The following is a 125,461-nucleotide window of genomic DNA, read 5'->3' on the forward strand; positions in this document are numbered from 1 at the left end:
TATCCATTTAATTTACACAAAAAATCTTACAGATTGCAATGCACTTGAAAGAAACAACCAATGAGCTCAATCTGTCAATAGAGTAATAATTATAAAAAGAATAAATAAAAAAGAGCTAGTTGTGTCTGTCTGTTTTATAAAGTCTTTGAGATGTTAAGACAACGAGAAGATTTAATCATTCATTTAATTTTCAATGCTGACTGTTCTGTATAATTCGTTATTTGACTTTACTTTGAGTACAGATGACAAGAGTACTAGTTGGGCTTCTGATGCAATACCCTAGCGGAGGAATCAAACCTATACGAATAGGATGGCAGAGGTTTGCCTTGTTGCCTGGATACGAACGCGGAGGGTGGCGCATTCGGGAGTCCTTCACTGAATGAAACTGGATTTTTGGTGGCGGACATTGTGGCTCTTGGTATTACGTGTCGCCCAGGAATGACCTTCCTCCTGCTTGAGCCCGAATGTCGCCGGTTTCCTCGACGCTGTTGAAGAAGCAGCGGACGTGAAAACAGCGCCATTTCTGTCGGCGTCCATGATACGCGATGCTACCGCAGCGGATTCCAGAGCTCGAGCTCGGAACGGCAGCGGGAGAGAAATAGCCGCTCCCCTTTCGCTGCTCCTCTTTACTTCAGCCCACGGCAGGTAAGTCAACCGGGTACGAGTTTTCTCTTTCGCGCTGTGGTGTTCTTGTCCCCGCTTAGTGTTTCATGTTTAGTCAGCTTACTCTTTCGCTGCGTGACGATATGGCGTACATTTTTGAAGGGAAAACGTCTGACAGTCGTGTGGTAACCGTGCCGGGGCAGCCGCTCCTCCTCCCCCTCGGTCACAACAACACTCGTACGTGAAAGCTAACGTGAAAGCTAACGTTTATTTAAACTTGACTCGGACATTTCTGCAATTTTGTATTGACTTTTGGTCATTTTGGATGCTACGTTTCCGAACTAAACTAGCTAAACATAATAACTGTCTGATAATGACAGGAGACGAGCAGCTCTCAGCAGCTAACTTGGCTAACTTAGCTCATTAGCTAAAGGTCGGTGGTCCAGCTAACCTTGATGTTTGACTGCAAAGTGACGCTAGCTAACCGATCAAAAGTCAATGTAACATTAGTTTACACTTAAACCAAATGAATCATCTGTGGTATGTTCATGTAACAGCGATATTAATTCTTAACGTTAATTTCAAATATCGTCTCTGGCTGTTATGTAGTTGCTCGATAGCCCAGCAATGTAATGTTAATGTCAGTAATAACGTTAGATACTTGCGCACACCTCAACTTAAGTCGTTATTTAACACTACATAAATTTCTTTATTCGTTTACATGTCGGAATGATTTCCTTCAGAGGTGAGTTGCATTCTAAAGTTGGTGTGTGATCAGTGCAGTCAGGAGCTAGCAGCCGGGGCTAGTGTGCATACAAGAAACAGCTGGGTTGTAGACACTGGTCAGCCATATTAGCAGTTATCGATGGAGCTAGCTAACACTTCAGCTGTTATCTGTCTGTGTTTATTTCACTGACACAATGTTATTTTACCAAAGCGTTGTAGCTGCTCAAATGGTATGGTTGCAAACTGCAAAGCTTCTTATCTTGCCCTTTTGACGTCTCTTAACGGGTAACCCATAATATGCCACCGTTGAGTGACGGCCGGGCCAGCCAATCAAATCGGTGCAGCCTCCATTTGCTCTTCACGTCGGTTCCCTAATCCACTGCTGCCATATGAAACACATGCACTTGACAGCAAGCGTTTCCCAGCCCCTTGCCCACACAGTTGCAGAATATTCAACTGCTGGAGTTTGCTTGTAGTTGTTTTGTCGTGGGCACTAATCCAGGACGTCGTCTGTTTGATTTCTTGTAATTCAAACCATTTAGCCATTGTTTTTGTGATTGCAATAAAACTAATAGTAAAAGCCTGACTGATTCTGAATTTTTGAAGTTGAGGCAGATACCGATTTTAGGAACTAAAAAAAACTAATGCTATACATGTGTTTTAATGATCTTAAATAATTATAAATGAAAAAAAAAATAGAAGAAACTTGAATTAAGAAAAAGGATAAAGTATACTTGGACTGCTGCCTATACAACTAACTAACTAAATAAAAGAAATTAAACAATCTGCATTATCTAATGAAAAAATTATCAGACAGCATATACAGTTTATACTGATATTGCTGTGCTAGGCCAATGTTACACCGATATTATTGGTCAACTGATATATCTGTCTGGCTCTAATATTGAGGGTGTCAATCACAGTCAACTTCCATCACAATACAATATTTGGTTGATTCTTTGGACAATGATACAATATTTGGTGATATTATAAGTCTACCACAATATGATACCAATTCAATTTAGGGGTCCGCAATCGACATCAGATGACATATGTGCATTTAACACATTCAGTTACATTTGTGTAGGGCTGCAACTAATGATTATTTTCATTAGAAAATCAGTTGGCAATTAACAAAATAATTGATTAATAGTTGCAGCTCTTCATTTATGTCAACTCATAAGAACAAACGACATTATGATTCAACATTTTATGACTGAACTCTTCCAGAGATTGTGATGCAGACATGCCATGAAAACTTAAAAATTAAGGTGCATATTTAAAGACGATGGCATAGATAGATATTTTCACTCTGCATTGATCATATTGGATTGTTGAACATTGTATAGATATACTGATCCAGATCAAGTTATGGATACACCCCTATCTAATAGTAATTTGTAAGGCACTTTAAAACGAGTTACAAAGTGCTTTACAAAGACATGAAAACAAATGAAATCACCAGATGCATGAAAGAGTCGAAATGATACAGTAAGTGAGGTATAATACATTGTAACACAGTAAAAACAGAAGATTAACCAATTCAAGAGACAACAACTGCAAAAGTCTTAAGAAGCTTGCCTAATTATCACCAACTGGTTGCTGGACCCAATTCCATAAGCTTGGTCTCCTCTGGTTTTTAGACGTGACAGAGGAATTGCTGACAAACCTCTGCCAGGGGACCTTGCAATGCATTCAGGCTTGTAAGGGTTTAGTGAGGCAGTGAATAATCAGGGGCCAATCCCAAACACTCTTTCAAAGTAATCATTAAGACTTTTAAACTAATTGTAAACTATACAGGTAACCAGTGTAGAGATGCTAAAACAGATGTTATGCAGACTCTTAAACTGGAATTTGTAAGTTGTGCTGCTGCAGCATTTTGAACTAGTTGAAGTTTGGAGAGGTTTTATTGAGTGAGTCAGGAATACAGGGAGTTACAGTTGTTTGAACAGGATGTTATGAAAGTGCAATTGACAGTTTCTAGATTCTTAATGGATAAAAAAAAAGAATTAATTTTTGATATTTTGATTGTACTGGAAGGTATAATAACCCAAACTAATCATGAGTAAAGTGGTGCTTCCTGTTTTAGGAGTATTACAAAGCCTTGCTATCAGTGAGGTGTTTCAAAATGATTAGTCATGAGCGCTTCTCCTGTCACGTAGTTCTTGTGGTACATTTACTTAACAGGAGGGTCATGACACATACAGACTTGAATAACTGGGATGTTTGAGATACTTACACATTAATGTGAGAAGTAATTTTGAGGAAAATTCACATCACCATGGTTTAAACCCGATCCTATGGTAGAGTGTGATCAGTAATTCTTGTTAAGCTCTTTTTCAATTTAAAGAGGGCTTACTACTAGGGCTGCAGCTCATGATTATTTTCATCATTGACTAATTTTCTGATTACTTTCAGGAATGTTATTAATTGTTTAGTTTATAAAATGTCAAAACAAATTGACATCTTCAAATGGTTTCTTTTGACAACCAACAGCCCAAAGACTCTTTACAGTCATAAATGACAAAGAAACAAACCAGCAAATCATTTAAGAAGCTTGAACCCGTAATAGAAAATGATTTTCCCTCTTTCCAACAGCAAAATGTTTATGTTTCTATGTATGATGTACTTATGTTGACTCTGCTGTCTTATTTAATGTCTAAGTCCTCCCCATGTACTGTTATGTCGTGTTATGTGTCTTGTGCCCAGTTGGCACAATGTGTTATTAAAAGAAAATTAATAAAAAGTAAATAATAATAATAAAAAAAAGAAGCTTGAACCAGCAAAGGTTTGATATTTTGGCTTGAAAAATGATTGAAGCGATTAATCGACTTTCAAAAATAGTAGGCAATTAATTTTCTTTTGGCTGCATTATCAACTAATTGTTGCCGCTCTACTTACTACCATATTGTGGCAGGATTGTCCCTGCTGTCTGCACTATTTAAGGAGCTCATGCTCTCTTAGGAGCCCATTAGCTTGCTGGTAAGCAAGGCTATGAACAGTCATTAAAAACATCCTTTGGGATAAGGAACAACACTTATATTCTGAGGTTAGATCTGCCATAACATTTGTTCTCCTGTTTCATTCCCTTTAAATTCAAATAAATGTAATTTCCATTACTGAAAGCAGTGACCTCATGTGTTAATTTGTTTTTTAAAAATATAAAGAGGCCTTGTTTCTTTCTCTAGCTGTGTGGGGGGTTGTGAATGTGGTCTTCAACAATATCTTTGTTTTTCAAATGCTTGGATTTGACATTGAATATCTTTCAGAGAAACTGATGCATGCTTTCTCTGTTTCAGGTTGTGCCGGTGAAGTAAGACGTAGCCCCAAAATGGACCCCTCCGACTGAGACGCAAACACGTCCTGTGTTTTGCTCAGCAGCTGAGATCTATCAGCAGCATAAGCCATGCCTGACGAGTAAAATCCCCCACTTTTTGCTCAAAGCAATAAAAAAAAGAAAAAAAAAACATCCTACATGCCTCCCCATGTAGAGCCCCTTCAGTGCGTCCTGCTGGAGTGACTGCCCCTTCTTCCCAAGGTTCTGCCTCGTCCTCTCTCTGTACCCTTCGCCACCGACCACCCTACAGTAACTACCCATCACAATGCTGCTCCACCTGAGAATGGCCAACACCTGAGCTCCCATGCGTCCAGTGAGCACCGATTCAGACGGTCCTGCTCCTCCTGAAAACCTCTCTTGCCCCTACCCCCTCGTGGGCCCCCTGCCTGCCTCAGAGATGTCCTTGCTCCAGTCGCTGGGTCCAGTACAAAGCTGGCTTGGCCAAGAGCTTGAGAAGTGCGGGATTGATGCCATGATTTATACCCGCTACGTCCTCAGCCTTCTCCTGCACGATAGCTATGACTACGACCTGCAGGACCAGGTGGGCTCCCATAACCATAAAGCTATGTTTCTAGTCAAGTCAGAAAGCTTAGAAAAAAAATCATTGCTTGTGTTGTGCATTGTGAAATGAGTGGGCAGAGGACTTTATTCAGGAAGGGAAGTTGGTGTGTGAATATAATGGCCTCGTTAGAGGAAGACATCAATTTGCCAGGAGAGGTTAACAATGGGGCTTTTCTTTCACATCATGGCACTGTACCATCACCGAATAATTCCTCCTTTGATTTCTGTCATTTGTCATTACATGTATTGATATGCAGTCTGCTATGCTTGTGTTCAGTTTGTTATGGTATATGAGCCTGTATAGAAATGTTCACGCACATTTAATCTATAATTAATCTTTATGGTTTTCAATCTTTGTTTCACTGTTTGTTCCTGACTGGTTCTTCTTTGTTTGTGTCTGAAGGAAAATGACATCTTCTTGGGCTGGGAGAAGGGAACTGGGAAGAAATGGGGCAAGAGTAAGAAGAAAGGTGGGACCGACCTGAGTCTTGAGGAAATGAAGAAGCAAGCTGCTGTGCAATGCCTCCGCTCTGCATCTGATGAAGTAAGCATCATTTAGGGCTGCAGCTATCAGTTATTTTAGTAATCAGATATTCTCCTGATTATTCCATTGATTAATCAAGTTATTAAATGGAAGATGCTTTTTCTTTATTAAAGAACAATAGTAAGTACTCAAAGAAGAAAATATGTATCTTAAAACTAATTGGTTTCCTTTTTTAGAAAAATCAAAATGTTTGGAATGCTATACAGCAGTTTCTCAAACGTACAGCGCATATTGAAAAAATAGCATATGTTACGTATGTTCCATACCATAAAATATTGAGCGCTCCAGGTACCACCTGACTGTTTTGTGCCATTTGGACTTAGCAGGTGCTGTGTACACTTAACTAGCCCTTCTTAAGTGGCCACTGTCATCCACTTCTTTTCATATTTGATATTTTTTTCCTCCTGATCTGCCCCTCTTTTTGAAATAGCTATAGCTACAGTTTGGAGCCACAGTTCTAGTGTTTTTTTTTTTTTTTTTTGGCATTTTTGCCTTTATTTGATAGGAAACCAGTAGCCGCTGCAGAGGTCCGATAGCCTCAGTACATGGGGTGAACACTCTACCAACTGAGCTACGGGGCGCTCCCCAGTTACAGGTGTTTTTGAACTTAATTTTCAGTGTCTTAATTTTACTTCTGCCTACTATATCACCGCCATAGCTCAGCTTGTAACTGCCAGTGATTAGGCTGATTTTACAATGAAGATACAGGAAAGTCAAATTTATTTTGAATTATTATTATTTTAAATTGCATTTCAGGAATATCATATTTAAAGTATTAACATTGAAAAAATTGCAGTATTTTGACAGTTGTTTGTTTCTAAATGAGTTAATTTAATTTAAAAAATATTTCTGATATTCCTCCATGTACCACTAAAGAGAGTTTACGTACCACCAGTGATACATGTGCCACAGTTTGAGAATCAAGGTTATACAGTATGCTACTAATATTACACTCTACTATATTATAGTATACAGTACATTGATATCTGGGTAAATGCATATGCTGTTGTTTGCTCTGTTAACCTGTTTTTTTGTCTGCCTATGTTTGTAAAGCACTTTGGTCAGGTCATGTGATTTCAAATGTGATACAGAGCTAAATCGGAATTTAGTAATACATATAATTGATAATATATTCATTATACATTGTACAGTATATAAATATGAGACTGTAGTCTAATTGGTTACATGTCATTAGTAATAGCCAGTCAACACTGAAAACTGTGTCACAGACAGATGAACAAGACATCTGCTTTGGTCAGCGAGTGGAGCTGTGTCAAAACGAAGGCAGCAGATATCAGTGAAGTTACAATAAAAATCACAATCTTATGCTGTATTTGGATGATGACAAGTATGCCCACTGTCCAAGTTACACCACTAAAAATGTCATGGTCAAGACATGGTCAGTATATCACTCAATGGAGGCAAAAGTGATATCTCTAAACTTTGTAGCTCTTCCTTGTTTTTTTAAGAGCATGGTGCTCCAGTGTTTCACTTCAGAGTAAAAACAGTGTGCATCTCCACCTCTGCATTGAGATTTAGGGAATCATTACTTTGAGTGCAAATTGAGTACTGCAGTCCAAATAGTGAGTTGGAGCCTTAGACTGTATATTAAATCTGTTGAATCCCTATTTAACATATGATCTAAGTTTGAAGTGAAACTCTAAATAACATGAAACATGTATACAAAAACACTTATTCTGGCCTGGAATAGAAATTTCAAACGGGGACATTGACGCTGCTGATGTCAAAGGAGCAAGTATTTCAAATGACTGTGTTTTCTTAATCTCTAATTATGTGTCATGGGCATTTTATGATATATTACAAATGAATAAAATAAATAAACAGACTTCTCCTTCAAAAAGTAACTGCTACAGTGAAACTGTATTTCACACTATACTGGTTACATTTATTCTGCAATGCTGCACGGCTGTTCCAGGGCACTACTACTGCATTTTACGTAGTAATATGGATTAAACGAAGCTTTGGCGCATTGATAATTTTTAGTAATGGAGTTACTTGACTATCTTGAGTCATTTGACATATTATTCAGCTTGATTGTTGTAATCCTGTGATTTTCATGATGTTTAAAAGATGTGGTGCTGGTCAAGTTATTCATCGATCATAGTTGAATTTTTTTGTGTCCTATAAAATAATCATTAGCTTTATCCACTTTAGCTTTGGAGGAATACAAGCAGTGTTACTCATACATTGACGCAGAAACTGTTTGTCTTGCACCGTCCTTTCTATAAAACTTTTGAATGAAAACCATTCTGTATACAGAAGCCATGAGGTTGTAATTGGTCTAATTTTGTCAGGAATGTGTTACTGTAGTATTCCTTGTTGCTTGTTAAGGTGCAGTCATGCAGATATTAATCGCATAAATCACAGTGAATAGACACTGAATAAAGCTATGTCAGTGTGGGAGGCTAAAGCATTGAACAAGGGAAGATCTTCATTGTACATAAATCGTCACCTCATTTGGCTGTGTGGCCACACCTTCTATTCGTTTTCATTGGAAAGGTTATATTAAGGTCAGTTGTTAAAAGTTTTTCCTTGACATAAAAAATGCTATCCTCTTGTAATGCATGACCTTCAAAGGAATGTCATTTGCATGTAAGAGTACATTCATTTTATTCCACAACTTTGTGTGAGTAAAAAGGCGATGGAGAGATTTGCTGACATTTTCGTCTGTGACCGGCTGTAGTAAGGGAGGTGTGAGCTGAGAATGACACAACATAAAGCTGGAGGGAGGGAAGGGGGAAGGGTCTGTAAGGCAAGAGGAGGAGTGTTGAGCTCCTCTCGGGGGACTGGACTCTGCGGTCTATTTTTTAACCAGCACACGCTGCACAGGATTGCAGCAGTGAGCAGCAGAGTCGGTCGGCTGTCAGCTGACCGGCATTAGCACAATGATGCAAGAGGAAACACAGGGCAGGAGAAAACTTTGCTTTGCTTTTTCATGAGGTGGCATGGTAAGAAGGAATCTTATTTTCTGGAAGAGTGAGCAGGAAATGAGTGCGCTAAAGAGTCTGGCAGGACTGGTACTGAGGAGCAGCTATGTTGTGATTTGTTTGAGGCTATTTGGTTCAACAGTGCTCACTTGCTCTAAGCCAGTGTGTGTACATGGTTGTCTTGTTTATTTCAAACCCTTGTTGTTTTTATGTTTTCATGTATCATTGCTCAGTCTGTGAAGATAGTTACCTAACCAGGGTATGTAGTAAATATTCTGTTTCACAGAACATCATGAGGCAATCACTTGCACTGTAGTTTAGCTTTTTTTTATTTTTATTATTTTTTTGAAAGCATTTCTGCTCCATAGCTAAATATAGCACAGTCATGGCTGAGCATGCCTAAGCTCTCATAAGTCAGCTGGCTTGAGTTGTGTCAACCTCGTGCCTTTCATTCTTTCTTTTGGGTCACATTTAGGGGTCAGAGTAGCCTTGGGGATACTTTACATTCTTGCCTAAGGCTACTGGATCTTATCAGTCACAGTTGTTTTTGGTTAGTTAGAAGATGATTTTGGAAATGGTTCTTTTTTTTGTTTTTGGTCGGTGTTTTTGTGTCTTTTTTCTTGTTTTAGATAACACAAACCAAAATTTGATTTTGGGCTGATACTAATTGTACCCCTTACTATACCTGGGCATGATTTACTTTTGTCAACTAACCTTCAATATGCCGCTACAATGAATTACCAGTAATGTGCTATAATGATACTGACATTGTCAGTGGTCATTCCTTTTGCAAAATAAGATGCGCCATTTGATGACATTGTCTAAAGATGTATAACATGTTTTCATTTACATTGCTGCACATATAACTTTAGTTAAAAATGTATGTGGAAATGTGCACCAATTCCAGCTATTCAAACTCAAAGTTTCATTTGGGTTGTAGCTGCTGTGGTAGTGAGCAAATCACGTTGCATTAAATCAAACTTTTAGTATGGTTTTGCTTGCAGACAATCAATGCAAGTATTTTATTTTATTTTTTTGTCTAGATTTAGGTACAAAGGCAATCAAATCAAGGTAAAATTAAACTGGAGGAGTTTTGATACTACTTGGTACTGGGTTATTTACACAAAAGTATCTAGTACCAATACCCACCCCTACAAGTATATGTATGCACCCTATAATGAAATTCATATTGCATTCTAAAAAATATTTTCTCTGTTTTTCCCATGTGTGCAGAACTCTGGAATTGAGAGCCTGGTTGAAGAGCTTTGCTCTAAACTAAAGGACATCCAAAACAAACAGAAAGGTTTGTTTCATAGTCTTTATTATCACATTTAAAACTTTTTGATTAAAAAAAAGACAATGCTGAATCATAACTGTGTTAATAAGATGTCTTAATGTTCATTGTCTTTTACAGAGGAAAAACAGATTCAAAAGAAGTCTGATGGCTCTCAGTCTCCAGAGCGAGCTGAGTCCCCCTCTTCAAAGGACCAGGTGGAAATGTAAGCCCACATCAGGGATATTGTAATAAGTGAATATGTGTTATAAAAAAGTGGCTGAACACACTCCTATTAATTTGCTTTTTTGAACTCTGCTGCTATTAATGTATTTAAATCAGGTTTTGTCTGTCTGTGTCTGTTGTGACTGCAGGTATTATGAAGCCTTTCCTCCTTTGTCAGAGAAACCTGTTTGTCTCCAAGAGATCATGACGGTGTGGAACAAGGCTAAGGCCTGCGCATACTCAAGCTCATCATCCTCTGCTGCCCCACAGACCAGCACAGACACCTCTTCCCCAAAAGATTGCAACAGTGAAGGTGAGGCTGCAAAGGAGCGACACCTTGAAGCATGCGGTATCATCACTACTGTGACCAATGAGAGAGGCCAGCAGCGACGAAACAAAAAGGAGAAAGAAAACCGATACCATGGTGGTGCAGCAGCAGAGGAGAAGTCTACCGTCCACTCAAAGAGACAGACGAGACACAGATCAGAGGGAAAATACAGACCCAGATCCTGGTCTTCTGGCTCTAGTGAGGCAGGCTCAAGCTCAAGTGGGAACCAGGGTGACTCCAAGTCATCCAGAAGCAAGGCAGTTAGAATACGGCACAAATCGCGGGAGGCTGCAAAGAATAAGAGAACACGCAACAGTGGGCAGGTGAAGCTTCAGGTGAAGGTGATCGACAAAGATGAGCGCAGAAATGCAGGAGGAAGCAGTAGCAGCGCCACTGGAGGCGCTGCCAAGCAACCACAGCTTTACAAAAAGGGGAAGAGGCCGCTGAAGGAGATTCGCAAAGATCCAGGCTGGAAGGAAGCAAAAGAGTCCGGAGTTGAGGCCAGAAACAAAAAGGAATACATGGAGGAGCCACTTTGGTACACTGAGCCCATCACAGAGTATTTTGTACCTTTCAGCAGCAGACAAAGCAAGCTGGAAACAAAATATCGAAGCAAGGTGGACTCTCCTGATGGCTTTGCTTTGTCAACCGACATGGAGAGGCTGCCAGAGAGAATCCAGGGAATCTGTATTGCCAATGAGAGCTACCAGAGAGCATACCTAGCAGCAGGCTCATTCGTGGATGGGCACTTTGTGGAAGGGCCTGGCGAAGCAGAAGATGAAACTGCTGAACTCACTGGGACCTCAAGCTGCCCTCAGCCAGAGGATAGTAGAGATTTAGATGACAAGCATCTGTCCGAATTCACTCACTTCTATGAAGTTGACATTTATCAATCCATATTGGATACTAGTGCCTCAGACTCTATACAAGAGAGTCGAATCTTAAGCATGATTCGACAAAAAAGCAAAGAGCAAAGAGACGTTGAGGCAGAATGTTGTTTAGTGTTAGATGGCCTTGAGCAGCAAGGGAAAAGTGCAATACGGGCAGACTCACAGGAAGCTTCGGGATCTGTGGGATTCTTAATGGAGGATCTTGAAAACATGGCTCAAGTGTGGGGATGTTATTCACCATCTACTTCAGAAGATATAGATGGAGAAAGCTTCGTAGGAGACTCCCCCATACGGCTCTCCCCCCTCCTTGATAGTGTTTCATTCACCCTGAGCAAACTATCTGGAAACCTGGAGGAGCCACCTGTTCCTGAAGCCGCCAGTGAACCATCTGGTTTAAACTCATCCTGCTTCTCTCTTTTTGAGCTGCAGTATGACAGCCCCACTTTTCCTTTTCCCCGCGACTCACTCACCGTTGGTCACGAAAACAACACAGATTCTAGTAGCTGTCTCGACCCACATTCTAATAAACAGTCTCGTTTGCTAATATGGACCAAAAATAGTGCCTTTGACGAAACTGAACACTGTTCTAACCTTTCAACACGAACTTGCAGTCCGTGGTCACATTCAGAGGAGACGCGTTCGGACAACGAGCAAGGAAATGCTCCGACAGAGGATGCTGCTCAAATTGGCAATGAAGAAATAGATTGTATAATCCCTCCTCTCTCTGGTACATATCTGGAGGATGAAATCTTGGATTTTTTGCAAGAAAACTCTGGCCGCAAGTGTGAGGAGGTCAGTGTTAGTACAGCATCCAGTCAGAGCTTCACCAAAAAATCTAAATTGGAGTCCATTTGTGGCATCGCATTGGAAGAAGACGAGAGTAAACAGTACAGCACTGGCATGTTTTCGGACAACACAAACCAACACAGTGATGACTACAGCTCAGGGATAATAAAGGACATTTGGACTGCAATAGGAGATGACAAATCTGTAATGTCAAGGCAAGGAGCAGAAAAAACAAGTGAGGGGCTATTCTCAGATGAGTCAAGCGGGTACTGCTGCAGTTGTCTGGAGGTGCAGGCAAAAGGAGTTCCAATTCAGGGACCTCAGAAAAAAGCAGTGCAGCGGTCAGAGTATCACCTTTGGGAAGGCAAGAAAGAAGAACAGGACTTAGCCAAAAACAAACTCTCCAAGGTAGATGGTGCCGGGGATTACATGACTCCGTCCAAGCCCTGGGACTTGAACTCTGACAAGGAAAGTACATCATTCATCCTCGGAGGGGTGTATGGAGAGTTGAAGACACTAAGTGGTGATAAGAATTGGGCTGTTTTGCCACCAAGTGACACCCAGGATAGCCTGCTACAGTGTGCTGCTGCAGCTGCATCTGCTTCTAGCTCCGACATGCTCACCATCACTGGCACAGATGTGTTCATGAACACTGGCAGCTGCTTTGCCCCTGGGCACAGGCCCCTGTGGAGGCCTCTTGTGTCCTTTGGGCAGAGTGACCAGGCCATTAAAGGAGGCGGAGACGGATTGAATAAGGGATTTTCTTTCATCTTCCATGAAGATTTGCTTGGATCTTACGGAGGCTTGCATAGTGAGGAGCAAGGTTTAGAATACCCGTTTGCATCCTTCAACCTGAACAATCCCTTCTCTCAAGTCCTCCATGTTGAGTGTTCTTTTGAGCCTGAGGACATGGCTTCATTCAGTCCAGGGTTCAAGCCCAAATCTATTCTTTGCTCGGACTCTGAGAATGAAGCCTTCCACCCACGAATATATGGCATCAACCGGACGCAGTACAGGGCCATCCGCATTTCCCCCAGGACTCATTTCCGACCAATATCGGCCTCAGAGTTGTCTCCTGGTGGAGTGAGTGATTCGGAGGCCGAGACTGACAAAGAGGAGATGAGTTTTCCCGTCCTGGCGCCGGTGGACGTCTTTGATGATCCTCAGGCAGACCTCAAACCTCTGGAGGAGGATGCAGAATGTGAGGGCCCTTATTACGGGAAGTCAGAACTGGAATCTGGTAAATTCTTACCCAGATTAAAGAAGTCTGGCATGGAGAAGAGTGCCCAGACCTCTCTGGATTCACAGGAGGGCTCCAGTACCCTCCTGCCAATCGCTGAGCAAGAGATTTGCTTAGACTGCAAAACGGCAGCAGCTGCATCAACTGCAGGTGGAGAGACAGACGTCTCAGTCGGCAAGATTCAAAAGGAGGAATCTTCAGGAGAAAAACAGTCCTGCTTATGTGCACCAGCAGGTCAGATCCCCAAATATGGGATTGCTTATGACTTTGTTGGAGATGTGCCAGAGGTGAGAGTTTCTTAAGATTATCCCCTAACATCATCAATATGCTATGATCAGCCTGCTATTCAACAAAATTATTGACCTAACCAGACAGTGTTTCACAATCTATCATCAGCTGTAAAATGGGCTCCACCTGTGATGTCTCAGGCGGCTGTTTACTGAAACACTAACCACTTCTCGTTTGTCTTGTTTAGTTCCCTCTGTTAAATGTAAGTGGACAGGGAGGAACTGGCAACCAGCAAGATGAGTGCTGGTGGCAGAACACACTCTGTTCCCCCATTTTCCCTGGATCTCAGTGTACAGGTAAACCTGTTTTCAAAAAAGATATTCATTTTTAACATTTTATTAGCAATACTTTCTTGCAGCACCTTAAACCAGTTTGTTTTTTGTCATCTGTATCAACAAGTTTGGTATAAGTGTTAAAGTTAAAAGTCAATATACAACTTAAACTAACAAGTCATTACCAGTTCTTACCAACACAACACAGCATTAACAGTGACAGCCTAAATGTAAAGGCCATAAAGTGTCAGCACATTAACGCTGCCTCAGGCCAGAGAAACAAAGGAAGCTAGGCAGGAAATGACAACATGCTACATTTCCTTTGTTGGAACCAGAACACGGCCATCCCTTGGCAATGTTTACAGTGTGCTCTCTTATCTTGCCTGAGACTCGCTGGCCTTACCTGGTCATCTGCCCCCCAGGCTTCATCCAGCCTGGGGGGCAGATGACCAGGTAAGGCCAGCAGATGACATTGGTTTAACTGGTCAATTAAATGAACAGTATATATCTATAACATTATCTCCAAAAGGGGAGACCAATGTTAAAAGGACAGATCACTATAAATATGTATTTTTCCTCTTACCTGTTGTGCTTTAAAGTTGAGTGTGTAGAGTTTTGCTCTAATACAATGGAACTAGATGGCACTGGACTTATGGTGGTCATGGGCACAAGACTCTTGTCCATTAAAAGATTCACAACACAGTAATAGAGTTGGCGGATATATTTCAGTAGAAAAGAGTAGTCCCTACATGAAACTGGTAACAACAAGGTTTGTGCATTATTTTGAGTGGTTGGGTCATGATTTCTGGAAAGGGACACTGCTGGTGAGTTTTTCCAAATGTATTTTTTGGTGCTTTCTATCTAGATGGATAAATAGTGCTACAGCTAAGAGGAGGCTATGTTATGGATCATTAACAGTAAGCAGTAGAAAAAGTGGCAAGGTATACAGTACATACAGTGCCAGAATGTGACACTAACCTTTTCCATCATCATCATCCCATTTTCAAAGACTAACTCTTAAATTTACACTTAGAACAAGCAGTTGAGTTTAGTTTTGTTCTGATACAGTTACCAGTACCAGAAATACATCTGATACAGCTTAAAATACAGGATTTGGTATCGACAAATGCACGAGTCAATGGACTGATCTAATATCATGTAATTTATTAGCCTGGAAATAGGATCCTGCACCTTCCCGGAAACGTATGGAGTTGTGCCAGTGAAAAATGTTATCGGAACATTTCTATTTAAGTTAAACAACCATTCAAGGCAGTTAACATTAGCACCTAAGTTAACTTCATTTTGTTATGTTATCCGCCAGTAAGTGCCAGCTTGATTTTCTTTATTTTTCCCCTAAAATTGTTCCATAAAAATGCTTCATTAAATGTAATATGTTGCTGGCCTTAAACCAAAATATGTACCCTATGAGTGTTCATGACACAAGAGTTGTTCATGGGAAAAGAGACTGATGTTATGATTCCATAGACAGACATATACGCTACTGGCCACCAGCCTCTGCTATTACAGCCACCAAAATATGTGAATTAATTTATTAGTAATCCCCATTTTTGGTAGCAGAACAAAAAACAAGCAGTGGCAATCAGGCTGAAATTCCTAATTAGGTTACAGAATTTGAAAGGTCACAATAGGACAGCTAACAAACAGCAGCAGTTTAGAGCAGTAAGATTCTGGAGGCATAGGACAGTAAACAGTCAGATGCAGCCTGAAATTTTTTTGTGTGCAACAATCTAACCATTTTGCCTGACTTCTTCCTCCAGGGAGCAGCAACATTTGAATACTCCAGTTTTGCAGAGGACGCCTGTCGTAGAGAGGAAACCCACCTCTCCTTTTGTGACTGGACCTCTACCAGCAAAGATTCAGGGTCATCTCAGAGCTGGAAAACCTAATGTAGGCTAATATTCTGAGACACCCCTCCAAAACCCCCCCACGCATAACCCTGCTGGTTTTTCATTTACTAACTTAAAACCTTGTGTAATCAATCAGATCAACAAAAAGTGAGTGAAAATAGGAAAACTCAAAAAATATGTTCTGTCTTTGAGTGATGCCATGTGCGGACATGCATTTTAGGCATTTTAGAATTTGTTTCATTTGATTCTTCTGTACACTGGTCCTCATTCAAGTCTCACTGATAGGTAGTAGGGACAATCTTTTGTTCTATCCTCGTCCGTTTTGTTCCCACCATTTTGCTTTTGAACTAGGATACTGGTAGTTGGTGGTGTCTGAATGGTTGTGCATGTGTGTTCGTCCAGCCAGTCTTCACTCCTCTTTTTCTAGTTGAACCTAATGTTGTGTGAACCAACTGCTATCGCATCCTCTACTTTCCATCTTGTGTTCAGAAAGATAAATAGAAGGATGTTGAGGTTTTTGAGTTGTGTAAGAATTTGAGAGTTTAATTTAAATAGTTTGTTTGGACGACTTTCTGAATGTGAAGTAGAGAATGTGTGCAGCTTTCTTCTAAATATCCCTAAATTTCCCCATGTGTGAAAAGTTATCATAAATGAGTCTGATTTTTGAATGGTGATAGTCTTACAAAAGCTAGTAGTAGACATAGTATGGTTTGTGAGGCTAAAATAAAAAAAAATCCTTTAAAAATATATGAAAAAAAACAGGAAATCAAAGGAGTTTTGTTGGAAAAAATACTAATAATCTACTTGAAATGCAATGCTGTAAAAGAATTGGGGAAAAAAAAGAAAAAAAGTTTGTGTTTTTGGGGTCAAAGACCCATCATGAAAAGACATAACTACAGCCATTTCTGCAGACACCTGTGTTGCAACTGAATGAAACTTTTGTTTTATTTTTTTGTAATTTCTATGGTACAGACTATTGGTGCTATAAATATGTTCAAAAATCTTTTTGAAGTTGCAGTTCCATAATATGGCTGTGATAAGTAGACGGCATAGCCTTGTTTTGTTTGTAGTCCAGACAGTCAGACTCCATGAATATCTTTTTGCGAAAAAAAAAATTGTGAAAAGAAGAAAAAAGTTTTGCCTGATCGCGGTTCTTGCTTAATGTGGCTTTGGTTTTTATTTTAAGGTAACCTCTTAGTTGTCAGGCCTGTAACAGCTGAAGCAGAAATACTTGCAGGTATTTTCAATCTCACATTTCTATACATCTTTTCAGTTCATTGTCCCCAAGCAGAAAGGACAAAAATCAGCATTGACTGATGGTTAAATTGTCCGCGCTGCAAGTAAACAAATATATAACAAAATGAGTGGCGTGGGGCGATGGTCAAACCAAAAACATGGCATAATTACACTAAGGTACAAATGCTTTTTTTTTCCATATGAGGTGTGTTTTTAGTTTTTGGTTTACGATATATCTTGTTGAAATATTGTCTCACTATTTGTGTGTGTGTGTTTGTGTGTGTGTTGGCAACAGAACTTGTGAAGGCACTGGTTCAGAATGAGTGTACTAGAACTTTATCTCAGAGAAAAGTGAGCGTATGCCGAGACATGCGGTCACAAAAAATGCAAATGCATTAGTGCCCCCCTACATTTGAAACACACCAGATCAAATTAGCTGTAAAAACCTTTGAGGTGTCGTTGGACAGGCCCTTCTTGTGACTAGGGATGCCCAGATCACATTATGTTGCCACCGATCCTGATTGCTGATTGCTGTGTCGGCCAATACGGGTCGTTTTTTTTGTTTTGTTATAGCAGCTGGTATAGCAGTATTACAGGTCAGTCTGAAATTGTGCCAGACTGGACCAGTAATACTGAATTTCAGCATGAGATGAGTTTTCCTTGGCACGTTCCAACAAGAAAAGCTTTGTTCATGTGGAGGCTAGCATGGGACGATGACATCAACTCAGTTGAGAATTTACATCATCCGTCGATTTTTATGTTTGGCCACTAGAAAGCATTAAACTCGTATCACATATTTTTACTGAATATTGGCAGATACAGCGCTTTTTGGTTTTGTTATTGCTGGTGTAACAGAATTATTGGTCAGATTGATATTAAGCTAAAGTAGATCAGTAATACTGAATTTTCTCATTAGGTGTTGCAGGTGACTCAGCCACCACAAGTCACTGAGATTTCCACAACATATTTCAGCAAATGTTTCACAATAAAAGCCTTATTCATGTGAAGGCAACACGGGTTGGGGGTGAAGCGCTCCTTTAGTTTAGTTAGCATGTAATAATAATAATAACAACAACTCAGCTGGTTGTTGTGATTGATGACTAGAAAGCATTAATCCTTATCGCATAATTTTTACGGAAAATCGTCCAATAGCGATCGGTGGCCGATCGATCAGGGCATCCCTGCATGTGACCTGTGCTTTGAACATGAAATTGAGTTGAAGCTCTCTGCAGATAAAAGCATTGTGCTTTTCTTAATACCTGCTGTTTTCCTTCATTTCAAATTTTTCAAACAAGTTGCGAGGGCAGCCACAGGTCACATGATGCCACGAAACTGAAGCACAGATATCTAAACTCATCCCTTCGTTTATGAGAGAAAAAAAAAAAACACGTCAGCAGTGTGAGCTGTAATGCACTGTCGCAGGTGAAGGTGTCTCTATTGCGGGCATGGCTTTGGAAATGGCTTCCTCGTTAATAAAAAAAAAAAAAAATGCAAAGATTGTACATAAAGGCCCAAGGTTCGTTCAGTCCAATGCCACTCCAATTGAAAAAAAGGACCCCAAGTAGCTGAATGAAAGGTACTCCAACTTCAGGGTCTTGTCACCTTTCTTTGACAGTCATCAGACACTCAGGAATTTTTTGATATAAGCATACTGCATCATCTACACTCAGACCTGTGACAGTGCATTGATGCATTAATGTAAAACCTTTCTTTGATTGTAGAGCAGAAATTATTGACAGGAACTCTTTCTGGGCAAACCACAGAGGTGACTGTCATTAATTTAGAGCTATAGTTTTAGTGAAAAAAAAAAAAGAAGTAAGCCATTGTAGATTGCATAAGCAATGCGGAGGGGAATTCAAGAACCCTGAGTCCTATGCAATACCTTGGCGCATGTAAACATTCAAGAATATATGGAGAAAAGTCATTCAGTTAATTTTGCATGTTGATTTAAGTGAGGGACACCTGAGAGAAAAAAAAAACAAACAAACCACAGGATGTCTCTGAAAATGCAGCATGCAAACATCACACTCCATCTTTTTACGTTGGATTAAAACAAAATATTTTGGTTAAAAAAAAATTACAAGTGAGGTTAAATCAGTGATTGAAAGAATGTTACGACTGCGCGCATGTGTGAATCTGTGAGCGAATGTGTGCAAGAAATCACAAAAAGCACTTACATGGGAGTTGAAAGGAATGCATCACACCTTTCTCCATTTAATTCTTCCATTTTGATAGGCCGTGTTTTAAAAAAAATAAAAAAAAAATCAACAAGTGTGACGAGAAAATGCATTCAGTGAGGGTATATGCATTTGGAACGACACTGAAAGAAAGGGTCGCAGAGTTTCGATTGCACTGTGGTCTGAAGAACATATCCAGCACTGAAAACTTGAGTTTTCCTCGTCTTTTCATTCCCACCTAGATGCTCCTTCACCCACCCCGTCTCCTCTACGTTCCTAAATCCCATCTGTCCCGAGTAGCTCTGTTGTTCTAATTTCATGTACACCCTGAGTAAATTATTTTGTTTCATTGTGGATTTTCTTAACATCTAATAAAGGAATAAACCAAACCTCAGCCTGTGAAATTCCTTGTCTTTTTCTTCTCTTTTTTATTCGGTGGTGAAGCAGCTGAACATTTGAAAACCACATCCTCATTGTGACACTAGAGGGCAGGATGAGGACGCTGTAGGAGGAACAGCCTGCTGCTTCATTAGTCAGATCACAGAACAAGTTTTGGTCATTGATTTCTGCAGATGCTCAATACAACCTTAATGAGAGCTTTAAACATTTTAAGAATTAATCATTGATAAAGTCACTCAAGAGACAAAAATGGCTGTACGCTGTTTGGGCACTACAGCATCCATCTAATAGATTGTAAAGGAAAAAATATTACTGTTACTTTTGCACTAATTGGGCTGTGTATAATATTTTTGGCCATTTTGTGGTCTTGGGGTTCCATAACTGACATGTCTTGATATATGAGCATCTATATTGGAAATAGAGATATTTTGTGTGATCTGGTTCCACTTAGAGGAGCAAAGTAAGTCTTTTGTGGTTGGAATTAAATTTCCTTTGCACAGTTTGGATACCACATTATTCAAACATTTCATCATGGTAAAGAAGTGGGGTGGGGGCACAAGATGTCACTCTTGACCTCAGACACTATTTGCCAAAAAAAAAAAGTCACCATGTTTATTGGGTGTAGTCGCCCATTACTTAAATATTTTCTGTACTTTATTACTCTTTTGTTTGTCTCCCATGAAACACATTTAACTGTACAAAAAGTGATGTATAACTCAAGTTTGCTGGATTTAATTTTATTGGAACAGACATGCAAGGACCTGGTATGTGGTTTCCAGTCTATGGCATTTTTACTGCCAAATCAAATATTCCTGTATGGAAAAAAAGATATAATGAATAAGATAATAATCAAGCAGGAAGGAGTATAAATAATAAAATAAGTTATGAGGTCTGCACTTTTTTGGAGTGTGTAAAAAAAGTCACCATGTTTATTGGACGTAGTAGTCCCATCATTTAACTGTATTTCTACTTTTCTTAATGCTTTTTTTGTTTGTTACCTATTTGATACATTTAACCTATCAAGGAAGCTGTATAAATAAAGTTTGACTGAATTTTATTAAACAGGCTTGTCAGGACCTGGAATTTGGGTTTCAGGCAATGTGGCATTTTTGATGAGCAAAAAATATTAAAAGTAAAAATAAAAATAGTAATAATAATAATAAAAAAACATCCATGCAGAAAACACCATTGTGGAATTTGACAAAACAAACAAACAAACAAAAAAAAAACACTTAACAGTCATCACTTAACTGTATTTCTATTTTCTTAATACTCAAAATACTTTTTTTTATTTATTTATTTATTTATTCTGTCACCCATAAAAACATTTAATGGATTTGATTGTTTGAATTTTATTAAACAGGAACCAGAAATATAGGTTTAAGACAATATGGCATTTTTACTGCCCCTAAACTATAAATAAATAAGTCATTAAAAAACATTAAAAAACAATATCTATGCATCAAATCCAATTTTTGAGTTAGCCAGAAAAAAAAAGGTTTGGTGAATTGGGAACTGGAATATAGGGACATAGATATACAAAATGGCATTTTTACTGCCAAATAAAATAATAAATAATAAACAAAAAAATAATATAAATAAATAAATAATAATAATAAAAAATGTAACTATATAACTAATATCGCTACAGAAATCCCTATTTTGGAGTCTGAAAATGGAAACAGTTGTTATTATAAAATTAAAATTACAATATTTTTAACTATACTGACAGTAAAAATACATAAAAAATCTCATGTCGCAGCTGCAGTTGTGGGGAATGAACTTTTCTAAGAAAAACGTCCTCATAACGTCAGTGTGGTCGGTGCTCAGGTCGCGTGGGTCGATTATTAATGCCTTCAGGTCCAGACAGGTGAATCCATCGACAGTGAGCATTTCTTGACTCGATTACACCGCACTCACGGCACAAGTTTGTTTTAAAATGGCGGCGGAAACGTCGAGACAGGTATGAAATGTTAACGATACCGGATAAACTTGTGAAATGTGCTTGTTGGTATAATTCGCTGAGCACCAGGGAAGTGTGTCCTCTCGTGTAGTGATGCTGTGACAGAAACAAACATGTCGATCGCATTTTAACTTAATTTATCTGCACTTGAGGAAGCGCTGGTGAAATCAGTGAGTTGGCGTCAGCAGCAAGTGCACTTGGCAAGCAAGTCCCTGTTCGAGTGCTCGACGTGGTGTTTATGTTTACCAGCCGCCTTCTCTTTTCATGCTGAGGTGAATTTGTGTGTTTGTCCCGACAAGTGACCTTCCACCGGTGCTGTTTGTGTACACCGAGCTGCGTTGAGGCGGCAGGGAAGTGATGGTGGTACAGCAGCAGTAGTCACAGCATCATCATGGACCGCCCCGGTCGCCGGCGGCTACCTGCCACCCACCTGTAGCATCCACCGGCAGCATGGCGAACACGACCCTCGGTACCCAGGAGCGGAGAGACAGCCAATGTGGTAGGTGGCACGATGTGCTGTCACAACTCTCCTCTGTTTTTTATCATCACGGTTTCACACACTTAAACTCTGCCCTGATACTGCGTGTGCGGCTCCCCCAGGTAACATCACAAGTCACCCCAAACTGCATTCAGAAATGTGCGAAGTTAAACACGACCTCGAATATTGTAAATCTATACAGCTCATAAATCATGACAAATAGCATTTTGTGAATTATTCAGAGCTAGTCTTCAATTCGGCATACATTTAAAATATCAAAGGTGAGATAAAACTTGAACTTTAAATCAAACTGCATAAAATATATTTGAAGTGAATTACGACCTCTAATATTGCAAATTCATACAGTTATAAACCATGACACGTTGCTTTTTGCGAATTGTTTAAATACACTCTTCAATTCGGCATGCATATAATATACCGAAGGGAAGATAACTTTAAAAGTTTAGCCTTTGAAACTGTTTTAGGATACCTCAAATTTAGTAAATTTATACAGCTAATAAACCATGACACTTTTTGTGAATTATTTTAACCCAGTCTTATATTTCGCATACATTTAATGTACCAAAGGTGAGATAAAACTTTAAACCAAATAGCATAAAAATGTTTGAATTTAAATACAACCTTGAATATTGTTAATTTATACAGCTAATAAACCATGACATGCAGCATTTTGTGAATTATCTTCAGTTCAGCATCTATTACATGAAAGGTCAGATTAAATTTATGCTTTTAACTAAATTGCATTTGAAAATATTTAAATTTTAATACAGCTTTGAATATTATTAATTTATACAGCTAATAAACTCTGGCATGAAGCATTTTATGAATTGTTAAAGCCAGTTTTCAATTCAGCACATATTTAAAACACCAAGCTCAGATAAAATTTGAACTTTAGGACTTGTTCATTGCTCACCACCTTCCTGCTAGATGGATTTGTAAGTCTACCATATCTAGGAAGTGGTTCTAAACATTAAAAATGTAATGGAATTAAATTTTCAATGCGTTAAAAAAAAAAAATACAGCTGAACTTAAGAGTCATGTGCCTTGTATTATATGCATCACACCATGCATTCCAGTCTTTGACTGAAGAAGTGACCCTTAGAAATGTGTATTGTTCCTTAAACCAAAGAGAACCACTTTATTAGAAAGCATTTGCCCACAATTCTGAAGCTGTGATGTTATCCTACCTGAGATGAAAGTCATGTTGCATTTCCTCATGGTGCCTGTTATTATTATCTATAATATCAAGACTCACAGAACCAGATTTGTGTGTGTTCACAAATGGGTGGTGCTCTTAATTAGACAATAGCAGCTGCCTCAGTGTTAATCAGGACTTATAAAAGCAACAGCATGCATGTCTGTGTTGGTGTGGCCTCACATTTCACTGCTAATATGTTGCTTATAATGCTTAGTGCTTAAAACCTCATGAGTGACGTTGCTTTTTTATTGTAATATAATGCTTTCCAAACATGGGCGGCAGTTTTTCCACAGTGCATGGTAATAACGAAAGTGAGTTTGTCCAGATTGTACCATTTATCGGCGACCTCTGCTTGTAGATTATTTCCACAGTGGCACAGGAACAACCTGTTGCAGTGTTTTTGGACAAAGTCTACCAGGCTCACATGACAACCTGCAGGTCAGGGTTTAGAGCTTGGGTAAGAATCTGGCTTTGGAAACCATTAGGCTGTGTGTGAGGATTTCCTGTTCCAGCTGCCTGTTTGTTTGACCCTATTTTACATGTCTTTACAAAAAGACACTAGAAACTATTCACTGTTGAAATACGAAACGCCTCCACACGCAGCTACAACAACTGCACTGTGATGTTTGTGAGCTGTCAGATGTTTCCAAAATAGAGCTGCAACAATTAATTGATGAAACTATTATGAATCAATTATTAAATGAATCTTTGATCATTGCAAAAAATGTTCAATTGCTCTGATTTCAGCTTCTTAAATGTGAATATTTCCTGGTTTCTTTACTCCTTCAAACTGAATATCTTTGGGTTGTGGACAAAACAAGACTGTCGAGGATGTCATCTGGGACTTTGGTAAACAATAATCAATATTTTTCACAATTTGATGGACCAAACAACTAATGGATTAATAAAGAAAATGATCGGCAGTGTGTCTTGACGTATGTATGTGTACTTCACACGTTTGGACTTCATCAATAATGAGAATAATTGTTACACAAACAATTTGAAAAATATTTTTCAACTGACAAGATTGTGACAGGATTAATTAATCTAGAAAATGATCGACTGATTAATCGACAGCAGGAATAATCATTAGTTTTGGCCTTAATCTGAAGCAACAAGGCTTCCTGAAACTCTAACTGTGTGACAGTCGGGGTGTGAACGTCTCTGTCTGTGAGAGTCAGGAGCTCAGTGAATGCAGCCTGAGAGCTTAGACACGCTAGCTTTAGCTTAGCCTCCCAGCTGGTGTTAAACCCCTGGTGTCGCCCTGCTGGGGCCCTCTTCACGTTACAGCACGGACTCCAGTTACAGCCTGGTTACTGTGGGATTAGTTTTCGCCTCTCGAGGCTTCCACGCCCATTTTATCTGATGCCCTCGTTAATTAAAAGGACGCCTAGTTTTTTTTTTTTTTTTTTTTTTTTTTAATCAATCATCACTTAGTCTATAAAATATCAGAAAATTGTGAAAAATGCCATTACAGTCAGGGTTGGATTAACTGCCAACGTGGTCCTGGGTCTAAAATGAGCTCTCTGACCCTGTTGACCTCCAACTTTTACCCTCCCTCTCTCTGCATTTTGTATGTAGTATGAGGAAAGTCTAAATAGTTTGTGCTTGACCAAAATATCAATTGGCTGATAACAGACTATCACATCTACATCCGTCTGTTTTATCGGCAGAGCTGACGAAACACTCAGTTCTCTTTAATAATTGAATAATGTCTTTCAAATTAGACCTTTTTTCAATTTAATAAAAAAATAAAAATAATTCAGTGCCCCGCTTGGGACAAATATTGTTCATAAGGATTTACAAAATGAGTTTATCAAATAATAAAAACTGTAATCACTGGGACAAGAGTTTGATCTTTTAAAATATATTTTCCAGCATAATTGAAGAGTAAAAATCAAAACCCTCTCAAATTAAAGGTTTATCCCGGTTTTCAAGAATGGTTGATATATCAATACCAGAATTTTTTATATCAGCGTTGGTCCTAAAACTCCATTTGACTGGCATGTATTTAAATAATGTGCATCATGGAAGAAGAGATAATCTGAGACAAAAAAAGGTTCAGATCTAAAGAGTCGGAGGAGACCTTAATATGATGTAATAACACAGGTGCCACCTTTATATTATGCTTTCATGGTGTGTATAATATTGCTAAACAAATCAGTAATTACTTAAACACACTAATTGGCAGATGGTGAACCCCTCTGGTCCCACAGCCTTGATCACACTTCCCCAAAGCCCAAGCTGACGTCTTCACATGACCTTTTTCTTTTCTCTGTTTTTTTCAACCAACAGTCCATAACCTGACAACATTCAGTTTTAAGTTCTATAAAACTGAGCAGTGTATCCATAAGGTTAAACTAGTGAATGTTTGACATTTTTTGGTTGATAACTGGCCTTGTACAAAAATTAATCAGTTACCAGCATTTCAAACCAGAACAAACACTTCATTTATTCAGTAATGTTGCAAAAAAAAGCGGCATCTGAACCCACTGTTCACAAAATTCAGATCAAACTGTCAAACTAGGCAGTGCTGATGAAATATGGATCAACATTCTGTTAGTTCATTGACTATTTTGAGCCTTAAATATTTTCAGGAGTGTATTTTAGTGCACTGTTTAGCTGTAATGTGAGAGTTTCTTAGCAGCCCACCATGTTGAAAACAGATGTGGGGAGGACAGAGACGCTCCAACACGAGAACAAAGAACAGTGATGCACTGACGGAGCCTAACAGAAGTATTAAATGCAGCTCCTTCCTTCTGAACCAAACTGCTTTTAAAGTCTTCACTGCTCCCGGTATATTAACCAGAGCAGCCCCTCAGGGCCTCTGGGACTCGTAGTCCTTTTAGTTGTTCCAAAGTGCAGGACATAAATGTTTGAGGTAGCTTTTAGTATTTATGCCTCAGTTTACATTTGTTCTGTCTTATTATCAGTTTGCCACTGTGAGTAGATCTTTTTCACAGCAGCCACATTGACATGATATAGTCCTGTAAACACAGGTGTTAGCAATGAGGGTAATTCAGGTCAAACAGAGTCACACTGCTGATACTGTGCATGTTGGCTCTCTGAAAGGTCTCTGCTACACTAAAAAAAGACAGGACCTTAATAAGTGTAAGTAGTTACACCCGTGTTTATCCTGCTATTTCATATCAATATGGCTAATGAGAAAAATGGTCTATTGCGCTATTCTGTGTGAAAGGTACTGTACAAATATAATTTAATTTGATAAAAAAAAATATTTGCCTCACAGTTTCTAGTGCCTAAAAAGGTCACACAGTACCTTTCAAGCAGAGTAATAGTCAAAAAACAGTGAACAAAAAAAAAGCCACAAATCAATCAAAGATATTGTCAATAAAGCTTTTTTTGAAAAGTGTAAGCGAGGTAGGGAGGTTGATCTCCTTTTGGCAGGTCAGTCCACGGCTTAAGGCCCTTCATCTTTTGAGCTCAGGTCACACAAAGGCAACACACACAAACAGTTGTAAATTTATTGAGTTAAGCTGAACTTTTAAAATAATAAAACATTAACTCTAGGTTGTAGCAACAAAGATTATTTAATCTACGAATGGAGATTTAAAATCCAGTCAGTGTGTTTAGTCAATCAAAGTTTATGTAAACTGATGTAAACCAAACAGAGTTTATTAAGTATGGAGATGCTTGTCTGTCTGTCTGTCTATCATCTGAGTGCTTTTTGAGATGGAGTATAAAAGTATAAAAGAGAGCAGAGAACTTTTCAGCTGCTCTTCAGTTTTTAATCAAGCCTCGACAATATGGATTGCCCACTTGCCTTGTTATGGTTGAGACATGTAATAGCAATATTATTTAATGAATTTATCTAAAAACCAGGAAGTGAGACAGGTGTCCTCAGGGTATAGGCAGCCCTCTTATGCCTGATTCAATCATTCGACTTTGAATGGCAAACATTTTCAAAGAAATAAAACAAAGATGATTATAAAAGCACATTTGTATACCAATGTTATGAGTAGATATTGTTAGTGTTAGATTTTGAGGGCATTTTCAAATTGTTCGAAGTTGTGAATTCTGTCGCAGAACAAGTTTAGAAATGAAAAAGCAACCCTATATTTCAGATATATAAATCCTTAAAGAATACATTTTCAGCAAGAACTTGGAATTAAATTTTTTAGGACATGATTTGTCCCATAAAAATAAACTGATTGTGTCTCTGACTCTTTTGCAGGTGCCATTGTGGAGAATGGCTGCGTAGTGAAAGACCTCCCTGATCAGACCAATCACAACCACCATGACCCCAGCACCATCCCGCACAGCGAGTCCATCCTGCCCTGTTACAGGCCCTCCTGCTCCTCCACCCCCATCTACTACAGCAGCCCCCAGAAGAGCTACTCGGACCTGAACCAGGACAGCCACAGCTTGTCCTCTCAGGACTCCGGCATCCCAACTCTGGAGATCAACCCTCCAGAGCCCATCCTCCACAGCCACCAGCGCCCCGGTGACGGAGGCGTCGTCCTGGACTCCAGTCACGACTCTCCCGCCACTTTACCTTTGGACGATGATCCCGCCAACGCCATCCGCAAGTCCTCCACCTTCCCCCGCAGCGGCTACGACTCCATCCGCCTCTTCAGCCCCGCCTTCAGATTGTCCGCCACCACGGGGATGAGCGTCGGGAGCGGAGCTTTAAACCGCAGCGACGACATCTCCGTGTGCAGCGTGTCCAGCATGAGCACCGAGCTGTCGGTCTCCAACGAAGACATCTTGGATTTCACCGTCACCTCTGACTCCAGCGCCATTGTTACCTTAGAGACGGACGACAGCGGCACCGCTCAGTTCTCAGACGTGACGCTGTCGTCATCACCGGGAAACCCCAGAGACTTGTGGAGTCCTGTGAGACCGCATCCGGGGTCAGTGAGCACGGAACAGGAAGAGGATGGCAGGCAGAAGAAACTGGGACCTCTAGCGAGCTTATTTAACAGGTGAGTTTAACTGAGTTTAAGTCTGTGAGAGTCAGCATCACATTTTTTCATCAGTCAGACTAAATGTTAACATGACAATCATTTCATTTATTTTTATTGGCTTTAGTGATGATTGGATCTTCTAGTGCTTAAAAAAAGGATAAAGCCAACTGTTGTTGCCGTTAAGAGGAGCAATAGACTCCAAGAAAAGGGATAAAAAAAAAAAAAAAGTTTGGGAAAGAAGAGGGGAAAAATAGAGGAGGATGTGAGGACAGAGGCCCAGAAAATGTGAGAGAAGACAAGAGGAGAGAAAAGGGAAGAAGAAAGGTTGTGAAAGAAGAAAAGAGGTCAAGGCCTGGCAGTACTTTTGGAGAAATGTTAAAGTAATTTAACAGTTGATTTTTTATTATTAACATGCCTTTCAATTTTCCTTTAAAGAAAAGTTACAAAAATGTTTGTGTATGCTTTCAGTTATAGTTCTTAGAAAGTAAAAAAAAGTGGGATTGTCTAGGGCTGCACAATTAATGGAAATTTTGAAGGATCGCAGGATGTGCAATATTTGTTAAAGGCAAAATCTGTGTCAAAAACCGTCTAACTTTATGAATGTTGTGAGGCAGAGATGTCCTGTCCTACAAATCGGATTCATTTGGTACAGATTCCTGCAAAAAAATCACACCATAATCATTTTAACATGTTTTCAATCAAAATTAGAATAATGATGTAAAAATTATTACCTCTAATATTGCAAATCATATCACAATTGCAGTATCAGTCAAAATAAATGCAATACAGTCACTCTAGAAAATTGTAATCAGCACATCATTACTGATGTTAACTTGCTGATGTTGCTAGGGAGGAGAGAAGAAGTATGACACTTTTTAAATCGATATATTTATAATTAGCATCTGCACATGACATCATCTGGATATAACAAGAGGAAAAAAGCATCAACGATCCTTCATTTGTCATATAAAAATATTATGGTGCCATGAGTGAGATAAAAAAGGAAGAAATGTAGGCAGCTTCAGTGAGATAGATATCCCTTCTATACTTCCTCTCATCATAGACTCTTTGTATGAGGCCTTAGAGAAGTACACATTGCTCAAAGTCATGTTACAAACCTTGCTTAGCCAAGAGCCGCTGACCCCTCCCACCACCACTCTTGCGTAGAACAGCTCACCCAGAGTGACCCTCGCTTCTGCTTAACATGGCACAACATTAGTAAAGTTCAGCTCTGCTTGTTCTTGCCACAGTATCACTTCAGCAAAAGTGGCTCTCACTAAGAAGAGCTCGTCTCAAAGCAAGGGCAGGAAGACGAATGAACGCACCAGTAAAACCTGCTCCTTCACACATCAGAGGTCACCCATCATGTCCCGATAATACCCCAGATCACGCTGTCGCCATCATAGCTGAGGAATTTCCTGCAAGAGAACCAGACAGCACTGGCTGTTTATGCATAGACATTGGTGATTGGCACATTCTGGGGACCACACCACTGTTCTGTTCTTAAAGAGGACACTGGCTGTTACATATTACTTCCTAATTCTGTATGTGTGTGGTTGGGGGTGTTGTGCTCCTTCCTGTCAAACAGGTACATGTATACTGTAGACAAAGCAGCAGGAGGAAGTGGTGTTTTACCTGTCAGATACTGATGCTGCGGTCCCTCATCTTGTCTGTGATTACTTGCCAGCTGTGGACAGTTATAAGTTATAACTGGACACAGCAGATGGTTTGTTACACAGAACCATCTGGGAAGTTGTCCTTATAAACTGTCTGGAAAAGGGCAGACACTTTAAACAAAACCCCCAAAAAACTGGCAATCGATTTGATAAACCATATGTCATATGTACATATGTCTTCTAACGAGTCACTTCCATGGATGCTTCTGGTTTTTGTCACACCTTAAACCATGCCTGTAGCTGCCAGTAGTCCCTCCTAGGACGCTGATTGGCTGCCCCACTTTTGGTGCGGACACAAACAGATAACTTGAAGATGGATTCTTCCAAGATTGTGAGATCACACGAGAATCCAACTGCCTTGCAAGGCAAATTTTCATTAGGCACCCAGCATTTTTAAATACAACTACCGAAATACAAAATATAATATGAAAAACGAGAAAGAAAATTGAAGAACTGTCACCAAAGCAGAGAGCAGCAAGGTATGAGGTCAGACCTATTCAATTACTTTTTTAGAAGACACAGACTTCAGAAAAATAAAGTGTTTACATTTTCTTTATCTGATCTGTAAAGTTAGGAATTTAAATGTGTAAAACAATGCACCTTTTATTTTATATTTTTTCTCTAATTTATTAGTTTTCATCATTGGAAAAGACACATTATGTACAAAAGTACAGGAAAAACAATGCACTTTAGTAATGTTAAAGTTAAATTCAGACTGACTGTCCTGAATTCCCTGTGCTTAAACGGCCAGAGTTTAAACTCTTTGATAAAATATGTTTCTCTGTGCTTAAAGGGACAGTTCACCCATAAATCAAAAATACATATTTTCCACCTGCTGTGCAGTGTTATTTATCCATCTGAATAGTTTTGGTGTGAGCTGCAGAGTTTTGGAGATGTCTGTCTTCTCTCTAGTATGATGGGACTAAATGACACTCGGCTTGTGGTGCTCAAAACACCAAAATATACATTTAAAATATTCAAAACCTCTTTCTTGTCTCTTTCCAGAAATCATGACCAGGTTACTCAAGATAATTCACACACCTTGTTTTGAACAGTTCCTTGTAGGAACTACTTCCTCTCTGCCGAAAAATCTTAACGGGAACAACTGTAGACTATCATTACTACTTCCTTTTGTACTTGAAAGAAAAGTAGTTTTGACGTGAGACTGTTGAAAACAAGGTCTTAAACGAGCATGAACTTCTGGAAGGAAACACTGGTTTTGAATTTTTCAAATGTATTTTTTTTTTGTGCTTTGAGCACCACAAGCCAAGTGTCATTTAGTCCCATTATATTAGAAAGAAAGCAGACATCTCTATGGTCGATATCTCCAAAACTCAGCAACTCGTACCAAAACAATCTAGATGAATAAGTAGCTCTACAGTCCAGGGTTAAAAAATGCCTTTTTATTTTGGGATGAGCTGTCCCTTTAGCAACAGACATAACTAATGAATTGACTAATTAGTCTAATAATGAAATGATGATCTTCTATAAACACATAAATGTAAACACAGATAAACTTAGAATGTTAGCAGCGTTCATAAATAAGATCACAATTTTATCTATATATATATATTTTTTTCATACTTATAAATGATCAAAGGGCCGGGCTGAGGTCATTAAAGGGCCAGATTCAGCTCACGGGCATCCCATTGAATAGGCCTGCACATAAGTCAACCTATTGTTGGTGATCAAACAAAGCCAAACTAATTCGCGAGTTGCCACAAGACGCTTCATTAGCACTTTCTAATTACTCAGAAAAACTTCTTTAATTGTATTCATTTACATACAATAATATGTGGTTTGTCCTGGCTGAGTTAATGATGAATGACAATAAGTGATGAATAGGTTGAAATTGGATCGAAAAGTCAGCAAAGTTCATTGTTAGTTTGAAGTTCTTGAAATGGTCCTGAAGTTAGTTTCACATTGATTGGCCTTGATCACATTGAAGTTGCCACATTTCTTTTTTTTGGACCAGGCTGCTGCCGGTAGAAAATTCTTCTCACAGCTGCAACCTGACACCTGCTAGTGTTGTTTTATGACTTGCTTTTTTTTTTTTTTATGTGTGTGTGTGTGTGTGTGTGTAAGACTCAAGGTTTTCTTCAAGGTTGTAAGACCTAGAGTACTTTAAAACTTGTAATGAAAGCCTGCAATTACAGCGTAATAAATTTAAAAAACAAAACCAAAAGTTAACATTTTTTTTCTTTTAATCAGTGACAAGTACAGGAAAGGGGAGAGTTGACAGAGGTTAGCTGGGTATCAAACTTGCTCAACTGTTATTGGAAAACAGATGAAAAGGGGTGGGACTTGGTCACTTTGAACCAATTTGTTGGCAACTAAAAACCTCCAAAATTAATGACATTTACATCATCCTCATCTGTTCCTTGTTTAGCACTAATTAAGGTTAACATGCTAGAATGCTAAGTTATGATTATGAACATGGAAAACATACCTGCTGAAAGTTAGTATGTTAACATTGTTGACGTTAGCGTTGCTTTGTCCAGAACCTCTACCAAAAGAGGAGCATTGTGACTCCTGGCAGCTCCAAAGTCGTCTTATTCCCATGTTGTGTGTTCCTAAGTGGCTTGCTAATGTTAGCTATGGGTTTGCCTGCATTCAGGAATCATGTAGTTTTGTTCAGAGTTGAAGGGTGTGTCAGTGGCACAGCTGAGGGACCTCTGGGGTCAGTGTACAGTCACTGAGGCTAAGCTAGCTGTTGATGGTCAGTAAATGCCACCAAATTATAGGGTTGCCATCTTGTCTTGTTTTCTGTCTTTACAGGGCACATGTTCGATACAGAAGATGCCACGTGGTTGTGGAGCATCTGGGATTGTTTAAAGGTGCCTTTGGGCTCAGTAATGTCAGTAATGAAAGTAAATATATGTCATATGATTGTGTAACAAAGTGCTTTGGCTGCTGAGTAATCAGGAAAGTAATGTAATCACTTTTTCAATGAGTAATATGTGATAAGTATTTGATTGCAGTTTTGAAGTAACTTGCCCAAAACTGATTAACATTAGAAATCCATTGTCCATAACGCCTTTGTCACACCCTTCAGTGGTGGTGGGTCATGTGATGCAGCTCCTCTTCTTTGATTCATTTTCTTTAAATGTATTATTCTTATACTCGCTGAACCTGTTTTAAAAACGTCCCTGGTTGTTCAGAAACACAAACAGTTTGTTTCAGTGATGGATTTTTGATTACATAAGTCAGTTAGATTTAGTGTGACACATGATGTGTTAAATGGCAGTACCTACTTTGACCCCTCCTTTACCATCATCGTTATCTCTGTGTTCTTCCTCCTCTCTCACGTGGGGAAGTTACTCATTCTCTCAGTGCCCTTCAGACTCCTTCTCCTCCATTCCTCCCGTCCCTCCCCTCCCGTTTGTTAAGTCAGGCCTCTCGCTGCCTGTTCCTCCACTCTCTCACTCTGCCTGACCGTGGTGGCTGTGTGGGACTTGGCCTCCTCTTTGCAACTAAAACTATGGAAGTTCTGGGTGTGAATCTCGACTGAAGGAGAGCTTTGACTTCCACAGGAGTTTCAGCTCTCCTTTATTTACACTTCACTTGTTTGACAGCTCAACCTCCAGCTGCCTGGGATTTTCATTTAGTGTTTTGAGGTGACAGAGAGCAGGATGGCAGCCCCATCACTTCTTCTGTACATTGACAGGTAGGAGATGATAAACCAGCAGATGACATGGAAAGTTTGTTCTGTGGTTGATTTTTGTCTGTGTTTTGTATGCAAGTGTGCAACAGATTTGATCAGAATATGAATAATGTGGCTTTTGAGCTGGACATCCTTTTGGATTAAATGCAGACTCTCTGGATTTTGTCTTTTTGACTTAAACCAGCTTGAAACAGCTCTATGCCCTGCTCACTTCTTTCTTTTCTGATGGGGAAAAACTTAATGCACTCTGCCTCTCCTTGTGCTAGTTTGTTTGGTATTTGCGTGCCAGGTGACTTCATTGTTACTTGAACCGTATGAACCACCAGGACGCCTTATCACCTTATTTTCACACACAAGACTGAACACAAGCGTTGTGAAATCCTAATATTCTTGGGAGACCTGACTACAAACCAAAGCCACAGCTAGAATTCAACATATAAACATGCACCTCTGCCAGCCCTCTTGGATTTTCTAGCTGTTCCACTTGAGCACTCGACCATAGCCGCAGCCATTCAGCTGTCACGTTGAAGCACATTTGGCCCGGACTGAATGCAAATCATCTTCCTGCTTTGTGAACATTTGTTTGTTTGGTGGCCTACATGAACGATATGCTTGAAAACGTGATGCTCTGATGAACTGTCCAGAAAAATCTGATGTATTAAGTATTGAATGTCGAGACTTCAAGTCCGACTATGCTTCCTAAAGGTGCCGCTCAGTTGACCTCTGATCCATACAGCATTGTTTTATGGTGGCTCACAGGGTTACTGAAGTTCATCATTCCAAGTTCAAAGCCTGGTTACAGTTTATCTTTTCCACCTCAGTTTAGCCTTGGTTTGCTGATATTTGTTGGGTGATAAAGTTTCTTCTTAAAAGTCAAGATTAAATCATATATGTTAACAAATTTGTTTTCATGAATACTTGTAAATAGTCTAATAGTTCTTCTTTAGCAGATGCAGTTGGCTCCCTTTTGTGTGACCAAGGCTGTCGTGAAGGAATTGGCAAAAGTGTGGCATGCAATATATAGAGGTGAAGACCCTCCCCTTTTGGTGGACCACCACAGGACCTTACTTTGGAAAAAACATTGACTGTAGTCAACCACGAAAGACAAAAAATTGTGTGGTTATGTTGTTTGAAAGTTGCTTTTTGTTCACTTCAGGCAAGTTAACATGACAAGGAACAGCAGTGTTGGTGTTGAGAAACTCAAGACATTCTTGACTTTTAAAATTAGGTTTGAAATGAACAAAAAACATTTGTGGAATTTGTGGCACAGTTCAAACAAGATAAAAAAATATTTGTCTCTATTATGGTTCATATTATGACATCATAGTATCATATCATCTCTACTATGTATAGGCTATTTTTTTTTTTCCAAAGTAAGGTCTCACTGGGATCAGTGGAGTGGGAGGAACTTTGTCTCTCTATTGGTGCCATTTTTTGAAGTACTTTTATTTATGATAAATTAACAAATTTGGCACAGTAACACAAAGAGTAATCTTATCTTTGGATCTCAACTCACTTCCTGCAGTTAACCAATTTCTTTCTCACATTAAACTATATCATCATCATCATCATATTTATATCTGGTGTACAGCAACACTCACATGTACTTGCACAGAGCAGAATGGGCTTCCGTCTTAAAACAGAGCTAATTCTAGTTTAGTGAACATTAGTGCTGCAGTACAAACAGTGGTGGACAGTGACAAAGTGCATTTACTTGAGTACTATACTTAAGTACATTTTTTGAGTATCTGTACCTCACTTGAGTATTTGTTTTTTTGGAAACTTATGACTTTTACTCCACTACATTTCTAGGAATGTTGTCATTTCTCCTTACTTTTAGGCTGATCACAGCTTTGAAGCCTCTTTCATTCAAACAAAACTCAGTAATGGCGACGGCAGGAGAAAGACAAAATTAAATCCACAAAAAGCAACATGGAAAAATAGTTACAGCACCCAACTTACCATTAGTTAGCTTCAAATGAGGCTCAACATTCTCAGTTTCTCTTAAGTGTCCCTCAATATTACAACATTAGTCCAACATCGCCCCACCCTGTAAAACCCATTAGCCATGCAGCATGCTAACAGCAAGTTCCTTGTATTGCTTGTTGTTTCTTTTTCATTTTTGTTCCATTATTTTAAGGTGTAAAATGAAAAGGGTGTAGCCTCATGAAAAAGGAGGAAACTTGAACATAGTGGTTGTTGTGGTTGCTTGCCATCCCCTGTGGTTGGCTTGTCAATAGCACTGTATTTCTGTATTGCAGTTATTGAAACGGGCCCAACATGTGACCAAAGTATCGGCTTTGATCACATTACGACAACTGATAACAGCAGCATTGGTCATAAACTCGTTAGACTCTGATGAACACCTTGATAAGTGGAACTGAACACTGCAGAAAAAGCTTGTAGACCTTGAGTTAAGATTTTTTTTTTTTTGGTCAGTCCACTGGTGAACTGAGAGCTGATGTTTCCTTTCTTTTCATGTTCTCCAGATAGAGTTGAGTTGAGGTAATTCCTATATGTATATGACATCTTCCCTTTGCAGCTGTACACGTGAGTGTAAAATGCTGTTTTACAACTATCAGATGCCTCATGTCTTCCAGCATTTTTCTGTTATCTAAGAAAAGACAAATTGTTACGAAGCTGCAGGTTTTGCGGTCAGTGTTTTTCCCCCGTGCTGTTCTGAAAACAGCTGAATGAGATAGACCTAAATGCCACTGATAGAACACCATCAGTATATGTTGCACTGTGATCACTGTCTGTCAGAATATAACTGGTGCTGGCCTTTTAATATCTGTGTTTCCTCTCAGCTTCTTCATTAAACCCTTGAGTCACCAACAGAATGAGGAAATACCTTCCTCCTCTGCTTGTATAATCTTTGTGTACAACAGTATCAGTAAGGAGAGTGGAAAATATGCAGAACTGAAGTGAGACGTGTCACTATGAAAGAAACGAGTGCAGTGTTATCACTGGATCGAACATCATGTTAAAGGTGCTGTGTAGCCGTATGTCAGGGCTTTTATGAGCTGGAAATCCTTGAAAATGCTTAAAGTGCTTGAATTTGACTTTGGAAAAGATGCAGGAACCTTGTTATGTTCATTGCATGTGAGCATTTTGTAAAATTCAAACCTAGATTTAGGTCTGTGTTGAGTATGGCTTGTCACTAGCTTTGTTGGGGGAAGGAAAAGACAAAGTTGTTTTGTTTTCACGTTGCCATGGGAGACTGAAATGTCACCAGGCAAAAAAAAAACAAACTCTTTACAGATTGTACTAGGGAAATGTGGTTAATGTGTGTTTGTGGTGAGCTTGTCAGCGCGGCGGCTGTGAACAGCTGGTGACAATGTTTGACTTTGACCAGTCACACTGTAATGGACTGTTGTGTTTGTCTTGTGCCAGCCATGTCTTAATCAGCGTGTCTTGGTCAATAACTTGTATACATACAGCTTGATTGTTTTACACTCCTGATAAAGATTTTTTATTAAGTAAATCTGTTACGTAACACTTTTGGCTTGCTGTTAATGCAAGTAGCAGCATTTCTTAGTAATTAGTTTGTACTATTTTCTACAGCTGCAAACCTGATCTTTACAAGGATTGTAACTAGAGCTGCAACGATTAATCAAGGAAGTGATTATTAATTAATTGCCAACTATTTTGATAAGTGATTAGTTGGTTTGAGTCATTTTTTTAAGTAAAAAAGTATCCAATTCATCTAATTCCAGATGCTTAAATGTGAATATGTTCTGGTTTCTAAATCAGAGCTTCCCAATCCTGGTCCTCAAAGCTCACTGCCCTGCATGTTGTAGATATTTCCCTGCTCCAGCACACCTGATTCAAATGACCAGCTGGTCACCAAGCCTCTGCAGACGCCTGAAACAACCTGTTCATTTGAATCAGGTGTGTTGGAGCAGGAAAACATCTAAAACATGCAGGGCAGTGGGCTGTTTCCCAGCACTGGGAAACATTGCTCTAAACTGTAAATCTTTGGGTTGTGGACAAAACAAGACAATTGAGGACATCATCTTGGACTCTCAGTGGGAAACACTGAGCAATATTTTTCACCATTTGATGGACCAAATAACTAATGATTACAACTTGAAATGACAATAGGTGCAAACATGTGAAGCACATGGATGTACGTCTGTGCCAAGACAAAGACCCTTTGGACCCATGGTCATATGCTAATTCAGTAGACATTGCCCAACCCTACTGCCAATGGGACTTATAGATGGGATTGGTGGGGTGAGGGGGGGGGGGGGGGGGGGGGGCACAGTCAGGGCATCGCTAAAATGGTCACAGAACCTGGTGCTGCTGGGATTGGAGGCAGAACCCATTTTGCCAAGGTATCTGTTCGTGTCCTCACCAAGTGGTGCAGCCAATCAGGGTCCTAGGAGGGACTACTGGCAACGAGAAGCATCCATGGAAGTGACTCGTCATGAAGTTTGATCTGATTGGTTAAAGTTAGGCTGTGTTAGACATGATAGACAGATGGTTCATCCAGTCGCCTGCCAAGTATTTTTTTTTTTTTTTTTTGACAGTGCCTGCCCTTTCCCAAAAGTTTCTAAGGACGACTTTCCACATGGTTCTGTGTGACAAACACAGGTTGGTGTGTTGGAGCACTGACAGGGAAGCAGTTTCCCTGGTACAACAAAAAAAAAAAATCCATGTTTCATTATTTACAGAAAGCAGAATTCTAAACCAATCAGTAGTTAAAATGTCACATTTAGTTTGCTACCTTCCTTAGTATAATTTTATTAATGTCAAAGTCAACCAGAGAGATTGTTCTTTTTCCTTCATTTGGTCAAAATCTGATCAGTTTAGTCCTGTTTCTTGTAACAAAATGTATCCTGAGTGTAGCTATCGACATCATTATTATGGAAAAGGATGAATGGATTATGGGTAAATTAGGTTTGAACAAGTAATTAGTGAGCACAGCAGAAGGCCACATGTCTTGATGACCGCTGTCTCCAAAACAAACACAGGAGCCTGCAGCAGAGAATGCTCGATCATCAGTGAACGGAGCCCGTTGCTCTGATTGCTATAACTGTGTCTGCTCAGCGTTTGGCAGCACGTTCCTGTTGTCACTACCCTTCAGGTGACCCAGAGAGGAGGTCGAGACAGTCAGCGGGTGAAAGGTCAGATTGAGACGATTTGAGCAGTCGGACCTCCTTTCCACTGCTCCGAGGTCCACTCCGGCCAAGTGGTCCCAACACAACCCGTTTAGCACAATGGCTTATTGATGTAAAATACAGCAAATATTTCCTATTGATCAGTGAGTCAGAATAATTACATAAGGCAGTTGTGAAGGTGAATTGCCTCTCAATGAGACACCCGGCAGGATATGGACTGTTTGATGTTACAGCCCTTCACTCTGCCTGTGTATGTCACATGGCCCTGTCAGAGGAGGCCTTTTATTTGACCAGTTTATTCATGTCTTTTCACATCCATGCTCTATTCAGGCTTTTAATTAAAGCCTCCGCTAACAGCTCTGTGACAGCGCTGCACTGACGGACAAATGAAAGGAACTGAATGGTACAGTGAACCCGGTTGAAAAGAGGAAGTCTTTTCAGCAGCTTTGCATGTGGTATTTAAACACCAGGTGATTTTTTTTTTTATTAAGTTTTGAGTGCAGAGCAGAATCTAGTGGTGAGTTAGACTGGAAAGACCATACTCTTCAATGAAAGCAGTAAAAGTGTCTCTTCTCAGCTTTTTAGCAGCCATAATGTTTGATTTTAGCTGCATGTATAAACCTTGATTCTAAAAAAGTTGGGATGCTGCGTAAAACTTGAGTTAAAAACAAAATGCAATGATTGCAAATCCTTTTCAACATATATTTAATTGATTATAATACAAATATCAGATACTTAATGTTCAAACTGATAAACTTTGTGTTTTGTTAATATTCACTTAAGCTGAATTTGATGCCTGCTTTTGAACTTAGCACTTTTAACAGTCTGGATCATCCTTCTCGTCTTACCCCGGAGGACACGACGTCAATGATTTCCAAAAACAATCTGAAATGTGATCTTGTCAGACCACAACACACTTTTTCACTTCTCGTCAGTCCGTCTCAGATGAGCTCGAGCCCAGAGAAGTCTGCAGCATTTCTGGATGTTGTTAATATATCTCTCTCTTTGCATTTGTAGATTCGCGACAAACTCTGTTTTCTGACAACAGTGCTCCTAAGCCCATCTAATATCCTTTATTCCCATGGTTCCCAAACTTTTTCTGACAGGCCCTCCTTCAGAAACCCCAAAAAATCATGCTCCCCCCCCAACCCACATTTTTAAATCAATCATTAACAATAATTGGGTAAGCAACTGAAGATTAAAGTTGAATTTTAGTTAAAATAGGTGTTTTTTTGAGCATTCTCAAACTTTCCGTCTTTTCTTGCCCCTGTTCCAACTTTTTTGAAACCTGTTACAGGCATTAAATCATTCAAATCATCATTCATAATGATGTACTCTATAATATTATAATATCTTAATTTAACATGGCATTCTGTTTTTGTTATGTTTGTCAGTGTATCAAAGTTTTTTGGAATCAGGGTTTGTAGCATGCTGCTGCTTAACGGATTCATGTCCTGTGACTGTGACCAGCCTGGTAGCTCACATGATGTTACACAGGTTGTAAAAATGTTCTATGAGGGGCCTGTACGCCTTTGTTCTTCAATCCCCAGAGGTCACCCAGGGAAGACTGCAACCATGGCTTGTGTTCCACTTTTTGCTCTACTGTACAGTGACCTAATTTATTTGTCCTCCAATCTAACCTCCCTCCTCCTCCACCTGTCTCCCAGGAGCCTGTTTGCCAGGAGGTTGAAGGACAGTCGGCCAGTGGAGCAGAGGGATCCAGGGTGGAAGCTGTTCGGGAAAGTCCCACCACGGGAAGGCCCCATCAAGGACCCCAAGAGAATCCAAAAGGTACAATCTTCATTTTTTGGGAACACAGCATTTATCACATGATAGCTGAAGACCACCCACCTTATTGACTACACTTATTTACACAGAAGACACCAGGTTAATGTTAAAAGGTCTGATCGCTCTGGAACCACAGTTGGTCAGTCATTGAAAGTGACGGAGACATGTTTACCACTGTGATACATCAAGTTTTCTTGTAACAAAACTCAACTACACCAACTGTTGAAGATTTAAAAGTGAAATTCTTTCCCTTTTTGCTTGATACGTGACTTCAAATGCTCTACACCCAGTGCTCTCTGTTGTCGTATGTTCGTAATGCACCACACATTTTCAAGGTGAGACACATCTGGACTGCAGGCAAGTCAGTCTAGAACCTGAACTCTTTTACTTCAAAGCCACGCTGTTGTGACACACACAGAATGTGTCTTGGCGTTGTCTTGCTGAAATAAGCAGGGAAAGAAAAAGATGTCTGGATGGCAGCATATGTTGCTCCTTTAACCTGTATGTACAGCCTGTGACAGTTATCCATGATGCCATGGGCACCAACACACCCCGAACCAGTTAACACTGACTGTCATGATGTTGTAGTTGGCATTGTGTTAGCTGTAAGCTAGCTAGAGACAGATGCACTAACTGTGCCTGTGTGTTTGTGTTTGGCTCAGCCTCTGACTGATTTCATCAAAAACTCTGGTTCTTTCTCTTATTCTCCTCCAGTCTCTCTCCTTTTTCCCTTTTATTTTTGTACATTTATGAACCAGATTCATAAAGCTCCAGAACAGAGTGCTGCAGGCACTAGTCCTGTGGTTAACACAAGCTTAAGAGACTTTCACATTTTTTTGTTTTACTCATGAATTTTTCAAGATTTTTGTTTCTTTAAAATGGTGGTTGCTAACAAGTGGCTAAATGAGACTACAGAGGTTGTCGGTGGCAATAAACCTCATAATGTTAAGCACTCATCGCTTACTGGTGTAGTGTAATGTTCTACCATTTGCATTTATGCCTCAAACATCTTCGTGGTTTTCATTTGCAGTATGTATCTGCACAGATGTTTTCAGAATTTGCCAGTGCATCTTTGTCAGTGTCATCTCCATGTGGAGTTCAGGTGTGATTACATTTTTTTTCATTGACTTTGTTTGTCAAGTCCCTAAGCGTTCCCTTAAGCATGCTGTCTTATTGTGTACATAGCAACATTTGAAGCTCCGCTCAGCAGCGTTTTGTGTTCTATCCTAGATAAGATACTAGCAGGCACGTGAACCAACTACAGGTTTGTTTGCTTCACAGACCATTTGTTTGGTTTTCTGCGCATTTCATCTGAGCTGATCACAGACAGCACTTGCCCCTCTTAACATCTAATTCCCTCTGACTGTGTATGAAGCTTCAAAACATGAGGGTTAATGTCTGGTGTTTTTTGACCTTAAGTTAATTTATAATGAACCGCACAACACAGGTTTATTTTTGATTCACATGTTTGCCGTTCCCATGCTGTCGTTCCAGCCACCCTTGAAAACAAGCCCTCCACGTGTATCTCATGAGCCTGGTTTATCTGGCCTTGGCACAGGCTGTCAGCTGTGGTTTATGTTGCTGCAGGTGGTCCTCGCTCGGGCAAAATGTACAGCTGCCTGACACACATTCAAACCACCTGCGCTATGTTGAGACACTGATCGACAGCATCGTAAACAGCAACACTAATTCTCACACAGGCTTCAACTTAAATGGACTGCTTTTAGATGAAGCACTGAATCTATTTAGTTTTGTAATATTGATTTGATTGTTAAGATTTTTTTTTTATTTTAACTGGTATTCATTTCAGATGGTAGATGGTATCATACTGAATATCTGAAGTGTCTGAAACCTCAGATATTGAATATATTAGATGAATATTAAGTGAATTGTATTGATTTGATGTGTAGTTGACTAACATGGTATTATGACAGTTTATGTTGCAGAACAGCTGTTGCTCAAAGGTCAGATGATGAGCAACAGGTTTTTGATGCATTAATGACTTTTAGTGGGGCTTATCTCCGTATCATTGGACAATAAGACCGTCACGTTAACCAACGTTATGACACGTGCTCAGGACAGATAGCATGAAATGATGACTGAGAACGTACTGTAACTGAGAACAATCTCAGTTGTGTTCTTGAAAACCGGCAGCACAATGCCCCAAGCACCAACACTCCCCAACATGACATTTAAGTTCTCAGGCTATTTTTAGACTTCAACATGCTGAAAAACAAACAACCACTCACTGGTTTTTACAGCAGCTCTTAGAAACATAATAGAAAAGGCAACGCATGAATGTTGAGAGAACTTCTTGTTTTAACATGAACTATTAATATATGCTTAGTACATACAATCATGATTTTGTTATAATGCTCAGCTATTTGTCATGTAGTTATTTTCATGTAGCCATGTTCAAAATCATGTATGTTATTAATGTTATTGCTTAATGTTATGATCTAAGTATTTGAACATCAGCTATTTTCAAAAATGTGTAGCTATTCTCAGAGTCATGTAGTTATAGTCATGTAACTATTTTTAAAGTCATGTAACATTAGCTATTTTTATCTAGCTTTTTTTTTCAGGATCATTTCGCTATTTTCAAAGTCATGTTATCTAAGCTATTTTCATGTAGCTATTTAAAAAATATGTATCTATTTTCATGTAGCTTTTTCTAGATCTTGTAGCCATTTTCAAAGGCATGCATCTGTTTTCAAAGTCATGTAGTGTTAGCTCTTTTCAAAAATGTATAGTTATTTTTAAAGTCATGTAATATTAGCTATTTTCAACAATGTAGGTATTTTCATATAGCTATGTTCAAAGTCATGTAGTCATTTTCAAAGCTGTGTAGCTATTTTCATATAGCTATATTTAAAGTGGTTTAAGTCATGTAGCTAGGTCATTAAAATCTTCTCGAGCTTCGTTTCCAGGTGCAGTCTTTGGTAGCAGTCTAGCGCTATCAGACGTTTTGTTGCTATATTTGATTTGCCATGAAGACATAAATGACTACATATAAATGACACCACAAAGACATGAGTGCAGTTGTTTATAGCATTACTTACCATAAATCATTTCTTGTTGTGAATTAGCCATTAAAGTTTAGACATTTTGTAGCTCCAGTAGCTACTGTTTGAAAGAAGCTTCTCCAGCACCAGAAAAATGTAAATTAGAAAAAAGTCGTACTTCTATTCATGCTCTAGATGAGAGACAAAATAATTATTGATATGCAACGTAAAAGAGCCAGAACAGATTTCTAGCCACTGACAGCTTTCTTTTTAAACATGCAGTTGACATTCTTCTCTGTGTGTGTGTGTGTGTGTGTGTGTGCACACTCAGACTGTAAGCATGTGTGGCAGTAACAGGTCCCCAACATGTGATGCAGTGTTTGTGTTGCTCAGCAATCTAAAATTCAAAATGTCAAGGTCTTTGAGAGCATTTTGTTAGATAGACAGCTGGGGACTGAACTCTCTTATAATTTCCCACTGCCATTCAGATGGCTGGCAGGAAAGTGTCTCTGGTCCAATTAAAGAGCACGACGACTCCCTACTGGTAAAATAAACCAAAGAGCGAGATGGCAGCTTGTAATTAGAGACTGTAGAAACCTGTTATTGTGCTACCATTTACCCTGTTTCTGACATCAGGGGAGAAACTCTTTGTGCTGTTGAAAGAGCTGCTAATGTGCAGTTCCTCCAGTTTACATATCAGCCCTTTAACATGTCACAGCCTGGCTTTAAATACAGGCTTTGTAACAGTGCTGGAAATCCTTGAAACCTCTTGAAATTTAATGGTTTAAGAAGTGTTTGGCTTTAGGATAAAGTGCTTTAAATTGCTTGAATTTCAAGTAATTATTTATTATAATAAATTGCCTTTTTAGATAAATAGATAAATAAATAAGTTTGATATTGGCTCAGCCAGGCTGTGTATGATGCCAAGTCTCCTTACAGACAATTTATCACCCTTACGTAGAAATCTATCATGAATAAGGCTACAACTAATGATTATTTTCATTATCAATTTATCTGTCCATTACTTTCTCCATTAATCATGGTTGTTTGGTCTATAAAATATCATTAACTAATGAAAAATGTCGATCAGTGTTTTGCCAAAGCACAAAGTGACATCTTCAAATGTCTTGTTTTTCCCAAAACACAAAAATATTCAGTTTACTGTCATAAAGGAGTAAAGAAACCAAAAAATAATCACGTTTAAGAAGCTGGAATCAGAGAATTTTAACCGTTTTTCTTCTTAAAAAAACAGTCAGACTGATTAATCAATTATCAAAATAATTCGCAATTAATTTCTAATCTACTAACCAGGCCTAAATTTATGTTGTTTATAACCAATAACCTGATTTACTGTGATGAAGTGAAATGTTCATTTTCAGTGTATGTGTAAATAATGTTAATCACCACAGCTGTAAAAAGGTTGGAAAAACTTCTCTTATGACCAAAGAAAATAAAAATCAGTTGCAGTTGGGCCAATTGTAAGTCAATAAGGAAACTATTTTCATGTCAGATTCAGGGGTCATACAAAATCTAAATGTTAGTTTAGGAACATGCTCAAAGTTGAGTTTACTCCTTGAAAATGAGGCAGCTGGATTTGCGACCAAAAGTGGTTCAGCCAGTCGGTGTCCTAGGACGGACTACTGTCAGCTACTGTGGTTTTAGGTGTGACGACAGCAAAAAGTGTCCGTGGAAGCAACTCGTCTCGAACAAACAGCGGCGGCTCCTGAAGAGGATAGCGTAGATACTGTGATAGCATCAACTATATCAGAACTGGAAAGAATTTCTTCATTGTCAACTGGCTTCAGCGACAGATTGATCTGACTGGTTGAAGTTATCCCATGTTAGATGTGACAGACAGCTGGTTCATCCAATCACTTGCCAAGTGTCTTGAAAGTGCGTGCCCTTTTCCAAACTGTTACTAAGGATGACTTCCTAGATGGTTCTGTGTAACAAACCCTTTGGCATGTCAGGTTAAATTCAACCACACAGTCACTCATATATTTAAAAAAAGCAAATAAATTTTTTTTAAATGAAAGGATCCCGTTGTCAGATTTGTCATTCGGTCTCTTGCTCCAAAAATCAGCAGTAAAATAATCATGACTAAAACATACCATCAAAGTTCAAATGAGCTGGTAAAAAAGATAAAAGTACAATATACATCAGTTGCTGTGGGTATAAACGAATTCTGTAAACTTTATTTTTAGCAGTTGCATTTTTAGTAACAATTTAGATGTGAAGATAAAAAGTTTGAACCAAACAACTAAACAATCAATTGAGAAAATAATCGGCCAATAAATTGCTGATGAAAATGATCACTTTTTGCAGCCCTGAAACCACTAGATTAGGCTAAACAATTTCACCATGTTTTATATTGATGTAATCCAAAAGTCACGGAAAGTAATCAAGTTATATTACTACTGTAATATTGTGATTACGTTACTGACTACATTTTTAACAGGTATTTAATAACTGGATCAGAATACATGTTTAAAGTAACCCTCCTGCTTGTACGGTTAAAAATTAGACCCCTAGGACTGAAATGCGGTCTCTTACTTCTGTGCAGATGTACACACCCACATGTGCTTAATATCTTAAGTCTGTCTCCTCTGTGGTTGTAACCTTATATTGGCCCTCAGGAATCCGTTAACAAGGCTAGGCTTTCAAGCTTTTGTCTTGCCACTGACGCTGCTGTTCAAAGGCGGGGTCAGCAAACCCTCTATGTGTGTGTGGAATGCATTATTTGCTGAGGTTATTGTTCAGCTGCTACGAGACACACCGTGTGCTGTTTCCACCAGCAACTTTTCCCCTCCGAGAGCGACGCTAGGAATCAGGTTTTATATTCTAATTTACGCCACTTTGCATCGCTGTGAGTCTGGGGACTCGGTGCTCCAACGCATCCTGAGGCCTCACTACAATGTCTGGTCACAGTGAACTGCCACCCGCTGAAGAAAGTAATTGTTCTGTAACCTGCTGAGCCTCTAAATCACATTGTGTGACGGCCCAGACATGTCTGAGTTACTGCGATGTGGGAGCGAGGCTGAATTAAAATCAGACAATATTCCCAGCGGGAGTTTTAATTTTAATGTTAAGTCATTTAAAGCCCTTCTAGACTTAAATAAATGAGGGATTTTGAAAGCCAATATAAATAGTTATGCATAAATTGAGCTGAAGCTTCTGAAAGCTAGTATTTTGTGCTATATTCAATATCTTTAAATAATTTTAATGCCATAAAGTTATTGATGAAATATGATTTTCTGCTGATCAGGATGGAAACCTTTCTGATGCAGCATTTAGAGCATCATGGGATGCTAAAAGTCTGGATGATGATAATTCTGTCAGTAAAGGAACAATGGAATCTGATCAACATGTTGTGGAAGAATAAAAGTCTGAATGTTGTGCTTGTGTATAGAGGGTGAAACAAAAATTTTAAATTATAGGATGTCTGCCTATCATTCTGGTCTCATATAGCTGGAGAAGACCATATGGATAAAATCCTGACATGTACTCAGATGTAAACTTAATTGTTTTTGTAAATAAATGGCTATCCTGAATTTGATTTTAACAGTAAAATAACACATCCCATGATGCGTCAATCCTGCTTTTGATTTCGATCCATTTTTGATTTAGAATTAAGATGATGACACAGCCCTATTCTCTAGGAGGCGGTGCCTTTGTTAAACACACAACATAAAGGATATCACTACATGGACTTGGGAAAACTTGGGAAACTGCTGTTGGTAAAAAAGTTGGTAAAAAAAAAAAAACTATAAAAGAAGGACACGCACATCCCTGAGGCCCAATGAGTTGGGTGCTGGATCATAAAATATCAAATGCATAAAAAGAGAAAAAAAGGCAGGACCTGCACACCAGAAGAGCTCCCGTATGAAAATTTATTTAGAGCTGAATGCTCTTCCTACAGCAGTCTGAGGAAGAACGCACAGCTCGAAACTTTACACTAATAAAGTTTCATACAGGAGCTCTTTTGGTGTACGGATCCTGCCTTTTTTCTCTTTTTAAACTGCTGTTGGTAAAAAGAGTTTGTTTGCAAATGATTACCCGTGCAGCTAACGTTAGCGGTTGTTCTGTTAAGGTAACATTAGCAGATTGTCTGTGTGGGTAATGTTAGTGGTTGGACTTACCTGTAAATATTTATTCAAATTAGAGCTTGAAACAAGTTAATGGCACAATTTCTTTTCTTTTTTAAGGGATAATAATTTGGCAACTGTCAGATTAGCTGGTCTCTCTGAGATCAGAGTGATGTTGAGACTTGTGAAGTGTAATGTGTGCACACTGCACATAGAAGTATATCAGTCTTTATTTTAACATGTATTTTAAAATTATAATCTCTATTTTTACTAAATGTAACTGTTAGTCTCATTTTTTGTAACTGTAATGGAAGACAGTTACCTTTTTTTTGTATCACATAATCCTGTTACATGTAATCCATTACTCCCCAAGCCTGGTTGTGAGGCAACCTCTGCATGTGTGTATAGTGAGAATGAACCAATAAGCAGGGAACAAGTGGAACAGTTCTCCCAGATCTCAGGCTGTGTAACCTGTATCAGGACTCGAGCTGCTGCTGCTTGCTGAGTCCTGGCTGGATTAAGAGAGCAGACGGCTGCGTGGCTGAGACCTGATCCGTTACTCTGTGCTTGATTAGAATGGCTGCCAGGGCACAGCAGAGCGCAGAGCTCCTCTCAGTGCAGCGATGGTGACTAATAACACACAGCCGTGCTGATTTGCTGACACACACGCACACACACACAGCAGCAGCAGCTATAGACCTGATGCAGAGCCGCTCAGCGTAGCGTCACCGCTCAGAGAGAGACAGAGAGGGGTGGGGGTGGGGGGGTAGATAGAGGGGTATCATGCTGCTGCTGCTGCTGCATCGCTTCCAATGCGGGGTGTGTCCCTCCATCGGCAGCTCGTCTGTCCCTCTGCCCTCCTCTTTCGCCTCCTCCTCATCTCCTTGCTCCCGGGCGACCCGTTGCCAGGAGTGAGCCCCTCGGGAGCAGCAATGACGCGAGGCTAGGGTTTTGGAAAAAACGAACCCCCACCGGAGGACTGGTCGTCTGTAAGGAACCGCAGCGTTCATGGTGAGTGAGCATTTGTGTGGCGAGGACAAGCAGGTGAGCTCGCTGACCCACTGTCTGTCTCCTTGTCTGGAGGAATCAGAGGGCATTGGTAGTCAGAGCGTGACAGAGAGGCAGCGGAGGAAGAGGATGGCTCGGGTTTCACATAATAGCCTCTTTCAGCTGGTCGGAGGTCTGTGCTTTGTGGTGGGGAACTGGATAATGACAGTCAGGATGTCTCTGTCTCTAGAAAGATGAAAATATTTAATTTCCTGCTCGTGTTGAGATGACCCGTCTTAATTGCATGTAACTCAGCCTATTACATTCAACTTATTACAACAGAAGCACGTGCAGCAGCATGACAGCATCGTCTCTTTTCTATTTTGGCGTTTTGAAGCATGTCAAGGGATTTCCTCCTGCTGTTATCACTGATGCAGTTAAAGAGACACACAGCTCATTGGACAGACTGAATCACCGGCATGCCGTTTATTTATGCCTTCCAGGAAAAAATGTGCTTAGATGAAAACAGCGTAAGATAATATTTGAGTGTTTGGTGCTGGTGCTCGTGGTTCCATCGGTTTGATTGAATATTGAACATTTTCCATCATTTTATTTTGACAAAGCTTCCACATGATTATAGCCTCTAACTCATGCTCCTCTTCTGCTCCCCTGTGGAAACTGTAATTCAACTGTTAGTGTTTCAGGTGTCGTGTATTCCAATACAGTTACTAATTACCTATAAAAAAAAATGCAGTGAATAACCTAATCCAAGTTTAACAATATTAAAGTATTGTAACTTGAAAACTTTGCATTACTTCCTCAATATAACATATGATAAAAATGTAGCCTAATGTAGTGTTTCAGGGTTTCTACTAACAGTTATTTTCAAAAATGTAAAAAATGTTCATCAAAGCATAAGACAATGTCCTCAAGTGTCTTTGTACACAAAGAAACCAGAAAATATTTACTTTTAAGAAGCTGAAGTCAGATCATTTGGACATTTTTTCTTAAAAAAAGAAAAACTCAAAATAATTAATCGATTATCAAAATAGTATGAAGTCATGCAAATTAATTCAATAGCTGATTAATAATAGGTTTATTAGTTTGTTCAGCTGTTCCTTCCTTTGCTGTGTGCAACTTATTGATTGATTGATTAATTTAAAGACAAATTTCCACCCAGTGATGCATTTTTTCATTAGAGGCCATGATAATGAATTGGCAGCTGTGTGTGCACTGTGCATATTAGTATATTGTTCTTTATTTCAGCATTATAATCCTACTAATAATCCTTATTTTTACTAAATGTAGCTGTTATTATGCCTTTTATCTGTAACCTTTTTTTGTATCCAGATTATGTAATCCCATTACATATAATCCATTACTCCCCACGCCTTGCCAAGAAACTCTACAGTTACTGTCTCACATTTATTCAGATATATTTAAATGCCTCAACAGTATTGTATGTGATCTTAAAATAGGTGCCAATTTATGTTACTATGAATAACCAGATATGATAACAATATGACTGAGGAGTTTGCACTCCCCTCATTAAATGGATTTTCTAGTTAATGAGGTTCATTTCTCTGAGGATGAGTGTGAAGCAAAATAAATGGATATTGTGGTTGTTGTGTTAAGCTTTCCACCACCACAAGCTATGTAGTTATTAGTGTATAGAAACACTAATGGACTAATGTACAATAATAATCTGATCAACAATATGCTTTTAAGATAACTTGAAGGCACTGTTACACTGTACTGGGAGAAACATGGTGAAATCTTTGGTCATCAGTCAAAAATAGTGGTTCTAGATCTCACCGTGAGGCACCACCACCCATGCAAATTTTGGCATTTGGTGTCCGCGGGCGATGAACTTTTGATTGAGATTGTTAGCACACAGTTTATGGGTGCTAATGTTGTAGTCAAGTCCACGTAAACCGAGTCCAGAGTGTGTCAAGACCGAGACTTTGCGGGGCTGAGATAAAGTCAACACAGAGCATGAAATCATAGTTATGACATTAACAAATAAATCAGACAATGTACAGGGAATTTAGTGATGTGCCTGAGGACGCAATGGGTGGCTGTTAGTTTTGTTTATACTGCTTTCTGGTGTCTGCTTGGAGGACGCGTTCCACGTATGTGCAGTAGACTGGAATCTGTGGTGGCTGCACACACAAGTCAGTGCTTTTAAACCTCCTTTTATTTGGGATTGCTGATGCTTTTTTAAAATATAATCATCTATTTAAAAAAAAAAAGAAATGGAATTTGAGTAATCCATCTCATTAGTGAACCTGTGTCCTGTCCTGCAGCAGCTGTTAAACAAACACCTACCTACTGCCGACCACACAGAGGCCACCTGACTTATTCACTCTTTGTTCTGTGCTTGATTGGCTTTGGAAAATACTTCTGGACGGCCTCAAGGGGCTTCCAGTTAAAAGCTGTGAATTTGGCATGCAGTGAAACAAGGCCAAGCACCCTGCTGTGGCCTTTCATCTCCCAGCTTCCATTATAGAGAAAGCTAGCGGTGTTTTCATGTGGATATGATGCATAGGTACCAATCCATGGTGGCAGTGGAGTTCTTTCAAGGCCACTGTGTTCCTTTTTGCGCGACTCTATTAGGAGACAAGTTTGAAATCAGTACCAGAAAACAACATGACGTCATCTTCAAAGTGCGGCTTCCTGATGTCTGTAGTTTTAAGCCATAATGGCCATTAGCAGCCAGCATGACAGCCAGCCAGTCAGTGCAGACGGGAGCCTAGAGAGCTCTTTCCCCACCACCAGGAAATTGGAGAAGTTGTGACAAAGCAGGTTGCCCTGACGGCAGGTTATCATGGGATACTGTTGCTATTCCAACAGCTAAAAGCTACAAACCCCCCCACACACAGAGTGAAGTTCCACCCTAGAAGTGAGGGGACTTGAAGGGTTTCCTATCATTGTGGGGAAATGTATAACTTAATACAAGTTTTTTTATTTAGATAACCAGAGTTTCTGGGTTTTGTTGCCAGACGGCTATTCATGAAAATGTAACTTTATTCAGAGACTTGAAACAATAAGGCGCCAGGAGGTCTGTCGCAGGGAGACACCGAGTTCTGTGATATGATCAGTTGTACACTCGTCTCTGGAAACTATGAGCTGAGGCAGCTTCATTATCTGTCTGCTGCAGAATACTGCTGTAGTTTGAAGCTATATAGCACAGTGGCCTGACTCACAGAGCAGAATTACTTTTGCTTAATAGGACCCTGTCATGCTTGGAAGGTGGCCTGAAGAACAAAGAGCTGCTCCACGTTTGAGTCCGTGAGCTTTTTGAGCAACCCAGCCTCATCAGACAGGCTTCAGGCAGACGGGAACAGTTTGACTGAAATGTGTAACAGGAGCATGTTCATGAAAAACAACACGCCTTTAGTGTCTTCGGGGGCAGCCATGTGATGTCTGATATGTGTCCTCGAATGATGTCACTCGAGTGACATCATTCGAGTGGTGAGCTGATGTCACATGGAAATAGTTTCCGTTTCTGTCCTCTGTGCAGCACACTTTGAAAATACAAAGAGTTGCTGGTGCACTCGTCTGTTCAATGAAATTGCATATCTCATTCTTGAGAATCGGGACGAAGCTGTACTTTTAGGTGGTGTTGATTTTTTACACTTCAGTTATGTTGGGAAAATCTATTTTGAAAGAACAGACTCATGGAAAATCTGACACAGTTGACAAAAAGTTACATGTATTCATTTCACTGCATAATTGTAGTGAGTAACCATTTTATTTATTTTTTAAGTTGCTCAGAGTTCTCTTAATGCTAATCAAAATACACATTTTTAAACCATAATTTTTATTTAGCTTTGATTTAGAAGGGCCACAGAGTTGATACGTTCTGGTTGAGACGCATCTGACAGCAAGGAAGTGAGACAGGGGTCCTCAGAGTATAGATCACCCTTTTTATGCCTGATTAAATCATGCTTTTCTGAAAATCTGGGGCACAACTATAACATTTTCATGAAATATGTATTGTAGAACAAAGATGGTTATAATATCACACTTTTGTACCCATGTTATCAGTAGGAATTGTTAGTTTTAGATTTTGAAGGTGTTTTTAAACACATTTTTAAATTGTTTGAGGGTGTTGAATGGGTATTTTAAAAATCTTGTGTCTGTGTCGCAGCCTGTAACCAAAGCCTGTTGCAGCAGAAATGGTTAACAGAGCTCCAGGAAAGCAATGAGTAAAGTGATAATGGGTAATCTGCTTCTGTTCCAGTCTTTGTCAGTGTTAAGTGCTCCAGCAGGACTGGTTATTGAGTGGCAGAGGAATGTACAGTCCATTGTTATAACTAATCAGTCCACGTAGTTTCTCACCCTCACATACTTGCAGTACACCACTCACTTCACTTGTTTGCACCGTACTTTTTCTCACATCACTCAACACTCTCTTGTGTTTCACCTTGTTGGTAACACCTGCATTGCTGCTGAACAGATGCCAGATTACCCCCCCCCCCGTCCACCTCACTCTCCTCTTCCTCTCCCTTCCTGTCTCTCTCTGCAGTATCCATCCATTCACAGGGTGCAAAGCTCCTGCTAACCTTTTTTATCGACCTGCATCTGTTCTCTCAAGTACATACTGACTTTAATAAACCAGTGGAACAGTCTATGCATATTATCCGTCCATTAAAAAAAGCTTAAAGCTGCTCGATACTCGCTTTTTTTATACTGGTCAACCGTTCACATGAGAGAAAATACTGTTTTATGAAAATGCTTTCTCTTTCTACATGTACATACAACATTTATTTTTGTGGTTTCGGTTATGCTTCCTACCAGTAATGGTAACATTGTACTCAGCTAGTGAGATCTGGTAACACAGGTCGACATTAGCCAAAAGGAAGTGTTACAGGGCAACAAGTCAAACAGCAAAATTACTCATTACTGTGCATTTTACCTAAAAATAAAATGGTTTAGATAATGTTGTCAAGCTGGGGATTTCTTCACAACCTGTCTGAGTACAATTTTACCATAACTAAATAAATAAGATTCAAATCATAATTAACTTACAAAACATTTACTTCACTAGTATTGGGCATGTTTTGATTGTAACGTCAAAGAGTCCAATCGGCTCTGTGGCACCATTCAGTTGTTTTAACTCTCCACAAAAGAGCCACGGTTTATAGACAGTGCAAATGCATCCCTTGAATAAACTGTATAAACATAGTTTCTGGTTAGCAACCAAGCTAGCTTTTTTGCTAACTGATCATTAACAAGCTAGCTAGACCATTGTGACTGACTAGTACTCAGGTTCCCACCTGGCTAGTTTGTTTAGCTTGCTAGCTACAGTATTTACTGAATGGTACCATGAGTAGTTACGACACAAAGCTTCGTTAAAGCTTCATTAGTCTGGAACATAGGGCTGGGTTTAATTTAAAAACTAACAAGACCAGTATCAATACCAGTACACTTAGAGTGATACTAATATCAATAGAGGACTCTATACTCTATAACTATACCTTTTTGTGAAGATTCTTCTTTATTTAACACTTGCAGTCAGTGGCTTGTGAGCAAAACCATTTCAATAGTGTTTTTTTCTAGATCTGGGTACCAAAAACTTTGAATGCAAGTATTGTTTGACTGGAGATACTATTAGCACTGGGTTATTTCAATTGATGCCTGAAATGCACTGATACCCAACCCTACCAGAACCTCTCAGTTCATCTTTCCAAGGTGCGATGTCAACAGGCGCAGACCACAATGCCTCTGGCTCTTCCAACTGGATGGACCAACAAATCAGAGCGTTGAACTTTGACCTACAACTGATCAGAGCCATGAAATGTGTGACATAGTTGGGGTGGTGCTTGGTCCGTTTGCAAGCAGGAAAAAATGGCGACCTGGTCACAAACTTTCTAAAAAAAATTACAGCTCAACAGTATGCTAAAATATGTTTCTAAAAACATGAGGCAAGAAATTGGCAACAGAATCTTAGCTGATATTTGATCAGCACTGTTTGGTTTGACAGTTTGATCAAAGTTTCATGAGCCTGGTGAATTGTGCTTGACTGTTCAGATCTGGAGCACTGAGACTCTTCTTGTCAGTCATCGCATCAAACCTATGTTAAATAAAGTTGTGACTGGCCCAAAGAGGTCCAGGACAGAGAGAAATCTGTCTGAACAGGAGGCTGAATAGATGTATCCATCAGTGCAAATGAAACATGAGCTTGTAGATTTGTCTGATGTGACTACTCATGAAAATTTTGTTTCTCACAGTCAACTTTTCTTTGTCTTACGAGAATTAAATTAGACTCTCTCTAGTTTGCGCTTAGTCTCATCTGTTTCTCCTCCATCAGGAGAAAAAAAAATAGGCAAAAGAAAAGAAAAGCAGGAGATCTTTCGCTGAGCTCACAGGTGTCTCAGAGGTTTCTCCTTGACAGCCGTATGAAGGAACAAGACTTTAATTTGACCACTGCGATGAATTTAAGATCTCATTAAGACAACTGAGTTTTCTTTTAGATCTCACTCTTATCTCAAGAGCCGATTATTTAAGACAACTTTAAGATCAGTGCAGTGAGACAAAAAAAGAACATTTGAAGATCTTTTAGCTATATATACTCTAGTTAGTCTCGGGATGAGACAAGACAAAACCTATTTCTCAGGAGCTGGATTTAAGAAGTATGAGAAAATGGTCAGTCTCATATTTGTCTTAGTTTGAGCTCATTCATGTTTAGGAGAGAAAAGAGAGAGACAAAATCTAAATTTGAACTTTTCCTTTCTTCTTGGCAGAGCTTTAAAGAACTTGGTTTGGGTCAGGAATGTTAATATTGTGAGCCTATAAAGCCCATTTAGACAGTGTCTGTGATATTGGGCCATACACATAAACCATACAATGTGTGGTCTTACAAACAGAAATGTCAGTTTATGTTTATCCAAGTATTTTAAATGAAAAAGCTTCATTTATCAGGCTTGTAGCTGAGTGCAGTCAAAGACAGGATGAGTGGGGAGTGAGGGAACAGATTCAGAGAGATGATGGAGGGGCTGTAGATGGCAAAGAATACGGAAAGTAGGTGAAACGCCACACACGAGAATAGTGACTCACCCTCCGTGTAGCACTGTACTCCCAGCGCTTAGTACAGTCTTACCCATGCATCACCTCCGTTCTCCAGCGGTGGAGGGAGCGGTTTTCCATTAGCGCTTTTTACTTCCAGCCTCAATCATCCTCCTCTCTTCCTCCATCAACTCCCTTCATTCGTCTTCTCTGTCAACTTTGCTCTCCCTTGATGCTTAATCCTCAAGAGGTGTTTAAGGCCTTCTACTCTCAGGCTCTCCCATTGCCTATGTCCTCCTCTCACCTCTTTTACATCAGGCTGCTCCTCTTCTTTCTCTTCTTTCATCTTATTTGCACATGTGCAGCTTCCCTGCTTTGTGCAAATAAGATGATAACCTGCCAGGACCTAGAAATGTGGCCACCTTTTTTCTTTGAGTCTTTGAAGATACTGAAAGTAGATACTGTTAACTGCGCCTTTGTGTTTATTCGTGTTTTTAAAGTCTGTGTAAAGGAACAAAGGAAGTTTAAGCCCCACAAGCAGACACACACTCCCCTCACCCTCCCTAACAGTCAGTTGTGAAGTACCTTTAGTGACTCACTCAGTCCAAAACAGCCCAACAGTTCACTTCAGCTCACTTCAGTTCCAACACAAAAGAAAAAAATACCATCCTGTCACCGTCTTCTGGCTTTGGTGGCTCAAACATGTCTGGACATGTCCAATAAAGCTGCTGGACAGAGTGTCCATGTTTCAGGTGGTGGAGTTTGACACCGAGACAGCGTAACAGACATGTCCTCAGGGTTTCAAAGCAGAGAACACTGCTCATTGTCATTGTTGGCGTGTTGACATTAGGATTTAGCACAAAGCGTGTTAATTAAAGGAGTAGTTGACCACAAAAATGAAAATTCAGTTGTCATGTACTCACCCTCATGCCGATTGAAGGTCGGCTTTAGTTTTTTTAGTCCACAAAACACTGCTGGATTTTTATAGGAAAACATTCTCTCCCAAAATTTTCCAAAATTTCATGGAAAAGGGAAAAACAACTGGAAAATAAAGCCTCCATACTGCTCATCTGGCATCATCCAAGTCTCCTAAAGCTCTGACATGCCGTTCACTTGTGGGTGCACACTGTTGCACCGCACACATCCAGTTTGGACGGTGTGCACGCACACGTGAACGTGGCTCCAAGCTAAAGATCTACAGAGAGGATTTCTGCAAAAACCATGGTGTAAATGACATCTTTCAAGTCATCTTGGGGCTTTTGGATTAGCAGTATGAGCAGTATGGAGGCATTTCATGTGTCTTTTTGTTGTTGTTTTACTTTTGAAAACTATCCATCATTCACTTGAATTGTTTGGGAGATTCCACAATGCTGTTTTCCTGTGAAACTCCAGCAGTGGACTTGAAATTTGACCTTCAATTGGCATGAGAATGAGTAGGTAGTGCCTGAATTTTTATTTTTGGTTGCACTATCCCTTTAATTGCAGCCTCACAGAGCTGCTACCTTGGCTGCAGACTCTTCTTATTGCTTTTTATTTTGTTTTATGGTATTTTTTATGAATCTTGTAAAGAACTTAACCTTTTGGTCTGCTCTATAAGTAAATGTTACAGCTTTAATAATTAATTCATGATGACTTTATGTCTTTTTATGTCTCTCCTCCCACGTTTGTTCTGTGATGTCCTGCCCTCCTCCTCAAACAAAAATTCAATCTGATTCAATTACCTTTATTTGTCCCTCAGGGCCAATAGAGAGCAGGCTCTGGTACAGCAGAGCGTGACACTAAGGCAGATTGATAACATGGCCTGCATCACTTACAGTCATGCGTGCACACTCACACACTCCTGTTGGAGGAGTAGTTTTTCCTGTGTGTATTGTGGCCTGTGCTGATCAATGTGAACGTCCCTGTGGCAGCAGCACAGTGTTAAGCTGATTGCTCGCAGTCCTCAACCTGCATTATTAACCAGTTCATCGCACACCGGAGGCCATTTTGGACACACAGTGGGGTGTGTGTGCTCATATTGCACTTGCCCTATTTACAGTAGCTTCCTAATGAATTTGCTAGACGCTATAGTGTCTATAAAGGTCTTCCCTGGGCTCTATCAGCTCCCCTAACACTGATTCCTGGATTTAAAGTCAGTGCTGCCAACACATACACACACACGACCTGTAAGTCAGCTGACAGTTGACCTTTAGTTAAACTGCTCTGAGGCCTGAGCTGTAGCAGTCACATGGCCTCCTCCTTCTATAGGCCAAAATCACACAGCCAGTGGTGCAGCAGACTCATTAGACACCAGCTGACAAACGCTCAGAGGCCGAAAGAGCGATGTCACAAGGTTGTCAAGACATCTCTGAGTGACTTAAAGGGATACTTTAAGCAGAGAGGAGTACCAGCATGAACACTAAGCAATGCATTGCTGTGGACACGATGAGCAGCAAAATGTATTTCAGTCCACATGAAATGGAAAGCAGAGTCCTATTTTCTCCCACGTATTTACGTGTTTTCTGTAAAAACAGGCAGTTACAGCGGTCCATTAACTTAGCTGACTCCTCCCCGACTGGTGGCTCACAGTAAACACGGCGAGACCACAACCAAACGCCACCTCTGAGAAGTTTGACAACAGGAAGGTGGTTTTCTTGCTGCGATTGGCTCCTGGCATCCCAGGGCTGAATCAACTGACTTAGCTGAACTTTTAACTGTTAGCTACTTTAGCAACAAGCAAAGGTGGGTTTGATTTCAGCTTGCAGCTGTTTGCTGCATGTCACCCCCCTGCTGTCTCCATCGTTTCCTGTCTATCTGCAAGCCGTCCTGTCAAAGGCTAAAAGCAAAAAAATAATGTCTGTAAATGGTCTCAGTACTATATTCCCTGTCTGTCTCAGAGGCAACTCTCCACACCAACCAGACTGCATTTTACAAAATCAATCATTTTACTTTAACAGATCAGGAACTCCTGTGTTGTGCAGTTTGTTTGTGTTACTTTGTGACTTCAGTGAATCCAAACTAACCTTTTAAAACACAAAAGTCATGCAATGAAACAACTAACTAACTAACCGATCAAGGCAGTGATAGACCAGCAACTCCTGTCTTTTGGGAGGCAAAATTATTGATTTTTCCAGTGGAGACTGTTTGAGGAAGAGAGCAAAATCTGGTTTAAATTAATACAGTTAATAATTCCAGTCAGAAGAGACTGTCTGACAACAAAGTAAAGCTGTAAAAATCTTCCAAATATAGCATGTACTTATACTGATCTAGTTTTTTTTATTTTTAAGTGCCTAAAATATGTTTTGCTGCTGACCCTGTCCACAGCAGTACATTATATAGCTTCCTGAAGTGGTACTCCTTTTTGCTTTTCCAAACAGCAGGCGTGTCGAGTGCCTTCTGCTTTAGATAATACACTGACTGTGGATGAGCGCCTCATACAACCCCACTTCAAATAATCCAAACTATCTCTTTAAAACAACCTAGCAGCCTGTGTCTGACCACAGCATTAGTTTTGAGGTCAGCTGTGATCCTTGTGGCAATTTTCTCTGGCTTTGGAGCCACATACACGTCCTTTTGTTTTACTTTGACATGGAAGTTAAAGCAACTAATCCACCAATTTACCTCACGTCATTCTTCTTTGTGTCAGTGTAAATGTCGCAGACCACTTATTATTGGCAGCAACGTGAAACTAAATATAGCTCAAATAAATCTGCCCTCAAAAGCAAAGTTGTTCCCTCTAACACTGTTGTGATTAAAACTCCACTTTTGTTGTCAGGAATATGAAACAAAGAGTGGCAGAGCTGGACCTGGCAACCCGACGTCTCCCAGGCAGAGTGTGAGGAAAAACCTGGACTTTGAGCCCCTCTCCACCACCGCACTTATACTGGAGGACAGACCTGCGTATGTAAACACACACACAGACACACACACTGTCTTAGATCTTTGGGCTGTTAGACTATCCCACATTTTTCATTCTCCCTCCCTGCCGGTGGAGTTTGCTCATCAGACAATAAAGCCTCGTCTGTTGTCTTTTCTATCTTCATCTTCCCCTCATTCCTCCTGTATCAGTCGCCCTTCCTCTGCCGGGTCATTAGACTCCATTCAGTATTGTTCCAGCTCTCTCTGTGTCCCTGTTTGTATCACGGGCGGTGAAAGAGAAGTGCTGCTGAAAGTTTAATAACCCTCTGGCAGCCTGGCTCCATTACCCCGCTTTTTTAACATTTTACATTTTGTTACGAACGCACAGACATATGCTCCCTCATGTCTCATTCACCGGTGCTGCTCAGCTGCAGAATTAGCACTACTGCTGGGGAACATGGCGAATGAAAACAATAGTGTGATTTAGAAGAAACTTCCTCGTCTTAACACAGGAAATCTGGCCTAACACCATGACTGGCAAAACTCAGCTCAACTGCTGCTCAGGTTTTTCTGCTGCATGCAACCTCCCACCTCTTTCCCCTCTTATTGGCCCCCCCTGCTGGTAGAAATGTGCAGAAAAGTTGCAGTGTTAGTGCCTTAATAACATTAAAGTGCATCATCTGTCTATAGTTGTAGAATGCACCAAGTATTCCACGCTAAAGCAGAAAATACTCAAGTCCTTAAAATCACATTGAGCTCAACTGATTAGCACCAATGAAACAGTAAAAGATCATATTTACCACAAGAACAGATATTAAAATGCCCATAATGTTTGTAGACTCTTTAAAAGATAAATAAAAACATAATGCAATGATTTTTGATAAGTTCTAAGCTTTTTAGCCTTTATTTGATAGGACAGCTTTAGACAGACAGGAAAGGGCAGAAAGAGAAAATGGTAAAGTTGATCAGTTTGAATATTTAATATCTTGCCTTGTATATATTGCTTTCTGTTTTTACTTAAATCTTAAACATTTTTCCCAATTCTTGTGGAATCAGGGTTGTAGCTTTTTCTGGAGTTTTCAATCACATCTCAGGGTTTATCGGCAGATGGAGGTGGCAGAGAACAGAGAGATGTGGTTGAAAGCTCCAGAAAAAGATAATAAATGCATCTTGAGTTAAAAAGTTTTGTGAGACTAACATTTGCACTGACAAATCCAAGGTTTATTGGATCATGTTCTGGTGCTTTCACTCATATGATCTTCAAATTGTTGTCTCAGAAGGTAGATTTTTTTTTATCAGTTCTGTGGCATCAGGAATTCACTATGATTCAAAGCTCCAGAAAAGCTACTAAATGGACCTTGAGGGTGCGATTGTTTCGTAACAAGAGTCAGTGAAGGGCTTCTGTCCTGTTCACTTGGTTGCTTATGTTTTCCACTCTGTATACCACGCATGCCAGCTCCACATGAATAATGCAAGTTAAGCTCAGAACATGTAGTTGCTAACCCGTTTCCTTTTGCGTTGATGTGTGCGTGTTACAGTAATCTGCCCGCCAAGCCAGCCGAGGAGGCCCAGAAACACAGACAGCAATATGAGGAGATGGTGGCCCAGGCCAAGAAGAGAGGTGAGGCTGTTTCACAAAGTCATCAAGGTTCCTTTACTGTCTTCTTGTGGAGTGTTAAACTGCAGAAAGCATCCTCTCTAAAGCACTGGAATCCACCTTATCTAAAGCTTGGCACACTCCTACAGGACAGAACAGACTCTCTGTCTGTCGTCAGCCTGCTTTTCTCTTCTATTAAAAGTCCAGTATTTTTAATCCTTGGGCCTAATTTTTTGTACCTGTTACTTATTTAGACCCGAAATATGTAAAAATGTCACCCAGGTTTAAAAATAGTGTAATTAGCCTTTGACTTTGCCTCTGTTTCGGATCTAACCACGTTTGTCCACACTCCTGTCTGCAGAGTTGAAGGAGGCTCAGAAGAGAAAGAAGCAGCTGGAGGATCGGTGTAAACTCGAGGAGAGCATCGGCACAGCCGCCCAGACCTGGAACCAAGAGATCCTGCCTAACTGGAGCACAATGTGAGTACGAAGAGAGTTCATGATTAAAAAACTGATGCTCCAGGTCTTTTTCTTGTTTGTACAGAGAATGAATTTGTCAGTACAAATACTGGTCAGACCTTTGAACAGAGCAGCGCTTTAAATAGTGAAAGAAATTTGATTTTATTCCTTCCCAACAAATGGATCAGAGTCTCTAATTGTTCAGCAAAACAGTTCTGAACTGCTTTGTTTTTCTTAATTGGCAGTGGTTGATTCGTCTTTCTCACTGGTCTGTTCTTGTGTTTTAAGTCGGCACTCTACATGTAACTGGACTGGTCATGGAAAGCAGCCAGGTTCCTTCGGGAAGCGTTTGATGTCAGAATAAATCCAGTCAGTTGCCTTCGCTGAGTCAGCAATTAGCTCAGAAATCAAATAGAAAGCAGAAGTAGGAGCATGGATCGTATTAGCTTTTAATATTCAGACCATCAGTTTCCAAACCAGCACCAGCAGAGGTGGGAAGTAACGAAGTACAAATTCTTTGTTACTGTACTTAAGTATAGTTTTCAGGTACTTTATGATTAATTATTTGTCTGACAACTTTTCTCTGCAGTATAGCACACATATCTGTACTTTCTACTCCTTACATTTTCAAAACAGGATCGTTGTTGTAGTTTTTATTCCTTTGAAGGGAATTATTGATTATTTTTACTTTGGATCATTGCGCGCTGCCCTCCCAACATCAAGACTGATTTCAGCGTGGTGGTCAGGACAATAAAACATAGAAAGAAACTATTCCTTCGTTACAGACTTAACAAGACTAAAACAACATAAAAGACACGAGATAAAAAAGACGTAACAAGATGAAACAAAACAGAAACAGTGTAACAAGATGTATCATATTTCACGATCAACAGATGGATTCATTAGTAGTTATTGTGCTAAAGTCACGCCTGTAGAGATGCTTTCTCTCCAATATAATGGGACTAAATAGCACTCAGCTTGTGGTGCTCAAGCTTTCTGTCCAATAGAAAGACAGTGGTCTCACTAGATTCTAAAACGCTATTGGTAGATTTTACTGCAGAAAGACAGTAGTTCCTACATGAAACTGCTCACAACAAGGTCTGTGGATTATTTTGAGCCTCAGCGTTCTGATTTCTGGACAGAGACATTGCTGTTGAGTTTGTGCTTTGAGCACCAGAAGCTAAGTGCCATTTAGTCCCATTATTACTGGAGAGAGAGCAGACATCTGTACAGTCGATACCTCCAAAACTCTGCAACTCCCACCAGAACAGTACAGATGGATAAATAGCACCACAGGCTATTGATTTTGTGATGAACTGTCCCTTTCAGTGGTCTCGGTCTGCTTGGTTGTTCGACAACAGAGTTTGATTGACAGCTTTCACACCAGCCCAAAGAAACCATATTAACCACAACTAGAGTCTGTTTAAAGCAAATGAAACTTTAAACCTACACCATAGTAAAGAATTAAATGTCAGCATACAGGTCACCTTTAATGGCCAGGTCTTTAGTTTAATACATGAAATATATGTAAATGTGTTGCCCAGACATAAAATTTATTATATTGTCAGTAATAGTAAATCGCAGTCGGCCATTAAATGATATGTAAAATGATGACCAAGATATTAGAACCCTAATGGTCTGTCTGTCTTTCCATTCAATCCATCAAATCATTACAGCACAAGACCACTTTTGTCAAACTGTGATGTCACCATACTGGGAGCATATAGTGAACAGCTGGTGTAGAGCAGCACTGCAGGGAGAAATTACCAACACATCATAATGATTCATTATGAGATTAACAAAACACAGCCTGTTTTACCTGCAGAACAGCTTCATATTCATTCCAGCATGTTGGTTTCAATTAATATCAATGTCAGTGGCTGTCAGTGGTGCAGGAGGCTTTGGACTAGGATTAGTTGTTCTTTCCTAAATGTGAAATGTTGTAGAAATTTGTACTGAGTACTATGAATCAGAAGGGGAACAATGTGATATATGAGGTAAACTTAAACACGGAGTGAAAGATGTGTTGGTTAAGGAGTTATTTCCTGCACTTGATATAGCATCAGTGGCTGCAGCAGTGGAAGAAATGACTGCCACCTTGTGGCTCTGATCGATAAATGATGATTTGCTCTATGAGGGACACTTATTAAAGGAATAGTGAAGATTATTTGAAGTGTGGTTGTACTTGTCATCAGTATATTACTTACAGTAGATGGAGGGCGACACAACTCTGATTGGAGACGCATCAGCAGGATCAATGTAGGAAGCAAAGCAATGTACTATGGTGGACAGGGACAGCAGAAAAATGTATTTGATGATACCGGTTTAAATGTTTTCTATATTTAGAATATTTTCACCACTTTGCCTTGCTGTCAGACCGCCTTTTCTGATGGGAAGGTGCTGTTACATAAGTCAAATATCACTTTCTCCAATGCTTCCAGACTCCTTTGACAAAATTTTCTAACGGGCTAAACTTTCTCTCCACTCCTGCAGGTGTACGTCTCGCCGAGTGCGAGACCTCTGGTGGCAGGGCATCCCCCCCAGTGTCAGAGGCAAAGTGTGGAGCCTGGCTATGGGCAACGAGCTCAACATCACACACGGTATGTGGCAGTGAGTGTGTCTCTGAGGGTGTATGTTATTTATGATGAGAAAGAGGCTCATTACGTCAGTTTCCAAAACTACATTATCTCCACTAAGACTGATTTAATCTAATCAAAGTTTAACAAAACCAGCTTTAAAATGCACATTTAATATATAATCTCAGTTTGTTCTAGTTAAATGACTTAAACCGAACTAAATGTTGCATTGTTTTTGAGCTAAAGTTAGCTAAAAGGTTAACAAAATGTATCATTATTTTCAAGCTAGCTAAAAAGCTAGTTAGTCTAGTTAATCTACTCATGACGGCTCTGCAGAAGCTGAGCCAAATTAATGGAGTAACTTCATTAATTTCGTCAGTCCATCTCAAAAAGCCATTTTTAAAAGTTAAACCTCCTCAGGTTAAAGTTTGAAGTTAATACTGAATCACATTTTAAATTGGAGTTTTAAGTTTTTGTGCAATGGAATTACATTTAAGTTTTAATTTAAATAAAATTTTTCTAAAGTTAAACCATAATTTAAGTGGGTGTAGAAATGAATCCTTGTTGGTCATTGTCATTTAATGTTTACACTGTCACCTGACCGCTCATTGTTCAGCACTTAAAAACACACCAGTATGGTCATTTGGTTCATTCAACAGGGCAGCATACACACATACTGTAATCACACACACTCACACAGATACATGCAGCAATTAGTCTCAGTGTTTGTAATTTAATAAGCGGCTGTGAGACAGATAGAAGAGGAAGGAAGAGTGTGTCCATTAAGGAGGAGCATGGTCCAGTGATTCCCCCCCCCCCCCCCCCACTACAAGAGGGAACGAGCAGCATTTCAATGAGTTCTCCAGTCTGGATGGAGATTATAATACACACACACACACACACACACACTGCAGTTTCATTTTCCACTTGCTAAGGGAGCACCAACTTAGAGAGAGAGAAAGCTCCTCAGCACCCTCAGGGATACTCGCAGATAAGCACTCGCTCGCTGACTGCTGAGCTAGCCCACTCCGCTTTGTACAACTCAGCCTTTTAAATGGAGCGCAGTCCTATGCATTATCACTCTGCACACACACACACACACACACACACAGCTCCATCCCCTTCAAAGCTGTCCATCTTTCATAAGTAGCAGCTCAGTGACAGTATTCCTCCATTTTATGTAAAGTCGTTCAATTCCTGCTGCTAATGCTACCAAGTAGCATTTCTACTATTGTTATTAAGATACTTTAAAACCTTTAGCGTCTAATTCACACACTTTTCTTCATAATACTGTGGTCATGTCTGAGCACACAGACATGACATACATGTTTTTAGGTTCACTGTGACTTACACTGCCTGAGAATATGTCCATGTCCATCACGCATAAACATTCGTAAGTCATTTTGTTTCCTGTTTGTAGTTATTTTTGTCTTTTCTGGTCATTCTGTTTCTGTTTGGTCACTTTATAGTCATTTTGTGTCCCTTTTCAGTCATTTGTGTCTCTGCCACCTGACTCCCTGGGGTCTCTGTCCCTGTGCCCATGCAATGATCCATTCATGAATAGATTTATGAATTTTCCTCAGCATCAGGGTAATCCACTGATAGCACTACTAATACCTAATGCTGCTTACTTTTAATGGTGCCATTTTCCCAAAATGTAAACAAACGCATCCTAAAATATCAGGGTTTGAGTCGCAACCCACAGCTAACTCACATGACAACATTATTGAATGTTCATCCTCCAAACAGAATGAAGATAAAGAATATTGATAGAAGTGATCAAATCTGTTCTTCGTTCACACAACATAATGTCATCAAGAAAGTAAAAAAAGAGTTCTCTGGAATCTGTGAAGTGATTCAGAATCTCAGAAGATTAGAGTAATAAATCTTGTGAAACTACTTTTTTTTCTAAAAATCCCTAATGAAAGTCCCACTGAATCACATTGTGGGCTCATTTACTCTTTTACCCCTGAAGGGTATGTCCACATTAGACTCCAGATCTTCTTCTCAGTTGCTTGCGAGCCTGCTCAGCACGGCCTGCAGTCGCCAAATGCCTGTAGTCAATATTAATCTGCTAGTGTTGGGTCCTGCACAGTGTCGGGGCCGCCGGTGCAGAGCTCCCTGTCACGTCTCAGAGAAGCTCATTATTTGGATCCAGCATCTCATCACTAGAGGGCAGCCACAGGTCAAAGCATGGGCTGGGAGCTGCACTGTGCTGCAGCAAGATGAATGTCCTCTGATCTGTTTCCTTTAATCACCTTTAGTGTTACTGCTGCACAGTAATGTAAAGAGCTGAATCCTTTCATCACCTGAAGCGGTTTCTGTCCAGCCATCATGTTCTCTGCTCAGTGTCTTTCTTTCCCTCTCTCTCTCTCATTTGGACTGTGCTGTGGTTCTGTCCCCACAGAGCTGTATAACATCTGTCTGGCCCGGGCAAAAGAAAAGTGGAAGACCACGCCAGCACCTTCCTCGGAGCCTGAAACTGAAGGTAGAGACAGAAGAGAAAATGGCCATATCAAAGGGATAGTCAGAAGTGGGGTTGTATGATGTATCCTCATCCATAGTCAGTGTATTATCTACAGAAGATGGCGATCAACACACCACAGGAAGCAGCAGGAGCATCAGCACAGAATCAGATCAGTTTGTGTTCATTATATTCTGATCATATTGTACAGTATATATTATAGAATATTTTCACCACTTTACCTTGACAACCTTTTGTGGAGAAAAACTGATGTTTAGTAAACCAAATATGGCTTTCTCCAAAGCAAGCAGATTGCTTTGGCCAAAGGAATATAAATACTTCATGTACTATACTTAAGCAGATTTTCCAGGTCTGTATATAGTACTTGAGTATTTTTTTTTCTCACTACTTTACTCTTACTCCCTACATTTTAACATAAATATCTGTTCTTTCTACTCCGTATGGTTTCATAACAGGCTTGTTACTTTAGTTTAAATGTATTTGTGGGGACTTAATGATTATTTTTCTTTTACATTATTGCACGCCACCTTCCCATCATCAAGACTGATTTCGACCTAAATGGATGGAATAATAGCACATAGAAAAGACAATTCCAAAAAAGAACTTTCAAATTGAAAAATGACACACACTAAAAAGATGTAACAAGGAAAAGCGACGCAAAAGATGTGGCTTGACGAAAAAGACATAACAGGTGGAAAAACCTGAGTAAAGAAGTTGAATCAGTACTTTTAGTCTTTTTACACAAATATCTGTACCTCTACTTGAAAAAAAAGTGTTTATTTTTGGTTTGTGGTGTTGTGTGACTTTGGTAAATCTGAATTAAAGCACCAAGATGATAACTAACAAACTAACATGCTGAGGCGGTGGTCTAACAGTAACTTCTGTACTCTGTACAGTAAAATGACTGTTTTTGCCAAAGGAGCAATATTTGGTTTATATAAAGCAGGTTTCTTGTCAGAAAAAGCTGCCTGACAGCAATATAAAGCAGTGAAAATTTTCTAAATATGGGGTACACTTAAACTGTTTTTTTTTTTTTTAAGTGCCTAAAAAATACCTTTTGCTGCTGACCCTGACCACAGCAGTACATTATTTAGCTTCCTACACTGGTACTCTTGCTGCTTCTCCAAACTGGGGGTGTGCCGACCACCATTTACTCTATATGAACTATGGATAAGTACCTCATACAGCTGCACTTCAGAAAATCCTAACTCCCTTTTCTTAATGTTTGTCCGTGTCTTTCAGATGCTGACTCGTCAGATCGGGAGTCGAGCCTGGAGCTGATCAAGCTGGACATCTCAAGAACCTTCCCCCACCTGTGTATCTTCCAACAGGTCAGTGAGAGAAGCTCACACACCCTATAAAACACTGACATTTTTTAATTGTACAAAAATCTCTCATTCAGCCTTTTTAATTCAACACTCAGCTCTTTCACTCTGACGTTATCGTATCGAAGTAAACCTAAAGGAAATTTCCAAGGAGGAGCAGGTGTGTGTATGAGTGTATTTCTGGCCTCTTTGTTCCATTGTCTTCATTCTTACTTTGTCCATCATCAGGGCGGGCCATATCATGATGTGCTGCACAGCATTCTGGGAGCATACACTTGTTACCGGCCAGACGTTGGCTACGTAAGTCACACTCACAGAACACAGCATTACATCCTGTTGTGATACTTCAGCACATTTTATAATTACTCTTTGAGAAAACAGGCGAGAAGCCTCACACTGTGAAATCACAGATCAGAGACATCGGCTGTTGTTTTACGCATCTATCTCTTCATGATGTGATGTGGTTTTTCACTTTTTCGACAATATCAAATTAGGAAAGACGGCATACTAAACATGAGTACACAGGCTGTGGTATTGTACAGTACTGCTACTAACATATGAAAGTTAAAAATGACACCTCACGGTTGTGGATCTCCCACGTAACACCCTCATAGTCTATACTTATCTTCAATAACCAAAAGTTTGATTGCGGTCTGGATGACTGTCAGCTTACGGTATGAGATTTCCACTGAGTGTGAGGTGTCTGTCAGACAAGAGGAGCTCAGTTCCATCCTGAGGCCTCCCTGATTCTAACAGAAAAAGATACTCAGTCTGTGGCTGCCAGAGACGACACCACACAGGCGCTGTGAGCGGAGCATCTCTGCTTGTGGCTTTTCCCTTTGCTCTGCTGTCTTTATACACTGGTTCTATATAAACTTGAACAGCTCAAAGTGGGAAATTCCCGAATATATACGGTATAGCACGGTTTGTTTTATGCTTGTGTTATCACTTTTTTGAGAGTTAATGGTCTTAATAAGAGATGCAAACAGTTTTTCTAAATAAGTTTTAACGTAATGAACAACTCACTGTTTAACATCAGCTGTTTCTGCTCCGTCTCCTCATGGCTCTGTAACACATCCATGATGGCTGCACAGTTTGAGGCCTGACTAGCACTTTTATAAAGTAGAAATAGACAGCTTCTTTTGCTTTAATTTTTCCATTAACATGTTTTTCCTCAGAGTAAAATGATGTCTCCATTACAAGCTAATGAGTGTTGAAACTCACTCCTTTTCTCCGTATGGTTTCTTCAAACGTTACTCCCCCCTCTACCCTGACATCAACCCCCGCTGTACTTGTTCGTGTGAAGCAATAGACTAATGTTACTCAAATTGCAATGCACATCATTACGGTGGCTTTCTTTCTTCTCTTATTTCCACTGTGGTTGTTTCAACGGAAAGCGAACCAGTTCAGGTGTATCTTTTTTCTTCTTTTTTTTTTGCGATAGCAGCACAAACATTAACACCTCTTGGCCCTCTTCTGCAGTCGTGTAATGGTTTTCCAGCTGGAAAATTGGCACCACCTACTGCTTATTTCGATGAACCACCACCTAATAATCACATAATGACAGTGGATGGAAACAAGCAATCACTTGCTTTTTTTTCCTGATTTACTTGAAGTACAGTTAAAATTTGGGATACATTTAGATAGAAACACAGATCCTGACTTTGCCTTTTTTTTGTACATAAATCAAAACTAATCTTATTTTGTCATTTCTCTCAGAAGTCTGTGAGCTTCACTGTTCCTTCTGCTAATATATTCAGGAAATACAGATAAATGAGCCACAAGTTTACACATCTCTATGTATATGTGTATCTATAATAATAACAATAATAAAAATAATAATAATAATAATAATAATAATAATAATAATAATAATAAATAAGTCATTATGAACCATTTATTATTTAAATTTAAGGTGTATTCATGAATGAGGCAGACAATCACAGTGGGGAAAAGGGCTCACCTCCCTGGCAGTATTTGTAATTGACAAGATGCAACATGGTTATTGAGATAATGCCGTGTACGTGAGTTCACACCTGCCAGTACGATGCATCTCCAGATGCCTCTTGAGTGACACTTGTGATCGAATCTCACATCCCCGCTCTACGCACAAATAAACAATGGAGCAGTTTTGTCAGTTGAATATTCATGACTGCTCATTTAACTCTTCAGTATGACTATTCATTGCTTTTGTTTTTATGTTGTTGTTTTAGTTCAAGCTCTCACCAAACTCCTAAGAAACTAAGAAGGCATTACTGAGAGAGTCGGATAGAAAGAGTGAAAGTGTGCGTCCCATCGTCTCACCTGCCTGCTCTTCATAGCAACGCAATGTTTTTCACAAACAAAGAAACAACTACGTGTGTTGCGTTTAATGATGAATTTACAAAAATGCTCAAATGATTTAGAATCCGCTGTAGCTCTTTCACTTCCTTGCTCTTTATGCAAATGAGCACACTTTCAAAATGAGTTGTTTTTAACCAATGGCTCAACAGTTGCAGTCATTAACACCCACAAAAACAAACATTTAACATTTGCAGAATTTACAAGAAATTCAGAATATTTAAGAATTTATTGTAGACAGAGTTTCACAAAGCTTATTAAGTTTCTTCTCTCTCAACAACTCATAAAATAGGGCTGTTTTTTAAGGGAGTCTGAGGTTACTAGTGTGTTCACAAACATCCACTGCGCAAGTATGTTATTTGCATCACAGTGGACCAAATGATGAACTTGCAGGACATCCATTGAGTAAGCGATCCTTCAGTGTGGCCCAGGACACACACACTGCTAAAAGAATGTGGTCATACGCTGCCCAGACCACCTCCAAATGTGGTCAGACCCCTCGGATCTCAAATGCGTCCTTGGGTGTGTTCACACCTTTAGTTAAAGCTGCCCACTTGTGATTGCATCACTTATACCAGGTCTGAACAGGTGCTGTGAGAAATAACATTTCATATGTGGAAATGACAAACAAACTTGAACTTTGACGCTCAGCTCGAGTCAGGTTGAGCGGTTGTGGTAAATTTTCATCTGAGAAATGCGCCCTTTGCTGAATTTCACTTCACATCAGTGCAGCACCGCACACTACGCTCTCATAATAACCCCTCAAACCTGCCCCATGATCTACAGTGCCGTGCCCGCTGGTTTGGGCAAGACATTTCTGCAGTGTGTAGGTTAGCAAACCTCCGCGTCTTTTCCTTCCATCCACCCTCCTCTTCTCTCTATTGAGAGTTACTAAACATGACGCATTTCTGTCTGTTCCCCGACTCACATTATGCACTGAAGTCCTTCTGACCCGCCTAATGATGCTTCTATCTGTTTTATATATTCTATTTAAAACAACTCTTCCTCATGCATGATATCTTTTCAAATCAACCCTCACCAGTGGAAGCATAAACTTGATTTTTAGAAATAATTAGCTCTTATGAAATAAGAGTAATTTAAATAACAAGAGAAGACGGTTCTTTGATGGTGTATGTTGAACTCATGCACTGCTGTAACTCTGTGCTGTGGTTTGCCTTGCTGCTCCTCACCGCAGCCCCACGCTGTTTATGCTTGGTAGAAATGACTGTGACTTCCTGCACTGACCCCAACCCAATCGATGCATTCACCACCGTATGCAGGTTTTTATTGTTCTGTTCTTTGCATTTGTCTGCGTCAGCATTTCACCACATCCACAACTTGGTCGAACTACAAATGATTGTAATTTACAGGTTTAAATTAGATTAAATAAAGAGCTTTAAAAGAGCAGCTGTATCAGTGGTGGTGGTGGTGCAAACATCACCCTCAGCAGGTGTTAACTTTCTGCTGTCTCTGCCCTCACATTCAGAGACGGAAGTCAAGGTAGACGTTTCATATTTAACACTTTTTTTTTTTAAAGACCTGTTAACTAGCTGAAAATCGTGAACTGTTTCCTTGTGTGTGTTTTTGTGTGTGTGTTTAGGTGCAGGGAATGTCGTTCATCGCAGCAGTGCTGATCCTGAACCTGGACACAGCCGATGCCTTCATAGCTTTTGCCAACCTGCTCAACAAGCCCTGTCAGATGGCCTTCTTCAGAGTCGACCACAGCCTTGTCAGTACACACACACACACACACACACACACACACACACACACACACAACCAATATTTAGGTCACGTGAAGGAAAAAGTAAAAAATAAATGTCCTCTCACTGCAGCTCTTTATTGGACTGTAAAGACGATTTCTGATCCACTGGGTCTTCATCAGTCAAATTTGCACAAGTGGAAAGTGTCCACATGCTTAAAATATATTTGTGAAAACCAGAAAACACCTATTATCGTGTACATATGTAGAAATATCAAAAGTGTAATGTGAAATATCATGAACCTGGCAGCTTGTCATCACAAATGTTATGAAAAACTTCATATAAACAGCAGTGATACCACAGAATCTGAATATGTTATTTGTGAAACACACAAATAACGTAATGGAAACAGACATTTCTTCTGTTTGAAGTTGCTCATCATTATTCAGAAAATGTCAGCTCCACGAGTCCCTCGGCAGAGTTTAAAAAAGGTCACAAATACCTTCATGAATCACTGATTTTTGAAAGTGGAGATGGGCTTCAGACAGTTCATAAAACTTGGTTTGGTTAAAAACTAAAGACAGTGAAATGTACAGTACTTTGTAGGCACAACAATTGCATCGCCAATAAATATTAGGTTGGAAAATAAAACATGTACCTGATCTGTGTTGGTTGAACAGATACAGATTAATGTCTCTGTGCACCTCTAGTTCACAGGGAAAATTTTTTTTACTTGAGCCAAATTAAAAGTTGCATATAGAAAAAAAAATACACAAATGTACGATTTAGTAACGTCATATCTACAGATCGTGAAGTAATTGTAGTAGCTGTCATACATGTTGAAATCATTGTGTTAAAGTACAAATATAATTATAAATACTGTATGTCAAATGTTGAAACAACGAAACAAAGCTGCATTAACACACATGAATATCACCTGTTATACCCATAATACAGGAACTCTTATCACATACATGTTCATATTGACTCATACAATAAATCAGCCCTCAGTTGGTGGTTACTCTGGTGATCTGCTGCCCCCTATTTCCTTGTCTGGAGTATTTGACAGGTGGTCAGTTCGTACATGTTGCACCTTCAATGCAAGTAACAAATATTTTACATATCCACTGTGTAATTCAGATCCACCTCAAAATTTAATGGGTTCTTCCTTTGCTGATGCTACAACCATCCACCAAGTTTCATGAAAATCAGACAAACAGACGGCACTGAAAACAAAAACTCCTTAAAATGGTACAAAAAGGTTGCCACAAAAATACATGAAAAATATTCAAATATTAATACAAATATATTTAAAAGAGCAGAGCTGCACAATAATGTAATGCAATCATGTTTATAAAATATTTGATGGAAAATGTATTTAATTCAGTACGTTAAACAATCTATTCCATTTTTGCACAGCTGCTTTTTAGTTAAGAATATCATTATAATAAAGGCTGCAACTAACTGACTCGATTGATTTGTCAATATTTCTCTTGATTAATTGATATTAAGTGACAGAAAAATTGTGAAAAATGTCTGTCACAAGTCATCAAAGGCCAAGCCGACGTCTTGTTTTGAAGTGTTTGTCCAACAACTAAGATATCCAGTTTAAAATCATAGTTATTCACATTTAAGAGCAATTATCAAAATTGTTGCAGACACATTTTCTGTTAATCAACTCATCATCTGATCTGTGCTTTGAATGTCTTTGTCACAAATGCTGACAAATGTCCCGAGCTTTACATTTTGCAGCTTATCAGTGTCTTTGACTCTGATACAGTAAAGTAAACCTCTGTGGTGGATAAAGCAGCGCTGCAGGTTTGCACTGAACCCCTCAACTCTCACTTCTCTGACACCACAGAAATGACTCGTCCATTTCTCCAGATGACTCACTGCACTGTGTTTGTTGTGTGTATCTCACTCTATAGTAAGACCACCTTCTCCTCTCTCTCTACAGATGTTGACCTACTTTTCGGCATTTGAAGTGTTCTTTGAAGAAAATCTACCAAAGCTTTTTGCACATTTCAAGAAAAACAACTTGACCCCTGATATTTATTTAATCGACTGGTGAGTCTCTAACTCTTTAAAATTCAGTTTCCTCCATTTGCTACATTTCTTCAGCTTAAAAACAAAATCATTAAGGGTACTAATATCACAGTTTAAAGTCAGCAATCAAAATGCAGTCACAGTACCTCTTTGAACTACTTGCCATGATGTCATTGGCCTATAAATATCAGAGCTGGGTCTTTTGTCGACCTGCATGCAGACTGCTCTGTGTTCTCACATGTCGCTCTCTAAAAACATGACACTTTTCTCACATTGCAGCCGTGACAGTTTCAGTGTCTGTGCATTTCTGAGAAAACGGCACGGGATGTTAGTGTGGGCAGGGGTCCGTATCAGTGGTCTCTACCTACTTACTGTGGAAATTTCTGTTTCTATTTCTCACTTATATCACCACACCTGCTTATATGTGGTTAAGGCAATAGGAGGTTTTTTTTAATTTTCTTTTTTATTTAAGCCAATAACTGCTCTCCAACAACAACATCTGAAATACTGTGAAATGCAGCGGAAACTGCCAAATTCACTTTAGTGTTACAGTTCAGTATGATATTACATTAACAAGACAACTTGATGATATGATTTTTCATACTTGCACATATGTTATGATACATACAGCAGATACCAGAAAGGAGGTCTTACGGGGAAAAAGGTTTTTACTTTTCTTTCATATTATCACACCCACACGTGACCCCCCGTATGTAAAACTTAATGTGTCAAGCTGTTAACACAAAGGAGTGAGGGAACAGATGAGAGAATGGAACTGGCGCCCTGCATCAGTGCATGTTACTATATGAGAACATTCACAGAACAGTGATTTTTTTTTTTTTCTTACAAATGCCCGTAAACTGAGTTTTTTAGTTTAGTTTTACATTTTCGAAATTATTGCTGTCTCTCAATTAATGTTTATATTATAAACTAAGCGTCTGTGGTAGATGTAGCAGGGTCAAGATCATTTAGAGCCAGATATTTCTCGCAGGAGGTGGTGGAGAAGAAGAGGGTGAATATTGGATTTAGATTCTTCAGGTGGACGCAGACATGATTATAAATCATTGATAAAAAATTCTCCATGAATACTGGATGTGTAAGTAAGCAACTGGTTGATGATCAATGTTGTATTCACAGCTTGTTCCCTCAAGTGACCAAAAAACTGTATCCACCGTAACTTCAAAAGAGAAAAAACAGTCATATAGGATCAGTGTCGTGATGTTGAATTGTTTTTTCATGAACTCAAAAACAGGGATGTTGCTAACAACTAATTTTGCTGTCAGTGAAACTTAAATTTAAGTTTAGACTGGTTGATTATATGCTCACACCTTGCTCCGGTAGGGTGGTGTCAGTTTATTCTGACGTGACCTACATATAACCTTATCTCCATTTTCTAGATAAAGATACTATGAAACCACGTTACCTTAGATGTTATCTTTGTCACACTTCCCACCTCGCTGGTTTACATCAAAGCACAAGCGCTCAAGACTCATATTTCTGATGCCAACTAGCGAGGGTAGTGAGTACGATGACAAATTTTGTGCATTTTCCTTAATAGATAGTTTAACACATTAAAAATTCCAAGTGTGCAGGAGAATTTATGGTGGCTGCGAATCTTGTTTATTTTCTGTTCTGGGCTGCTGTAGAATCATGGTGGTGTAATATGATGATAGAGGACCTGCCATTTCAAGTTCATTCTAGGATAATGAAAACACAACGATTCTCATTTTCAGGTGATTATACATGAATGAAAATATACTTATGAATGTTATGTTCCATTTCTGCCATATTGTGCCAGTAGATCCCAGAAAATCTTGGACAAGCAATTTAAACAAACAGATTAATAAAACAATGAGCTCAAAATGACAGCTTGTGTCCATCTGTCTCTATTCAACAAATGTCGACACCAAACGATGTCAAATGAAATCACTGCCATTTCCAGACTAACAAACCAAACCATGAGAGAAATTATGAGCTCCAGAGAAATGATACGTAAAACTTGTTTTTAAATTTTATTATTATTATTTCTTAAATGTTGACATCAACTTCACCGGATGGAAAATCGGTTGTCTCACAGAGTTGACAAAATGTCACATTTTTTTCATTTCACAGCCAGGAAGTGAGACAGGGGTCCTTTGGGTATAGCTAAACCTTTTTATGCCTGATTAAATTGTGTTTTTGTAAAAATCTGAGTTGATGGAAATCTGGGGCACAACTTTAAAGGGCCAACATTTTCATCAGAAAATCGATTTTAAAGCAAAAGTGAATTTAATAGCACATTTTAGTTGGTTTTCTTTGGTCGGACATGATTTGTCCCAGTTTTGAAAAATGAGTGATGGATAACTTTCAGATATGTATGAATATGTTTGTCTCTGTCTCCCTCCAGGATCTTCACTCTGTACAGTAAGTCTCTGCCGTTGGACTTGGCGTGCCGCGTGTGGGACGTGTTCTGCCGCGACGGCGAGGAGTTCCTGTTCCGCACGGCGCTGGGCCTGCTGCGCCTCTACCAGGAGGTCCTGACCTGCATGGACTTCATCCACATGGCTCAGTTCCTCACCCGCCTGCCCGACCTCATCCCCGCCGAGCAGCTCTTCCAGCACATCGCCGCTGTTCACATGACCAGCCGCAACAGAAAGTGGGCGCAGGTAGGCTGTTGCGCTGTTACCTTTTATTAAGGCTGGTACTTTGTGTCACTTTTTTGTTTTAACTGTACCTCCCCCCGTCATGCTCAGGTCCTGCAGGCGTTACAGAAAGATCCGGAGCGAGGCAGCCCGGTGCTGAAGCGCTGAGATCACACACTAACAGACTCAACCGGAAAAACTGGACTCTAAGCAGGCCGCACGGACCTCAGAAACCTGTGTTCAACGTCTACAGGACATATCTGGTTGTAGCCGCCATGATAAACCTCTTCTCCGGAGCTGCGCCACTGCTCTAACTGGAACCAGGACCCTGGAGAGGAAGGACGGGAGGAGGGGGGTCCGTCAGTGAAAAGGAATACGAGGCCTTAATTTATCTCCCCCCACCCCCTCCTCCGCTGCTCCGAGGCCCAGCAGCGGCTGGAAAGTGTAGCTGGCAGAGGCTGAAGAATGTATCACACACTCCCACACACACACGTGCACCTACCAGGCTGGTTCAGGTCTCCACAGAGCAGATAGGAAACCACAGAGAGACCAGTTACCACTCAGATCCTCCACTTTAATTCTCTGCTGTCTTTCTAGCTGCAGTTCCACTTGTCTTTTCTTTGTATTTGGCTGTTTCTATGACAAAAAGTCTTTGTATGACTCCCCAGTCTATATATTCGTCAGGGAAAGTGATCTGATCTGTGATTGACAGTGTTGAAATATGTTAAAGGGACAGTTCAGATTATTTGAAGTGGGCTTTTATGAGGTGCTTATCTAAAGTCAGTGTATGATGGTCAACATGCCCCTCGTTTGGAGAAGCAGCAGGAGTACTGATGTAGGAAGCTAAGCACTGAACTGCTGTAGACGGAGTCGGCAGCAAAATATATTTTAGCCACCTATAAACATCAATATCAGTTTAAGAGTACGCTATATTTAGAATATTTTCACCTCTACCTGGACATCGGACAGCTTGTCTATCTAGAAACCATTATTACTTTCATCAACCCAGCCAAACTTCTTTGGCAAAAACAGTAATTTTACCTCACAGGACACAGGAATCGCTAGTCTACCACTACCTTTATTAGTTAGTTTGTTGTGTTATTGTGTGACTTTAGTGAATACGAACTAATCTATTAAAATGCCAAGGTCACACAATAACCCAAACAAACTAATAGATTGAGGCAGCGGTAGATGAACTCCTGTGTTCTTGGAGGTAAAACGTTTTTGCCAATGGAGTCTGGTGCCTTTTGAAGAGAGATTTATATTTGGCTTACATAACACATCAGTTTTCCTCCGTAAAGATCTGTCCAACGGCAAGGTAAAGGCTCATCTGTGCTAAATATCAGACACAGATACAGGTGGGGCCTTCTTTTGATACTCTGGCTTCATTTCATCCATATTTTTGCACACTTTCTGAAATCTCGCAGATACAGATGAAACGGTGCCCCCAGCAGTCCTGAGAGTTCGACTGAGACACAACCACAGGAAAAAAGAATTTGAGAAGAGTTCGTCCACGTCAAGATGCTTTTATTGGTCGCACAGACGCCTCTTTCTCCAGAGGTATGTTATTACAACCTCCTCCAGCATCACCATGTGACTCTTCTTCTGGATAACACGACTCTGAGTGGCGCCCTCTTGTGGATCTATGGCTTAATATCCATTCCAACATAAAACATGCCAGGGCGTGGTTTGTGGACAGTTAGTTATATCGTTTAAAATGGACAGATCTCTTTTTGTGCGTAAAGGGAGTACAAATGAGCCTTGAAGTGATGAAAATATTCTAAATACAGCGTCCACTTCAAGTGGCTAAATCATGTTTCATGCTGATCGCGTCTACACCAGTGCGTTGCTTAGCTTCCTACACCAATGACTGTAGGTAATACACCAACTATGGATACAACCCCACTTCAAATAATCTGAACTATCCCTTTAAGTGGAACCTCAGCTAGCGTCTATGTGTCTCTGTGTGTCTCAGTCTCTTTGTTTCTGCACTTCAGTCATTCCTTCAAGTCCTCTTCAGTTTGATTTTGTCTTTCGCCCTTGGTGTGATTCTCAGTTTGCGTGTTTCCTGAACCATTCCATGAAGTCGGCTCTTTTTGTCTCCAAGAGAGTTAAAATCCATGAAATTGCACATAGAACCTGAAGACAAATTTGGTGTCTCTGAGAGCGCCACGTTGTTACATTTAATGAAATGTTTTAAGCCTCTAAAAAGAGGGGATAAGCTGCCTGTAAAATGCGTTTTTACAGTATATTTATGTCAATGAAATATGTTGCTGTTGGACACACAGGACATACTGCAGTGTCAGACACGGACTCCCCCTGCTATTAACATGTTTGAGATTCTGCTTGTTAGTTTTCTGACGTCTTGGTGTGAGTGTGAAGTCTTTAAAATTTGTATTTATTTTATATTTATCAAAATGTTGACGGGACTTGTTCCAGTCACATGAAGGGTTGTTGCTGGGCCCCCACCCCCCACCCAAAAATCGTACATGATGAGGTTTCAGCAACACGAAACCAGAGACAAGAGGTTGTACTCAGTACCTGAAGGGTTGAATGTCCACTCGAGGGCAGATTAGCGCTGAATCATCTCATCCTATGTGGTAGTAAATTGCATACATTTGGATTGTGGGCGGTTGGTTGAACAAAAACGTGATGGACAATTTATCAGGAGATTATTTGATGATGAAAAGATGTTTGTAGTTGCCAGTAGCAACGCAAGTTTCATTTCACACAGGTACATGATATCAGATCGATGCAGTGACGCACATAAACCCGAAGGAAACAAGTGGACTGGGCTAATGCTGCAACTCAAATCAAACAATCGATCATTTTCTCAATTAATCACTTAATTTAAGGTGACCCCCACAACACAAAGATATTCAATTTACTGTCACAGACCAGAAAATATCTACATTTGAGCAGCTGAAATCAGACAATTTGGATATTGTTTTTAATAAAAAAAAAAAGATTCAAAACAATTACTTAATTGATGACCAAAATAGGTGGCGATTAATTTAGTAGTTAAAAAATTAAACGATTAATTGACTAATTGTTGCAGCTCATGATTGTGCTTTAATTAGCCGATGAACAATCAATCAAAAATGCCTGGATCGGGCGCGATCCCGATCCTGTGGATGGGATCGGGACAATCCTAACATGCAAGCTTTGGTTCACTCGTGTGTTCGAAGTATAAACTAAAGCTGAAACGATTAGGTGATCACTCGATTAACAGGGACATATCGGAACAACCCTAGATAAAAAATACATAGTAAAAGGAAGCATTAGTGTGAAGGCGCTTTAATCTGAGGGCCCTGACATCACATCTTGATGATCAGCTGCAGGCCACTGCACGTTCTCTGTTGCCGGCGGTTACCTGTAGTTTCTGTCCAACTGGCTGTTCAGAGGTGAAAATCCATGATTTCACCTGTTTAGTTCACGTTCTCCCCACTTGTTTTGGTCTGCTTTGCAACACAAGCAACAGACCCAACCTAACACGAGTCCAAGCAACACAAAATTACAAGAAGACAGATTAACAGTGGCCTCATGAAAATACGTTGCTGGTTTGTTTTGTTTGGCTGACAGATTTCCTGTCACGCAAAACACACATCATTGGTCAACTGGCCGCCAGCTGTTAGCTGCGTCATGTCCCAGGCTTTGCGGCTGCTGTGCTTCGAGGTTATAAAAGTGTGTCACAGTGCTGAAGCTGCATTCACACCGTGGTTTATGTGTCACTCCATCCTGACCAGGGGTGGGCGGGGCCAGTATTTATATCAGGTTTCATTACCAGAATCTTTTTGAAGAGTTCACATCAGCCAGACGGTGAAAACTATTGAAATGAAGCACCACTTACTGTTGATGCACAGAGGGAAACAGCAGTTTGGTATTTTTGCCAATTTTGCACGATCCTACAGAAACCCTGAGAGGCAAGAGGAAAAAAAGATGATCCATTTTCAAAGTCTGATCTAAATTGTTTTCTCTTAGAAAAAAAGTCCCTTAATTTTGCCGTCTGTGAAATAAGTAGAGGAGAAAAGTTTTGTTTGCTATAATTCTCATTTCAGTGGTGCAGTTCAGAGGCTGAAGGGCACCACTAGTATTAATGTTTTCCTCCAGGTGAATTTTAATTTCTGCATGCTCTTTAAACACGAGTGTTAAGTGTTAACAGCAAACACTTGGAAAAATTATGCAAAAAATAAAAAATAAATAAATCTCCCCAGCAAAAGAAATAAAAACAAAACTGCTTGTGAACCTGCCTTTTTTTTTTTACTTTAACAGACAAAAATGAAATTAACTTTGAAAGAGTTAACAACAGACACTTGGAAAAATGATGCAGGCAATTAATTTAAAAGAAATTGCCTGCAAAAAAGGGGGGGGGGGGTGGGGGAGTAAAAAGAATTAGATCTTTAATTTAACCTTTTTTATTTTTTTTTACAAATGAAATAAAAATTGAAAGAGAAACAAATACATAGACAAATCATTTGGAAAAATAAAAAACAAAAATGAACTTAAAAAGATGCTCCTTTTTTTTTTTAAACCTGTTCAACTTTCTGTCTCGGAAGAGAAAAAATTAAACCAGACTTAAAAAATGGATCACTTGCCTTCTTTAGGGCTTCAGTACAGACTTTTAAATCAAATGAAAGCGTGTAAAAGTGCTGAGATCTCATTGGCTGTTGATTTCTGTGAAGAGTTTTCTCAGCCAGCAATCTTGAAACGAAATAAACTACTGAAGGCATTTCTCTGTAGGACCACGATAACCGTTCTGTTATTGGTCATGAAGCTGCTTCATCGATGTTTTGTGCTACTGATTTAGTTTGTGATGGAGTTAACTTTATTTTGTGCCCTGTGACATTAGTGACGTCTCCATCTTTTGTCCCCGCTGAGGCTCAGCTTCACTCTCTTTTAATGCCTTTAAGAAGAATGGACCCCAGAAGTGTAACACATGCTCTGGGTTTAAAAAACAGGAAGTGTCGGCCGGGTCTGTGCTTGAGTCTGCGTCAGCTCAGCGCCGTGCAGCAGACTTTCTGATTCTCGATGCACTCCCCCACCCTCCCCTCCTCCAACTCCCCCAGTGCGGTGACACGCCGCAGGACTGCAATAAAGCTTTTTGCACGTTCATGTAAGCCTTTGAGTTGTGCCTCGCTTCATCACTTTATGTCATCACTCACAGGTTTAAACGGGTTGCCCATCTTTGATTTTGTTTTTTTTTGTTCTTAAGTAGTGACAAGCTGGAGTGTGTGTGTGTGTGTGTGTGTTTCGTGTGTGTGTGGCTCAGTGGCAGAATGAGATCTATGTTATTACAGTAGTTAGTTGTTACATTAAAGGTTGTCCTGTACGAATCGACCCTCCCAGCTCACCAACACTACCTGCTTCTATCCCTCACACACTGGTGACGCTGTGCAACCCGCGGTGTTCACAAACAAATTCAATCAAACTAAATTTGAATAAAAATAGTGATACGCTGTTTGATTTGCTGGATATCTGTAATTTCTTGGGTTCTCTTTGTTTTGCATCGTCTGTTGTGTTTTTCCTCAAGAGACCCGTGTACTGTAGAGGACTGCTAGACATTCTTGGAGACAGCAGAGGGTTTCCATGCAGCTGTATCTCACTTGAAATGTATATAAACAATGGTTTTATTAAAATAAAGAGCTGTACATATTCAACCAAGAGCAGTGCATTTTGTCTTCTATTACATGCCTCGGTGACGTGTAGGATCCATGGTCCCCCCAACACTATAAAAGCCCCACGAAAAGTCAGTTACCTTCAGCGACTCTCGCACTTCCAATCAGCCCAGCAGTTCACTTCAGCTCACTTCAGTTCCAACAACCTGACACAGGAATTTGGTGGCCAAGCTGGCAGCTTGCCAAAACTAGGCCACCTTGATGTGCCCCTGGTCTGCAGCTACGCAACAAGCTGCGATGCTCGTTTCTATAACAGTCAACATTCGCTTTTTCCGCAATTTGTGCTACAATAGCTCCTCTGCGGGAGACGGGCTAGTCTTCGCTCCGCATCAAGGATCCCTGGGTGCCCACGACCCGGTTGCCAGTTCACTGGTTGTACGCCTTAGGACCACTTTTGGTAAATATTAACCACTGCCTACCAGAAAGAACCCATAAGACCTGCTGTTTTGGAGATTCCCATAAAGAAAAGGAACAGTCAAAAACGGTCGCTGGCGTTCATGTGTCGGTTTGTGGGGCTTGGGGGGCCATGGCTCCGGCACGTCACCGAGCAATGTCTCAGGTCTGGCCAAAAAAATCCTGAACACAGAAATTGTGGACAACATTTTAACAGTCCACTTCTACAATTCAGTACTACATAGTTGTCTTTTTTTTCATATGTTTTCAGCAACTATTTTCTAACGTGCAATGTGTTTAGAAAACTCCCTTTTTAATTTAGACAGACTAACTTGAAACACTGACTGGTCATTTACTGACTAATGTGTCCCATCCATTGTCATTGGGGAGGAAAATAAATAGCAAATCATTTTAGTATTAGACTTGAAAGCTAAACCAAAAATGGTCGACGGATGCAAAAAACATGACTTTTACATCTTTGCAGGTTATGTCTTTCCACTTATTTAAGGACTTTTTTTTTTAGTTTTTTAGGAGCTGTAAATATATTGTAGCAAATTGTTTTGCTGTATCTCCCCGTCATGCTTTGAGCTGCGTCTCTAGACTAACCACAGTTGCATTTCCTCTGCACTCACCACTCAACCTTTAAAAGATGCGAGTGGAAACTTTTCACTTCACTTCAGTCACCTTTGAAACCACAAACGACCTCCCTCCTCCACACCTCCTCCTCCTCCACCATCACATTTTTTTTCTTTTAATACTTTTTAGCTTGATAAATGTAACAACACACCACCTTTGGTTCAGATGCCCTTTTCCTGCAGGTGAGGAGTAGTCGACTTATTGATCTTCATCGTGTCATCCAGAACAATATCAAGTCATCATGAGGGCCGCTCACATCTTTCTGCTCTGCATCTTGGGGGCTGCACTGTTCTCTTCAGTGTTCTGCACAAGTAAGATAACTTCAGAATTTACACTTCAGTCATGTCCTGTGTTTGATGAGTTCATTCTCAGAATAACATCTTACTTTATCTTCAGGTGCAATCGGTCCTGACGACTGCTGCTTCAAATTCTACCCGCGAAGAGTGAACAAAAAACTCATCAGGTCATATTACGTGACTGATTACCGGTGCCCCAAGACTGGAGTCATGTAAGTACTGAAGCACACATTTCACACCTTCTGTACAGTACATACATACATTTTATTTTAATTTAATTTAGTTTTTGTAATTCTTTTCTGATAATAAAGACAGGCTGGGCTGCACTAAGGCCATTAATTTTTAAACCTGATTAAATCATTAAAGTAACATCTGTAAATATTGTTCTTCTATATTGTACATTTTTTGTACACTTTTTTGTGTTTTATTGTGTATTCTTTACTCTTTTATTTATGCTGTTTTTCTGACAGCACTTGCCTTAATATTTATTTATTTTTCTAGTATTATGTTTGTATGCACCAACACGCCACAGCCAGTTCCTTGTACCTACTTGGCAATAAAACCATTTCTGATTGTGTTTTAGCTTTAAATTATGTTGCAGGCAATGTTAAAACTACCTTAAAATTAAGGATTAAATTTCAATTTAATTTTTTACTCTAAACCTAGAGTATTTTAAATTTAAATTTAAATATGTTGCATCAAAACTTTAAGCTGCTATTTGAACTGTGATCCGGTTTTAACTTTAATCTTACACTTGAGAAAGTGTAACTTCATTAACTTACGAGCTAGCAAACAATGTAACATTTTATTAACTTTTTAGCTAGTTAGAAAACAATATGACGTTTTGTTAAATTTAGCTGGCAAATTATGTAATCTTGTTAACTTTTCAGCTCAATTACAAACTATCTAATGTATTTTTATTTTATTTTTTTAGTTAGCTACCAAACACTAACTTATTTTAAGGAATAGAGAGCAGCTTTTTCTTTTGTACGTTGTTTTTTTTTTTTAACTTGGGTAAGCAAGTATCTCCATGTTGATTAAAATACAGAAGGATTAAATTTAAATCTCAGTTTAGTTTTACTCTAAATCTAGATTAAATTTAATTCTTTTGCACTAAAACTTTAAACTCCTATTTGAACTGGGATCCAGTATTAACTTTAATCTTATACTTGAGAAGGTGTAACTTGGCCAGCTGACTTTTTAACTCGCCAGCAACAATATATTTTTTTGTTAATTTTTTAGCTAGCTAGAAAACTGTGCAATGTTTTGTTAACATTTTAGCTAGCTTATAAACTATGTAATCTTTAGTTAATGTTTTAGCTATCTTGCAAAGTATGTAAAGTTTTGTTGATTTTCTTAGCTGGCTAGCAAACTATGTAACATTTTGTTAACTTTTTAGCTAGTTTTATTGGGGAATGAAAGAATAAGGAATAAAGAGCAGCTGAATCTTAACTATTACATTTTTACTCATTTATTTTAATTTGGGTAAGCAAACAACTCCATGTTGATTAAACTCTTATTTCTTATTTCATTTTGGTTTACATCAATAGAGTTAGATTTTCTAAACCTAGATTTGCTAATCTCTGATTTGAACTAAACTTAGATTAAATTAATCTTTGTTGGTACAAACCAGTCTAAATCCTAATTTGGTCTCCATTTCTCTATTTGTTTCTCTTAAATAAAAAAAGCCTCTGTAATGACATTAACACTGTCACCTCTTTGTTTCAGTCTGATCACGGAAAAGTCTCGTCACATCTGTGTGGATCCAGGACTCTCCTGGGTCGAGAGCATCATGAAATATCTGGATGAAAGCTCCTTTTAAAGCAGCTGCCTGCTCTTCAAGTCACTGAGGCTTTTTTTTTGTTTTCTGCTATATCAAAATTATGAGGTGTATGTTACGTTGTCATGGTTCTGGTGTTAATGTGCAAATCTGTTATATATAACCAAATATTTAATCCACAAATTAAGCCATTTTGAGCTCATTGAGCAACTTATTCTTTCTGTAATTTCTTTTGAAAGCTTTGTATTACCTGCAGTATCATACAGTATAAAGCTCATATAAACAGTGTGAAAACTTTGCCTCATCTCTTCTCAGTTCCTTTCATTTTAGAAAACAATCTGTCCAGTCTTTGGTTTGTATTTCCTGGCAAGTTTGCTGAAATTATTTAGAAAAGACAGACTCTTAATATAAAGTGTTGACGGCCATCCACAACAAGAACTCTAACAATAACTATAATGTTTTAAAAATCGTTGCGACTCAAGTGGATCCACACCAAAACTATGTGGACTCTGCCATCCACCTGATCTAGAACTATTTTTACAACAATATATTTATAGTTCTTGGTGTGGATGACCCTTCATCCAGACTCGAATAAGGAAATGTGAAATGTCTCTTTCAAAAGAGGATAAAGGTATTTTCAACCCTTGTGGTGGCAAAAGTCCACACATTCTTAACTCAAGTACAAGTACACATACTACTCTGGTAAAAGTAGAATTACTGATTCCACTTCTTTACTCAAGTAAAAGTGAAAAAGTTCAAACATTCAGTGTTTGGGAGGAGCATTCAGCTCCACTTGGACAAGTCAGTACAGTAAACTTAAGATACACACTGAGCATGTGTGGAGCACATCCACTAGAAAGTAGTCTAAACAGAGCTACATGTCTGTGGTGTTTTCAGATGTGTTTATACACATCTGTTTTATAGGTCACAGCAAATGGCGGTTAGTCTACTTTAGCGACAAGTAACTGTAGTCTGTCATCACACTGTCCTGATAACATTTAATGACCTCTTTAATGGTGCTACTTTAATTAAAGTCAAGGTTATTATTTATGACACTTCTATAAAGTATGTAATAACATCAAGTTGTCACAACAAAGACATTTGACGGGTTATGTTGTCCTGGTTCATGTCAAGTTGTCATAACAAAGACATCTCAAACCATGTCACCTTTGCATCAGAAATGACCAGATGACACTTAAACATTAACATTCATGAAGGTTCAAGATTCAAGTTGGTCACTGTCTTCCAGAAAGACCATGGAATAGTCCAGTGTAGTTAAACACTCATGAATCAAGCATGCTGATCAATCAATCAATCAAACCTTATTTATATAGCACTTTTCATATAAACAGAATACAACACATATACAACGAGGGTTCTAGAGCATTGGTTCCCAACCTGGGGTCTTGGCTCCCCTTAGGGGGCGCCAGAAATCACAGGGGGGATCTCCAAGGAGAAAAGGTTGAGAACCACTGTTCTAGAGGGTTCATAGGATAAAAGCAGAAAGAAGAGCATTACAGTGGTCAATTCTGCAGGTAATAAAAGTGTGTTTGAGTGTTTGACAGCAGCTTGAGAGAGGAACAGTTGCACTCTGTCGATGTTCTTAAGATAATAAAAATCCAGTTTTGGTTATACTTGTAATATGTGGTTCAAAACTAAGATTTCAGTCAAAGATAACTTAACTAGACGACTGGGTCAGAGCATCTCCAAAACTGCAGCTCTTGTGGGGTGTTCCTGGTCTGCAGTGGTCAGTATCTATTAAAAGTGGTCCAATGAAGGAACAGTGGTGAACCGGCAACAGGATCACGGGCAGCCAAGGATCACTGATGCACGTGGGGAGTGAAGGTTGGCCCGTGTGCTCCGATCCAACAGACGAGCTACTGTTGCTCAAGTTGCTGAAGAAGTTAATGCTGGTTCTGATGGAAAGGTGTCAGAATACACAGTGTATCACAGTTTGTTTGCGTATCTGGTTGCATAGTTGCAGACCAGTCAGGGTGTCCATACTCCAACAATGGACATGGAGCAATGGAAGAAGGTGGCCTGGTCTGATGAATCACGTGGATGGCCGGGTGCATGTGCGTCCTGACATCCATGTTGATGTTACTTTGACACGTACCACCTACCTGAGCATTGTTGCAGACCATATACACCCTTTCATGGAAACAGTATTCCCTGATGGCTGTGGCCTCTTTCAGCAGGATGATGCACCGTGCCACAAAGCAAAAATGGTTCAGGAATGGTTTGAGGAGCACAACAACGAGTTTGAGGTGTTGATTTGGCCTCCAGATTCCCCAGATCTCAATCCAGTCAAGCATCTGTGGGATGTGCTGGACAAACAAGTCCGATGGAGTCCCCACCCCACAACTTACAGGACTTAAAGGATCTGCTGCTAACATCTTGGTACCAGATACCACAGCACACCTTCAGGGGTCTAGTGGAGTCCATGCCTCGATGGGTCAGGACTGTTTTGGCAGCAAAAGGGGGACCAACACAATATTAGACAGGTGGTCATAATGTTATACCTGATTGGTTTAAGTTTATAAGGTGTTTTATGGGGTCCTTGGTAGGCAGTTGCTGACCTTTGTCTTAAGTCCCCCCTCTGATGCCAGGTGGTGTGACATGGTTATGTCAGTCTTATGCACACCAATTCAAATAAAACCAAGTTTTTGTGTCAGTTCAGATGTAGAGGGAAGAGTGGTCGAAACATTCAATTTCCTGAACAGCTGTTTTTTCATTCCATTTAATTTTCTGAAAAACAAGTTGTTCAGTTGCACTGACGGTAAATACTTACATTTTGTAACTGTGCTCATTTTAAATGTTTGATAAAGAAACTGTGAAAACCAAACCTCACCTGTGATAACATGCACAGATAACAACGTGGCAAAATATTACATGTTGGTTTTGTGGTTGAATGGTTAATTTCAGTGTCCCTAACAGAGGCAAACATGCATTGCCAGCATATTACATCTTTCTGATGTGGTGTCTCATATTGCATCATCCCACACAGACAGCGAACCTGCAGCTCAACAGTTCAGACTGAAGTTTAATCAGCAGACAGAAACATGCAGTGGACTGTCCAGATCATTGTGGTTCTCCTGAACATTGTATGGATCGTCTTCTTTTTACAACAAGATCCTCCTTCAGGTAAGACAAGAAGTTTCAAGTGTGTTTCAAATAATCAAACTTGTTGATCATAACTTTACAGTGTAGCAGCAGTATTTAAATGTTTGTAACTTTCTGTGTGTGTCATCTTGAGATGGTTTGTGTTGTTTTCAGTGTTTGTACAGAGAAGAAGCTCTGATGAGGAGACGCAGTTTAGAGAGTTTTGTATTCGGCCTCAATCTGACATGAAGTGCAGACCAACTGAACCTTCAGTCAACATCACCTCCAATAAAACCAACAACACAACAGCTGAAGGTCAGTCTGTCTCTGCTGTAGATCTCCTCTCAGCTCAGGTTTTACTACATGTATTCAATATTTATGATTTTTTTTAGTTTTTCTTTCCTGAAAACTGCAGTAACTGTAATGTATACAGGGTGTCTGAGTCTAATTTGCAGCCCCGTCCCTGGATCACTTACTGGTTTTTAATATGGAAGTGTATCGCTGCCACACCAGAATATTAAAATATCATGCTGTAATGTGAAAAGTTTCTTGTTATAACAAGATCAGCACTTTTCAAGAATTTCCAGGTGCATTTTCAAGGTTTTCCAGCACCTTACAGCTGTAATATATATATATATGTATGTATATATATATATTTTCTGGTTTCTTTTCTCCTCTCTGACAGTGAACTGAATATCTTTGGGTATTTTATAGGTTGAAAATAACTGACAGATTAATCAACAGTAAAAATAATCATTAGTTGCAGCCCTAAATCCTTTATAACCTGGTCGAGACAGTATAAAATAATCACACAAATAATTACTCGACAAATAACTTTTGATTTTCAAGCAAACACTCATTGAGACAGTGATCTCCAGACATGTTGAGAATGTTGAGACACAAGTGAGGCTCAAGCGTCTTCCTCCAACTCTCTCTCTCCCACTTAATTTATTTTTTTTACCTGAAAAGCAAACTATTCTGTAATTTATTGTGAAAGTAATGTGATTACATTTTCAAGCAGCTTCAAGCACTTTATCTAAAATCCAAACACTTTTTTTGTTATCATGTTAAAAGTTCATGCTTTATAGTTTATTGAAAGAAGAAAAGTAAGTTATACCTGTAATACCTGTGTAAATGTCCCTAAGAGGGTGGAACTGTGTTACAGTCCATGTCTGAACAATCTGCCTGTTATTATTATTAATTAAGAGCTTGAGCTCTATTAGTACAAGTTCCTGAAAGTTAAACATGTCATTTACCTGATTTAATGTTAAAAACATGAAAACTGTATTCTTTTTTCCTGAAAGGTAGCACAGGAACCAGGAACGACTCTTTTAGTTGTTAGACCACAACAAAAACCCTTCACACAGAATAATGAGATAAAATACTTCCTACTTCCTAATGTGTTTTATTTTTATTTATTTATTTGTTTTTTCCAGCGGACACTGAGAGCAACTTCCCATTGAATGAAGTTCACTCCATCAATATGACCAAAATTCAGCAGGACTGTCACTGCAACTATACAAATATGACAAAAACTGATTTAAAATCTCCAGACTTATTTATACAGCGCAGACCTCCTGCACCTGGATGTGAGCCCAAGATAATGTAAGTCAGTGTTTATTGATTGTGCTGTAAATTAATAATATTTCTTCATCAGACGTTCAGATAAAACAGTGGTTGTAGAATTATTGATGGTAATAGTAGCAGCAGTATTTCAGCTGATGATGTTAGTAGTATTAGCACCAGTAATAGTAGCAGCAGTATTATTGTCTCTGCAGAAAAATCATCAGATACAGTAACATCATTGTTGTTTTTCTCATGTTTTCTCTTATCTGTATTAAACCAGCATGATGTTTCCCAACAAGGAGGTGTGTTTGGATGAGGAAATCTTCTTCTCTGTCTTTGCTCCTCTTACTTCGTAAGTTCAGGATATTTATTTTTTGGACCTTTAAAAAAGTCATGAACAATTTACAATAATAAAACAAATATAAGTCTCAGCCTCGTATCTAACCTCAGCACTCTGTATGTTACTCTGTTACAGTAATATGATTTCAGAATCAGTTCTTGATGTAGAACCCTACAGATGGAGATAACTGAACTCTGTGTGAATGAATGTGTGTTGTTAAATGTTACAGTCCAGTCATACACTGACATGTATTGTGAACTCATCAGTGACGTGGATGAGACGACTCCAGCTCGTCCTCCTGTACAGAGACCGACCTCCTCAGAGGTCACTACAGCCTCTGGCTTGATTTCTAGCAGCAGCTCACAAGCAGCTGGTGTTGGAGTGACAAAACCTCCTGTCCACGAAAAAGACGATCAGGACCGAAATGGCACGGGGATTCCTACTCGTGAGTTGTTCTTAATATATTTCAAGTGTCTCCATCATGAACCTTGAAGTAAAAGTTTCTTCAGAATTTTGCAGCTTTGTTAAAAGCCCAAGTAATTCTCTTTACTGTACAGCACTGATAAAGCTTACATCATCATCGTTGCTGGTGGACTTAAATTGAACTTAAGCACGTACATTTTATTTTTTTTAAGGAGCGTGCTGCGTTAGAGTCTCCTCCAGAATGATTCCATTTGAGTCTATAAAAGGATACATGTTACAGACTTCCAGTCCTACGTGTCCAGTTCGTGCTATCATGTAAGTACGAGTTTTAATTTTAGTTTATTTGCAAGAAAACACAGATTCTGTCATAAATTAATCTTCATTTCTCTAAATTACTTATGTTACATGATATATTTATTTATTAGTTAGTCAGTGGGTGCAGGCCAAGATATAAAAATTTCAGTGTTCAGTTTCAGAAGCCCTGATTTGATTTTCTCTCCACAGATTCATGACAGATATAGGCAGCTTCTGTGTCCATCACCGTGCTCCGTGGGTTCGCAGTCATTTGAAAGCCTTTCATGAAAACTTGAGATCGAGGAAATCAGATGAGACCAGTGTGGAGGCAGACTCTGACACTGGTTTGGTATAATGTATTTTAAGAAACTTTGGTAAGTATGTTTAATACATCAGACTGGCTCATACAGGTACTTCACCAAAACGTCATGGCCACGCCCCTTTGAAAGAAAACTGAAGATCCCATAGACAGTAATGTGAACTTACATGTTTTGTATTACAGTTTTGAGTCGAGTTAAACACACCTTTGTTTTAAAGACGTGTCTTGCCTGAACCTGAGCGTTCATGAAACCTTAATAAATGAAGGCTGATCGATCAGCCGTCAGACTCCTTCAGTCTTCCAGACACTGCTGATAATCAATACCAGGTATTATTAGAAGGATGTAACAATATTTCAAATATCACAATATCACAAGTAAAAAATGTCTCAAACAGCACCAGACTGTGACAGTATATGTAAGTGATGTTCAATGTAACATTGTGTTTATTAAAGGAGAAATCTGTAATATATTTACTGTAATAAATCATAAAATAATCATTATGTATCATTAGAGATCAAGGAAACATGTTAAGTTGCTTTCAGCACTGAAGTTTCCATCAACTGTTTTGTTTGTGTGTTTCACATTAATCAGAGTTCAAGTTAATACAGAATTTTCTCTGAATGATGAAGTGTCTGTTTATGAGCTGTAAGAAATTATTAATAATCTTGTAGAAGGTGTAGATGTTTATAAATGTTAAATTGAACCAAATGTTAATGGCGGTCAGAGAAACACGCAGCTACTGAACTCATCATCCAGAGTGTGTATTTTTAGAGCAGTGTGCTTTTCTTTATATGATAACAGATATTTCAACAAGTTATTTCTCATCTAGGATTACAGAGGCGTTTGTTTTTCCTCTGTTTCTTTTCCAATTATTAAACTTACAAAGTGGTGAAAAAATAAAAAGATGCATTGTTTTACACTTTACACAAATTCCTAACATAGAGAGAAGAGACACAGAGAGGGACGTGCATGGACATGTCCACATCCTGGATAAACAGAGAAAACTAAATAAGAACAAAACCACAGTGAGTGACGTCACTCTCTGTTCAGGGATGCAGGACTTCATTATATGTTTACACTGCAAAAAGTAGTTTGCTGACATCTTATGAGGCTGAATGTTGTGTTTTGCAACTTTAATTGTACGCTAATAAGACTTACTGCTGTTTTTTTATTATTTCTTTGTTAAAGGGACAATTCACCCCAAAGTCAAAAATACACATTTTCACTCTGGCCCATATTGCTATTTATCCATCTAGATTGTTTTTTTTTGTGTGAGTTGTTTGCAGAGTTCAGCCTGCTTTGTCTCAAATATCATGACCTCTCCTCTTTCTCTGATATTTGTATTTCTGTAAATCTATTTCCAGTTGTGCTGCAAAGCAGGATTTATAAACCTTTTGAGTCCACCTTCCTAAAACTGCTCCATGTTGTGTCACTGGTTCTGCCTGTGATCACTGAAATGATGGATTTTAATTGGAAGTTCTTTATTTCTGTAAATTCTTGAGCACAGTTGGATATAAAAATAAATAACTGTAAACTTCTGTATTCTCCAGTCTTTTATTTTCCCCCTCTCCTCTCTGTGTGTTCATGAAGTACATTTCCCTCTAGTCAACATGGATGAAGAGTAACTAGTTCCACTACATTATACACCTGACAGTGGAGGTCGGCTCCCTGAGACTCGCTGCTGCAGACAGGTTGTTATAATATTCATAACACACCAGTCAGTCAGAGTGATAAAACATTATTCCAAAGTGGTCAGGAAGCTGACTTTCATGTTTTTTGTTTTTAAATACGAGGCTTTAGTGCTTCAATCAGTCTCTGTTGTTGGATGATATCAGTCTATAAAAGCACATGAAGTAACACTTTTCCCTCTCATGATCACTGCACATCCACAGTGTCATTTAATAAAGTGATCTGATTGGTCAGCAGGCTGTGCTTTAACCTTACTGACCTCTTATCTGGAACATAACCTGCTCCAGAGCAGGTTAGGCCTTCAGTGTGAGTTACCATGGTGATCTGCTGAACGAAGAAGTGAACCACTGTTGTAATACCAAAAACCCTGGCATGGCGAGCCCAGGCATTAAAATGACAATTCAGTGTGTAGGCTGCAGCTTTTTTGAGGTTGTTCTTGTTTCCTGGGGACTTTGAAAATGCAGATAGCAGATGCTGCGATACTGCAGCCAATGGCAGGACTACACGCAGAGCGCATCCTGCGTGTCAGAGCTGTGAATTTGTTGAAATATATTTTTTGTCCGTTAAACATATGAACATGCGAAATGTCTACCAGACCAGATGCAGGACTCTTACCTGTAGGGCTGCAGTGCATTATATACATGTGAAAGAACATCACTCTGTCTGTTTTAGATGTGCTTTTAGATTTACGGTGAAATGTGCAGTTACACAACACACAAACTGACTAACAAGATAAGATAAGATATTATCACATTTCTGAGAACTCTTGTGTAACACGTCACATACAACAGCTCTTACATTCTGTATCATGTAGATGCATTCCAAAAAAACAGTGTGTCACATATACGTGCTGTCAGTTTTCAGTACTGACAGTGAAGAGATACAGACGGCAGAAACATGCAGTGGACTGTCCAGATCATTGTGGTTCTCCTGAACATTGTATGGATCGTCTTCTTTTTACAACCACATCCTCCTTCAGGTAAAACAAGAAGTTTTCAGCTGTGTGTGTTTTTTGAACATAATGTTATAGTGTAGTATCAGAATTTAAATGTTTGTAACTTTCTGTGTGTGTCATCTTGAGATGGTTTGTGTTGTTTTCAGTGTTTGTACAGAGAAGAAGCTCTGATGAGGAGACGCAGTTTAGAGAGTTTTGTATTCTGCCTCAATCTGACATGAAGTGGAGACCAACTGAACCTTCAGTCAACATCACCTCCAATAAAACCAACAACACAACAGCTGAAAGTAAGTCAATTCAGATCTTACTGCATGTATCAAATATTTAAGGTATTTTGCTAAATGATTAAAGAAGCCTGCTAATTGAAATACTGGCTTGTCTTACAACATCGTTACTGTCTGCATGCTTTCCTTTGAAATTTCCAGTCTGGCCCAGTACAACTGTTTTTGTTTGCCTGTTTCAGTCAACATCACCTCCAATAAAACCAACAACACCAACACAACAACTGAAGGTCAGTCTGTCTCTGCAGTAGATCTCCTCTCAGCTCAGGTTTTACTGCACGTGTCTTTTTATTTTTTTTCTCATTTATTATTGTTTTATTTATAACATTTGTTCTTTAATATGGAAACATATTGCAGTCACACCAGAACAAGAAAAAATGGTCAGTTTCATGTTACAACATATCAAGATATTTTCACTTTCTACAAACATACAAACTTCTCACTTTATATCAAGAAACTCACAAAAGCCGGTTTCTCATTGTGGCGAGGGGAGGAGTCAATAAAGGGAGAAGAAAAGCTGAACAACGGAAAATACATAGTTAAGCACACAGATCATTTCTGATGAGGCAGAGACGTGCTTCACAATAATAAATAATAATCAAGCAGTCAAGCAGAGACTGGAACTGCTGGAAAGTAAAACAAGATCATTAGAAGATAACTGACAAAATGACTGAAAATGATGTGGTGGATAAAACTACTACTTTATTACAATTAACACTATAAATACCTCAATATAAATTATGAAAATGTCACTAAAAATTACAGTATCAGTAAAACTCAGTCCACTGTAAAGTAAACCAAACCTAGAGACACTAAGCTGAGGACACTTAGAGAAAGTCAGAGTACAGTGAGGAGTGTCCAGAGGAGCGACCACCACTCACTACAGAGACACACAACAAACATCACCACAATCCTCACATCCAACGACACATGACGGTTCATTATATCACATCTCATCATCTTACTGTACATGACACTACAAAGTAAGCTCACTGCCACAGGTATTTTCCTTGATTAGTCCTGTAAAAGGTGCGTGACACTGATTCCACAGTAATAACCTCTGAATCATCACGGTACCAGACGACTTTTCATCCTGTTTGTGTCATTTTTCACAACATGTTGTGTAAATTCACACTTCAAAAGTTCAGATCACAGAGATAAAAATGAACTTGTTCCTGTTCAGTTTTTTTTTTTAAATTTCTTTTGAAACAGGACCTCCTCTTATCAGGGACACTGGAGTCGACACAGTCAGAGTGTACAACACAGATCTATGTGTGTGTTTCTCACTGTTAACAGACTTCAGGCTGCAGTGGAGTTCATACTGATAACTGACACACTGATAAATCACAGAGTTACAGAGAAACATCAGGCTTCATGATCAAAGAAAGCTTTTATATCACATCAACACTTCTGTCCATGTTCACACACACACACACACACACACACACACACACACACACACACACACACACACACACACACACACACACACAGTTTCTCTCTCTCTCTCTCTCTCTCTCTGCAGTGATCACACTTCTTTTTAATCAGCTGACGATGTGAGCGTCAAGAGTTAATGATGCTCACGTTCACGTTCATTAATTGCAAACTGATTGGTTCAGGTCACTGTTTATAATGTGATTACTAAGTTATCACGTAACGTCAGCTTGAAGCATCTGAACATTTCTGCATGCTGGACCTTCATTTTGGTGAAGTGACAACACATAACTGAATTGTTATAAATGTTTAAACTTTGCTGCAGCGCCACCTTCAGGGCTATATCCTGAAATGCCATTTGAAGACATTCTGGACCTATGTGCAAAGTTTTGTTTATTTTCATGTATATAGAAAGTGGATTTACTGATAGGGAGAAGAAGAACGATGGGAAATACAAGAGAGACCAGCAGCACTGATTAGTTCTGTTTTGTTACATCTTTTGACACTGCAATAAGAGTAAAGTAATTATTATAGATTATTTTTGGGAGTAGCTGATGACGACTAAAATGCAGCAGTAGTGAACGTCCAAGGACACACACCACACAACAACCAGCTTACACCTGGTGGAGATAATAAAGGAAGTGGTGGAAGGATAATAGTTGCTCATCACTACACACACTTATCACTTTACACACACAAGTCAACATACAAACTGGTAGAAATGAGTTTTATGAGAGTCACATTAGTCACATTTTTGCCACCTGAGCACACAGACAATATGAGAAGCTGCAACAACTATTGAGACACTGATCCTCTCTTCTTTTTCACAGTGTGTGGAACACAAGCAGACATCGCTTTTCTGTTGGACGGTTCAGGAAGTGTGGCCTTCCTAGATTTTGAAAGAATGAAGAAGTTTGTGAAAGATGTGATCGACTCATTCCAGGGAAATAATACAAAGGTAGGATTGTTTTATTCTATTTAAAATATACTTAAATAATAACTAATACTCTGAGTAGTTTCTGAAAAGAATACTTTGTAATTGTCTTGAGCATTTTTACCCCCAGTACTTTTACTTGTAGTTGAGTAATATTTCATTAATATTTACTTCTACTTGAGTACAGTACTCTTTCCACCACTGCTTCTTTCATCATTAGAGGCAAAACATAAAGAAGTCAAGATGATTACTGAAGCTTCAACCCTTAATATCTTCATAAAAGGATATTTTACCTCTGGAAAGATGATCTTTTCATAAATCTGGTTTGTCTGTGCAGCACAAAGATGTAAATAGTTTTGAAATCAGTGACGTCATGTGAGTTGGGTGGGTCTTGGATTTGACTCTTCCGTTTTCAAGCTGGAAAAAATGGCAATCAGGGCGAGAAATAAGCAATGCAACCTTTTTGAGTCATGAGCTGCCTTGATCCAACTGTCTCTTATGGGAGCCTTTTTCTGCAGAGAAAGAAAAAAAATCATCATGTAAGTCAGAATTGTGGGATTAAAAAAAGTTGAAATTGTGAGATAAAATGTCAAAATAAAATAAGTGACTTTTTATCTCAGGATTATGACTCTAAAATCTCATTTCAACTTTTTATCTCATAATATCGACTTTGTATTGTAATTTAGACTTTTTTTAAAAAAAATCTTATAATCATGACTTACCATGAGGATATTTTTTTCTTCCACTTGCAGAAATGATCTTCCATAGTTTCTGGAGTTGTGTCATAGAAGCTGATTGAAAATCAGTTTCCCTTTAATAAAGAAAGTATATTTTTAATATTCACCAGTGGACACATTACAAGGAATGATGTTGGCAGTTGTCAAATTAAAATGGTCCATCAAACATCTACTAAACACTCCTCCAGAATTGTTCACTCTCTTAAATGTTCCCACAGTCTAAGTGTTTTATGTTTATTTCATAGCTTGACTGTTGAAAACATATTTCCATTTATATCCATACATATTTACAGTTTTTCTTCTTTTTTACAGTTTGCCATCATCCAGTTCTCCTCAACATTCATCATCCATTATTACTTTGATACATTTGATGCTAATAATGGAAAAACTCAAATTGATGGAATAAGACAATTAGGAGGAGGGACTCACACAGCTTCTGCTATCCAAAGAGTTGTGTAAGTGCCGTCATGTGACATTACCAACCCTTCAGTTTGTTTTCCTTACCATACAAGACATTTTTCAACACAACAAAATGTACAACACAAACATGTATTAAAAGCAGATCTTTCTTTTGACAGTCAAGAAGTTTTCACACCAACCAGAGGTTCCACATCAAATGTGAAGGTTCTGATAATCATCACAGATGGACAATCTCAGGACCGGGATGACCTGGTGAATGCAGTGACATTAGCTAAAAATAACAACATTGTTCGATTTGTTATTGGGGTAAGTTGTATATATATTCAAAATATATAATTTACATATATTTTATATTGGACAGTACTGTTCTAAAGTTTGGAAATGTCTGTCACAGAGGTTTGATTCAGAAGTGAAAACACTGAGAACTATATGGTTCTGAATTGTGGAGTTAGAACATCAGTCAGTTTCTGGGTTCTGTCTTACACCTGGTGCAAAGCTGTTCTGCTGGTGGTGCAGGTAGTTTTACTATCTAACACCGGGACAGTCGCCATTTTGGCCACGTCTATAAGATAACAAATGAACTTGTGCCTGGTCTGTGCAGCCGTGGGCAGGAAGTCTAAAAGTGAAGGCAAACTGAAATTGTGGCTGTGTGCATTGTCTATCTTGTGCCTGGTGCAGTGGAATAAAAACCTCTTGACCTTAAACCAACCTAAACCTGGTTGAAGCACAAAGTCTGTGACACAATCACAGAAGACCTTCATCCATGTTCAGTCTTTTCCCCACACAGGAGTGAATATTAGTAAAGTGGCCTTTGAACATATTTTCTATCAGCAATAGTCAAACAGTTTTCTCTCTTGTTATGCAACACCGTGGGGAGTTTTAATCATGAATTATTCTTCTTTTGGGCCCAAACTATTTCAAATGTACATAATACAACACATTAATGTCTGAATTATAGAGTTTTTTATATAAATTAAAACATCAATATAACAGGTGATTCCAAACTTTTGAACACTATACATATATACATATATGTATACATATATGAATATATGTATATGTATACATACCTGTATGTATATGTATGTTTTTTTTTTTAATGTAAAATGTTCACAGTCAATATATCAAGTATTGCATATTTAAGATTTTTTTATCAATTTGAGAGTCAGTTCTATGAATGGAGTCAGTATTTTACATTCAAACACACAAATCAGGTCTGTTGCAAAATACAACACTGTTTCTCTACATCCTCAGGTGGGGAATGCTTTTCATAAAGTCGATGCAAAACAGGAACTGAACACCATCGCATCTTCTCCTCCAGAGCGCCACGTGTTTCAAGTGCAGAACTTTGAGGCGCTTGGAAACATCAGACAGAATTTGGAGGACAGAACCAAAGGTACAGATGTAAACTTATGGTAACAACCTAAAGTCATTCTTGTATTTTTAGTTGATATTTCGGCATGTATTCGAGTTCTCGGACACTGTTTTAGCAAATAAGAAATTATCAAAGACTAGTTCTTCTCAGAGCCACAGTAAAATTTTAAATCTACTTACTGTGTCAGTCTCATGTTGTGTTCACACCAAAAGAAAAGTGAATATTTTCTTTGTGTTTCTTGAACAGGTTTGATTGCAGGATCATTTCAGTAACATTTGTACTAATGTGTGTTACTTGCATGAGTGTGTTTATTCACCCCAAACAAGCAGCCATAAGCTAACAAGCAACATGGTAACAGCCAGTGAGCATCAGTCAACAAGCAGCAGCTGTGTTTGTGTGTTTGTGTGTTTGTTTGTTTGTGTGTTTGTGTGTGAGCCTCTGGCAGCACTCAGCAGAGAAGATGCTTCTTTCTATTTTGTCCCTTCTTCCCTCTGTACTTTCATGAAGTGACTTTAAAAGACATTTCTCTTCTAGTCACTAGTCAACATGGACAGAGAGACTAATTATCTTTCAGTAAACAGTTGAGCGAGGTCGGCTTCTTTGTGAGTTGTTGCTGCAGACAGGTTGAGAAGCGAGAGTGACGATAAATCCACTTTTTAATCCCAAAAGTTTCAGACATAAACTCTGAGCTCTCCTCCTGACAGTAGAGGATTCAGCATCACAGCAAAATCAATGTGACTCTGCTATTTCTCCCTCCAGAAGCTGTGGTCTCTCTCTCTCTCTCTCTCTCTGTCTCTCTCTGTCTCTCTCTCTCTCTCTCTCTCTCTCTCTCTCTGCTGCCTGGTCCTCTTCACACAATATTCTGCAAAAGCCCTGTGACAGCTGCAAACTTTTCAGTCAAGTTTAATATTTTCAACTTGTGTGAATAACACAAATTGTCGCATAATTTGTGTCACTCACGTCATTCTCTCTGGACAAAACCAATGTGATGTGATACAAACACGTGAAATTACAGTAATTCACATCTGTACATTAACTTTACATGTAATCTTCTCAGGCAAAAACTTTATTCACTTTCTATGTGAACACACTTTAAGTTTTGCACTGGTAAAACAAGATAAAACAATGCAAATGAGCCATAGGATGTAACAAGCTCTCTGATTGGTTAGACAGTGTCACAGACAGGTGAGAGGCTACCCAGATAGTACACACACGTCCTGCAGACGTCAGCACGATGAAGAAAGTTGCATCAGCGAGACGTCTTATGGAGAGTGTTTGCTAACTGAGAATATTTCACAGAGACGTCAGCATTTGGTCAAAAATGCTCTCCAGACGATGATTGGATGATGAATCAAAGCTGCAAAGCGCGGCCTCTCTACAACTTCTATGACCTTTATTTATTCAGCTCGGATCATTTAATCAGCAAATATCTCACTATCTATGGTGAAAATTAACATGTATTTACTTCAAATGTGATAGGAATATGGCAATATGACAATAAAAAACAATATGCTTGACCATCAAAATAGTGTGTGAATAAAATAAAGAGACATGTACGATTCAACTTAATGATCAGAAATTTATTTCTGCATAGACAAAAGAGCTCCAGCACAGAAAAGATAAACAGGACAGAGACAGACCAGATAAAAATATACAGGTGGCTGGTCAGGAGACGCACATGGACAGCAGGGTCTGGGTTGCTGGGAGACTTATGAGCCTGCAAGAGGGAGGAAAAAGACAAAAACACATGAGCCCAGGTTGTTCAATTAACTTATGTTGCTAACCCTGCATGTCATATTTACAAAATTGTCGATTCTTATGTATATTTGCTTAAAGTGAGCTAACCTGAAGACCAGTCGTGACTGACATGAGGTAGTCTCTCTCCGTCTCCAGCGGCTCTTAGTTCTGGAGGCACCAGTTGGACAACATGCAGTGGGCCGACCCACAGCCAACCTATCTACAACTTTGAAACAGAGGACATAAACCCGCCCTCTGGCTAACAGTGTCCCTACTATGAGCCCATGCTTGTCACATCGAGATGTATGTGTGCTGTGTTGGTAACAACTAAGCAAATCTAAAGTCTAATGGAAAGCAGCCAGGAAAGGAAATGCAAATAGGAAAGTGAATTGCCCTTTAAAATGCCTGAGTGAAACCTGTATTCTTCATTCAGTTTGTCAAGTCAGTAATTTATGTTTAATTTTCAAATTTTTAAATTCCATTACTTTCACATTTATTAATATATTATTAAATGATGTACTTATTGACAGTGGAATGCTGCTTTTCTAAATTAGTTTAGATTAACAAATTAATTTAGTAATGCTTATATTTACTGTACAATTAGTTATTAATTAAGGAAAGGCTTTATTACTGTTTCCATGACACTTCAATCATCATTCTCATCTGAGTTTGTGAGGGATGTACACTCCTGAACAAAATCTTAAGACTGGGAGAAAAATTGCATCAACAATCATCACATTCTCAAACTGAGACTCAGAGAAAAAGACTTTAGCTGTTGGATATTGTGAATGTTGGCAAAACTAAATGTGTGAGATTACAGTGATACAGTTGGTGAATATCATCTTTTTATGTCGGTCTCTAGCAAGCAGCCAATTTAAACCCTGAAAGAAAACTTGTATCAGTAAAATAATTAATGACTTTGAATCTCATTTCAGAAATCTGTCAGGAAGCACTGAGGAGCTCACAGGACAGTAAGTGAAAAACAACACACATTCACTCCAACTTTACACAACATTCACTGTTAAGTTGTAGGTCTACACCAAACATCTGTACTTTCTACTCGTAATTTTAATACATTTTAGATGAATTATTGATTATGTTTATCTTGCATCATTGTGTGCTGGCTGCCCAACATCAAGAGTCATTTCAACCTGAATGTGTGGAAGAATAACACAGAAAAGACGATTCCTTGGTTTGTCCATCAGAACATATTAAACACGAGAGAAGAGACAAACAATCATGCAACAACTTATAAGACGCAAAATGATGCAACAAGAAAAGTAAGACAAAAAATAAGTAGCAAGATGAAAAATGATGTAAAAGAAGTAAGACAAAAAAGATATAACAATGAAAATGACATAACCAGATCAAATTAACCTGATGACACAATAAAGATGTGAGAAGACAAAAATCAGGAAGTAACAAGATGAAAAAGACAAGATTTAAAATGACATAACAAGAGAAAAAACAATGTTAAAATAGGACCACAAAAATGATATAATAAGACATTAAAAGACAAGTCAAAAGACACATAAGACTAAGGATGGTTAAAAGAAATGGTGCGAAAAAGTCATAATGTGACATAAAAGACACAACAAGCTGAAAAAGACAGAGAGGAAAACTCAACCATGGAGAAAAGGTGAAGTTGAGTTAGTTTGTTTTCCTGCAGGTTACTACATATGAGCTAAGAGGGACGAATCCTAACATCTGACCACTAATCCTGATCCCATGAAGCTCTCTTATCTTTTCATGCTCTTGTTGATGACACTGAGCTCATTCTTACATTTTTTGTTTGCTGGTTTGTTCTTACAAGTTGTTTGCTGTCTTGCAGATGGAGGGATGAGAGCGAGCAGTGCTTCAGGCTAGTTGACCTCCAGGGTGATCCTGCTGCTAATCAGCCAAAACTCTGACCGAGAGAGATCAAGATGGAAAGAGTCAACAGATGAATATATGCATGTTACATTACAGCATGTTAATGTGTCAGCAGCTTCATCACAGTCTATATGAGCAAATGTACATTTATGAGTTGTATCCTTCAGGCTTTTACAGTGATTTTATTACCATTAATGTCATTAATGTGTGAAATATGAATTTTAAGCAAATCACTCAGCGTGCTGCCTGAGAATTGACCCCTGCTAAGCCCTGCCCTCTTTAGTTACTGTTGCTATGCCCATCAACCTCTCCATTCTCACACAGCACATACTTAAAATGACAAATGTGTCAAAATTCAACATGAAAATTGGGAGTAATTGTTGAAACATAAGGTCTCTGATTGATTCCACAGTGAAGTAAACAAAGACATTTTAAAACAAAAAACCCATGAAAATGTATTAAATATGTAAAGTTACTTAATGTCTGAGTTCATGATATAACATTAACATTATGCTACAGCTAGCTCTCAGCAAACGTTGGTTAGAAGGTGAATATGATAGAAGACAGAAATACACTTAATGTGAGAAAATGAAGCACAGGGACTCAGTTAGTGCAGACACTGATTCTGTCACCCAGCTGAACCACGACCACCCCAGTAAGATAGCTGGGATAAGAGCTAATGCTAAGCTAACCTGGTTTAGGTCCACTCTGATTCTGCATTAGACCACAGCCTCCTCCTCAAACCACACATAACAAATGCAGATGTAGAAGTCATTTTGTTTTACATCTGCAGGGGGCAGCAATGTGCAGAATAATGAAGCTAAAGTCACTTGACTTTTCTATATTCACTGTTTGATGTTTATCAATTGTATCCTTAGATTCCTGTCATTAAATGTCATATAATATATAATCATGAATAATAATGTTAAAAAAAACTATGTCAAATATTATTAATCATGCAGTATGAATCTCATTTGTTGCCTTGTATAGAATCCCAGTCTGAGCTGCATATTAAAGTGGAGAAAGATGAACCTTTTTGATTGGATACAGTAGAGCAGAGGTTCCCACACTTTTTCTGGCATGTTCTCTTTTCAGAGGCCAAACAAAATGTGTGCCCTTCCACCGCACAATTTTTATCAATCATTAACTTTGGGATGGAACTGATGAAAAAGGCTTCAAAAGTTAAATTTTAGTGAAATAAAGGTTAGATCACAGTCATTCAACTTAGTTTCACTCCTGTTGTTCCGTGCCCCCCTCTGCACCCCAACAACAATCAGCTCATCAACAGTAACAGGGTTGTTGACACTGAAGTGAGCTGAAGTGAACTGCTGGACTGATTTGGACTGAGAGAGTTGCTGAAGGTGGAGGGTGAGGTGGTGTCATTCGTGTGGAGAACAGATTCTTCAGTCTTATACAGTCTTGGGGGACCATGGCTCTGAAATGTTAGCTCTACATAATTCTGTTTTTTCACGTTTTCAAATATTTTCTAATATCTAAAATGTATTTAGAAAAACTCCCTTTTTTCCTCATACAGACAAATCTTTGAGTCTGCCAACTTCCATCAATACTTCCTCAATAATAAATTATAATTAGATTAACAACAAGTTGAGAAACAGTGGGGTCTTGCTGCTGTCCAAATGAACTTTGTGACCCCCAAAATTCTTAAAATTCAGTATATTATGATAAGTAATGAATATGACGAACATGTACTGAAAAATAATTAAAAAATGTAAACAATTCAGACGTTAAACTAATTATTGAGATTTCAGTAATGCACAAAACTGGCTGCTGTATCTCAGATGTTACACACTCACAGTCTCTAACTGAGGCTCCAGGGACCAAAATTCAAACAGGTGCTCTGAGCATATGTCCCACTCGAAATTTCAAATATTGAATATAGATATTTTAAAAAGAACTAATCATTTTTATGTGTACACTTACTCCTAAGGTGGATAAAACATTTAATGCTTATACAGTTCTAACATTTGTAAAACTACAACAAAAAAGTGCAAATGTCATTTCCAGTAACATAAAACCATATAACATTTTAACAAACATGATTTCTGAATCGCTTATCTTGCTTTACTTGTGACAAACCCACAAATGTCTTTAAAAAAGAGACGGTGTAAATTAAACTAATGGTGGGAGTTCAGGGTGTGTTTTGTACGTGTGAAAGGAAATCACACATTCTGCTTTAGATGTTGGTTTTGTGGTTAAATGGTAAACAGAAAAACCCTGCAAGAGACAAACACACGGACAAGCTGTTTTCAAATCTACATTACACAAAGCTCCCACAGACAGTCTGTCAGCTGCTGTTTTCTTTATGGTTCTTCGAGCGGCACAAAAGTTCCGTTCACTGCTGTAATCCTGTTAATAATTCCAGTTTTTACGAAATGTAACTGCACTCTGACTACGTCTTTTTTGTTTGTTTTTTTTTTAACTATAATGGAATACAGTGGCCTTTTTTGTATCCTAATTACATAATCCTGTCACATGAAATCTGTTACTCCCCAAGCCTGCTTATTTATTACATGTTAAAATACATTTTCAATGACTGAATTAATTGTTATTTTTTCTTCCTGTGTATATATCTGTTTTCTCTGGGCTCATGAACAAAAATTATTAGCCATTCTTATTTATCAGAACTATGTATGGACAGTGAGGAGATGCCAACACTCACTGACTGCCTCCTAAAGACATTTATGACCTTGTTTGGTCTTTTAGAACATGGCTGTACTCGTTTAAAGGAAATAAAAAGAAATTCAAAAAAAGATAAAGAGTACGTGAGTACATCTGCTATAGGTTTTGTGGTTGAATGGTTAGTTTCTGTAACTCATACAAACACACATTGCCAGCATGTAACTTTCCGATGTGGTGTTTCATGGTTCATCATCCCACACAGACAGTGAACCTGCAGCTCAACAGTTCAGACTGAAGTTTAATCAGCAGACAGAAACATGCAGTGGACTGTCCAGGTCATTGTGGTTCTCCTGAACATTGTATGGATCGTCTTCTTTTTACAACCAGATCCTCCTTCAGGTAAAACAAGAAGTTTTCAGCTGTTTTTCATTATGTACTTTTTATTACGTAATTTTTTTTTAAAATGAAGTTTATTTGAAATGGTCAAGCTCATTGATCATAACTTTACAGTGTAGCAGCAGTAATTAAATGTTTGTAACTTTCTGTGTGTGTCATCTTGAGATGGTTTGTGTTGTTTTCAGTGTTTGTACAGAGAAGAAGCTCTGACAGCTCTGATGAGGAGACGCAGTTTAGAGAGTTTTGTATTCAGCCTCAATCTGACATGAAGTGGAGACCAACTGAAACTTCAGTCAACATCACCTCCAATAAAACCAACAACACAACTGCTGAAAGTAAGTTAATTCAGATCTTACTGCATGTATCAAATATTTAAGGTATTTTTCTAATTCATATTTTTTCTTAAAGGAGAAATATGTAATGCATTTATTGTACTGAATAATAAAAATGACCACAGTTTGTTAAAATAGATTAAGGAAGCTCATTAGTGATGTCTTAAAACATTGTTAATGCATGTTTTCCTTTGAAATTTCCAATCGGTGCGCTTGGCTGGTAAGATGCACACTGTGTCTCATCATGTAAATTAAATCTGAAAAATCATAATGATCCATTCAAAATGCCAATTAAATTGATGTGTTTATGGCAATTTTATAACATTTTTTTTCCTGCTTTGCCCCAGGACTGGGAGGTCATCGCACTCCCATGTTGAACTTTGGGGGCATAAATCCCATTGCCCATCTGTAGATGGTGTCTAAGGATGTATCGACCTATCTAACATACTGTTTATGGCTCTAGTTCATTATTTTAACTGCAGTAGTCATTTTTGAACACTAGTGTCTTGCATTTTTTTTTATTTTAATTATGTAAACTGTGAAGTTTCCTGAAGATTCATGCATTCCTTGGACTCAAGTCACATGACTAGACTTGAATCAGACAAGTTCCATGTTTGAAGACTTGAGATGTGCTTGGCTAACACAGATGGAAGCCTTGACTTGACCTTGATTTGGACATGAAACAGAAGACTCAAAAAGATTTGACTTTTATTAAATATTTAAATTTTTCTAAATTTAATGTTAGCCAGAAAGCTAACATTAAAGCCTCAACTTGTTGCCACCAGGGTACTGAGGGACCAGTTCAAAACAGGGCTTACCGTGTGGTTAGTTAATGTCAGAAGGAGCATTATGGTTACACGATGCATCCTCAACACTGGCTGTTTGCCCATAGTATAGTTCCTGCCCTTTTTAATCATACCCTCCTAGCTTTTACATTCAGTGACTGTAATGGATGACCGACATGCTAACTGACTCAAAGTAGAGGAACCTATAACTTGTGGGGCATCACTTTCATTGTCCACTTAATCTTCTGGCTAACATCCACACGTTGTTTGCGTGTATTTATTTTATTTTATTTTTTTTACAGCAAACAGGGAGAGCACCTTCACACTGGATGGAGTTCACTCCATCAATAAGACCCAAATTCAGCATGACTGTCAGTGCAACAATACAAATATCCAACAAAGAGACTGGTATTCTTCAAAGTTGTCACATATAGAGCTCAGACCTCCTGCACCGGGATGTGAACCTAAGATAATGTAAGTCAGTAGTTACTGTTTATGCTTTAAAGTAATTACTACAGTTTTTCCTCATCACAAGTGTAGAACAGTGGTTAATAGCGTTATTGATAGTAGCATCCAGTAACAGATAAAATAGAACAGTTTAGTTTTATTATTTTCTTCTCATGTCTTTTTGACTAGCCTGACGTTTCGTAACATGGAGGTGTGTATGGATGTGGAAATCTACTTGTCTGCCATTGCTCCACTTACTACGTAAGTTCTGGATGTTTGGGTGTTTCTGAATGTTAAAGAAAACATGTTTACAATAATAACAACAAACGTAACTCTGAGCTCCATATGTAGCCTCAGCACTCGGTATGTTAGGCTGTGACTGCTAAAGGCTGCCTTCAACTTACTTTTTAATGTCTCCATCTGAGACATTTTAAAACAAGAACTGTATTAAAGTGTCATAAATATGTAACGTTAGCAAACAGCTGCATACATGATATAACATTGGTACTAAAATGCAGTTCACTAGTTATGGTTGCTAATCTATGATTGGATAGTTCTTGTTCAGAGTCAAGACTTAGCAAAGGGTCAACTGACCCTTCCCAAGTCCCGCCCCTTTGCACACCATGCTCGGTCAACTTTCTTCTTTCTTGTTTAATTGTATTTAGATATTCGATAGGCTTGTTTATGTTTAAAGGAAAACCAAATCTTCATCTTAAGTTAGCTAATGGTATAAAAATGCTACCTAACTGGCTGGCTAACGATTTACGATTTTTGATCAAATAAACTATCAGATGTAACAAGCTAGTTACCCATTGATGTAGACTACGTATATCGCTTTTACAGGTCCCCCAGCAATTCTTTCCAGCATAGATGAGCCTAGCACGTAGCATATCTGAGTACATGAAACAGGAAAGGAGCAAGTTGACTGAGGTTATTTGCCTATACTTGGAGCAAAGTGCCAAAAGGGGTGGGACTTAAGAAGAATCACTTGTACCTTTGCATTATGCACAGAAGAAGAGCAGAGCGGCACAGTCTATGGAAATATTTTTGTTTTTGCCCATTCACACATTTTACCATTCGAAGCAGAAAATACATGAGAAAAATTACATTTTGTTTTTTTTTTCTTCAAGGTTGGCATAGAGAACTCTGTGTGACCAAATCTGTTTTACAGTCTTGCCTAATACTGACATGTATGTTGTATTTGCATAATAGAAGCCCTCCTGTGCTGTTACTGACTTCTTCAGAGGCCACTACAGCCTCTGGCTTGATTGCTACCAGCAATGCAAAAGATCCCGTCCAGCAAACAGATGAAAACCCAGCTCCTGTCCAGCCCACAGACAGCACCCATCATTCAAAAGATCCTGTCCAGCAAACAGATGAAAACCCAGCTCCTGTCCAACCAACAGATGACACACATCATTCAAAAGCTCCTGTCAAACAAGGAGGCCATCAGGATCAAGGAGGGAGAGGAGCCTCGAGTGGTGAGTATGGGTCCTCAAAATTTGTCTCTTTTTGTAGCTTACGTGTCATCTATTTTAACTTTTTTATACTAACCAAGACACTCTTTACAACTGTTGTGCCGATTATGACTTGTGCAGGACAACTGATGGGGCCAAGTTTAGTTAGTGCTGACAGTCAGCAAATAAAATAATTTAGTGCATGACATATAAAGATTATAGTCTTACATGTTCATATTCGCGACTGATACTGGTGGTGATGTCACTTGTGTGTCCCCGGAGGGAGACATACCAGTAAAGGAACAGCTTACCATGAAGTTAGCTTGTCTTACAATTCTCTCTGGCTTTACAGTCCACGCCACTCATGCCTCACCATCCAGGATTTTCCCCACATGCTGCAATTTCTCCTCCTTTTTTCATCAGTGCAAATTTGACAGCATTTAAACAAGCTGCTGGTTGCCATCCATGTACAAAAGCATGCAAATATTTGTGCAGTCATCTGCCACCAGAGATTCAGTCAGTAACTGAAGAGCCGTTCAGTGCATTGTTTAGTGTATTTAATCAGGCATAAGATTTATGTCATCAGTCCACAGTCAAGTGCCTACAAAAAACTGACTCATTGATATTATGATTCCAGCTCCTGCTTGCTGCTGTTGACTTTTTTCCCGTCTCGTCCCAGTCCTGTGATCATACATAGTCAGAATGTAACATAAATGTTAGTAGTAGTACTTTAAAATAATTTATTTACAAAAGAAACATCTGGCTATTTGTACTTAGATACTAAATATGGTCTGAAAAATCTTGTGAGAAGTGGAATTTTGAAGTGGAAAATGTATAGTGACCCTGCTTAGACCTCAAAGATAAAATCTTAATTAAATTTTTCAGCATTGCTAAAGGCAAGATTTGCTCAGATTTTGAATATATAAGTGTCAAGCAATAGCTAGATTTACTTACAGAGCTGCTCAGGGCCAGTGATAAGGACCTCTGTTTTAAACTGAGAAATTTAGTGTGATCCAAAGTCAGCTTGTTGAACTCAGATGAGTGATATGTGTGTGTCGTCTGCATAACAGTGAAACAAGATGGCAGCAGATAGGCAATGGTAATAGTGAAATCAGAACTGATCCAAGGATTGATCCTTAATGTATACCACATGTTGTCTGTGCAGTTCAGGAAGTCAATTAATAAATGGAAACTAAATGAAAAACTGACAGTCGAAACTGAGTGAGTTGAAACTCACTTATCATTATTTTTTGAAAGTTTTTCCTTAAATTTGTTCTTAAGAAATGTCCAAAGAAAAAGCCAGGTCAAAAGGTGAAATGCCCCACTAACACCCATATAAGAGCATGACTCTGAATGTGTATACACACACAGAAATTGGGAGAGAACAAGAATTCTCAAACAAAAATCTAAAAACGGTGGAACGGTTGGAGTTGTCATCTCCTCAGCCATCTCAGAATCAAGAGGGTAGTTGTTTTTTCAGAATTAATACAATTTGACAATACATTTTATCTAAAAGTTGTAGCTGTAAAACCAAGAAACAGTCGTGTAAAACAGTGTGAAAAAAGGTGTACTGAAAATGATGATTCTTTCTCTCTCTGTCTTTTAAAACTGGATATGTTTTAGCCAGGTTTTGCTGTGTGAGTTATAGTAGGATTAAGATACCTATGGCGTCCATAAGGGGATACCTTGTTCAGACACCGGTGGAACACTGCTCCATTAATGCCATTATGTAAGTAAAAGTTGTAGTTTATGTTAGTTAGTTTGTGTTAGCTGTTGGCTCATGCTGCTTGAGTGTAGTCTTCATATCTTCAGATGAATCTACATGGCATAACATTCTGTCATTTTTTTTTAATGAGAGAAACAATCATTCAACAATAATTTAACATTTGATTCAGATTTATTACTATGAGATCATGTGATCATCTTTATTTTCTCTTTCCAGATTTGTCACAGCTAAGCACAAATATATCTGTGCTGATCCAAACGATCAGTGGGTTATGCCCATGGTAAGGGGACTAAGTCAAAGATCTCTCAGATCTCACAGAGCATCTCACTGAAGGGATTCGGATTCAACTGGCATCGCTGGCACCTCCCTTGCCTGGTTTAATTCTTATCTTCCGGGCCACACTGATTGTATGGCCGAGATATTTTAGCTGCCAAACCTTTCCTGTTACTAGTGGCGTTCCCCAGGGCTCCGTCTTGGGCCTAATTATCTTTTACCCCTCGGTAAACTCTTCAGAAAGTTTGTCATCCACATCCATAGCTACGCGGATGACACCCAGTTCTATGTTTCTACCAAACCCACTTCCCACCTCCCCCTCTGACTGCTCACTGGAAATTAAATCTTGGTTTGCGCACAACTTTGCTCCACAGTGATCAAACTCATGCACTCCTTGTTGGTAGAAAACGGTGAAAAATGTTGATCCAAGTCCAAGATGTCGTCCTCAAGTGTCTTGTTTTGTCCACAGCTCAAAGATATTGAGTTTACTATCAGAGAGGAGTAAAGAAATCAGAAAATATTCACATTTAAGAAGCTGAAATCTGAGAATTCTGACTTCAGTATTGTAAAATAGTCCTTGAGCTCTGAATGTTACATTGTTAGGTTTAGCAGTTTGTCCAGCTGTTCCTTCCTTTGTTCTGCACAATTTATTGATTGGTAAAGACAAACAATTGTAAAATTTCCAGCCAGTGAAGCATGATAATGAATTGGCAGCTGTGTGTGCACTGTGTATATCCTTCTTTATCTTAAAAATGTAATTCTACTAATAATGCTCTTTTTTTAATCTGTAACTGCACTGGAACACAGTTACCTTTTAAGAAAAAAAAAAAAAAAAATCCAGATTACGTAATCCTGCTACATGTAAACCCAACAGTTGTTGGGTGTTTTTCTTTGTCTTGTCATGGGCAAAGATGGAACCAATACCTAATACAAAACCAAAGTCCTGGAAATTATGCAGCCATCAATTAAATGTAATGAACTGATAATCCTGATGACACATACTTCACAATTTAATCTCATTTATTTTCATTTTTTAAATTTAAGCCTGATTTAGGCTTTAACCTCTTTATGTATAAGTTGCATTTTTATTGTTCATTAATTTTTATGTCTTGCCTTTTATAGTATTTGTATTTTTGTAAATCTGTTTTTTAAAAATGGGTTAAACCCGATCTCCATCTATGTTTTGTCTTATGTAACCTAGTAACCCTCTGTAACCCTTACTGTAACAATTTAACAACAAGAATAAAGATAGTAATACAAATTCTGTTAATAAAGTAAAGTGCTTATTTTACTCAGTTTAATGAGCTGTCAATTAATTCAGGATTTTTTGTAACTTGTTTGGGCTGTTCATGAAGCTGTTAAAGTTTATACTTTTGGGTTTGACTTAAAGGAGAAATCCATACTTATCAAATTGAAATACTCTACTGACATGAATGCTGTAGTCTCTCCCTTTGAAATTTCCATTCAAAACTTTTTTGTATGTCCATTTCACATTAATTAGAGTTAAAATTAATGCTGAGTTTAAGTGTGCCTGTTGTGTCTGGTAAGTGTCTGTTTATGAGTTGTAAAAAATCATCAATAATCTTGTAGAAGAGGTCGATGTTTATGGATGTTAAATTGAGAAAAATGTGAATGGAGTTTGGCAGGAAGACACACAGCTGCTTATCTCATCATTCAGAGTGTGGACTTTCAGAGCAGTGGGCTTTTGTTCAGAATAACAGGTTTAACTTTACATTGACAGACAAGTGACAGTTATAAACAGCTGATCAGCTTACAGTGAAGGACTCATCATTGCTTCTTAGTTTTAATTTATGAGGTTGTGCACAGCCTGCCTGTCTCTCCTGGGTCTGAGGAGGAGAAGGCGAAGAGAAACAACTCACTTCAACCACAGACTGCCTATTAAAGACAATTACAACCTATTTAATATACAGCCTGTGGCTCCAACTCATTATTTGGACTGCAGCACTCATTTTTACATGTGCAGTGGCTACATATTGCTCCTTTAACCCTCTATGGTACCATGTTGCCCTCAGGCAACAAACCCATTTTTGCCCTGTCACATCTCCACAATGCATCTCTTTAAATGATGCGATACTTTAAAAAAGAGGTAAAACCATAGGGAACCATTAACAATGCTTTAAGTTGTCACATGACCGCCAGGAAGCGATTTTGAAACCCTTCTTAGCGGGCTTTTTCTAAGGAGACAGCTCTGCTATCTTGCTGCAAAAAAAAGACTCTCAAAAAGTTATTTTTTGTCCCTTTTCCACCTGGAAAAAAATGTCTTCACACTAATAGGTGAGTAAACTTTAAATTTTGATAGTTTCATGCAACTTATTTACTAATTTAATAGGGGATACTTGTTAAAATGCAGCTGTTGCCCTGAGGCAACAACGTGCCATCATGGAAAGTTGCAATGTTGCCTGCAACAGTGAACCATTATGGAATCACTATAGCAAACACAACACTGACCACTGGCCTATTTGGGTGGAGAAAAAGGGCAGATGCAGATACCCTGGATGTAAGGGTATAGTGAAATCACAGTGCACAAAATGTGTCACCTGCCTGTCCTTCACTCCTGAAAAAAACTGCTTCATGGAGTTCCATAAGCACTAAGCAGCAACACCACAAGTGATGGCAACACATGTCAGGAAAGACACAGGGGACTGACACAAAACATGCACTGAAATGAAGCAGTGATGATCAAACACTGGAATTTGTTGTTTTTGTTTTTCAAATGGTTATGGTAATGGTTATCTTTGTTGATTTAAGTAGTTTAAAGTTTTATACTTAACACATTTATTTCAATGGGTTGTTCCTAAATGGTACAATGTTGCCTACAGGCAACATTTAGCCAAGAAACTTTTTAAATTCTTTTAAAAATTCTTTTTAATTTAAAATTTAAAATGAATTGTGACTTCTTGATGTTATTGAATATTTTTGCATATGTTTATGAAATAAACAATGTTCAAATTGGAAAAGGAACGTTCTTTTTCACTTATGCACCATTATGGTACAATGTTGCCAACAGGCAACGAACCCCAAAAACTTCCAAAAATAAAAATAAAAATAAAATTTCTTCAGATTATGTTTACTTAGTCTATTTTGAGACATAAAAACACATTTCCCTCACTGGCATCATAATGTGTACCATAGAGGGATATGACCATACATACATACATTCATACATACATACATATGACTGTACATACATACATACACATACATACATACATACATATGAGCATACATACATACATACATATGACCATACATGCATACATACATACATACATACCTACATACATACATACATACATACATACATACATACATACATATAAGCATACATACATACATACATATGAGCGTAAATACATACATACATACATATGAGCATACATATATACATACGTACATACATATGTAGCTCAGCGTAAGTTCAATCAGGAAGACCTTCTATTACGCTGCCTTCATTCACAACTTTCCTTTACTCCACCTCTCTCCTCCTATTCCCTGTAATCAGCTGTTTGTGGGCGTTCACCTTCGTCTTTACCATCCATTCAGATTTTGCCACGGTTGCGATAGCCAGTCAATTTGCTGCTGCCAAATCTTTAAATCGCCTCTGTCTTTGCTCCATCAGTTGTCATTCAGTCAATCGCGCGACCCTCCTCCACCCCTCTCTCCTCCAGTCACTGGACCCAGGTAGCAGAAGATGTTCACCTCGATCCTCCCTGACGCCCTCTCCTCCAGCCTTCAGGTCCAGGCAGCAGGAGTCCAGAGCCACTTCACCTCACCAGTCTCTGCTTTGCACCTCATCATCACCACCACCACCAGTGTCTAGACCCCGGGGGGGGGGGGGGTTCTCTTCACTACAGCTTCATCACCCCCATTTATATATACATATTGTTTCACCTCATTGGGGTCTAACCACCAAAGACTGTTCATGTTTCATATATCATGCATGTGCCAATAAACCATTTCTCTTTTACTCTTAGTCTCTCCTGATTGAAATGAGCATACATACATATGAGCATACATTCATACATATGGCCAAACATATGACCATGCATACAAACATACATACATATGACCATACATACATACATACATACATACATACTTATGATCATACATGCATACATATGACCATACATACATTTGACCATGCATACATTCATATGACCATACATACATATACACATACATACATACATATGGTCATACATATCACCATGCATACATACATACATATGAGCATACATGCATACATACATACATACATATGACCATGCATACATACATACATGTGACCATACATACATACATACATACATATGAGCATAAATACATACATACATATGACCATACATACATACATACATACATACTTATGACCATACATGCATACAAATGACCATTCATACATACATACATACATACATACATACATACATACATACATATGACCATACATACATATGACCATGCATACATTCATATGACCATACAAACATACACACATACATACATACATACATATGGTCATACATATGACCATGCATACAAACATACATACATATGACCATACATACATACATACATACATACTTATGATCATACATGCATACATATGACCATACATACATTTGACCATGCATACATTCATATGACCATACATACATATACACATACATACATACATACATATGGTCATACATATGACCATGCATACATACATACATACATACATACATACATACATACATACATATGAGCATACATGCATACATACATACATACATATGACCATGCATACATACATACATGTGACCATACATACATACATACATACATATGACCATAAATACATACATACATATGACCATAAATACATACATACATACATACTTATGACCATACATGCATACATATGACCATACATACATACTTACATACATACATACATACATACGTACATATGAGCATACATGTATACATACATACATACATATGAGCGTACATACATACATACACATGAGCATAAATACATACATACATACATATGAGCATACATACATACATATGAGCATACATACATATGAGCATACATACATACGTACATACATATGACCATACATACATACATACATACATACATACATACATACTTATGATCATACATGCATACATATGACCATACATACATTTGACCATGCATACATTCATATGACCATACATACATATACACATACATACATACATATGGTCATACATATGACCATGCATACATACATACATACATACATATGACCATGCATACATACATACATGTGACCATACATACATACATACATACATATGAGCATAAATACATACATACATATGACCATACATACATACATACATACATGCATACATACATATGAGAATACATACATACATATGAGCATACATACATACATATGACCATACATACATACATACATACATACATACATACATACATACATACGACCATACATGCATACATACATACATACATACATGTGACCATGCATACATACATACATATGAGCATACATACATACATACATACATATGACCATACATACATACATATGACCATACATACATACATACATACATACATATGACCATACATACATACATACATACATATGACCATACATGCATACATACATACATACATACATGTGACCATGCATACATACATACATATGAGCATACATACATACATACATACATATGAGCATACATACATACATACATACATACATATGACCATACATACATATGACCATGCATACATACATAGATATGACCATACATACATACATACATACATACATACTTATGACCATACATGTATACATATGACCATACATACATACATACATACATACATACATACATATGACCACACATACATACATACATATGAGCATACATACATACATACATACATACATACATACATATGACCATACATACATATGACCATGCATACATACATACATATGACCATACATACATACATACATACATACATACATACATACATACATACATATGACCATACATACATACATACATACATACATACATATGACCATACATACATACATACATACATATGACCATACATACATACATACATACATATGACCATACATACATATGACCATGCATACATACATACACATACACATACATACATACATATGGTCATACATATGACCATGCATACATACATACATACATACATACATATGAGCATACATGCATACATACATACATACATACATACATATGACCATGCATACATATATACATGTGACCATACATACATACATACATACATACATATATACATAAATACATATCAGAATACATACATACATATGACCATGCATACATACATATGAGCATACATACATACATATGACCATGCATATATACATATGAGCATACATACATACATATGACCATACATACATACGTACATACATATGACCATACATACATACATACATACATACATATATGAACATACATACATATATGAACATACATACAAACATACATACATACATACATACATACATATATATATAAATTCTTTTTATAATTCTTTTTAATTTAAAATTTGAAATGAATTGTGACTTCTTGATGTTATTGAATATTTTTGCATATGTTTATGAAATAAACAATGTTCAAATTGGAAAAGGAACGCTCTTTTTCACTGATGCACCATTATGGTACAATGTTGCCTACAGGCAACGAACCCCAAAAACTTCCAAAAATAAAAATAAAAATAAAATTTCTACATACATATGAGCATATATACATACATACATATGACCATACATACATACATACATACATATGAGAATACATACATACATATGACCATGCATACATACATATGAGCATACATACATACATATGACCATGCATACATACATATGACCATACATACATACATATGACCATACATACATACATACATACATACATACATACATATATATATATAAATTCTTTTTATAATTCTTTTTCATTTAAAATTTAAAATGGATTGTGACTTCTTGATGTTATTGAATATTTTTGCATATGTTTATGAAATAAACAATGTTCAAATTGGAAAAGGAACGTTCTTTTTCACTTATGCACCATTATGGTACAATGTTGCCTACAGGCAACGAACCCCAAAAACTTCCAAAAATAAAAATAAAAATAAAATTTCTTCAGATTATGTTTATTTAGTCTATTTTGAGAGATAAAAACACATTTCCCTCACTGGCATCATAATGTGTACCATAGAGGGATATGACCATACATACATACATTCATACATACATACATACATATGACTGTACATACATACATACATACATACATATGAGCATACCTACATACATACATATGAGCATAAATACATACATACATACATATGAGCATACATACATACATACATATGGGCATACATACATACATACATACGTACATACATATGTAGCTCAGCGTAAGTTCAATCAGGAAGACCTTCTATTACGCTGCCTTCATTCACAACTTTCCTTTACTCCGCCTCTCTCCTCCTATTCCCTGTAATCAGCTGTTTGTGGGCGTTCACCTTCGTCTTTACCATCCATTCAGATTTTGCCACGGTCGCGATAGCCAGTCAATTTGCTGCTGCCAAATCTTTAAATCACCTCTGTCTTTGCTCCATCAGTTGTCATTCAGTCAATCGCGCGACCCTCCTCCACCCCTCTCTCCTCCAGTCACTGGACCCAGGTAGCAGAAGATGTTCACCTCGATCCTCCCTGACGCCCTCTCCTCCAGCCTTCAGGTCCAGGCAGCAGGAGTCCAGAGCCACTTCACCTCACCAGTCTCTGCTTTGCACCTCATCATCACCACCACCACCAGTGTCTAGACCCCGGGGGGGGGGGGGTTCTCTTCACTACAGCTTCATCACCCCCATTTATATATACATATTGTTTCACCTCATTGGGGTCTAACCGCCAAAGACTGTTCATGTTTCATATATCATGCATGTGCCAATAAACCATTTCTCTTTTACTCTTAGTCTCTCCTGATTGAAATGAGCATACATACATATGAGCATACATTCATACATATGACCAAACATATGACCATGCATACAAACATACATACATATGACCATACATACATACATACATACATACATATGACCATATATACATATGACCATGCATACATACATACATATGACCATACATACATACATACATACATACATACATACTTATGACCATACATGCATACATATGACCATACATACATACATACATACATACATATGACCATACATACATATGACCATGCATACATTCATATGACCATACATACATACACACATACATACATACATACATATGGTCATACATATGACCATGCATACATACATACATACATACATACATACATACATACATACACATGAGCATAAATACATACATACATACATATGAGCATACATACATACATACATATGAGCATACATACATATGAGCATACATACATACGTACATACATATGAGCATACATACATATGAGCATACATTCATACATATGGCCAAACATATGACCATGCATACAAACATACATACATATGACCATACATACATACATACATACATATGACCATATATACATATGACCATGCATACATACATACATATGACAATACATACATACATACATACATACATACATACATACATACATACATACTTATGACCATTCATACATACATACATACATACATACATACATGTGACCATACATACATATGACCATGCATACATACATACATACATACATACATGTGAGCATACATGCATACATACATAAATATGACCATAGATACATACATACATGTGACCAGACATACATACATACATATGAGCATACATACATATGAGCATATATACATACATACATATGAGCATACATACATACATATGAGCATACATACATACATATGAGAATACATACATACATATGAGCATACATACATATGAGCATACATACATACATATGACCATGCATACATACATATGAGCATACATACATACATATGACCATACATACATACATACATACATATATATGACCATACATACATACATACATACATACATATATATATAAATTCTTTTTATAATTCTGTTTAATTTAAAATTTAAAAAGAATTGTGATTTCTTGATGTTATTGAATATTTTTTCATATGTTTATGAAATAAACAATGTTTAAATTGGAAAAGGAACGTTCTTTTTCACTTATGCACCATTATGGTACAATGTCTTTGCCTACAGGCAACGAACCCCAAAAACTTCAAAAAATAAAAATAAATATAAAAATAAAATTTCTTCAGATTATGTTTATTTAGTCTATTTTGAGACATAAAAACACATTTCCCTCACTGGCATCATAATGTGTACCATAGAGGGATATGACCATACATACATACATTCATACATACATACCTACATACATACATACATACATATGACCATACATGCATACATACATTCATATATACATACATACATACATACATACATACATACATACATATGACCATACATACATACATACATACATATGAGCATACATACATATGACCATGCATACATTCATATGACCATACATACATACACACATACATACATATGTACATACATACATATGACCATGCATACATACATACATATGAGCATACATACATACATATGACCATGCATACATACATACATACATAAATACATACATACATACATACATATGACCATGCATACATACATACATTAATACATACATACATACATACATACATACATATGACCATACATACATACACACATACATACATATATACATACATACATATGACCATGCATACATACATACATATGAGCATACATACATACATATGACCATGCATACATACATACATACATACATATGAGCATACATACATATGACCATGCATACATACATACATACATACATATGACCATACATACATACATACATACATACATATGACCATGCATACATACATACATATGAGCATACATACATACATATGGCCATGTATACATACATACATACATACATACATACATACATACATACATACATATGAGAATACATACATACATACATAAATATGGCCATACATATGACCATGCATACATACATACATATGAGCATACATACATACATACATACATACAACCATGCATACATACATATGACCATACATACATACATACATACATATGACCATACATAAATACATGCATATAAGCATACATACATATGAGCATACATACATACATATATATGAGCATACATAAATATGAGCATACATACATACATATGGCCATACATATGACCATGCATACATACATACATACATACATATATACCTATGACCATGCATATATACATACATATGAGTATACATACATACATATGGCCATACATATGACCATGCATACATACATACATATGAGCATATGTCTCTATGGTACCATGTTGCCCTGAGGCAACAAACCCATTTTTGCCCTGTCACATCTCCACAATGCATTCCTTTAAATGATGCGATACTTTAAAAAGAGGTAAAACCATAGGGAACCATTAATAATGCTTTAATTTGTCACATGACCTCCAGGAAGCGATTTTGAAACCCTTCTTGGCGGGCTTTTTCTAAGGAGACAGCTCTGCTATCTTGCTGCAAAAAAAAGACTCTCAAAAAGTTATTTTTTGTCCCTTTTCCACCTGGAAAAAAATGTCTTCACACTAATAGGTGAGTAAACTTTAAGTTTTGATAGTTTCATGCAACTTATTTACTAATTTAATAGTGGATACTTGTTAAAATGCAGCTGTTGCCCTGAGGCAACAACGTGCCATCATGGAAAGTTGCAATGTTGCCTGCAACAGTGAACCATTATGGAATCACTATAGCAAACACAACACTGACCACTGGCCTATTTGGGTGGAGAAAAAGGGCAGATGCAGATACCCTGGATGTAAGGGTATAGTGAAATCACAGTGCACAAAATGTGTCACCTGCCTGTGCTTCACTCCTGAAAAAAACTGCTTCATGGAGTTCCATAAGCACTGAGCAGCAACACCACAAGTGATGGCAACACATGTCAGGAAAGACACAGGGGACTGACACAAAACATGCACTGAAATGAAGCAGTGATGATCAAACACTGGAATTTGTTGTTTTTGTTTTTCAAATGGTTATGGTAATGGTTATCTTTCTTGATTTAAGTAGTTTAAAGTTTTATACTTTACACATTTATTTCAATGGGTTGTTCCTAAATGGTACAATGTTGCCTACAGGCAACATTTAGCCAAGAAACTTTTTAAATTCTTTTTAAAATTCTTTTTAATTTAAAATTTAAAATGAATTGTGACTTCTTGATGTTATTGAATATTTTTCCATATGTTTATGAAATTAACAATGTTCAAATTGGAAAAGGAACGTTCTTTTTCACTTATGCACCATTATGGTACAATGTTGCCTACAGGCAACGAACCCCAAAAACTTCCAAAAATAAAAATAAAAATAAAATTTCTTCAGATTATGTTTATTTAGTCTATTTTGAGACATAAAAACACATTTCCCTCACTGGCATCATAATGTTTACCATAGAGGGATTTGAACATACATACATACATTCATACGTACATACATACATATGACTGTACATACATACATACACATACATACATACATACATACATACATACATATGAGCATACATACATACATACATATGACCATACATGCATACATACATACATACATACATACATACATACATACATATGAGCATACATACATACATACATATGAGCATAAATACATACATACTTACATATGAGCATACATACATATGAGCATACATACATACATACATATGTAGCTCAGCGTAAGTTCAATCAGGAAGACCTTCTATTACACTGCCTTCATTCACAACTTTCCTTTACTCCACCTCTCTCCTCCTATTCCCTGTAATCAGCTGTTTGTGGGCGTTTACCTTCGTCTTTACCATCCATTCAGATTTTGCCACGGTCGCGATAGCCAGTCAATTTGCTGCTGCCAAATCTTTAAATCGCCTCTGTCTTTGCTCCATCAGTTGTCATTCAGTCAATCGCGCGACCCTCCTCCACCCCTCTCTCCTCCAGTCACTGGACCCAGGTAGCAGAAGATGTTCACCTCGATCCTCCCTGACGCCCTCTCCTCCAGCCTTCAGGTCCAGGCAGCAGGAGTCCAGAGCCACTTCACCTCACCAGTCTCTGCTTTGCACCTCATCATCACCACCACCACCAGTGTCTAGACCCCGGGGGGGTTCTCTTCACTACAGCTTCATCACCCCCATTTATATATACATATTGTTTCACCTCATTGGGGTCTAACCACCAAAGACTGTTCATGTTTCATATATCATGCATGTGCCAATAAACCATTTCTACGGTGGCCGACAAGTGCAAACGCGCTGCATATACAGACAGGCGCTACAAATACAGAAACGCGCTGCATATAAGAAAACAGATGCAAAAGGAAATCGCTGCAAATACAGAAACGCGCTGCATAAACAGAAACGTGCTGCAAATACAGAAACGCGCTGCATATAGGAAAACAGATGCAAAAGGAAATCGCTGCAAATACAGAAACGCGCTGCATATAGGAAAACAGATGCAAAACGAAAACGCCGCAAATACAGAAACGCGCTGCAAATGAGAAAACAAATGCAAAAGGAAAACGCCGCATATACAGTCACACAACGGAAGTGCTCCAGGCCTCTAGGGGCAGTGCTGAGCTTTCCCCCGAGAGACAGACAACGGACGAATCAACCTGCGGAGGAGAGGAATAGGCCTACGTGAAAATATGGCACATATTACTAGATAAAATCCTTACTGTCTGTTATGTATTATGCACTCCCTTACTGTTGTTTTATGTTTGAGTGTTGTCATGTTGCTTATATAATGTCATGTTTCCTTGTATGTCTTCAACATGACAATAAAATTTGTTTAAAAAAATAATAATAATAAAATAAAAAAAATCCCGAAAGGGGAAACGTAATTATGAAGAATAAACATCCCGTAACTGTTTTTTAAACTAAAAAAAATGTGAGAAGTAGAAGGTTATTGGTGAGAGGAAAATTGGAGGTGGGAGAGGCTACATGAAAAAGTACGTATTCTTTTTTCTTTTTCTTTCTTTCTTTCTTTTTTTCACATGTGGCCCTCATCTTTTACTGTATTAAGAAAGTGCAGCTGATTTACATTTTTACATTTTTACATTTTTGTTTGTTTGTCGGATTTACATTTTCTGATTTTTTGCCTCTCCCGCCTCCAATTTTCCTCTCACCAATAACTTTCTACTTCTCACGTAGGCTTATTCCTCTCCTCCGCAGGTTGATTCGTCCGTTGTCTGTCTCTCGGGGAAAGCTTAGCACTGCCCCTAGAGGCCTGGAGCACTTCCGTTGTGTGACTGTATATGCGGCGTTTTCGTTTTGCATTTGTTTTCTCATTTGCAGCGCGTTTCTGTATTTGCAGCGTTTTCGTTTTGCATCTGTTTTCCTATATGCAGCGCGTTTCTGTATTTGCAGCACGTTTCTGTTTATGCAGCGCGTTTCTGTATTTGCAGCACGTTTCTGTGTATGCAGCGCGTTTCTGTATTTGCAGCGATTTCGTTTTGCATCTGTTTTCCTATATGCAGCGCGTTTCTGTATTTGCAGCACGTTTCTGTTTATGCAGCGCGTTTCTGTATTTGCAGCACGTTTCTGTTTATGCAGCGCGTTTCTGTATTTGCAGCGATTTCCTTTTGCATCTGTTTTCTTATATGCAGCGCGTTTCTGTATTTGTAGCGCCTGTCTGTATATGCAGCGCGTTTGCACTTGTCGGCCACCGTACATTTCTCTTTTACTCTTAGTCTCTCCTGATTGAAATGAGCATACATACATATGAGCATACATTCATACATATGGCCAAACATATGACCATGCATACAAACATACATACATATGACCATACATACATACATACATACATATGACCATATATACATATGACCATGCATACATACATACATACATATGACCATACATACATACATACATTCATACATACTTATGATCATACATGCATACATATGACCATACATACATAGGAGCATGCATACATTCATAAGACCATACATACATATACACATACATACATACATATGGTCATACATATGACCATGCATACATACATACATACATACATATGAGCATACATGCATACATACATACATACATACATATGAGAATACATACATACATATGACCATGCATACATACATATGACCATGCATACATACATATGACCATACATACATACATATGACCATACATACATACATACATACATATGACCATACATGCATACATACAAACATACA

General features: G+C 38.6%; 4 protein-coding genes and 2 long non-coding RNA genes across 7 annotated transcripts; all 6 read left to right on the top strand.

The window, feature by feature from the left end:
• The first annotated feature begins 336 nt into the window (after positions 1–336).
• Positions 337–17,384, top strand: kiaa0232 (KIAA0232 ortholog). 2 transcript variants are annotated; one of them, XM_084711631.1, is made up of 8 exons: positions 337–645; positions 4,629–5,207; positions 5,631–5,771; positions 9,953–10,022; positions 10,134–10,218; positions 10,367–13,748; positions 13,937–14,045; positions 15,800–17,384. In XM_084711631.1, the coding sequence occupies exons 2-8, from the start codon at positions 4,971–4,973 to the stop codon at positions 15,814–15,816; spliced, it is 4,041 nt and encodes a 1,346-aa protein (XP_084567757.1). In that variant the 5' UTR covers positions 337–645; positions 4,629–4,970; the 3' UTR covers positions 15,817–17,384. The 2 variants fall into 2 exon arrangements, with proteins under 2 accessions (XP_084567757.1, XP_084567758.1); XM_084711632.1 differs by lacking the exons at positions 337–645; positions 4,629–5,207; positions 5,631–5,771 and adding an exon at positions 8,614–8,740.
• Positions 17,385–21,672: 4,288 nt separating this feature from the next.
• tbc1d14 (TBC1 domain family, member 14) lies at positions 21,673–77,498 on the top strand. Its single transcript, XM_084711762.1, has 14 exons — positions 21,673–22,163; positions 27,557–28,307; positions 40,420–40,543; positions 59,383–59,507; positions 61,004–61,086; positions 61,424–61,541; positions 64,014–64,120; positions 66,504–66,584; positions 67,824–67,912; positions 68,135–68,206; positions 71,847–71,975; positions 73,907–74,016; positions 76,382–76,640; positions 76,728–77,498. Exons 1-14 carry the CDS (start codon positions 22,115–22,117, stop codon positions 76,782–76,784), a joined length of 2,154 nt encoding a protein of 717 aa, XP_084567888.1. The 5' UTR covers positions 21,673–22,114; the 3' UTR covers positions 76,785–77,498.
• A 5,854-nt stretch (positions 77,499–83,352) lies between these two features.
• ccl36.1 (chemokine (C-C motif) ligand 36, duplicate 1) lies at positions 83,353–85,695 on the top strand. The gene is made up of 3 exons (XM_084712259.1): positions 83,353–83,631; positions 83,717–83,828; positions 85,345–85,695. Exons 1-3 carry the CDS (start codon positions 83,562–83,564, stop codon positions 85,436–85,438), a joined length of 276 nt encoding a protein of 91 aa, XP_084568385.1. The 5' UTR covers positions 83,353–83,561; the 3' UTR covers positions 85,439–85,695.
• A 2,713-nt stretch (positions 85,696–88,408) lies between these two features.
• Positions 88,409–91,476, top strand: LOC146306213 (uncharacterized). Its single transcript, XM_084711763.1, has 7 exons — positions 88,409–88,540; positions 88,673–88,813; positions 89,935–90,103; positions 90,345–90,416; positions 90,671–90,849; positions 91,040–91,142; positions 91,332–91,476. Exons 1-7 carry the CDS (start codon positions 88,459–88,461, stop codon positions 91,474–91,476), a joined length of 891 nt encoding a protein of 296 aa, XP_084567889.1. The 5' UTR covers positions 88,409–88,458.
• Positions 91,477–94,232: 2,756 nt separating this feature from the next.
• Positions 94,233–107,805, top strand: LOC146306214 (uncharacterized). The gene is made up of 3 exons (XR_014769031.1): positions 94,233–94,372; positions 107,331–107,502; positions 107,665–107,805. It is a non-coding gene; the product is annotated as an uncharacterized LOC146306214 (long non-coding RNA).
• On the top strand, positions 99,149–103,964 carry LOC146306215 (uncharacterized). The gene is made up of 3 exons (XR_014769087.1): positions 99,149–99,287; positions 101,939–101,974; positions 102,835–103,964. It is a non-coding gene; the product is annotated as an uncharacterized LOC146306215 (long non-coding RNA).
• Positions 107,806–125,461: the final 17,656 nt, after the last annotated feature.

Source organism: Lutjanus erythropterus, chromosome 23, assembly GCF_056507025.1.
Source record: "Lutjanus erythropterus isolate fLutEry1 chromosome 23, fLutEry1.hap2, whole genome shotgun sequence".
NCBI classification, from domain to species: domain Eukaryota; kingdom Metazoa; phylum Chordata; class Actinopteri; order Lutjaniformes; family Lutjanidae; genus Lutjanus; species Lutjanus erythropterus.

Coding starts and splice junctions, on each gene's coding strand:
- ccl36.1 (XM_084712259.1), top strand. CDS start 83,562: ATGAGGGCCGCTCACATCTTTCTGCTCTGCATCTTGGGGGCTGCACTG. Junction 83,632..83,716: donor CTCTTCAGTGTTCTGCACAA/GTAAGATAACTT, acceptor CTTTATCTTCAG/GTGCAATCGGTCCTGACGAC. Junction 83,829..85,344: donor TGCCCCAAGACTGGAGTCAT/GTAAGTACTGAA, acceptor TCTTTGTTTCAG/TCTGATCACGGAAAAGTCTC.
- tbc1d14 (XM_084711762.1), top strand. CDS start 22,115: ATGGCGAACACGACCCTCGGTACCCAGGAGCGGAGAGACAGCCAATGT. Junction 64,121..66,503: donor CGAGCTCAACATCACACACG/GTATGTGGCAGT, acceptor CTGTCCCCACAG/AGCTGTATAACATCTGTCTG. Junction 74,017..76,381: donor GATATTTATTTAATCGACTG/GTGAGTCTCTAA, acceptor GTCTCCCTCCAG/GATCTTCACTCTGTACAGTA.
- kiaa0232 (XM_084711631.1), top strand. CDS start 4,971: ATGCGTCCAGTGAGCACCGATTCAGACGGTCCTGCTCCTCCTGAAAAC. Junction 5,208..5,630: donor ACTACGACCTGCAGGACCAG/GTGGGCTCCCAT, acceptor TTGTGTCTGAAG/GAAAATGACATCTTCTTGGG. Junction 10,023..10,133: donor CATCCAAAACAAACAGAAAG/GTTTGTTTCATA, acceptor TGTCTTTTACAG/AGGAAAAACAGATTCAAAAG.
- LOC146306213 (XM_084711763.1), top strand. CDS start 88,459: ATGCAGTGGACTGTCCAGATCATTGTGGTTCTCCTGAACATTGTATGG. Junction 90,104..90,344: donor GGATGTGAGCCCAAGATAAT/GTAAGTCAGTGT, acceptor GTATTAAACCAG/CATGATGTTTCCCAACAAGG. Junction 91,143..91,331: donor TGTCCAGTTCGTGCTATCAT/GTAAGTACGAGT, acceptor TTCTCTCCACAG/ATTCATGACAGATATAGGCA.